This window comes from Pristiophorus japonicus, chromosome 2, assembly GCF_044704955.1.
Source record: "Pristiophorus japonicus isolate sPriJap1 chromosome 2, sPriJap1.hap1, whole genome shotgun sequence".
Taxonomy (NCBI): domain Eukaryota; kingdom Metazoa; phylum Chordata; class Chondrichthyes; family Pristiophoridae; genus Pristiophorus; species Pristiophorus japonicus.
In genome coordinates this window covers 15103405-15247583 of record NC_091978.1, presented here as the reverse complement: position 1 = coordinate 15247583, position 144179 = coordinate 15103405, and positions in this window count along the sequence as shown.

Below are 144179 nucleotides of genomic sequence, written 5' to 3'. Positions count from 1 at the left end.
GAAAGGGATAGATAAGATAGAGGCAGAGAGGTTTTTTCCACTGGTCAAGGAGACTAGAACTAGGGGGCACAGCCTCAAAATACGGAGGAGCCAATTTAAAACCGAGTTGAGAAGGAATTTCTTCTCCCAGAGGGTTGTGAATCTGTGGAATTCTCTGCCCAAGGAAGCAGTTGAGGCTAGCTCATTGGATGTATTCAAATCACAGATAGATAGATTTTTTAACCAATACGGGAATTAAGGGTTACGGGGAGAGGGCGGGTAAGTGGAGCTGAGTCCACGGCCAGATCAGCCATGATCTTGTTGAATGGCGGAACAGGCTCGAGGGGCTAGATGGCCTACTCCTGTTCCTAATTCTTATGTTCTTATGTTCTTATTAACCAAGACGAATGGAGACCAGTTCTGCTGCACGGACCTATTGCGCACACATATCGTAGTGTGGGCTGGCCCGTGCTGCCCCTGGGCCCTCGCCTCTTCTGGGCCCCAAACTCCCGCCTCTCCTGGGCCCTGATCACGTCTCTCTACAATCTCTCGCCGCTCCTTCTTTAAATCACACGAGGCACATTCTGGAGACAAGGGTCACTCTGTGACCTTAACTCTTTATTCACAGGACTCCAAAGACGATGACCCTGCGTGGGACCTCCCTTTTTATACCTGGGAGATCAGGTAAGGAGTGTCTCCCACAAGTTCACCCCTTGTGGTCAAGGTGTGCATCTAGGTTGAGTGTACACAGTAATACAGTGGTGTTACATGAGACCTTCGCCCGACCTCGCCGCTCCTGCTGAACCTGCCCACGCTCCAATCACCAACCTGGATCTCATTGCCATTGCTCTCCTGCTCCAGCATGTGCTGCTCCCTGGAGCAGGCCGGGGAGTGGAAGGAGCAGTGTGGCAGCCTGGCCCAGCAGGCTGAGCAACCCCGGCCTGCGAGCACCATCGCAGCAGGCCGGGGAGCGGAATTGAAGAACATAAAAGGGGTAATCACACTGCTGGGAGTGTACTATAGACCTCCAGTCAGAGGGAGATAGAAGAGCAAATATGTAGGCAAATTTCTGAAAAGTGCAAACACTACAGAGCAGTAATAATAAGGGATTTCAACTACCCTAAAAGTAACTGGAATAGGATTAATGTGCAAGGTATAGAGGGTGCAGAATTCCTAAAATGCATTCAGGAGAACTTTTTTTAGCCAATATGTAGCAAGCCCAACACAGGAGGGAGCGGATTTGGACTTGGTTTTCGGAAATTAAGCTGGGCAGGTGGAAGAGGCATTAATGAGAGGCATTCATAAAAACATAAGAAATAGGAGCAGGAGTAGGCCATACGGCCCCTCGAGCTTGCTCTGCCATTTAATATGATCATGGCTGATCTGATCATGGGCTCAGCTCCACTTCCCTGCCCGCTCCCCATAACACTTTATTCCCTTATTGCTCAAAAATCTGTCTATCTCCACCTTAAATATATTCAATGACCCAGTCTCCACAGCTCTCTGGGCAGAGAATTCCACAGATTTATAACCCTCTGAGAGAAGAAATTCCTCCTCATCTCAGTTTTAAATGGGCGGCCCCTTATTCTGAAACTATGTCCCCGAGTTTTAGTTTCCCCTATCAGTGGAAGCATCCTCTCTGCATCCACCTTGTCGAGCCCCCTCATTATCTTATAAGTTTCAATAAGATCACCTTGTTCTTCTGAATTCCAATGAGTATAGACCCAACCTCTTAACCTATCTTCATAAGTCAACCCCCTAGTCTCCGGAATCAACCTAGTGAACCTTCTCTGAACTACCTCCAATGCAAGTATATCCTTCCTTAAATATGGAGGCCAAAACTGCACGCAGTACTCTAGGTGTGGCCTCGTCAATACCCTGTACAGTTGTAGCAGGACTTCTCTGCTTTTATACTCTATATCCCCCTTGCAATAAAGGCCAACATTCCATTGGCCTTCCTGATTACTTGCTGTACCTGCATACTAACTTTTTGTGTTTCATGCAAAAGGACCCCCAGGTCCCTCTGTACTGCAGCACTTTGCAATTTTTCACCATTTAAATTATAATTTGCTTTTCTATTATTTCTGCCAAAGTGGATAACCTCATATTTTCCACATTATACTGCATCTGCCAAATTTTTGCCCACTCACTTAGCCTGTCTATATCCCTTTGCAGATTTTTTGTGTCCTCCTCACAATTTGCTTTCCCACCCATCTTTGTATCATCAGCTAACTTGGCTACATTGCACTCAGTCCCTTCATCCAAGTCATTAATATCGATTGTAAATAGTTGAGGCCCCAGCACCAATCCCTGAGGGTTCAGAGCAAGTATGTTCCCTTAAAGAAAAAGGCTGGGACTAACAAATCTAGGGCCACCTGCATGTCAAGGTGCATACAGGGTAGGATAAAAAAAAAGGGAGGCTTATGACAAATACTGAGGGCTCAATACTGCAGAAAACCTGAAGGAATATAAAAAGTGCAGGGTTGAAATTAAATAGGAAATTAGTAGAGCAAAGAGAGAGCATGAAAACATTTTGTCAAGTAAAATCAAGGAAAAGCCAATGATGTTTTATAAATACATTAAGAGCAAGAGTATAACGAAAGAAAGAAATAGGGTCTATTAGAAACCATGAAAGCAGACATTTAAAAATATATTTCATAAAATTCGGCAAAGATATATCCCAGTGAGAAAGAAAGACTCTCAGAGAAGGATGAACCATACATGGCTGTCTAAGGAAGTTAAGGATGGTATCAAATTGAAAACAAAAGCATACAATGTTGCGAAGAATAGTGGTAGGCCAGAGGATTGGGAAATTTTTAGAAACCAGCAAAGGACTACTAAAAAATAATAAAGAGGGAGAAGATAGGTTATGAGAGTAAACTAGTAAAAAATATGAAAACAAACAGGAACAGCTTCTATAGGAATACAAATAGGAAGAGAGTAGCTAAAGTAAATGTTGGTCACTTAGACGATGAGACTGTGGAATTAATAATGGGAAACAGGGAAATGGCAGAGACTTTGAACAGATATTTTGTATTGGTCTTCATGGTAGAAGACACAAAAAGCATCCCAATAATAGCTAATCAAGGAGCTATAGGGAGTGGGGGGAGGGGAGGGGAACTTAAAACAATCACTATCACTAGAGAAAAAGTATGAGGTAAAATAATGGGAATCAAGGTGGAAAGGTCCCCTGGAGCTGGTGGCCTGTATTCTAGCGTCTTAAAAGAAGTGACTGCAGAGGCAGTGGATGCATTGGTTGTAAACTGCCAAAATTCCCCAGATTCTGGAGAGGTACCAGCGCATTAGAAAACTGCAAATATAAAGCCCCTATTTAAGAAAGGAGGGAGACAGAAAGCAGGAAGTTATAGATCAGTTAGCCTAGCATTGGTAAAATGCTGGAGTCCATTACTAAGGAAGTAGTAGTAGGACATTTAGAAAATCATAATATAATCAAGCAGAGTTTACATGGTTTTATGAAAGGGAAATCATGTTTGACAAATTTGCTGGAATCCTTTGAGGATGTAATGAGCAGGGTGGATAAAGGGGAACAAGTGGATGTGGTGTATTTGGATTTCCAGAAACATAGAAAATAGGTGCAGGAGTAGGCCATTTGGCCCTTCGAGCCTGCACCACCATTCAATAAGATCATGGCTGATCATTCCCTCAGTACCCTTTCCTGCTTTCTCTCCATACCCCTTGATCCCCTTCACCGTAAGAGCCATATCTAACTCCCTCTTGAATATATCCAATGAACTGGCATCAACAACTCTCTGCGGTAGGGAATGCCACAGGTTAACAACTCTCTGAGTGAAGAAGTTTCTCCTCATCTCAGTCCTAAATGGCCCACCCCTTATCCTAAGACTGTGTCCCTTGGTACTGGACTTCCCCATCATTGGGAACATTCTTCCCGCATCTAACCTGTCCAGTCCCGTCAGAATCTTGTAAGTTTCTATGAGATCCCCTCATCCTTCTAAACTCCAGTGTATAAAGGCCCCGTTGATCCAATCTCTCCTCATATGTCAGTCCAGCCATCCCGGGAATCAGTCTGGTGAACCTTCACTGCACTCCCTCAATAGCAAGAACGCCCTTCTTCAGATTAGGAGACCAAAACTGAACATTTGATAAGGTGCCACATAAAAGGTTGCTGCACAAGATAAGAGCTCATGGGGTTGGGGGGTAATATATTAACATGGATAGATGATTGGCTAACTAACAGAAAGCAGAGTGTTGGGATAAATGGGTCATTTTCCGGTTGGCAAACTGTAACTAGTGGGGTGCCGCAGGGATCGGTGTTGGGGCCCCAACTATTTACAATCTCTATTAATGACTTGGATGAAGGGACTGAGTGTAATGTTTGCTGATGATACAAAGATGGGTGGGAAAGCAAGTTCTGAAGAAGACACAACGGATCTGCAAAAGGATATAGACAGGCTCAGTGAGTCAGCAACATTTTGGCAGATGGAGTATAATGTGGGAAAATGTGACGTTATCAACTTTGTTAGGAAAAATAAATAAGCTAATTATTATTTAAATGGAGAGAGATTACAAAATGCTGTGGTACAGAGGGACCTGGCGGTCCTTGTGCATGAAAATCAAAAAGTTAGCATGCAGGTACAGCAAATAATTAGGAAGGCAAATGGGATGTTGACCTTTATTGCAGAGACCACGAAAGCAGACATAGGGAAGTCCTGCTAGAACTGCTCAGGGCGTTGGTGAGACCACACCTTGAGTATTGCGTGCAGTTATTTAAGGAAGGTTATAATTGCATTGGAGGCAGTCCAGAGAAGGTTCACAGGGTTGATTCATGAGATGAAGGAGTTGTCTTATGAAGAACTGTTGAGCAGGTTGGGTCTATACATTGGAGCTTAGAAGAATGAGAGGTGATCTTATTAAAATGATGATGAGGGGGCTTGACAGGGTAGATGCAGAGAGGATGTTTCCCCTTGTGGGGAAATCTAGAACTAGGGGGCATAGTTTCAGAATAAAGGGTCTCCCATTTAAAATTGAGATGAGGAGGAATTGCTTCTCTCAGAGAGTCATGAATCTGTGGAATTCTCTACCTAAAAGAGCTGTGGAGACTGGATCATTGAATATATTTGTTATGTATGGAGAAAGAGTCAGACTGAACACTGTGAGCTCAAAGTAAAGTGTGACCTTAGTCTTTTATTGCCGGTCTCCAGAGTGCCTCTCCAACCTGTGAAGCCTCCTTAAATACCTGTGCTCCCAAGGGATTATGGGATCCCTTGGGATTCCAGGGGATGAGCCCTCTGGTGGCTGTACAGAGTAAATACAAGTCCACATATAAAACAACACTACCCTCCCAAAGTTAACAGTGTAACTATTTACAATGCGAGTCGATCTGGGGCCCTTCTTGCCCTGGTTGATCATCTCGGTGTGAAAGCTGGTATTATTGGTTCATTTGTTGGGCCCTCACTGGGCTGCTGTGCAGCTGGCCTTGCAGGGCTGCTGTGGATGATGGGTTCTGCTTCATGGTCAACCGTGGTGCCGGCTGCCACTGGTGTGTATGTTGGGGCATCAAAAAAGGTAGGGTCCAAAGTGGTTTGCTCAGGGTAGTCCATGAATCTGAGTTTGATTTGGTCCAAATATTTCCAGTGAATGAGTCCATTTGAAAGTTTGACCCGAAACACTCTGCTCCCCTCTTTGGCCATGACAGTGCCGGGAAGCCACTTGGGACCGTGTCCATAATTCAGTACAAATACAGGATCATTGATTTCAATCTCGCGTGACATATTTGTTCTATCATGGTATGCACTTTGTTGAAGCCGCCTGCTCTCTACCTGTTCATGTAGATCAGGGTGAATTAATGAGAGCCTTGTCTTAAGTGCTCTTTTCATGAGCAGTTCAGCAGGTGGGATCCCAGTGAGTGAGTGGGGTCTCATGCGGTAGCTAAGCAGGACTCAGGATAGGCGAGTCTGCAGTGAGCCTTCAGTTACCCTCTTCAAGCCTTGCTTGATGGTTTGCACTGCTCTCTCTGCCTGACCATTGGACACTGGTTTAAACGGGGCAGATGTGACATGTTTGATCCCGTTACGGGTCATGAATTCTTTGAACTTAGCATTGGTAAAATGTGGCCCGTTGTCACTCACCAGGACATTGGATAGGCTGTGTGTGGCAAACATGGCCCGCAGGCTTTCAGTAGTGGCAGCGGACATGCTAGCCGACATTATCTCACATTCAATCCACTTGGAGTACGCGTCTACAACCATAAGGAACTTTTTACCCAAGAACGGGCCTTCATAGTCGACGTGTACCCTAGACCACGGTTTGGAGGGCCAAGACCATAAACTTAGCGGCGCCTCCCTGGGTACATTGCTTAACTGCGAGCATGTATTACATCTATGAATGCAGAACTCTAACTCCGCATCGAAACCGTGCCACCACACGTGGGATCTGGCTATCACTTTCATCATTACGATGCCTGGGTGTGTACTGTGATGGTCATTGATGCAGGTGTCTCTGCCCTTCTTTGGAACCACTACACGATTTCCCCACAGAAGGCAGTCTGCCTGTATAGACATTTCATCTTTGCGCTGCTGGAACAGCTTTATCTCTTCCTGCATTTCCACTGGGACACTGGACCAGCTACCGTGAAGCTTTTGACTAGAGATAATAAGGGGTCCTGGCTCGTCCGGGCAGTGACGGGTGATTGCTCACTCTCAAATGCTTCCATAACCATTTCCACCCCCGTGGTGGGCAATGGCAGTCTACTCAGAGCATCGACGCAGTTTTCTGTGCCTGGCCTGTGGCAGATGGCGTAGTTGTATGTGAGCACTGTGAGCGGCCATCTCTGGATGCGGGCCGATGCGTTGTTATTTGTCCCTGTACTCTCGGAAAACAGGGATATAAGTGGCTTATGGTCAGTTTCCAATTCGAATTTTAGCCCAAACAGATATTGATGCATTTTCTTTACCCCATAGACACACGCTAACCCTTCTTTCTCAATCATGCTGTAGGCTCTCTCAGCCTTAGACAGACGCCTGGATGCATAAGCAACCGGTTGCAGTTTCCCAAAATCATTAGCTTGTTGCAATACACACCCGACACCATATGACGACGCATCACATGCTAGTACCAAACGCTTACATGGATCATACAACACAAGCAATTTGTTTGAGCATAACAATTTTCTCGCTTTTCCAAAGGCATTTTCTTGGCTTTTGCCCCAAACCCATTCGTCCCCTGTTTGTACTAAGACATGTAGTGGTTCTAACAGCGTGCTGAGACATGGTAAGCAGTTACCAAAGTAGTTCAGGAGTCCCAGAAACGACCGCAGTTCCATCACATTCTGTGGCCATGGTGCGTTCTCAATTGCCTCCATCTTCGCGTTGGTGGGCCTGATGTCGTCCGCCGCAATCCTCCTTCCCAAGAACTCCACTTCAGGCGCCAGAAAAACGCACTTCAAGCATTTTAACCTGAGCCCCATGCGGTTGAGATGATTAAGAACCTCCTCCAGGTTCTGCAGATGCTCGGCTGTGTTCCGACCTGTGACCAAGATGTCGTCCTGGAAGACCACGGTGTGCGGGACCGACTTCAGTAAACTTTCCATTTTTCTCTGGAATATCGCTGCTGCTGATCGAATTCCAAACGGACATCTGTTATAAATAAAAAGACCTTTGTGCGTGTTGATGCAAGTGAGACCCTTCGATGATTCCTCCAGTTCCTGCATCATGTAGGCTGAAGCCAGATCCAGCTTCGTGAACGTCTTTCCTCCCGCCAGCATTGCAAAGAGGTCATTGGCCTTTGGCAGTGGGTATTGGTCCTACAGGGAGGAACGATTGATAGTTACTTTGTAATCGCCACAGATTCTGACGGTGACGTCTCCCTTGAGGACAGGAACGATTGGACTGGCCCACTCGCTGAACTCGATTGGTTAAATGATGCCCTCTCTTTGCAGCCGGTCTAGCTCGATCTCTACCCTTTCTCTCATCATGTACGGTACTGCTCTCGCCTTGTGATGGATGGGTCGCGCCCCCGGAATTAGGTGGATCTGCACTTTTGCTCCTTGGAATTTTCTGATGCCTGGTTCGAACAGCGAAGGGAACTTGTTTAAGACCAGGGCACACGAAGTATCATCAGCGGGCGATAGCACTCGGACTTCGTCCCAGTTCCAGTGTATCTTTCCCAGCAGCTCCTGCCGAGCAGCGTGGGACCATCGTCCGGTACCACCCAGAGTGATAGCTTGTGCACCGCTCCATTGTAGGAGACCTTTACAGTAGCACTGCCGATTATGGGAATCAGTTCTTTTATGTAAGTTCTTAGTTTCATACGAATTGGAGTTAAAACTGGCCTTACAGGGCACCACAATCTTTTGAATGTCTTTTTGCCCATGATGGACTGGCTCGCACCCGTGTCCAGTTCCATTGACACTGGGAGTCCATTTAGTTCAACATTCAGCATTATCGGGGGACAATTCTTGGTGAATGTGTGCACCCCATGTACCTCTGCCTCCTCGATCTGAGGCTCTGGTTCATCGTGATCCTCCGTGGATATGTCCTCCTCTGCAACATGGTGGTTTGCAGGTTTAACAGGATTAGCAGCTCACCTGCACATACGTTGGAGGTGTCCCATTGTTCCACAGCCCTTGCAAACATACCCTTTGAATTGGCATGAATGGAAATGATGATCACCCCCGCAGCGCCAACAAGGTGTTAATGGCCTTGCATTCATCACCCTTGATGGTGGACTCCAAGTCATCTGCGGACGTGCAGCTGCAGGCATGTGTGACCTGTCCTGTACGTTGCGATTCGAAAACAGCATCACTTTGTTCATAGTACTTGTAGCAGCGCTTGTGTGCTGAGAGATTTGCTTAGTATTGTCACTGGTGGCAATGAACGCCTGGGCTATCGCTATGACCTTACTCAAGGTTGGGGACTCGACAGTCAAAAGTTTGCGAAGTATGGTTTCGTGGCCAATGCCATGTATGAAAAAGTCTCTGAACACGTGCTCCAAATGTCCTTCAAATTTGCAATGTGCTGCAAGGCGTCTTAGCTCGGCGACATAACTCTCCACTTCCTGGCCTTCAGACCTTTTGTAGGTGTAGAACCGGTAGCTCGCCATCAGAATACTTTCCTTTGGGTTCAAATGCTTACGGACCAGTGTGCACAAATCGTCATACGATTTCTCCGTGGGTTTCGCTGGAGTGAGCAGATTCTTCATGAGGCCATACGTTAGTGCCCCACAGACAGTGAGGAGGATCGCCCTTCATTTGGCAGCATTCTCTTCCCCATCTAGCTCGTTGGCCACGAAGTATTGGTCGAGTCACTCCACAAAAGTTTCCCAATCATCTCCCGCTGAGAATTTCTCCAGGATGCCCACTGTTCTCTGCATCTTTGGGTTCGCTATCTGTATCTCGTCACCAGTTGTTATGTATGGAGAAAGAGTCAGACTGAACACTGTGAGCTCAAAGTAAAGTGTGACCTTAGTCTTTTATTGCAGATCTCCAGAGTGCCTCTCCAACCTGTGAGGCCTCCTTAACTACCTGTGCTCACAAGGGATTATGGGATCCCTTGGGACTCCAGGAGTTGAGCCCTCTGGTGGCTGTACAGAGTAAATACCAGTTTACATATATAACAATATTTAAGGTGGTGATAGAGAGATTTGAACAATAAGGGAGTGAAGGGCTATGGGGAGCGGGCAGGGAAGTGGAGTTGAGGCCAAGATCAGATCAGCCATGATCTTATTGAATGGCAGAGCAGGCTTGAGGGGTCAAATGGCCTACTCCTGCTCCTATTTCTTATGTTCGTATGTTCTTATGTAATCTGTGTGTGGAGATGGAAGATGTGAGTATGATTCTTAATGAATACTTCGCATCTGTTTCCACAAAAGAGGGGCGATGCAGACATTGCAATCAGGGAGGAGGAGTGTGAAATATTAGATGAAATAAGCATCGTGATAGAGGAAGTATTAAGGGGTTTAACAGCTTTGAAAGTGGATAAGTCCCCAGGCCTGGATGAAATATATGCCAAGCTGTTAAGAGAATCAGAAGAGGAAATAGCAGAGGCTTTGACCATCATTTTCCAAACCTCTCTCGCTATAGGTGTGGTGCTGGAGGACTGGAGAACTGCTAATGTTGCACCATTGTTTAAAAAGGGAGAAAGGGATAGAAGAAGTAATTACAGGCCAGTCAGTCTAACCTCGGTAGTGGGAAACTTATTCGAAAAAATTCTGAGGGACAGGATAAATCTTCATTTAGAAAGACATGGATTAATCAAGGACAGTCAGCATGGATTTCTTAAGGGAAGGTTGTGTCTGACTAACTTGATTAAATTTTTTGAGGAAGTAACAAAGAGGGTCGATGAGGGTGGTGTGTTTGGTGTAGTATATATGGATTTTAGCAGGCTTTTCACAAGGTCCCACATGGTAGACTGGTCATGAAAGTAAAAGCCCGTGGAATTCAGGGCAAAGTGGCAAGTTGGATCCAAAATTGGCTCAGAGGCAGGAAGCAAAGGGTAATGGTCGATGGGTGTTGTTGTGACTGGAAGGCTATACCCAGTGGGGTTCCGCAGGGCTCAGTGCTGGGTCCCTTGCTTTTTGTGGTATATATCAATGACTTGGACTTGAATGTAACGAGTATGATTAAAAAGTTTACAGATGATACAAAAATTGGCTGTGTGGTTGATAATGAAGAAGAAAGCTGTAGACTTCAGGAAGATATCAATGAACTGTCAGATGGGCAGAACAGTGGCAAATGGAATTCAATCCGGAGAAGTGTGAGGTAATGCATTTGGGGAGGACTAATAAGGCGAGGGAATACACATTAAATGGTAAGACACTGAGAGGAACAAAGGGACCTGGGAGTGCATGTCCACAGATCCCTGAAGGTAGCAGCCCAGGTAGATAAGGTGATTAAGAAGACATTTGGAATACTTGCCTTTATTAACCGAGGCATAGAACACAAGAGCAGAGAGGTTATGCTTGAACTGTCTAAAACACTAGTTAGACCACAGCTGGAGTACTGCGTGCAGTTCTGGTCACCACATTACAGGAAAGATGTGACTGCACCAGAGAGGGTACAGAGGAGATTTATGAGGATGTTACGAGAATTTTAGCTATGAGGAAAGATTGGATAGGCTAGGGTTGTTTTCTTTGGAACAGAGGAGGCTGAGGGGAGACCTTATTGAGGTGTATGAAATGATGACGGGCCGAGATAGAGTGGATAGGAAGGACTTATTTCCCTTAGCAGAGGGGTCAACAACCAGGGGGCATAGATTTAAAGTAATTGGTAGGAGGATTAGATGAGCATTGAGGAGAACTTTCTTCACCCAGAGGCTGGTGGGGGTCTGGAACTCACTGCCTGAAAGAATGGTCGAGGCAGAAACCTGTTTAAAAAGTATTTGTATGTACACTTGAAGTGCCGTAACCTGCAGGGTTATGGACCTAGAGCTGGAAAGTGGGATTAGTCTGGATAGCTCTTGGTCGGCCGGCGCGGACACGATGGGCCGAAATGGTCTCTTTCTGTGCTGTAAATTTCTATGATTCTATGATCCCATAGCATCTTTCACATTTTCAAAACATCCCCAAGGGCTTGCAGCCAATGAAATTCTTTTGAAGTTGGAGTCAGTGGCGATATGTAGGCAAATGCAAGATTATCCTTTTGCCAACTGTAGTAACGGTGAATACACCACACTGGCATCTACCTGACGATCTGTTGCTGTGCCCCGCCCACAAAAACTACAGTGTGTAGACTTTTAAAAATATATATTCATTGACAGGATTTGGGCGTCGTTGGCAAGGCCAGCATTTACTGCCTACCCCAAAATGCCCTTGAGAAGGTGTTGGTGAGTCACCTGTGGTGAAGTTACTCCCACAGCACTGACTGTGTTTAAACAGTTTGATATAACTGAGTGGTTCCAGAGGGCAGTTAAGAGTCAACCACATTGCTGTGGGTCTGGAGTCACATATAGGCCAGACCGGGTAAGGGCAGCAGATTTCCTTCCCTAGAGGACAGTAGTGAACCAGATGGGTTTTTAATCATTAATACTAGCTTTTTAAAATTCCAGATTTATTTAATGAACTGAATTTAAATTCCCCAGCTGCCGTGGTGGGATTATGAACTCATGTCTCCAGATCATTAGTCCAAGCCCCTGGATTACTAGTCCAGTGACATAACATAGAAACATAGAAAGTAGGTGCAGGTGTAGGCCATTTGGCCCTTCGAGCCTGCACCACCATTCAATATGATCAAGGCTGATCATTCACCTCAGTATCCCATTCCTGCTTTCTCTCCATATCCCTTGATCCCTGTAGCCGTGAGGGCCACATCTAACTCCCTTTTGAATATATCTAACGAACTGGCCTCAACAACTTTCTGTGGTAGAGAATTCCACAGGTTCACCATTCTCTGGGTGAAGAAGTTTCTCCTCATCTCGGTCCTAAATGGCTTACCCCTTATCCTTAGACCCCTGGTTCTGGACTTCCCCAACATCGGGAACATTCTTCCTGCATCTAACCTGTCCAGTCCGTCAGAATTTTATATGCTTCTATGAGATCCCCTCTCATTCTTCTAAATTCCAGTGAATACAAGACTAGTCGATCCAGTTCAGTTTGCTTGCAGTACGTGTACAGGAACCTCAATCAAAATGAAATTAGTAAAAGGAACTGAAGTCGATGGAAGCAAGGCAGGTGAGGAGCGGGATTGAAATTTGCCGTGAGATGTATAGCTACTGATGATTAAACACTCCACGGAGCGCCAAGCTTCTATTCCAGGAGCCATGGGAATATGCTCTGCCCAATGCATCCAGTCACGGTTGAATAATCTAGATGATAATGTGAGATTGATATTCTGCTCTTTCACTCGATTACCTTTGGGAGTCGGGGAGATGTTGGGCTGTTGTTGCTCACAGCATCAAGAGATTAAATAAGTTGGGAAGAGTCTGCAACTGTTCAAACAGTCCTCTGAAGTTTCCACTAGTTTGAAGTTTTTCTGTTTCCAACTACTTGTTTTTCTCCACTCTGCAACCTACATGGAAGTCAAAAGAAAGACGTGCGATTATATAATGCTTATTACGACCTCAAGGCATCCCAATGTGCTTTACAACCAATTAATTACTTTTTGAAGTGGAGTCACTGCTGTAAGGTGGGGAAAGGTCCCACAACCTACAATGAGATAATGACCAGATAATCTGTTTTAACCATGTTGGTTGAAAAATAACTATTGGCCAGGACACTGAGGAACAACTCCCCTGCTTTGCTTTAAATAGCACATTCCTGAGAGGGCGGACAGAAACTCGTTTGACGTTTCGTCCAAAAGACAACGCCTCCGACAGTGCAGCACTCCCTCAGTATTCATTTGCTGATTCCCTATCACCCATTTTCAGCTATCGCCGCAGATAAACCCCTGCCCTCCACCACATCACAGGCCCTCTCGTTTGTCCTTTCCCTGCCCCTCCTCACCCCCCACTTTTCCTTGGCTCTGAACTTGCTTAAATCATCATCATCATCATAGGCAGTCCCTCAAAATCGAGGAAGACTTGCTTCCACTCTAAAAGTGAGTTCTCAGGTGACTGAACAGTCCAATACAGAAATTACAGTCTCTGTCACAGGTGGGACAGACAGTGGTTGAAGGAAAGGGTGGGTGGGACTGGTTTGCTGCACGCTCCTTCCGCTGCCTTGATTTCTGCATGCTCTCGGCGACGAGACTCGAGGTGCTCAGCGCCCTCCCGGATGCTCTTCCTCCACTTCCTTAAAAGCTGTTAACTTTTAACACCCAGTCTTGATGGAAGGTTACCAAGCAGTACTTTTCCAGCAAATTTAGTTTTTAATACCAATTTCACTGCCTTCACTTGTGGGGACAAGATTGGGCTTGGCAACAATGGCCTCTAGTTTAAATAGCCTCCTGATGATAGTCACTGTTTAAGCTGCCACATGACGTATAGCCACTAATATATGCAACGCTTTGTCTGTCTCTGACGGGATCGATGATGTTGGTGCCCAAAATCCTCTGCCCTTTGCCGTTCCCCCACTGTATCTTTGGCTGGAGTTTGGGAGTGTGGAAATTGTGCTGTGAGACTGGAAAATTGCTATGTCTCTATTATTTACGAAGGGTGGGAGACAGAAATCAGGTAGTGACAGACCTGTCAGTTTAACTGGGACATATCGCTAGAAGCTTTCATTAGGGACAGAGTGACCGAGCATTTGAACATATTTGAGCTGATCAGGGAGAGTTGGTGAGGTTGTGGGAATTCATGTCTGACTATTCTAGTTGAAGCTTTTTGCGGACAGCAGAGTGTCAGCGGATGTTGTCTATGTAGACTTCCAGAACTCATTTGATAAGTTTCCGCACGAGAGATTATTAGGATTAATGACAGCCCACGGAATTGGAGGTAACGTGGGTTAGAAATTGGTTGGGAGAAAGAAGTACTTGCATTTATATAGCGCCTTTCACAACCACTGGACATCCCAAAATGCTTTACAGCCGATTAAGTACTCTTTGAAGTGTAGTCGCTGTTGTGATGTGGGAAATGGACAGTCCAATTTGTGCACAGCAAGCTCCCACAAACAGCAATGTGATAATGACCGGATAATCTGCTTTTAACTGCCCTTTTACCTCCTCCCTTCCCACTATCCAGAGCCCCAAATACTCCTTCCAGGTGAAACAGTGATTTACTTGTACTTCTTTCAACTTAGTATACTGTATTCGCTGCTCACGATGTGGTCTCCTCTACACTGGGGAGACCAAGCGTAGATTGGGTGATTGCTTTGAGGAGCATCTCCGTTCAGTCCGCAAGTGTGGCCCTGAGCATCCGGTCGCCTGTCACTTTAAGTCCACGCTCCACTCCCACTCTGACCTCTCTGTTCTCGGTCTCCTACACTGTTCCAACGAAGCTCAACGCAAGCTCGAGGAACAGCACCTCATCTTTCGTTTAGGCACTTTACAGCCTTCTGGACTCAACATCGAGTTCAACAATTTCAGAGCGTAACCGCTGCCAATCTTTGGCTCCCTCCTCCCCCCCCGTCCACCACCCCTCCCCCTCCCCCCTCAGAGCCTGTTTCTTTCTTTTTTTTCCTTGTCTCTAATGACACCCGATCTTGACTAATGTATTTCTAACTCCTGGCATTACCATTTGAATTTGGCCCATCATCCCTTTTGTCTCTCGAATCTCTCCTGTTTTCCAACCTATCACTGACCTTCCCTTTTGTTCTTTCCTCCCCTCCCCCCTTTCAGTGCTTGTTAAGAATCTGTTCTTTCTGAACACTCTCCAGTTACGATGAAGGGTCATCGACCCGGAACGTTAACTCTGTTTCTCTCTCCACAGCTGCTGCCTGACCCGCTGAGATTTCCAGCACTTTCTGTTTTTATTCCAGATTCCAGCATCCGCAGTATTTTGCTTTTGTAATCTGCTCTTAGCGATCTGGAGGAACAGGTGGGGCCCCGGTTTAACGTCTCATTCGAAAGCCAGGACCTACCGACAGTGAAGTGCTCCCTCAGCACTGCACTGGAGTGTCAGCCTGGATTGGTGGGCTGAAATATCTGACTCTTCGGGGTGAGAGTGCTACCCACTGAGCCACGGCTGACAATTTCATTAACAGCATAACAACTCGCTGTGTAAAATAAATAACCGGCTGCTCTTCCCCCAATGCTGCCTGTTGTGTATGTATAACATAAGTATACTCCCTGTACACTCAATGTACAGTTACATAAGACTACTGGATGTACCTTCACACTGTATACACTATGCCTGTACCACCAGAGGGTGCAACTGGTGGAGACCTAGGAGTCACCTGTACACGACAGGTAACCAGGTATAAAAGGGAGCTCACCTTACTGTACCCTCACTCAGGAGCTGCAATAAATGCACTAAGGTCACCACAGTTCAAGTACAATACCTTGCCTCGTGGAGTCATTACTAGAGTGCTTACAGATATAACACCGCCCAATTGGTAAAATGAAACATTGAGCCGGACGCGGTCAATGGATTTCGGCCGCGTAGACTCACTGCCTGCCTCTCTGCCCCTCCCCCATTCGCAGTGCTCCTTCGCAACGCTGGCGTGTGGGAACGGAAAATCGTCCTGTTACGTGGGTGGGTGGGGGGGGGGGGGGCGGGGGCGGGACATCGGAGCTTCCCCGGATACCGCGACAGGCAAGTGCACCATGTGATGCGGCACGAGGCTATGCAAGGATCTGAAGATCCCCGAGCTCCCTTCCTCGGTGGGAATGTAAGTTGTGAGGAGGATGCAAAGAGGCTTCAAGGGGACATAGACAGGCTGAGTGAGTGGGCAAGAACATGGCAAATGGAATACAATGTGGAGAAATGGGAAGTTATCCACTTTGGTCGGGAAAATAGAAAAGCAGAGTATTTTGTCAAATGGTGAGATATTGGGAAATGTTGGTGTTCAGAGGGACCTGGGTGTCCTTGTGCACGAATCACTGAAAGGTAACATGCAGGTACAGCAAGCAATTAAGAAGCAAATGGTATGTTGGCCTTTATTACAAGACGATTTGATTATAAGAGTAAAGACGTCTTACTACAATTATATATGGCCCTGGTGAGACCGCATCTGGAGTATTGTGTACAGTTTTGATATCTTTACCTAAGGAAGGATATACTTGCCATAGCGGGATTGCAACAAAGGTTCACCAGACTGATTCCTGGGATGGGGATTGTTCTATGAGGAGAGATTGAGTAGACTAGGCCTATATTCTCTCGAGTTTAGAAGAATGAGAGGTGATCTCATTGAAATACAAAATTCTTACAGGGCTTGACAGGGTAGATGCGGGGAGGATGTCTCCTCTGGCTGGGGAGTCTAGAACCAGAAGTCACAGAATAAGGGGTCGGCCATTTAGGACCGAGATGAGGAGAAACTTCTTCAATCAGAGGGTGGTGAATCTTTGGAATTCTCTACCCCAGAGGGCTGTGGAGGCTCAGTCTTTGAGTATATTCAAGACAGAGATCGATAGATTTTTGGATATTAATAAAATCAAGGGATATGGGGATCGGGTGGGAAAGTGGAGTTGAGGTAGAAGAACAGCCATGATTTTATTGAAGGGCGGAGCAGGCTCGAGGGGCCCAATGGCCGACTCCTGCTCCTAATTCTTATGTTCTTACTTTCTTATGAATCGGATGGTGGCAGAGGGGAAGCAGAGGTGGGACAGTTTGTGGTTGACTCTTAATGGCCCTCAGGGCAAGGTGGCAAGGGCGATAAATAGCACCCTGCCCACGTCACCCTCATCTGCAGAACAAATTAAATAAAAAGATCAATATGGGTTGTGATGCCCATCAACGAATGAATATCCTCATGACATGAAGAAATAGCACTTAAGTAAAGTATTGAAGGGCTCTATCCCAATGGGAATTAATTCCTGAAGAGAGGAAATTGGTTAACAGCAAAAAAAAGATTATTGAATAACCACAGCAGGTTTCAGCCCAGACTGAAAATCCCAGCTACAGTTAACCATTAATAGCGTAGCTTGTTGAAGCTTTTCATTCCTATCCAACGATGCATCTTCAGCACATGAAACTACGTTTACAACCTTCGTCTCTCCGGCCTTTAATCCCAGCGACAGGTGTGGCGAGGCTTGGCCTTCCCTCCACAGTGGCTACCCTTCCAAAGTACTTCATTGGCTGTGAAGCGCTTTGGGACACCCTGCGGTCGTGAAAGGCGCTATAGAAATGGAAGTCTTTCTGTACATTTTGTCTCATTCCTCCCAAAATCTGGTCCTCTCTCTCTCTTTAACTGTGTAATTATCGCTTCTCGACAGGAGCCAGTGAAGGGGTTAAAGTCCATTGTGAAAGGTGCTATATAAATGCAAGTCTTTCTTTCTTCTCTCTCTCTCTCTCTCTCCGCGCGCCCCCCCACCACCCCCGCCCCGCCCCAGGCCCCAAGCTCCGGAACTCCCTCTCAAACCTCTCCGCCTCTCCACCTCCCTTTCTTCTTTTAAGACACTCCTTAAATCCTACCTCTTTGACCAAGCTTTTGGTCACCTGTCCTAATATCTCCTTGTGTGCCTCAGTATCAATTTTGGTTTGATATCGCTCCTGTGAAGAGTCTTTGGAAGTTTCACTACGTTGAATACAAGTTGTTGCTGTGTTGTGGTCTTTCTGTCTTTCTTTCCTTTATTCTTTCCTCCTTTCTTTCTGTCTTTCTGTATATCTATCATTTTTTCCCCTCTTAATTGTTAAACACAGCACTGCTCAAAATGAACAGACCTATAAGTCCATCCTGGAGAATTAATACATGTTCAATCTAAACTCTTATAAGTCTTTCATTTGTTTTAAACATAATTTGCATGTAAAAGGACAAATTCGCAGTAAGAGGACTTTCCAAGACAGTCATACTCCCCAGGTACGAGCTGTTGACTTGAAGAGTTCAGAGGTCATTGGGTTAACACATGACCAAGGCCCCATCTGCCTGTCGCGATGGTACACTGATGGATGTTCAGAATCCCATGACACGACTCAAAGATCAGAGGAGTCCTCCCAGTGTCCTGACTAACATTCCTCTCTCAACCAACACTAGCAAAAATAGATTCAATGATAAAGGAAGCAATTGCATTTATATAGCGCCTTTCACGACCTCAGGACATCCCAAAGCGCTTTACAGCCAATGAGGTACTTTTTGAAGTGTGATCACTGTTGCAATGTGGGAAACGCGGCACCCAATTTACGCACAGCAAGCTCCCACAAACAGCAATGCGATAATGACCAGATGGGCAAGAAATGCCAGCCTTGCCAGCAACGCCCACATCCCGAGAATGAATGTTTTAAAATCTTTAAATTGGCTGTACAGCACTTTGAGATGTCCAGAGGTCATGAAAGGTGCGATACAGATGCTAGTATAAAATTAATAGAGAGTTGTAGCACTGTGGGAGCACCTTCACCACACGGACTGCAGCGGCTCAAGAAGGCGCTCACCACCACCTTCTCAAGGGCAATTAGGGATGGGCAATAAATGCCAGCCTTTCCAGCGACACCCACATCTTAGATGTGGGAACAAATAAAAAATAAACAGTGATGACACAACAAAATGTACTTCATTTGCTGTAAAGCGTTTTAGGACGTCCTGAGTCAATTGAATGGTGCTATAATAATAATTTAAGGAACAATGGGACACTGCAAAAGGGGAGCTTAGGGTTATTCTGGATGGAGGAACGAGATGGGCTGAATGGCGCCCCTCATCCCTAATTTCAACAGCACCTCCCAAACCCGCGATCTCCACCATCTAGAAGGACAAGGGCAGCAGGCGCATGGGAACACCATCACCTCCACGTTCCCCTCCAAGTCACACGCCATCCTGACTTGGAAATATATCGCCATTCCTTCATCGTCGCTGGATCAAAATCACGGAACTCCCTCCCTAACAGCACTGTGGGAGCACCTTCACCACACGGACTGCAGCGGTTCAAGAAGGCGGCTCACCACCACCTTCTCAAGGGCAATTAGGGATGGGCAATAAATGCTGGCCTTGCCTGCGACGCCCACATACCGTGAACCAAATAAAAACATATATAAGGAGTCAGGAGTTGTCTATCCAAATCTGCAGAGGACACAACATTACGAGGGAGAATAAGAAATGCAGAGGGTAGCAGAAAGTTGACATGGGACAAAGACACATGTGGGAAAGTTTGAGCCTGTGCGCTTTGGACCAAAGATAGATAAATCGGGCTGTTACCTGCATGAGACTAGGAGCTGTGAAGTGGATATGAGTGTCCATGAACACAAATCACGAAAGCTAGTGCACAAAGTAATTTAAAAGGCTGATGGAATAGAAACATAGAAACATAGAAATTTACAGCGCAGAAGGAGGCCATTTCGGACCATCGTGTCCGCGCCGGCCGACAAAGAGCCGCACGGCCCTCGGTCAGCAGCCCTGAAGGTTACATATAAACCTATGAACAATGAACAATGGCGGAAAGGCAAAGAGCATCCGGCCCAACCAGTCCGCCACACACAACTGCGACACCCCTTACACTGAAACATTCTACACACCACTCCAACCGGAGCCATGTGATCTCCTGGGAGAGACAAAAAACAGATAAAAACCCAGGCTAATTGGGGGGAAAAAAATTCTGGGAAAATTCCTCTCCGACCCATCCAGGTGATCAAAACTAGTCCAGGAGATCGTCCTGGCCATATTCTATTCCCTGCAGTACTTACCATTGTATCTGCTCCATCCTTAAAGAAGTTATCCAGTCTAATCCCAATTACCAGCTCGAGGTCCGTAACCCTGCAGTTAACTGCACTTCAAGTGCCCATCCAAGCACCTTTTAAACGTGGTGAGGGTTTCTGCATACACCACCCTTCCAGGCAGCGAGTTCCAGATACCCAGAACCCTCTGCGTGAAGAAGCCCCCCCCCCCTCAAATCCCCTCTGAACCTTCCACCAACCACCTTAAAACTATGCCCCCTCATAATTGACCCCTCCACCAAGGGAAATAGGCCCTTGCTATCCACTATATCCAGGCCCCTCAAAATGTTATATCTTTGGCCTTTATCTCAAGGGGGCTGGAATACAAAGGGGTGGAAGTTCGGCTTCAGTGGTACATAGCCTTGGTCAGACCCCATCTGGAATACAGGGTTCGGTGTTGGGCATCGCACCTCAGGAAGGATTGGAGGGGGGTACAGCGCAGAATCGTCCAGAATGATACCGACAACTAAAGGGTTAAATTCTAAGGACAGGTTGGCTTGTATTCCCTCGAGTTTAGAAAATTGAGGGGCGATCAGTTCGAATGCTCAAAATGTTAAAATGGAATCAACAGGGTAGATTGAGCGAAATATTTCCTCTGATAGTGCCGAGAATGAGGGGACATGACCTTACAATTAAGAGTTAGGCCAGATTAGTAAAAGGGGAAGTGCAAGGCGACCTGGGTGTCATGGTACACCAGTCATTGAAAGTTGGCATGCAGGTACAGCAGGTGGTGAAGAAGGCAAATGGCATGTTGGCATTCATAGCGAGGGGATTTGAGTATTGGAGTAGGGAGGTGTTACTACAGTTGTACAGGGCCTTGGTGAGGCCACACCTTGAATATTGTGTACAGTTTTGGTCTCCTAATGTGAGAAAGGACATTCTTGCTATTGGGGGAGTGCAGCGAAGGTTCACCAGACTGATTCCCGGGATGGCGGGACTATCATATGAAGAAAGACTGGATCGACTGCGCTTATATTCACTGGAATTTAGAAGAATGAGAGGGGATCTCATAGAAACATATAAAATTCTGATGGGAGTGGACAGGTTAGATGAATGTTCCCGATGTTGAGGAACCAGGGGTCACAGTCTTAGGATAAGGGATAAGCCATTTAGGACCGAGATGAGGAGAAACTTCTTCACCCAGAGAATTGTGAACCTGTGGTATTCTCTACCGCAGAAAGTTGTTGAGGCCAGTTCGTTGGATATGTTCAAAAGGAAGTTAGATGTGGCCCTTATGGCTAAATGGATCAAGGGGTATGCAGAGAAAGCAAGAAAGGGGTACTGAGGTGATGATCAGCCATGATCATATTGAATGGTGGTGCAGGCTCGAAGGGGCGAATGGCCTAATCCTGCACCTATTTTCTATGTTTCTATGTTTAGCAGAGAAATCATCAAGCACTTTCTCACATAGAGGGTGGTAGAGATCCGGAGCTCAATTCCTCAGTGAACTATTGATACTGGGGCTCAAAGGGAGCTTTGAAGATTGAGATCGATAGGTTTTTGTTGGGTAAGGGTATCAAGGGATCTGGAGCAAAGGCGGGTAATTGGATCTGTGGTACAGATCAGCCACGATCTAACAGCGTGGCACAGTGGGCTCTAGTTAGTCGGTTTGATCTTGGGGCAACTAGGGATGGGCAATAAATACCAGCATGCTGGCGATGCCCACATTGCCAGGGCATGTTAAAATAAAAGTCAGCCTCTTGTTGCGGCAGGTATGTTTATTTGCACAATAAATTTAGGGAGTGCCTGGGAAATAAGGTATCTCCCTGATATTCCGGCCTCTTGCACACCGCACAGATTTTCATCATCATCATCATGGGCAGTCCCTCGAAATGGAGGAAGACTTGCCTCCACTCCAAAAGTGAGTTCTCAGGTGACTGTAACAGTCCAATATGGGAATTACAGTCTCTGTCACAGGTGGAACAGACAGTGGTTGGAGGAAAGGGTGGGTGGGGAATCTGGTTTGCCGCATGCTCCTTCCGCTGCCTGCGCTTGGTTTCTGCATGCTCTCGGCGACGAGACTCGAGGTGCTCAGCGCCCTCCCGGATGCTCTTCCTCCACGTAGGGTGGTCTTTGGCCAGGGTCTCCCAGGTGTCGGTGGGGATGTTGCACTTTATCAGGGAGGCTTTGTGGATGGCGGTGCTCGGCCAAGCTCTGGAACTCCCTCCCTAAACCTCTCCGCCTCTCTACCTCTCTCCCCTCCTTTAAGACGCTCTTTAAAGCCTACCTCTTTGACCAAGCTTTTGGTCACCAACTCTAATTTCTTCTTGTGTGGCTCAGTGCCAGAGGGTTGTAAATCTTTGGAATTCTCTGCCCGAGAGAGCAGTGGAGGCTGGGTCATTGAACATATTTAAGTCTGAGATAGACAGATTTTTGAGTGATAAAGGAGTAAAGGGTTATGGGGAGCGGGCAGTGAAGTGGAGCTGAGTCCATGATCAGATCATGATGTTATTGAATGGCGGAGCAGTCTCGAGGGGCCAAATGGCCTACTCCTGCTCCTATTTCTTATGTTCTTATGTGCTAAATTCTGTCTGATTACGCTCTTGTGAAGCACATTGTGGTGATTTACTATATTGAAGTTGTGGAGCAGGTGTCAGCCTTGGCTCAGTGGGTCGCACTCTTTCCTTGCAGTCAGAAGGTTGTGGGTTCAAGGCTTACTCCAGAGATTTGAACACAAAAGTTCCAGGTTGGCACTCGCAGTGCTGAGGGAGTGCTGCAGTGTTAGAGGTGCTGTCTATACAATCATAGAAAATTATTATTCAGAAGGAGGCCATTCAGCCCATCGTTCATATGTCAGTTGAAAATGTGCTACCCAGCCTAGTCCCACCTTCCAGCTCTTGGTCCGTAGCCCTGTAGGTTATGACACTTCAAGTGCACATCCAAGTACTTTTTAAATATGGTTAGGGTTTCTGCCTCTACCACCCTTTCAGGCAGTGAGTTCCAGACCCCCACCACCCTCTGGGTGAAAAAATATTTCCTCATCTCCCCTCTAATCCTTCTACCAACTAATTCTATGCTCCCTGGGTATTGATCCCTCTGCTAAGGAAAACAGGTCCTTCCTATCCACTCTATCCAGGCCCCTCATAATTTTATACACCTCAATTAAATCTCCCCTCAGCCTCCTCTGTTCCAAAGAAAACAACCCCAGCCTATCCAATCTTTCCTCATAGCTAAAATTCTGGCAACATTCTTGTAAATCTCCTCTGTATCCTCTCCAGTGCAATCACGTCCTTCCTGTAATGTGGTGACCAGAACTGCACGCAGTACTCCAGCTGTGGCCTAACCAGTGTTTTATACAGTTCAAGCATAACCTCCCAGCTCTTCTATTCTATGCTTGGGCTAATAAAGGAAAGCATTCCGTTTGCCTTTTTAACTACCTTATTGACCTGTCCTGCTACCTTTAAGGATCTGTGGACAAATACTCCGAGATCCCTCGGTTCCTCCATACCTCTCAGTATCCTCCCATTTATTGTGTGCTCCCATGCCTTGTTACCCTTCCCCAGATGCACTCCTTCACACTTTTCCGGATTGAATTCCGTTTTCCACTTTTCTGCGCAACTGACCAGTTCATTGATATCTTCCTGCAGTCCAAGGGCTGGATTTTCGGTTGGCTAAAGCCTCAGTTAGCGGCCTGAGGGGACGTTAATGGGAGCATAAGCGGTTACCGACCACAAGCGCAGTGTTTAGCACCCCGACGGAGAATCCGTTAGAGGTTCACCGGGGAGCACAAACCATTAGCGCCCGGCTGCTGACGATCAGTGCGATCCTGACGTATTCCTGGTGCAACGCCCACGCTTGTGCCCCGGTTGGTAAAGTCGGTGCAGCCGCCTCATTGAGCGCCCGCCAAGAACAACGTCTGGAAAAACAGTCAGTCCAGGCTTGTAGCGTCGTAACTTAAAGGGAGGAAGAAGCGTTTCCCTCGGAGGTCACAGTCAGTGCAACGTTTACACACAGCACGGTGCGTGAGCCTCCCGAGTTTGCAGCGGCAGACAGACATAACAGTGCGGGTTGGAAACAAGTGATTTGAAAACTTTAATGGGTGCGTTGCTGTGCCCTGCCTTTAAGACTCGGCTTTTCCCGGGATCTGATTCGGAGTTCTGCGCATGTGCAATGGATCCGCAAAATGTGCCGACCAAACTTCCGATATCAGCTCCTCCCCCGCACCCCCCGCCAGCTCTGATGTGCAACGGCTGATTTATCCCCCTGTCAGCTCTTCGACCGATTCTGACCAATTTCTGGTCGGGAGGCGCAAACTTTTTCAAGGCGCTAAAAATACCGCTCCGTCTGAAGTAACGCCGAAACAAAGGCGCGACCGAATTTCTCCCCCTCGAGCTTTCCTCCTCACTGACAACCACACAGTCCATTTTTGTACCATCTGCAAAGTTCCTTTTCATGCCCCCTATATTTAAGTCTGACTCATTAATATATACCACAAAAAGCACGGGACCGAGTCCTGAGCCCTGCGGAACCCCACTGGAAACAGCCTTCCAGTTGCAAAAACACCCGTCAACCATTCTGATGAGACGTCAAACCACGGCCCCATCTGACTTCTCAGGCGGACATAAAAGGTCCCATGGCACTATTTCGAAGAGCAGGGGCCGCTCTCTCTGGTGTCCTGGGTAATATGTATCCCTCAAGAAAAAAAAAACAGGTTATGTGGTCGTTTAACACATTGCTGTTTGTGGGAGCTTGCTGTGCGCACATTGGCTGCTGCGTTTCCCACATTACAACAGTGGCTGCACTTCAAAGGGCACTTCATTGGCTGCAAAGCGCTTTGGGCTGTTGTGAAGAAGTGTTGTAGAAATGAAAGTTTCTCTGTTGCCAATACAAATTGTTGTAGCTTTTCCTCCCCTTTAAGATTTAGTGAGATGGAAGGGCGGGCGGAGGGTGTGGGGGGGGGGGTGGGGGGTGACGGGGGAGGGGGAGGTTTTGAATCTTGCACCTGGCCTCCAGTCTCTTTAGTTATCCCGCTGTGAGGATTTGTGAGGCCCTCCCTGGTCACCATATGGAACAAGTTCACTCTGTTATTGAACTTATATTATATATATATATATATAAAAAAGCCGGGATATCACACACCGAGACGAAACCATGGCAACGTCCAGGGGTAAAGATGGAACAAATTACTCTTTTTTCCCAGCTCCCTAAACTGATTTATAAAAATAAAAAAAAGTGTTGACTCGGCTTTGCAAGCACGGGATTGCATGGGAGCAGGTGATTATCTCGTCAGCAGGGTGCCTGTACTGCAAGTGTCTCTGGCTGGGCTGGAAACAAATAAAGACTAGGTATGGGAAAGGACAGAAAAGAAGCATTATCTTCTCCAGCCTGGCTCCCAACCCTCCACCCTGGCCCCTCGCACGAAATTGATCGTGTCAGTTTCTTCTGTCATCTCGTTTGGACCTGGTCGGGGACAACACCAGAGTGGATGACACCAAATTGCGAGGGACAGTTAATACTGAGGAAGACTGCAGCAAAACACAGCAAAAACTGGCAGAGTCGAGCGTGTAAATGGACGACGAATTTCGATACAGGTGAGCGTGAGTTGGTCCATTCTGGTAGGGTGACAAAGGAGGACGCCTACTCCTTGGCAAATAAGGGCGAGAAATTCGGTGCTGCCCGCCTTGTGGCGGTGACGGCGCCGGGGCGCTAACTTTAGCGCCGGGCGGTATCTAGCGCTTCAAAGGGGGATATTCGGTTGTATCGCCCCACGAGGAGAGTGTAGCGCTGAGAGAAGCGTTCCACACTCCTCCGGGCGCTAACGGAGCGACAGCGCAGGAGGCCGACTCAATTTATCGGCGCGAGGATGCCGGCATGAAGATGAGAAAAACAAAATCCTGGTGAAACTTTCAATGAACCTCACCCACACTTCCCCACTGCTGCGACAGAGAAACAAAAGTTGACAAACTGATATTCCAGCACTGACCTTGCACTCCGGGTGATATCGCCCTGGGATCGTCGCTGGACCGACTGCTTTCCCCGGCTGGTCTCAGCGTCAGGCACTACCGCAGGCGGGAGAGTGAATTTAGCAAACGCGGGGCTACGGGGGGCGGGTGGGGGGGGGGGGGCGTTGCACACTCAGTGACATCATCGAGTGGGCGGGGCTAGCGAGCGCAGCGCAAACTGTCAGCGGCACCGCTAAACCTTCACTTTCTCAAACACTCACATACACTCTCATTCTCCTCTCTCTCTCCTTCCCCTCCTTTCTCTCTTCCCCCCCACTCCTCTCGGGCGGGAGATGTTTAGCGCCCAGTTTGTGCTCCTCGCTGGCACTAACGGTGGCGCTAAACAACCGAATTTCTCCACCTAAGAGTCTAAGTAGGGCAGAAGAGCAGAGGGATCGGGGGGCACAGATACACAGATCATTGAAAGTAGCGACCCAAGTTAAAAGGCTATAAAAAAGCAGCCGCATTTCTAGAGAATTAAAAATCAGAGAAATTATATTAAAACTGTATCGAACCTTGGTTAGACCACATGGAATACTGTGAATGTTATGTCTATGGTGTACTTATGAATGACTCCACAAGGCAATGTGTTGTACTTGAACTGTAGTGACCTTGGTCCTTTATTCCAAACTCCAGAGTGCTCTGCAAGCATGGTGTGCAGCCTTTTATACAGGACCCTGCCACCAGGGCAAGAAAAGCCCGGTCTCCACCAGTTGCACCCTCGAGTGGTGCCAGCATGTATGTACACAGTGTGAACCTTATTGATAGTACATCAGGTAAACAAGTCTCCATCTTATACAATCTCACAGTGACTACACATAGAGTACATCCCATAGTCAGCATATACAACAGTGAACAGCTCTTGTCTCCATATTATAAAAACGATGTGGCGGAACGGGAGAAGTAGCGAGCAAGATTTACAAGAATGATACCAGAACTGAGAGCTTGCAACTGTCAGGAAAGATTGATTAGGCGAGGGCTTTTCTCTCTAGAAAGGGGAAAGTTGAGAGGCGACCTGATAGTGGTTCGATAAGAGGCGACGTAGAGAAGATGTTTCCACTCGTAGGGGAGTCCCAATCTACAGGTCATCAATATAACAGAGTCACTAATGAATCCAATAAGGAATTCAGGAGAAATGTCTTTACCCAGAGAGTGGTACCCAGGGAACTCGCTGCCTCAGGGAGTGGTTGAGGCGAATAGTATAGATGCATTTAAGGAGAGGCTAGACAAGCGGATGAGGGATAGAAGGAAAGAGAGGGTTATGCTGATAGTGAGATGAAGTAGGGTGGGGAGGAGGCATGTGGCAGAATGGCTCATTTCTGCGCTGTAAATTCTACATTACTCTATGCTTTGGGACATCCTGAGCATGTGATAAACTGTTAAATGAATACAATTTACTTCTTTCCTCTTTCCAAACACAGACTGACATGTTGGCGCAGTTACTGAAATTCTGTTTCGTAGAATCATAGAATGGTTACAGCACGGAAGGCCACTCGGCCCATCGAGCCCGTGCCAGCTCTCAGTTAGCCCCACTCCCCCGCCCTTTCTCCGTAGCCCGGCAAATGTTTTTCCTTCAGATACTTAGCCAACTCCCCTTTTGAAAGAAAAAATTGAGTCTGCCTCCACCATCCTTTCAGGCAGTGCATTCCAGATCTTAACCACTCGCTGCGTAAAAAAAAGGTTTTCCTCGTGTCGCCTTTGGCTCTTCTGCCAATCGCCTTAAATCTGTGTCCTCTGGTTCTCGACCCTTCCGCCAATGGGTACAGTTTCTATCTCAATTCTAATTATTAAAGTAATTGGTAGAAGCTTTAGAGGGGATTTGAGGGGAACTTACTTTACCCAGAGGGTGGTGGGGGTCTGGAACTCACTGCCTGAAAGGGTGGTAGAGGCAGAAACCCTCACCACATTTAAAAAATACTTGGATGTGCACTTGAAGTTCCGTAACCTACAGGGCTACGTACCAAGAACTGGAAAGTGGGATTAGGCTGGATAGCCTCCTGTCGGCCGGTGTGGACACGATGGGCCGAAATGGCCTCCTTCCGTGCTGTAAATTTCTATGATTCTATGATTCTATGATCTACTCTGTCCAGACCCATTTGTACCTTTCCGTCCTTCGGGATATGTCCATTCCCCCTTTCGCCGCGCTGGGCCTGTCCCTTTAAGTCGCAGATCTCAGGGCTCGGGGCCCTCGCGAGAGTGTTGAGGGTTTTAGCTCCTCTCTCGCGTCGCTGGAAGAATGAAACAAGAAAAGACAAATCAATACAGGGACAAAGGAACAGGCAGAAATCAATGTGTAATTCCATTAGAACTTCCAGCTTAATTGCTTCGGTTCAGATTTAATTAGATTTTTAATGTCAGAAAAAGAGGAAAAATAGAAGCAGAAACGATCAAAAAGCAGTGAATAATTGTCGGGAGGTCCCTGCTGACACTGATCCCATTACAGGTGGTGAAATATAGAATGACATCGAACAGACCATTTGGCCCAACTGATCCGTGCCGGTGTTTATGCTCCACTCGAGCCTCCTCCCACCCCTACTTCATCCCATCATCATAGGCAGTCCCTCAGAATCGAGGAAGACTTGCTTCCACTCTTAAAATGAGTCCTTAGGTGTCTGAACAGTCCAATACGAGAGCCATAGTCCCTGTCACAGGTGGGACTGATAGTCGTTGAGGGTAATGGACCCCATCAGCATCTCCTTCCCTTGGAAGCATAGACATTTTCGGCACAGAAGGAGGGCAGCCGGCCCATCGTGTCTATTCCTTTCTCCTTCATGGAATTCCATCGGATATACGGCACAGAAACAGGCCATTCAGCCCAACCAGTCCATGCCGGTGTTATGCTCCCCTCCAGCCTCCTCTCATCTTTCCTCATCTAAATCTATCTGCATAACCCTCTATTCCCTTCTCCCTCATATGCTTATTGATAAGTATGCAGTAAAGGTTCAAACTAAGTACTGGTTAACTAAGCAAGGTACAACCTTGGCTCTGCTTTATTTAGGCCCAAAGTGCCTGACTCTCAAAATGGCTGGCCTTTTATACCTGAGCAGCACCATGTGTGTGCTGCTCAGTGGCCTACAACAATGATGCCATCTGGTGGCTACAAGCAGAATGTACATACATATCTAGCTGCTATGCATTTATAGTATTCACCCCAACCATTTGTTTTTATCTAGCTTCCCTTTAATTGGGGTACTGAGGTTGAATGATCAGCCATGATCTTATTGAATGGCAGTGCAGGCTCAAAGGGCCGAATGGCCTACTTCTGCACCTAATTTCTATGTTTCTATGTTTCTATGTTTCTAATTCTCTGCTATTTGCCTCAACCACTCCCTGTGATAGCGAGTTCCACATTCTCACCACTCTCTGGGTAAAGATGTTTCTCCTGAATTCCCTATTGGATTGATTAGTGACTGTCTTATATTGATGGCCTCTAGTTTCCTTCTCCACGTCTACCTTATCAAAACCTTCATTATTTTAAAGACCTCTATCGGGTCACCCCCTCAGTCTTCTCCTTACCAGAGATAAGAGCCTGGTAACACGTAATGGCACATCTGTGGTCTTTCTACTTTTCCACAGTCGTCATTATCACAGGCAGTCCCTCAAAATTGAGGAAGACTTGCTTCCACTCTAAAAGTGAGTTCTCAGGTGGCTGAACAGTCCAATACAGGAATTACAGTCTCTGTCACAGGTGGGACAGACTGTTGTTGAAGGAAAGGTTGGGTGGGGAGTCTGGTTTGCCGCATGCTCCTTCCGCTGTCTGCGCTTGTTTTCTGCATGCTCTCGGCGACGAGACTCGAGGTGCTCAGCGCCCTCCCAGATGCTCTTCCTCCACTTTGGACAGTCTTTGGCCAGGGATTCCCAGGTGTCGGTGGGGATGTTGCACTTTATCAAGGAAGGCGTTTCAGGGTGTCCTTGAAATGTTTTCTCTGCTCACTTGGGGCTTGCTTGCCGTGTAAGAGTTCCGAGTAGAACGCTTGCTTTGGGAGTCTCGTGTCGGGCATGTGGACAATGTGGCCCACCCAACGGAGCTGATCGAGTGTGGTCAGTGCTTCGATGCTGGGGATGTTGGCCTGAACGAGAACACTGACGTTGGTGCGTCTGTCCTCCCAGGGAATTTGCAGGATCTTGCGGAGACATCGTTGGTGGTATTTCTCCAGCGATTTGAGGTGTCTACTGTGTATGGTCCATGTCACTGAGCCATACAGGAGGGCGGGTATTGCTACAGACCATAAGCTTGGTGCGAGATTTGAGGGCCTGGTCGTCATATGGGTCTCGTGACTATATATCGCAAGTACCAGCTAATTGAGTTCTGTACTCCTTTAAACATCGTGTCACCTTCAGCTCATCCGAAACTCGGCTGCCACGTCCTAATTCGCACCTAGTCCCTTTCACCCATCACCCCGTGCCTCAATTTTAAACTTCTCATTCTTGTTTTCAAATCCCTCCACGGCCTCGGCCCCTCCCTATCTCTGTAACCTCCTCCAGCCCCACAAGCCCCCGAGATCTCTGCGTTCCTCAAATTCTGGCCTCTTGTGCACCCCGATTTCCTTCACTCAACCATCGGTGGCCGTGTCTTCAGCCGCCCTGGCCCTAAGCTCTGGAATTCCCTCCCTAAACCTCTCTGCCTCTCTCTACCTCTTTCTCTCTCCTCCTTTAAGACGCTTCTTAAAACCTACCTCTTTGGCCAAGCTTTTGGTCACCTGTCCTAATATCTCCTTATATGGCTTGGTATAGGGTGGAGATCGGCAGATGTTTGAATGACAAGGGAGACGAGTGTTATAGGGCGCGGGCGGGGAAGTGGAGCTGAGTCCATGATCAGATCAGCCATGATCTTATTGAATGGCAGAGCAGGCTCGAGGGGCCGAATGGCCTACTCCTGCTCCTATGTCTTATGCTTCTTAATGTTATGATGTCAAATTCTGTTTGATAATGTGCCTGTGAAGCACCCTGGGACAGTTTTAAATTATGTTATAGGCGCTACACAAATGCAAATTATTGTTGCGTTGCTCTTTGTATTAACATAAACGTGGTCCACCTATCGGCCTGTCACCCCAGCAACTGATGACCCCCCCCCTACATGCGCAGAGCACCGCCTCAGCCTCTCGATCACCACACAGCCCCTTCGTTCTGTACCCTGCCCCAGGCTTGCTGATACGGATGCCTGCCCTGGTTGATTGATGGTGGTTCAGGGAAGGGATTCCATCAGTACTGCACACCGAGGGCCCGCTGTGATTAATGGGTGCCGCGGCGCTCTCGGGAGTGGGGGGAAATGCAGGGAGTAATTTGGACAGTGCAGGAACTGACACTAATGGGGTGGTAGGTGAGGATCGGGGGTGAGCAGGGGTTGAGCGAGCCACTAAACGGGCCGTGAAAGGCCAGCCACAGGCCGCTCTTTATTTTTTACTTTAATTAAAGGGGCAGTGTCTTGCTGGAAAATGCTCTTGGCAGCACTGCTTCATCTCTGAAGAGACACATCGCCTTCGCGCCTCTGATGTGATTGCCGCCTGTATCTCCTCCACTTGTCTGCAAACACTTGACTAATATTTTTTGTTGCTCAGAAGCAGTATTGCTTTAACCCTTCCCTAGCACCCCTCTGTTTCCTCCCCTCCTCCCCCGGCTTGTAGAGATTAAAACAAGCTGTTTGGCCCATCCAGTCCGTGCCAGGGTCTGTCCTCCGCGCGAGCAGCGGTTTTAATCCCCCTGTGCTCTCCCTGCTCTCATACCCTGATATTTCCCCATACAGACCAACATCCCCAGCATCGAAGCACTGTACCATGCTCGACCAGCTCCGTTGGGCGGGTCACACCGTTCGTATGCCCGACACGAGACTCCAAAGCAAGCGCTCTACTCAGAGCTCCTACCCGGCAGGCGATCCCCAGGTGGGCAGAGGAAACGTTTCAAGGACACCCTCAAAGCCTCCCTGATAAAGTGCAACATCCCCACCGACACCTGGGAGTCCCTGGCCAAAGACCACCCTAAGCGGAGGAAGAGCATCCGGGAGGGTGTTGAGCACCTTGAGTCTCATCGCCGAGAGCATGCAGAAATCAAGTGCAGGCAGTGGAAGGAGTGTGCGGCAAACCAGACTCCCCACCCTTTCCTTCAACCACTGTCTGTCCAACCTGTGACAGAGACTGTAATTCCCGTATTGGACTGTTCAGTCACCTGAGAACTCACTTTTAGAGTGGAAGCAAGTCTTCCTCGATTTCGAGGGACTGCATATGATGATGATGATATTTCACCTGTCTTTTCAACCAGAGTCCAACTCTGACCCCTTATACATTGAAAAAAACTGTTTTATTTTTATTTGTTCACGAGATGTGGGCAACACTGGCGTGCCGAGCATTTATTGCCCATCCCGAGTTGCCCTTGAGTGGCTTGCTCAGTGAGGTCATTTCAGAAGGTAGTTAAGAGTCACCCATATCGCCGTGGGTCTGGAGTCACATATAGGCCAGACCGGGTAAATACCGTAGATTTCCTTCCCTAAAGGACATTAGTGAACTGGATGGGTTTGTATGACAATCCGGTAGTTTCATTTTTGATACTATCTTTTTATTCCAGATTTATTCAATTAACTGAATTTAAATTCCCCAGCTGCCGTGGTGGGATTTGAACTCATGCCTCTGGATTACTAGTCCAGTAACACAGAAACATAGGGCCCAAGTTTCGAGCTGCGCCTAGAACGGCGCAGTCCCGACCTGGACGCCCATTTCTCGCGCCACAAAGTGCGCCTAAAAAAACTTCCAGATTCTCCACCTCCCTGCAAGTCCTCTGGCCCTTGGCGCAGCGCAGCAGGAGCTGTAGGGGGCGGAGTCAGGTCCCTGCGCTGAAAACAGTGCCGGGACCTCTGCACATGCGCGCTACAGTAGGCACACAAGTGCAGTAGCTCCAGGCGCCCGAAACTGTGTGGGAGGGGCCCGAAGCACACAGCCCCTAGCCCTGGCTGAATGGCCTCACTGGGGCTGCGTGAATAAGGCTCCTCCCATGGCCCGTTCAGTCTCCCCCCCCCCCATCTCCTACCCACCATCTCCTTCCCCTCCATCTCCTTCCCTCCCCATCTCCTTCCCCCCGATCCCCTTCTCCCCCCATCTCCTTCCCCCCGCATCTCCTTCCCCCATCTCCTTCCCCCCATCTCCTTCTCCCCCCATCTCCTTCCCCCCGCATCTCCTTCCCCCCCATCTCCTTCCCCCATCTCCTTCCCCCCCATCTCCTTCCCCCTCCATCTCCTTCCCCCCATCTCCTTACCCCCCGCATCGCCTTCCCCCATCTCCTTCCCCCCATCTCCTTCCCCCCCATCTCCTTCCCCCCATCTCCTTCCCCCCATCTCCTTCCCCCTCCATCTCCTTCCCCCCCGCATCTCCTTCCCCCCCACATCTCCTTCCCCCCATCTCCTTTCCCCCCCCATCTTCTTCCCCCCATCTCCTTCCCCCATCTCCTTCCCCCCCGCATCTCCTTCCCCCCATCTCCTTCCCCCCATCTCCTTCCCCCCATCTCATTCCCCCCATCTCCTTCCCCCCATCTCCTTCACCCCCATCTCCTTCCCCCCCGTATCTCCTTCCCCACCATCTCCTTCCCCCCCATCTCCTTCCTCCCATCTCCTTCCCCCCCACATCTCCTTCCCCCATCTCCTTCCCCCCCATCTCCTTTCCCCCCCATCTCCTTTCCCCCATCTCCTTTCTCCCCCTTCTCCCCTTTATCCCCTTCTCCCCCTCCCCTTCTCTCCCCTCCCCCTTCTCCCCATCCCTCCCCCTTCTCCCTCATCCCCCCCTCTCTCCCTCTACCCCCTCCCCTCGCTGTCAGAAACACAGACACTGACAGACAGAGAATGAGAGACACACACAGACAGACAGAGAGATAGAGACACTGACAGAGACACACTGAGGGGGGCATCCCAGCACGCTGTTGGAGGGCTCCCGGTGCTGCAGTCGGTATGTAGAAAATGTTTTATTTATTGATTTAAAAAAAACATTATTTTTTATTAATTTTTTTTGATTGATTTATTGGTTGATTTATTGATGTATTTATCATTTATTATTGATGATGGCTCTTTATTTGTAAAACTGAAGTGTTTAATGTTTGTAAACTTCCCTTTAAACACCCCCCCCCCCCACCATTCCCTACGCCTGATTTGTAACCTACGCCTGATTTTCTAAAGTGTAGAGAAGGTTTTTTCGATTGTACAAAAATCTTCACTTACTCCATTCTAAGTTAGTTTGAAGTAAGTTTTCACTGACGAAACTTTGAAAACAGGCGTAAGTGGCCGGACACGCCCCCTTTTGAAAAAAAAATTCTGTTCCAAAGTGAAACTGTTCTAACTGATTAGAACTGGAGCAAACTAAATAATGAGAATTCCGATTTCTAAGATACTCCGTTCTACACCAGTTGCTCCTAAAAATCAGGAGCAAATCATGTGGAAACTTGGGGCCATTGAAACATAGAAAATAGGTGCAGGAGTAGGCCATTCGGCCCTTCGAGCCTGCACCATCATTCAATAAGATCATGGCTGATCATTCCCTCAGTGCCCCTTTCCTGCTTTCTCTCCATACCCCTTGATCCCTTTAGCCGTAAGGGCCACATCTAACTCCCTTTGGAATATATCCAACGAACTGGCCTCAACAACTTTCTGTGGTAGAGAATTCCACAGGTTCACAACTCGTTGGGTGAAATCCTCATCTCGGTCCTAAATGGCTTACCCCTTATCCTTAGATTGTGACCCCTGGTTCTGGACTTCCCCAACATTGGGAACATTCATCTAACCTGTCCACTCCCGTCAGAATTTTATATGTTTCTATGAGATCCCCTCTCATTCTTCTAAATTCCAGTGAATATAAGCCTAGCTGATCCAGTCTTTCCTCATATGTCAGTCCTGCCATCCCGGGAATCAGTCTGGTGAACCTTTGCTGCAATCCCTCAATAGCAAGAATGTCCTTCCTCAGATTAGGAGACAAAAACTGCAAACAATACTCAAGCTGTGGTCTCACCAAGGCCCTGTACAGTAAGACCTCCCTCCTCCTATACTCAAATCCCCTCGCTATGAAGACCAGCATGCCATTTGCTTACTTTACTGCCTGCTGTAACTGCATGCCTACTTTCATTGAGTGATGTACCATGACACCCAGGTTTTTTTGCACCTCCTCTTTTACTTGAACAGGTTAGGTGAATGGGCAAATGCATGGCAGATGCAGTATAATGTGGATAAATGTGAGGTTATCCACTTTGGTGGCAAAAACAGGAAGGCAGAATATTATCCGAATGGTGACAGATCTAATAATCTGCCTTATACTGCATCTGCCATGCATTTGCCCATTCACCTAACCTGTCCAAGTCCCCCTGCAGCCTCTTAGCATCCTCCTCGCAGCTCGCACTGCCACTCAGCTTAGTATCATCTGCAAACTTGGAGATATTACCTTCAATTCCTTTGTCTAAATCATTAATGTATATTGTAAATAGCTGGGATCCCAGCACTGAACCCTGTGGCACCCCACTAGTCACTGCCTGCCATTCTGAAAAGGACCCGTTTATTCCCACTCTTTGCTTCCTGTCTGCTAACTAGTTCTCTATTCACGTCAATACATTACCCCCAATACCATGTGCCTTAATTTTGCACACTAATCTCTTGTGTGGGACCTTGTCAAAAGCCTTTTGAAAGTCCAAATACACCACATCCACTGGTTCTCCCTTGTTCACTCTACTAGTTACATCCTCAAAAAATTCTAGAAGATTTGTCAAGCATGATTTCCCTTTCATAAATCCATGCTGACTTGGACCAATCCTGTCACTGCTTTCCAGATGCACTGCTATTACATCTTTAATAATTGATTCCAGCATTTTCTCCACACCAATGTCAGGCTGACTGGTCTATAATTCCCTGTTTTCTCTCTCCCTCCTTTTTTTAAAAGTGGGTTACATTAGCTACCCTCCAATCCATAGGAACTGATCCTGAGTCCATGGAATGTTAGAAAATGATCACCAATGCATCCACTATTTCTAGGGCCACTTCCTTAAGTACTCTGGGATGCAGACTATCAGGACCTGGGAATTTATCGGCCTTCAGTACCTTCAATTTTCCTAACACCATTTCCTGACTGATAAGGATTTCCCTCAGTTCCCCCTTCTCGCTAGACCCTCAGTCCCCTAGTATTTTTGGAAGGTTATTCGTGTCTTCCTTAGTGAAAACAGAACCAAAGTATTTGTTCAATTTGTCTGCCATTTCCTTGTTCCCCATTATAAATTCCCCTGATTCTGACTACAAGGGACCTACATTAAGCTTCACTAATCTTTTTCTCTTCACATATCTATCGAAGCATTTGCAGTGAGTTTTTATGTTCCCTGCAAGCTTACTCTCATCCTCTATTTCCCCCTCCTAATTAAACCCTTAGTCTTCCTCTGCTGAATTCTAAATTTCTCCCAGTCCTCAGGTTTGCTGCTTTTTCTAGCCAATTTATATGCCTCTTCCTTGGATTTAATACTTTCCCTAATTGCCCTTGTGAGCCACGGTTGGGCCACCTTCGCTTTTTTATTCTTACGCCACATAGGTATGTACAATTGTTGTAGTTCATCCATGTGATCTTTAAATGTCTGCCATTGCCTATCCACCATCAACCCTTTAAGTATCATTTTCCAGTCTATCTTAGCCAATTCACATCTCATACCGTCAAAGTTTCCTTTCCTTAAGTTCAGGACCCTAGTCTCTGAATTAATTGTGTCACTCTCCATCTTCATGAAGAATTCTACCATATTATGGTCACTCTTCCCCAAGGGGCCCCGCAGGACCAGATTGTTAATTAATCCTCTTGCATTACACAAGACCCAGTCTAGGATGGCCTGCTCTCTAGTTGGTTCCTCGATATATTGGTCTATAAAAACCAACTCGTATACATTCCAGGAAATCCTCCTCCACAGTATTGCTACCAGTTTGATTAGCCCAATCAATATGTATATTTAAGTCACCCATGATAACTGCTGTACCCTTATTGCACGCGTCCCTAATTTCTTGTTTGATGCCATCCCCAACCTCCCTACTACTGTTTGGTGGTCTGTACACAACTCCCACTAACCTTTTCTGCCCTTTGGTGCTTCGCAGCTCTACCCATATAGTTTCCACATCATCCACGCTAATGTCTTTCCTTACTATTGCGTTAATCTCCTCTTTAACCAGTAACACTACCCCACCTCCTTTTCCTTTCTGTCTGTCCTTCCTGAATATTGAATACCCTGGATGTTGAGTTCCCAGCCTTGGTTACCTTGGAGCCATGTTCCGTAATCCCAGTTACCTCATACCCGTTAACAGCTATCTGCTCAGTCAATTCATCCACCTTGTTATGAATGCTCCTCGCATTGAGACTCAGAGACTTGAGGCTTGTTTTTTTAACACTCTGTCCTTTTTGAATTATGTTGTAATGTTGATTTTTGCCCTTGATTTCTCTGCCCTCCACTCTTGCTTTTCTCCTTCCTACCTTTTGCTTCTGCCCCTTTTTTACTTCCCTCTGTCTCCTGTACAGATTTCATCCCCCTGCCATTTTAGTTTAAACCCACCCCAACAGCATTAGCAAACACTCCCCCTCGGACATCGGTTCAGGTCCTGCCCAGGTGCAGACCGTCCGGTTTGTTCTGGTCCCACCTCCCCCAGAACCGGTTCCAATGTCCCAGGAATTTGAATCCCTCCCTCTTGTACCATTCCTCATGCCACGTATTCATCTGAGCTCTCCTGCAATTCCTACTCTGACGAGCACATGGAACTGGTAGCAATCCTGAGATTACTACCTTTGAGGTCCTACTTTTTAATTTAACTCCTAGCTCCCTAAATTCAGCTTGTAGGACCTCATCCCGATTTTTACTTATATCATTAGTACCTATATGTACCACGACAGCTGACTGTTCACCCTCCCCCTTCAAAATGTCCTGCACCCGTTCCACGACATCCTTGACCCTTGCATCAGGGAGGCAACATACCATCCTGGAGTCTCGTTTGCGGCCACAAAAACGCCTATCTATTCCCCCGTTACCACTATGTTATCACTTTGCAGGGGAATTGGAGTGGTGACAGAGTGGAGCTTTGTGGGAAAGGCCAGGAGCGTACGCTTAACAAACAGGGTGTGGGATTTAAAAAAAATGTGTTCATGGGCTGTGAGCATCGCTGGCAAGGCCGGCATTTATTGCCCATCTCTAATTGCCCTTGAGAAGGTGGTGGTGAGCCGCCTTCTTGAACCGCTGCAGTCCGTGTGGTGAAGATACTCCCACAGTGCTGTTAGGGAGGGAGTTCCAGGATTTTGACAACGAAGGAATGGCTGATATATTTCCAGGTCAGGATGGTGTGTAACTTGGAGCGGAACGTGGAGGTGGTGATGTTCCCATGCGCCTATTGCCCGTGTCCTTCTAAATGGTAGAGGTCGCGGGTTTGGGAGGTGCTGCCAAAGAAGTCTTGATGACAGGTGACAGCACTGAACATAACAACATAAAATCATAAGAAATAGGAGCAGGTGTAGGCCATTTGGCCCCTCGAGCCTGCTCCACCATTCAATAAGATCATGGCTGATCTGATCTTGGGCTCAGCTCCACTTCCCTGCCCGTTTCCCATAACCCTTTACTCCGTTATCGTTCAAAAATCTGTCTATCTCCACCTTAAATATATTCAATGACCCAGCCTCCACAGGTCTCTGGGGCAGAGAATTCTACAGATTGACAACCCTCTGAGAGAACAAATTCCTCCTTCCTCCTCATTGTGTGAAAGAATTTGTAAAAGCGATGTCCGAGCTAACGCAGAGAAAGGATCGACTAAGGAATAAATGTTCAGTGCTCAATTATTTATTCACTCTTTAATATTTAACTAGGTGGTAGATTAAGACACTACTTAAATAAAAAAAAGAATTAATGCCTAAGATACAATGGCAAAAACCAAACTATCATCTTTAAATAAGTAAATAGATATATAATTGAGTAATGGAAGTAACTAATAGAAATCAAATTAAATCTATCTGATCAGCATAATTTATTATTAAAGGTGAATTAGTAAACATAGAAACGTAGAAAATAGGTGCAGGTGTAGGACATTTGGCCCTTCGAGCCTGCACCACCATTCAATATAATCATGGCTGATCATGCATCTTCAGTACCCCATTCCTGCTTTCTCTCCATACCCATTGATCCCTTTAGCCGTAAAGGCCACATCTAACTCCTTTTTGAATATATCTAATGAACTGGCCTCAACAACTTTCTGTGGTAGAGAATTCCACAGTTTCACAATCTCTGAGTGAAGAAGTTTCTCCTCATCTCAGTCCTAAATGGCTTACCCCTTATCCTTAGACTGTGACCCCTGGTTCTGGATTTCCTCAACATCGGGAACATTCTTCCTGCATCTAACCTGTCTAAACCCGTCAGAATTTTACGTGTTTCTATGAGATCCCCTCTCATTCTTCTAAATTCCAGTGAAAATAAGCCCAGTCGATCCAGTCTTTCTTCATATGTTAGTCCTGCCATCCCGGAAATCAGTCTGGTGAACCTTCGCTGCATTCTCTCAATAGCAAGAATGTCCTTCCTCAGATTAGGAGATCAAAACTGTACACAGTATTCAAGTTGTGGCCTCACCAAGGCCCTGTACAACTGCAGCAAGACCTCACTGCTCCTATACTCAAATCCTCGCGCTTTGAAGGCCAACATGCCATTTGCCTTTTTCACTGCCTGCTGTACCTGCATGCCAACTTTCAAGGACTGATGTACCATGACACCAGGTCTCGTTGCGCCTCCCCTTTTCCTAATCTGTCACCATTCAGATAATATCCTGCCTTCCTGTTTTTGCCACCAAAGTGATAACCTCACGTTTATCCACATTATACTGCATCTGCATGCATTTGCCCACTTACCTAACCTGTCCAAGTGGAAATAAATGATTAACTACTGTCTAGTAAATAAGTAAATATAAAGTAGGCAATGTCAGCACAGGCAGCGTGTGAGGACTGCAGATTGTGGTGATTTTTGGACAGCAATAGATGAGGAGAGGTTTAGGCAGGAAGTTCCAGAGCTCAGGGCCTCTGCAGCTGAAGGCACAGCCACCAATGGTTGAGCAGTTAAAATTGGGAGTTCACAAGAGGTCAGAATTGGAGGAGTGCAGATATCTCCCATGTTTGTGGGACTAGGAGAGGTTACAGAGATAGAGAGGAGGGAAGCCATGGATGGTTTTGAAAACAAGGGTGAATATTTCAAAATCGAGGCATTGCTTAACCCGGAGCCAATGTAGGTCAGTGCGCAAGGGGTGATGGATTATTCCAGAACACAGTCACACCATGTAGAGAGATATAGGCAGAGGAAGAGGAGCAAGTGACTGACAGTCAGTAGGGTAAGGGCCATCAGTGTCCAATTCTGGGCATGACACTTACATAAGAACATAAGAAATAGGAGCAGGAGTAGGCCATTTGGCACCTCGAGCCTGCTCCGCCATTCTACCATGTTATGGTCACTCTTCCCCAAGGGGCCTCGCACAACAAGATTGCTAATTAGTCCCTTCTCATTACACATCACACAGCCTAGGATGGCCAGCCCCCTAGTTGGTTCCTCGATATATTGGTCCAGAAAACCATCCCTAATGCACTCCAGGAAATCCTCCTCCACCGTATTGCTACCAGTTTGGTTTGCCCAATCTATATGTAGATTAAAGTCACCCATGATAACTGCTGTACCTTTATTGCACGTATCCCTAATTTCTTGTTTGATGCTGTCCCCAACCTCACTACTACCGCTTGGTGGTCTGTACACAACTCCCACTAGTGTTTTCTGCCCTTTGTTATTCCGTAGCTCCACCCATACCGATTCCACATCATCCAGGCTAATGTCCTTCTTTACTATTGCATTAATTTCCTCTTTAGCCAGCAACGCCACCCCACCTCCTTTTCCTTTCTGTCTATCCTTCCTGAATATTGAATACCCCTGGATGTTGAGTTCCCAGCCTTGGTCTCTGTGATGCCAATTACATCATATCTGTTAACTGTTATCTGCGCAGTTAATTCGTCCACCTTATTACGAATACTCTGCATTGAGGCACAGAGCCTTCAGGCTTGTCTTTTTAACACACTTTGCCTACTACTGCTCCTATCTTCTATGTTTCTATGGGGGATAGGTGGGAGGGTGGAATTAATTGGCTCGCTCTCTCAGAGAGCTGGCACAGGCACGATGGGCCAAATGACCTTTTATATGCCGCACTATTCCATGAGTTGATGATTTACTGAATGAGATACTTCAATAACATTTCTTCTTTCAGGCCCTTTGTCTCCTGGTTTCTTCAATCTGTGCTCACAAATCTATCATTTGACACCAAAGATCAGCTCCTTGCTCCTGCACTGTGGCCTGAATATGTCCCGGATGCCCTGGTGGCCAAAGGTAAAGGTTTGATCCGACTCTCTCTCTCTCTTTAATTTGGTCACTTTTGTTTCTCTCTGTGCTCCAGCAATGCCCATCACTAAACCAAGAAATCATCTGTGATTTTGTATTTTCGTTTTATCAACGGGCTGGGCTCGATTGGTTTAACCATTGTAGGAGGTCTCCTAAGCAGCTGTTTCCTGATATGTGTGCACGCCTTGACTGCTCTGGCTTTGAATGGCAGTAGGAAATGACTCTTTCCCCTGCCCCAAGAAGAGATGCAATAGAATTTAACTGAGCATTTAACATAGGATTACATAGGATATACGGCACAGAAACAGGATACATTCGGCCCAACCAGTCCAGTCCTTACGGCTAAAGGGATCAAGGGGTATGTAGGGAAAGCAGGAAAGGGGTACTGAGGTGAATGATCAGCCATGATCTTATTGAATGGTGGTGCAGGCTCGAAGGGCCGAATGGCCTACTCCTGCACCTATTTTCTATGTTTCTATGTTTCTATGCCAGCATTTATGCTCCACTCAAGCATAAATCTTTCCTCATCTAAATCTATCAGCATCACCCCCTATTCCCTTCTCCCTCATATGCTTGTCTAGCCTCCCCTTAAATGCATTTATGCTATTTATAAGAACATAAAAACATAAGAAATAATATCTGTAGGCCATACGGCCCCTCGAGCCTACTCCGGCCTTCAATAAGATCATGGCTAATTTGATCTTGGCCGCAATTCCACTTCCCTGCCCGCTCCCCATAACCCTGGACTCTGCTATAGTTCAAGAATCGGTCTATCTCCGCCTTGAATATATTCAATGACCCAGCCTCCACAGCTCTCTGGGGCAGAGAATTCCAAAGATTCCTGACCCTCTGAGAGAAGAAATTCCTCCTCATCATCTTAAACTGAGCATTTTATATAGCATTACATAGGATTTATGGCACAGAAACAGGCCATTCGGCCCAACCAGTCCATACCGGCGTTTATGGCCACTCGAGCCTCCTCCTGTCTTATTCGCCTCAACCACCCCCTGCTGATCTGCTGTTATGTATGTATGTAGACCTGATCCAAATGTAAGACTTGCCACTAGGGGGCACACCTGTGGGAGACCTAAGGGTCACCTGTGCACCCTGGGGCAAGCAGGTATAAAAGGTGATTCACCACGCTGCTTCCTCACTCTGGAGTCTGAATAAAGAGATCAAGGTCACAACAGTTTGAGCTTACAATACAGTCTTGTGGATTTATTCTGAATATAACAAATTGGCGATGAGTAACGGATCATGAACTTTCACGCGGCAATGGCTGCCGTTGGTATTCTTGAGAGATTTGTTGAGGGTGATGATTGGGAAGCCTTCATTGAGCGCCTCAACCAGTACTTTGTGGCCAATGAACTGGACAAGGCTGAGACAGAGGCCAAGCGCAGGGCGATTCTTCTCACCGTATATGGGTCATCGGTATATGGCCTCTTTGCTGGCACCAGTCAAACTAATGGACAAATCTTACACAGAGCTGTGTACACTGACTAAGGAACACCTCAAGCGAAAGGAGATAGCCAGGTACTGCTTTTACACGCACCGTCGCTCCAAGGGCCAGAACGTGGTGAGTTTTGTCGCTGACCTAAGATGCCTTGCGGGGCAGTACGACTTTGCAGGATCCTTGGGGGAAATGTTGCGGGACTTTTTCATGCTTGGAATTGGCCACGAGGTCATCCTTCGCAAGCTGCTGTCTGCGAATCCCTAGATCTGAGCAAGGCCATCACAATAGCACAAGCCTTCATATCCACGAGCGGTAACACGAAACAGATATCTTCACAGAATCAAAGCTCATCGGCGAGCACCGTGCACAAAATAATGTTTTCCGCAGGCAGAACGGCACAAGGCAGGGCCCACCTGATTGCAGAGGCCAGACCTAGGCCTAGAGTGACTCAGAGTCCATCGTGTGGCGTGAATACATATCCATTAGCACCATGTTGGCACTGCAGGGGCAGCTATAGAGCTCATCAATGTCGATTCAAGCCCTATATGTGCAAGGGCTGTGCAACAATGGGGCACCTCCAGCGAATGTGCAAACAATCTCTGACTCACCATGCGGCAGAGTCAAGAGAGGACGACCGATCCAACGAGGATCACGATGAACGAGCAGAGGAGGCAACTGAACCTGAGGATGAAGAGGAAGTATATGGGATACACACCTTCACCACCAAAAGCCCTCCGATAATGTTAAAAGTTGAACTTACCGGCATTCCAGTCTCCATGGAACTAGACACCGGGGCGAGTCAATCAATCATGAGCCAGAAGGCTTTTGAGAGGCTGTGGAGCGATGAAGCCAAGCGACCCGAGCTGATCCCGATTCAGGCAAAGCTGCACACCTACACCAAGGAACTGATACCAGATATTGGTAGTGCGGACATAAGAGTATTCCATGAGGGAGCAGTGCACGATTTACCACTGTGGATTGTTTCAGGTGATGGGCCAATGCTGCTTGGCAGGAGGTGGATGGGGAAGATTTGATGGAACTGGGAAGACCTCTGCGTACCTTCTCCGAAGAACGAGGCCTCCCTTTCCCAAAGGCTGAGCAAACCCCCTCTTCCAGCTGAACCAGGCATCGAAGTGCAGATCCCCGAGGCACAGGCCGCTCATCACAATCACGAGGAGGTAAAGTTCAACCGAGCAGCGGTACAGGCGAGGTACCCACCACCCGAAGCCAATGACCCCTTCGCGACGATGGAAGAGGCTCCAGATCGACCATGTGGAGTGGGACTCCAGCTGAAATGATCCGAATGCATCTTCCCGACGCCAGAGGCAAAATAACTGGGGAGGAAGATCACGGCAGTCGGCATCACGGACAGACGAGAGGGCGTCCAGACCACGTGACGAGAAGGCGTCCAGACCACGGACGAGAGAGCGTCCAGACCATGGACAAGACTGCGTCCAGGAGACGGAACAAGAGAGCGTCCAAGCCACGGGACGAGAGAGCGTCCAGACCACGGACGAGAGAGCGTCCAGGAGACGGGGCGAGAGAGCGTCCAGACCACGGACGAGAGAGCGTCCAGACCGTGGACGAGAGAGTGTCCAGACCATGGACGAGAGAGCGTCCAGGAGACGGGACGAGAGAGCGTCCAGACCACGGACGAGAGAGCGTCCAGACCATGGACGAGAGAGTGTCCAGACCATGGACGAGAGAGCGTCCAGGAGACGGGACGAGAGAGCGTCCAGACCATGGACGAGAGAGCGTCCAGGAGACGGGACGAGAGAGCGTCCAGACCACGGACGAGAGAGCGTCCAGACCATGGACGAGAGAGTGTCCAGACCACGGACGAGAGAGCGTCCAGGAGACGGGACGAGAGAGCGTCCAGACCACGGACGAGAGAGCGTCCAGACCATGGACGAGAGAGTGTCCAGACCACGGACGAGAGAGCGTCCAGGAGACGGGGCGAGAGAGCGTCCAGACCACGGACGAGAGAGCGTCCAGACCGTGGACGAGAGAGTGTCCAGACCATGGACGAGAGAGCGTCCAGGAGACGGGACGAGAGAGCGTCCAGACCATGGACGAGAGAGCGTCCAGGAGACGGGACGAGAGAGCGTCCAGACCACGGACGAGAGAGCGTCCAGACCATGGACGAGAGAGTGTCCAGACCACGGACGAGAGAGCGTCCAGGAGACGGGACGAGAGAGCGTCCAGACCACGGACGAGAGAGCGTCCAGACCATGGACGAGAGAGTGTCCAGACCACGGACGAGAGAGCGTCCAGGAGACGGGACAAGAGAGCGTCCAGACCACGGACGAGAGAGCGTCCAGGAGACGGGACGAGAGAGCGTCCAGACCACGGACGAGAGAGCGTCCAGACCATGGACGAGAGAGTGTCCAGACCATGGACGAGAGAGCGTCCAGGAGACGGGACGAGAGAGCGTCCAGGCCACGGACGAGAGAGCGTCCAGACTATGGACGAGAGAGTGTCCAGACCATGGACGAGAGAGTGTCCAGACCATGGACGAGAGTGCGTCCAGGAGACGGGACGAGAGAGCGTCCAGACCACGGGACGAGAGAGCGTCCAGGAGACGGGACGAGAGAATGTCCAGGCCACGGGACGAGAGAGTGTCCAGACCATGGAAGGTCGCCGCAACAGAACGGAGGAATGTGTCGCCCAGCAAGGAAGACGACTGGGTTTGGGACAAAGGTAAAGGGGCAGCGGCGGTGAAGGCCAGGAACCCACCACGCTCAAATAAATTGTGTGCACCATGTAACCTGTGCGAGCTGTCTTTCACGGCCAATGATGTACCATTGTATAGGGTTGGGGGTACCTTACAATAAGCCAAAGTAGCGGCGAACATCAACCGGTTGTATATGTATCTAACAAAGCATTCGTAACAAGTGAGATGTTACCGCACGGAGTCGGGAGTGTTGTGCAGCAAACAAAAGTAGCGGGCGAGCCCCAAATGATTGAACATGTATCAAATAAGTTAAATAGAGCAGCAGCCTTTGATTACAGGATTAAAGAGGCGTACCAAAGAATGTCCTAATATGTGCTTGAGACAGACAAGCTGCTCATCCCACGAGCTTGGGGGAGCAGAGGCACCAGTATCGATGCGTTGTTTCGAGAATGTCTAACTTTGTCTGTGCACTGTAACATGATCCGCCACAGGCCAGGCACTGGGAGCGGCACTAATGCCCTCAGTTGGCTACCATTGCCTACTCGCGGTCGTGGTAGTGTTAGAAAGCGAGGGGTCAACTGTAATGGCCCCCCAGCTTAGGACCTGGACCAGCCAGGATCCCATTTTACCGCCTGCCAAAGGTGAACTGCTAGATGGGATGTGGCAACCTATCTGTCAAAAAGACGATAGACGCATCTCAACGTTGCAAAGCAAGGCAGAGCGGCTACACACGGTCGGTGGTCCGGGGCCCCCATACTACGGCCCAATGTCCACGGGGACCACTAGGCCTCCCGCCACTACCGAAAGTCTCAAGGCCATTGCGGCCATCCTGGGCTTGCTAGACCTCAGGGTCAGTGCCCAAATCACTAAACCTAGCGCCACGCGGGCCACGGAAGACTCCCGACAGACCCGGCTATCCTGGGTGTTACGCAATCACCAGACAGAATCACTTGGAACCGAGCCTTCCGCAGAGATGCACCATAAGTGCATGGCCCCTCCACGCAACATCAGAATAAGTGATGTGGACCATGTTCAGGGCCCCAGTCGAGCCGCGAGCACCGTATTAGCCAAGGGGGGAATGGAGTGCATGTGATGAAAATGGAGTGTTTGATTGTGAAGCCATGTGCCGGGCCAATGAGTAAAGCAGTGGGACGAGACCAAATGGCGAACGACAGATAACCAGGAACCACACTGTAAGGACCTGGCCCCCATGATCAATTTCACCGTCAACCACAAGGACGAACTAGCCATGTCAGGACTTCAACCCAGGCAATCGGCCTGGGGACGCGGTGCGCCAGATCATTTCAACTTGCAAATAACTTGCACAATAAGACTTTGGCGGGGAGTGATGTTATTTATGTATGTAGACCTTACCCAAATATAAGACTTGCCACCAGGGGGCACACCTGTGGAAGACCTAAGGGTTACCTGTGCACCCAGGGGCAAGCAGGCATAAAAGGTGACTCACCATGCTCCTTTTCACTCTAGAGTCTGAAATAAAGACACCAAGGTCACAACAGTTTGAGCTTGCGATATAGTCCTGTGGATTTATTCTGAACATAACACATGTGATAGCGAGTCCAACATTCTCATCACTCTCTGGATAAAGAAGTTTCTTCTGAATTCACTATTGGATTTCTTGGTGACTATCTTATATTGATGGCAGTCATTAACGATAATAGGCGCCTGTTCTCCAGAATCCGTATTTGGGAAGAACAATGAGAAATTGAATGCCCCATTTTTTATTTCTAACTACATGTTCAATTTTTTAAAATGAAGCCGACTGATGTTTGTGAAAGACAATGTCATCTCTGGGCATTTAAAAATATATGACAGCTGATTCTTTCAGAGTGGAGCACATATTGAAGGACTGGGTCATAGGTCAACCAGACTGCGTGGGGTTGGATGGCCCCTCTCCCTGAAGATCATTGGATATCAAATTGGATTTTTATGACAATCTGGCAATTTTCATGGTTATTTTAATAGTGCCAGCTCACAAATGACCAGATTTTATTGAATCCAATTTCAAAACTTGTGATGGTTTATTAATTCAGTGCATTACTATTAGCCAATGGCGTATCTGCTCTGTAATAACAACTTCAGCGGGTAAGCCTCAATCATTGACCGTCAAAAGATGAAGCCTGAAATTCAATGACTTACCGGGCCTCACTCTGCAAAGCCTGAAACTATTGGGCCTCACTCTCCAAAACCTGAAACTACTGGGCCTCACTCTCCAAATCCTGAAACTACTGGGCCTCACTCTATGAAGCCTGAAACTACTGGGCCTCACTCTATAAAGCCTGAAACTACTGGGCCTCACTCTATAAAAACTGAAACTTCTGGGCATCTGTCTGCAAAGCCTGAAAATACTGGGCCTCACTCTATAAAGCCTAAAACTACTGGGCCTCACTCTGCAAAGCCTGAAACTACTGGGCCTCACTCTGCAAAGCCTGAAAATACTGGGCCTCACTCTATAAAGCCTGAAAAACTGGTCCTCACTCCATGAAGCCTGAAACGACTGGGCCTCACTCTCCAAAGCCTGAAACTACTGGGCCTCACTCTGAAAAGCCTGAAACTATTGGGCCTCATTCTGCAAAGCCTGAAACTACTGGGCCTCACTCTATAAAGCCTGAAACTACTGGGCATCTCTCTGCAAAGCCTGAAAATACTGGGCCTCACTCTATAAAGCCGTAAACTACTGGGCCTCAATCTGCATAGCCAGAAACTACTGGGCCTCACTCTATAAAGCCTGAAACTGCTGGGCCTCATTCTATAAAGCCTGAAACTACTGGGCCTCATTCTGCAAAGCCTGAAACTACTGGGCCTCACTCTCCAAAACCTGAAATGACTGGGCCTCACTCTCCAAAGCCTGAAACGACAGGGCCTCACTCTAGAAAGCATGAAACTACTGGGCCTCACTCTCCAAAGCCTGAAACTACTGGGCTCAATCTCCAAAGCCTGAAACTACTGGGCCTCACTCTCCAAAGCCTGAAAATACTGGGCCTCACTCTCATAAGCCTGAAACTACTGGGCCTCACTCTCCAAAGCCTGAAACTACTGGGCCTCACTACCCAAAGCCTGAAACTACTGGGCCTCACTCTATAAAGCCTGAAACTACTGGGCCACACTTTCCAAAGCCTGAAAATACTGGGCCTCACTCTGTAAAGCCTGAAACTACCGGGCCTCATACTGCAAGGCCTGAACCTGCTGGACCCCACTCTGCAAAGCCTGAAACTACTGGGCCTCACTCTATAAAACCTGAAACTACTGGGCGTCACTCTCCAATGCCTGAAACTACTGGGCCTCACTCTCCAAAGCCTGAAACGACTGGGCCTAACTCTCCAAAGCCTGAAACTACTGGGCCTCACTCTGTAAAGCCTGAAACTACTGGGCCTCACTCTATAAAGCCTGAAACTACTGGGCCTCACTCTATAAAATCTGAAATTTCTGGGCCTCACTCTACAAATGCCTGAAACTACTGGGCATCCCTCTGCAAAGTCTGAAACTACTGGGCCTCACTCAATAAAACCTGAAACTACTGAGCCTCACTCTGCAAAGCCTGAAACTACTGGGCCTCACTTTCCAAAGCCTAAAACGACTGGGCCTCACTCTCCAAAGCCTGAAACTACAGGCCCTCACTTTCCAAAGCCTGAAACTACTGGGCCTCACTTTCCAAAGCCTGAAAATACTGGGCCTCACTCTCCAAAGCCTGAAACTACTGGGCCTCACTCTATAAAGCCTGAAACTACTGGGCCTCACTCTCCAAAGCCTGAAAATACTGGGCCTCACTCTCCAAAGCCTGAAACTATTGGGCCTCACTCTATAAAGCCTGAAACTACTGGGCCTCACTCTCCAAAGCCTGAAACTACTGGGCCTCACTTTCTAAAGCCTGAAACTACTGGGCCTCACTCTCCAAAGCCTGAAACTATGGGGCCTCACTCTGTAAAGCCTGAAACTACTGGGCCTCACTCTATAAAGCCGAAATTACTGGGCCTCACTCTGCAAAGCCTGAAACTGCTGGGCCTCAATCTGCAAAGCCTGAAACTACTGGGCCTCACTCTGCAAAGCCTGAAACTACTGGGCCTCACTCTCCAACACCTGAAACTACTGGGCCCCACTCTGCAAAGCCTGAAACTACTGGGCCACACTCTATAAAGCCTGAAACTACTGGGCCTCACTCTATAAAACCTGAAACTACTGGGCCTCACTCTGCAAAGCCTAAAACTACTGGGCCTCACTTTCCAAAGCCTGAGACTACTGGGCCTCACTCTGTAAAGACTGAAACTACTGGGCCTCAATCTGTAAAGCCTGAAACTACTGGGCCTCACTTTATAAAGCCTGAAACTACTGGGCCTCACTCTCCAAAGCCTGAAACTACTGGGCCTCACTTTCCAAAGCATGAAACTACTGGGCCTCACTCTGCAAAGCCTGAAACTACTGGCCCTCACTTTCCAAAGCCTGAATCTACTGGGTCTCACTCTCCAAACACTGAAACTACTGGGCCTCACTGTATAAAGCCTGAAACATCTGGGCCTCACTCTCCAAACACTGAAACTACTGGGCCTCACTCTATAAAGACTGAAACGACTGTGCCTCACTCTCCAAAGCCTGAAACTACTGGGCCTCACTCTGTAAAGCCTGAAACTACTGGGCCTCACTCTGCAAAGCCTGAAACGACTGGGCCTCACTTTTCCAAGCCTGAAACTACTGGGCCTCACTCTATAAAGCCTGAAACTACTGGGCCTCATTCTTTAAAGCCTGAAACTACTGGGCCTCACTCTATAAAGTCTGAAACTGCTCGGCCTCACTCTATAAAGCCTGAAACTACTGCGCCTCAATCTATAAAGCCTGAAATTACTGGGCCTCACTCTAGAAAGCCTGATACTACTGGGCCGCACTCTGCAAAGCCTAAAACTACTAGGCCGCACTCTGCAAAGCCTGAATCTACAGGGCCTCACTCTCCAAAGCCTGAAACTACTGGGCCTCACTCTGATCAGCCTGAAATGACTCGGCCTCACTCTGCAAAGCCTGAACCTACTGGGCCTCACTCTATAAAGCCTGAAACTACTGTGCCTCACTCTCCAAAGCCTGAAACTACTGGGCCTCACTCTCCAAAGCCTGAAACTACTGGGCCTCACTCTATAAAGCCTGAAACTACAAGGCCTCATACTCCAAAGCCTGAAACTACTGGGCCTCACTCTCCAAAGCCTGAAACTACTAAGCTCACTCTCCAAAGACTGAAACTACTGGGCCTCACTCTCCAAAACCTGAAGCTACTGGGTCTCACTCACCAAAGCCTGAAACTACTGGGCCTCACTCCCCAAAGCCTGAAACTACTGGGCCTCACTCTATAAAGCCTGAAACTACTGGGCCTCACTTTCCAAAGCCTGAAACTACTGGGCCTCACTCTCCAAAGCCTGAAACTACTAGGTCTCAATCTATAAAACATGAAAACTACTGGCCCTCACTCTCCAAAGCCTGAAACTACTTGGCTCACACTCCAAAGCCTGAAACTACTGGGCCTCACTCTCCAAAGCCTGAAACTACTAAGCTCACTCTCCAAAGACTGAAACTACTGGGCCTCACTCTCCAAAACCTGAAGCTACTGGGTCTCACTCACCAAAGCCTGAAACGACTGGGACGCACTCTCCAAAGCCTGAAACTACTGGGCCTCACTCTATAAAGCCTGAAACTACTGGGCCTCACTCTCCAAAGCCTGAAACTACTAAGCTCACTCTCCAAAGACTGAAACTACTGGGCCTCACTCTCCAAAACCTGAAGCTACTGGGTCTCACTCACCAAAGCCTGAAACTACTGGGCCTCACTCCCCAAAGCCTGAAACTACTGGGCCTCACTCTATAAAGCCTGAAACTACTGGGCCTCACTTTCCAAAGCCTGAAACTACTGGGCCTCACTCTATAAAGCCTTAAACTACTGGGCCTCACTCTGCAAAGCCTGAACCTGCTGGACCTCACTCTGCAAAGCCTGAAACTACTGGGCCTCACTCTATAAAACCTGAAACTATTAGGCCTCACTCTCCAGAGCCTGAAACTACTGGGCGTCACTCTCCAAAGCCTGAAACTACTGGGCCTCACTCTCCAAAGCCTGAAACGACTGGGCCTCACTCTCCAAAGCCTGAAACTACTGGGCCTCAATCTGTAAAGCCTGAAACTACTGGGCCCCACTTTATAAAGCCTGAAACTACTGAGCCTCACTCTGCAAAGCCTGAAAATACTGGGCCTCACTCTCCAAAGCCTGAAACTACTGGGCCTCACTCTATAAAGCCTGAAACTACTGGGCCTCACTCTCCAAAGCCTGAAAATACTGGGCCTCACTCTCCAAAGCCTGAAACTACTGGGCCTCACTCTATAAAGCCTGAAACTACTGGGCCTCACTCTCCAAAGCCTGAAACTACTGGGCCTCACTTTCTAAAGCCTGAAACTACTGGGCCTCACTCTCCAAAGCCTGAAACTATGGGGCCTCACTCTGTAAAGCCTGAAACTACTGGGCCTCACTCTATAAAGCCGAAATTACTGGGCCTCACTCTGCAAAGCCTGAAACTGCTGGGCCTCAATCTGCAAAGCCTGAAACTACTGGGCCTCACTCTGCAAAGCCTGAAACTACTGGGCCTCACTCTCCAACACCGGAAACTAATGGGCCCCACTCTGCAAAGCCTGAAACTACTGGGCCACACTCTATAAAGCCTGAAACTACTGGGCCTCACTCTATAAAACCTGAAACTACTGGGCCTCACTCTGCAAAGCCTAAAACTACTGGGCCTCACTTTCCAAAGCCTGAGACTACTGGGCCTCACTCTGTAAAGACTGAAAATACTGGGCCTCAATCTGTAAAGCCTGAAACTACTGGGCCTCACTTTATAAAGCCTGAAACTACTGGGCCTCACTCTACAAAGCCTGAAACTACTGGGCCTCACTTTCCAAAGCATGAAACTACTGGGCCTCACTCTGCAAAGGCTGAAACTACTGGCCCTCACTTTCCAAAGCCTGAATCTACTGGGTCTCACTCTCCAAACACTGAAACTACTGGGCCTCACTGTATAAAGCCTGAAACATCTGGGCCTCACTCTCCAAACACTGAAACTACTGGGCCTCACTCTATAAAGACTGAAACGACTGTGCCTCACTCTCCAAAGCCTGAAACTACTGGGCCTCACTCTGTAAAGCCTGAAACTACTGGGCCTCACTCTGCAAAGCCTGAAACGACTGGGCCTCACTTTTCCAAGCCTGAAACTACTGGGCATCACTCTATAAAGCCTGAAACTACTGGGCCTCATTCTTTAAAGCCTGAAACTACTGGGCCTCACTCTATAAAGTCTGAAACTGCTCGGCCTCACTCTATAAAGCCTGAAACTACTGGGCCTCAATCTATAAAGCCTGAAATTACTGGGCCTCACTCTAGAAAGCCTGATACTACTGGGCCGCACTCTGCAAAGCCTAAAACTACTAGGCCGCACTCTGCAAAGCCTGAATCTACAGGGCCTCACTCTCCAAAGCCTGAAACTACTGGGCCTCACTCTGATCAGCCTGAAACGACTCGGCCTCACTCTGCAAAGCCTGAACCTACTGGGCCTCACTCTATAAAGCCTGAAACTACTGTGCCTCACTCTCCAAAGCCTGAAACTACTGGGCCTCACTCTCCAAAGCCTGAAACTACTGGGCCTCACTCTATAAAGCCTGAAACTACAAGGCCTCATACTCCAAAGCCTGAAACTACTGGGCCTCACTCTCCAAAGCCTGAAACTACTAAGCTCACTCTCCAAAGACTGAAACTACTGGGCCTCACTCTCCAAAACCTGAAGCTACTGGGTCTCACTCACCAAAGCCTGAAACGACTGGGACTCACTCTCCAAAGCCTGAAACTACTGGGCCTCACTCTATAAAGCCTGAAACTACTGGGCCTCACTCTCCAAAGCCTGAAACTACTAAGCTCACTCTCCAAAGACTGAAACTACTGGGCCTCACTCTCCAAAACCTGAAGCTACTGGGTCTCACTCACCAAAGCCTGAAACTACTGGGCCTCACTCCCCGAAGCCTGAAACTACTGGGCCTCACTCTATAAAGCCTGAAACTACTGGGCCTCACTTTCCAAAGCCTGAAACTACTGGGCCTCACTCTATAAAGCCTTAAACTACTGGGCCTCACTCTGCAAAGCCTGAACCTGCTGGACCTCACTCTGCAAAGCCTGAAACTACTGGGCCTCACTCTATAAAACCTGAAACTATTAGGCCTCACTCTCCAGAGCCTGAAACTACTGGGCGTCACTCTCCAAAGCCTGAAAATACTGGGCCTCACTCTCCAAAGCCTGAAACGACTGGGCCTCACTCTCCAAAGCCTGAAACTACTGGGCCTCAATCTGTAAAGCCTGAAACTACTGGGCCCCACTTTATAAAGCCTGAAACTACTGAGCCTCACTCTGCAAAGCCTGAAACTACTGGGCCTCACTTTACAAAGCATGAAACTACTGGGCCTCACTCGGCAAAGCCTGAAACTACGGGGCCCTCACTTTCCAAAGCCTGAATCTACTGGGCCTGACTCTCCAAACTCTGAAACTACTGGGCCTCACTGTATAAAGGCTGAAACTACTGGGCCTCACTCTCCAAATTCTGAAACTACTGGGCCTCACTCTATAAAGCCTGAAACGACTGTGCCTCACTCTCCAAAGTCTGAAACTACTGTGCCTCACTCTGTAAAGCCTGAAACTACTGGGCCTCACTCTGCAAAGCCTGAAACTACTGGGCCTCACTTTTCCAAGCCTGAAACTACTGGGCCTCACTCTATAAAGCCTGAAACTACTGGGTCTCACTATCCAAAGCCTGAAACGACTGGGACTCACTCTCCAAAGCCTGAAACTACTAGGTCTCAATCTATAAAACATGAAAACTACTGGCCCTCACTCTCCAAAGCCTGAAACTACTTGGCTCACTCTCCAAAGCCTGAAACTACTGGGCCTCACTCACCAAAGCCTGAAACTACTGGGCCTCACTCTCCAAAGCCTGAAGCTACTGGGCCTCACTCTCCAAAGCCTGAAACTACTGGGCCTCACTCCCCAAAGGCTGAAACTACTGGGCCTCACTCTATAAAGCCTGAAACTACTGGGCCTCACTTTCCAAAGCCTGAAACTACTAGGCCTCACTCTGTAAAGCCTGAAACTACTGGGCCTCACTCTATAAAGACTTAAACTACCGGGCCTCACTCTGCAAAGCCTGAACGTGCTGGACTTCACTCTGCAATGTCTGAAACGACTGGGCCTCACTCTATAAAACCTGAAACTACTAGGCCTCACTCTCCAAAGTCTGAAACGACTGGGCCTCACTCTCCAAAGCCTGAAATGACTGGGCCTCACGCTCCAAAGCCTGAAGCTACTGGGCCTCAATCTGTAAAGCCTGAAACTACTGGGCCTCACTCTCCAAAGCCTGAAACTACTGGGCCTCAATCTGTAAAGCCTGAAACTACTGGGCCTCACTTTCCAAAGCCTGAATCTACTGGGCCTCACTCTCCAAACACTGAAACTACTGGGCCTCACTGTATAAAGCCTGAAACATCTGGGCCTAAATCTCCAAAGACTGAAACTAATGGGCCTCACTCTCCAAATCCTGAAACTACTGGGCCTCACTCTATAAAGCCTGAAACGAATGTGCCTCACTCTCCAAAGCCTGAAACTACTGGACCTCACTCTGTAAAGCCTGAAGCTACTGGGCCTCAATCTGTAAAGCCTGAAACTACTGGGCCTCACTGTCCAAAGCCTGAAACTGCTGGGCCTCACTCTGCAAAGCCTGAAACTACTGGCCCTCACTTTCCAAAGCCTGAATCTACTGGGCCTCACTCTCCAAACACTGAAACTACTGGGCCTCACTGTATAAAGCCTGAAACATCTGGGCCTAAATCTCCAAAGCCTGAAACTAATGGGCCTCACTCTCCAAATCCTGAAAATACTGGGCCTCACTCTATAAAGCCTGAAACGAATTTGCCTCACTCTCCAAAGCCTGAAACTACTGGGCCTCACTCTGTAAAGCCTGAAACTACTGGCCCTCACTCTGCAAAACCTGAAACGACTGGGCCTCACTTTGCCAAGCCTGAAACTACTGGGCCTCACTCTATAAAGCCTGAAACAACTGGGCTTCTCTCTTTAAAGCCTGAAACTACTGGGCCTCACTCTATAAAGCCTGAAACTGCTCGGCCTCACTCTATAAAGCCTGAAACTACTGGGCCTCACTCTATAAAGCCTGAAATTATTGGGCCTCACTCTAGAAAGCCTGAAACTATTGGGCCTCACTCTGCAAAGCCTGAAACTACTGGCCCTCACTTTCCAAAGCCTGAATCTACTGGTCCTCACTCTCCAAAGCCTGAAACTACTGGGCCTCACTGTATAAAGCCTGAAAATTCTGGGCCTCACTCTCCAAAGCCTGAAATTACTGGGCCTCACTCTGTAAAGCCTGAAACTACTGGACCTCACTCTCCAAAGCTTGAAACTACTGGGACTCACTCTCCAAAGCCTGAAACTACTGGGCCTCACTCCGTAACGCCTGAAACTACTGGGCCTCACTCTATAAAGCCTGAAACTACTGGGCCTCACTCTCCAAAGCCTGAAAATACTGGGCCTCACTCTCCAAAGCCTGAAACTACTGGGCCTCACTCTATAAAGCCTGAAACTACTGGGCCTCACTCTCCAAAGCCTGAAACTACTGGGCCTCACTTTCTAAAGCCTGAAACTACTGGGCCTCACTCTCCAAAGCCTGAAACTATGGGGCCTCACTCTGTAAAGCCTGAAACTACTGGGCCTCACTCTATAAAGCCGAAATTACTGGGCCTCACTCTGCAAAGCCTGAAACTGCTGGGCCTCAATCTGCAAAGCCTGAAACTACTGGGCCTCACTCTGCAAAGCCTGAAACTACTGGACCTCACTCTCCAACACCGGAAACTACTGGGCCCCACTCTGCAAAGCCTGAAACTACTGGGCCACACTCTATAAAGCCTGAAACTACTGGGCCTCACTCTATAAAACCTGAAACTACTGGGCCTCACTCTGTAAAGCCTAAAACTACTGGGCCTCACTTTCCAAAGCCTGAGACTACTGGGCCTCACTCTGTAAAGACTGAAACTACTGGGCCTCAATCTGTAAAGCCTGAAACTACTGGGCCTCACTTTATAAAGCCTGAAACTACTGGGCCTCACTCTACAAAGCCTGAAACTACTGGGCCTCACTTTCCAAAGCATGAAACTACTGGGCCTCACTCTGCAAAGGCTGAAACTACTGGCCCTCACTTTCCAAAGCCTGAATCTACTGGGTCTCACTCTCCAAACACTGAAACTACTGGGCCTCACTGTATAAAGCCTGATACATCTGGGCCTCACTCTCCAAACACTGAAACTACTGGGCCTCACTCTATAAAGACTGAAACGACTGTGCCTCACTCTCCAAAGCCTGAAACTACTGGGCCTCACTTTCTAAAGCCTGAAACTACTGGGCCTCACTCTCCAAAGCCTGAAACTATGGGGCCTCACTCTGTAAAGCCTGAAACTACTGGGCCTCACTCTATAAAGCCGAAATTACTGGGCCTCACTCTGCAAAGCCTGAAACTGCTGGGCCTCAATCTGCAAAGCCTGAAACTACTGGGCCTCACTCTGCAAAGCCTGAAACTACTGGACCTCACTCTCCAACACCGGAAACTACTGGGCCCCACTCTGCAAAGCCTGAAACTACTGGGCCACACTCTATAAAGCCTGAAACTACTGGGCCTCACTCTATAAAACCTGAAACTACTGGGCCTCACTCTGTAAAGCCTAAAACTACTGGGCCTCACTTTCCAAAGCCTGAGACTACTGGGCCTCACTCTGTAAAGACTGAAACTACTGGGCCTCAATCTGTAAAGCCTGAAACTACTGGGCCTCACTTTATAAAGCCTGAAACTACTGGGCCTCACTCTACAAAGCCTGAAACTACTGGGCCTCACTTTCCAAAGCATGAAACTACTGGGCCTCACTCTGCAAAGGCTGAAACTACTGGCCCTCACTTTCCAAAGCCTGAATCTACTGGGTCTCACTCTCCAAACACTGAAACTACTGGGCCTCACTGTATAAAGCCTGATACATCTGGGCCTCACTCTCCAAACACTGAAACTACTGGGCCTCACTCTATAAAGACTGAAACGACTGTGCCTCACTCTCCAAAGCCTGAAACTACTGGGCCTCACTCTGTAAAGCCTGAAACTACTGGGCCACACTCTATAAAGCCTGAAACTACTGGGCCTCACTCTATAAAACCTGAAACTACTGGGCCTCACTCTGTAAAGCCTAAAACTACTGGGCCTCACTTTCCAAAGCCTGAGACTACTGGGCCTCACTCTGTAAAGACTGAAACTACTGGGCCTCAATCTGTAAAGCCTGAAACTACTGGGCCTCACTTTATAAAGCCTGAAACTACTGGGCCTCACTCTACAAAGCCTGAAACTACTGGGCCTCACTTTCCAAAGCATGAAACTACTGGGCCTCACTCTGCAAAGGCTGAAACTACTGGCCCTCACTTTCCAAAGCCTGAATCTACTGGGTCTCACTCTCCAAACACTGAAACTACTGGGCCTCACTGTATAAAGCCTGATACATCTGGGCCTCACTCTCCAAACACTGAAACTACTGGGCCTCACTCTGCAAAGCCTGAAACGACTGGGCCTCACTTTTCCAAGCCTGAAACTACTGGGCCTCACTCTATAAAGCCTGAAACTACTGGGCCTCATTCTTTAAAGCCTGAAACTACTGGGCCTCACTCTATAAAGTCTGAAACTGCTCGGCCTCACTCTATAAAGCCTGAAACTACTGGGCCTCAATCTATAAAGCCTGAAATTACTGGGCCTCACTCTAGAAAGCCTGATACTACTGGGCCGCACTCTGCAAAGCCTAAAACTACTAGGCCGCACTCTGCAAAGCCTGAATCTACAGGGCCTCACTCTCCAAAGCCTGAAACTACTGGGCCTCACTCTGATCAGCCTGAAACGACTCGGCCTCACTCTGCAAAGCCTGAACCTACTGGGCCTCACTCTATAAAGCCTGAAACTACTGTGCCTCACTCTCCAAAGCCTGAAACTACTGGGCCTCACTCTCCAAAGCCTGAAACTACTGGGCCTCACTCTATAAAGCCTGAAACTACAAGGCCTCATACTCCAAAGCCTGAAACTACCGGGCCTCACTCTCCAAAGCCTGAAACTACTAAGCTCACTCTCCAAAGACTGAAACTACTGGGCCTCACTCTCCAAAACCTGAAGCTACTGGGTCTCACTCACCAAAGCCTGAAACTACTGGGCCTCACTCTCCAAAACCTGAAGCTACTGGGTCTCACTCACCAAAGCCTGAAACTACTTGGCTCACACTCCAAAGCCTGAAACTACTGGGCCTCACTCTCCAAAGCCTGAAACTACTAAGCTCACTCTCCAAAGACTGAAACTACTGGGCCTCACTCTCCAAAACCTGAAGCTACTGGGTCTCACTCACCAAAGCCTGAAACTACTGGGCCTCACACCCCAAAGCCTGAAATTACTGGGCCTCACTCTATAAAGCCTGAAACTACTGGGCCTCACTTTCCAAAGCCTGAAACTACTGGGCCTCACTCTATAAAGCCTTAAACTACTGGGCCTCACTCTGCAAAGCCTGAACCTGCTGGACCTCACTCTGCAAAGCCTGAAACTACTGGGCCTCACTCTATAAAACCTGAAAATATTAGGCCTCACTCTCCAGAGCCTGAAACTACTGGGCGTCACTCTCCAAAGCCTGAAAATACTGGTCCTCACTCTCCAAAGCCTGAAACGACTGGGCCTCACTCTCCAAAGCCTGAAACTACTGGGCCTCAATCTGTAAAGCCTGAAACTACTGGGCCCCACTTTATAAAGCCTGAAACTACTGAGCCTCACTCTGCAAAGCCTGAAACTACTGGGCCTCACTTTACAAAGCATGAAACTACTGGGCCTCACTCGGCAAAGCCTGAAACTACGGGGCCCTCACTTTCCAAAGCCTGAATCTACTGGGCCTGACTCTCCAAACTCTGAAACTACTGGGCCTCACTGTATAAAGGCTGAAACTACTGGGCCTCACTCTCCAAATTCTGAAACTACTGGGCCTCACTCTATAATGCCTGAAACGACTGTGCCTCACTCTCCAAAGCCTGAAACTACTGTGCCTCACTCTGTAAAGCCTGAAACTAATGGGCCTCACTCTGCAAAGCCTGAAACTACTGGGCCTCACTTTGCCAAGCCTGAAACTACTGGGCCTCACTCTATAAAGCCTGAAACTACTGGGTCTCACTATCCAAAACCTGAAACGACTGGGACTCACTCTCCAAAGCCTGAAACTACTAGGTCTCAATCTATAAAACATGAAAACTACTGGCCCTCACTCTCCAAAGCCTGAAACTACTTGGCTCACTCTCCAAAGCCTGAAACTACTGGGCCTCACTCACCAAAGCCTGAAACTACTGGGCCTCACTCTCCAAAGCCTGAAGCTACTGGGCCTCACTCTCCAAAGCCTGAAACTACTGGGCCTCACTCCCCAAAGGCTGAAACTACTGGGCCTCACTCTATAAAGCCTGAAACTACTGGGCCTCACTTTCCAAAGCCTGAAACTACTAGGCCTCACTCTGTAAAGCCTGAAACTACTGGGCCTCACTCTATAAAGACTTAAACTACCGGGCCTCACTCTGCAAAGCCTGAACGTGCTGGACTTCACTCTGCAAAGTCTGAAACGACTGGGCCTCACTCTATAAAACCTGAAACTACTAGGCCTCACTCTCCAAAGTCTGAAACGACTGGGCCTCACTCTCCAAAGCCTGAAATGACTGGGCCTCACGCTCCAAAGCCTGAAGCTACTGGGCCTCAATCTGTAAAGCCTGAAACTACTGGGCCTCACTTTCCAAAGCCTGAATCTACTGGGCCTCACTCTCCAAACACTGAAACTACTGGGCCTCACTGTATAAAGCCTGAAACATCTGGGCCTAAATCTCCAAAGACTGAAACTAATGGGCCTCACTCTCCAAATCCTGAAACTACTGGGCCTCACTCTATAAAGCCTGAAACGAATGTGCCTCACTCTCCAAAGCCTGAAACTACTGGACCTCACTCTGTAAAGCCTGAAGCTACTGGGCCTCAATCTGTAAAGCCTGAAACTACTGGGCCTCACTGTCCAAAGCCTGAAACTGCTGGGCCTCACTCTGCAAAGCCTGAAACTACTGGCCCTCACTTTCCAAAGCCTGAATCTACTGGGCCTCACTCTCCAAACACTGAAACTACTGGGCCTCACTGTATAAAGCCTGAAACATCTGGGCCTAAATCTCCAAAGCCTGAAACTAATGGGCCTCACTCTCCAAATCCTGAAAATACTGGGCCTCACTCTATAAAGCCTGAAACGAATGTGCCTCACTCTCCAAAGCCTGAAACTACTGGGCCTCACTCTGTAAAGCCTGAAACTACTGGCCCTCACTCTGCAAAACCTGAAACGACTGGGCCTCACTTTGCCAAGCCTGAAACTACTGGGCCTCACTCTATAAAGCCTGAAACAACTGGGCTTCTCTCTTTAAAGCCTGAAACTACTGGGCCTCACTCTATAAAGTCTGAAACTGCTCGGCCTCACTCTATAAAGCCTGAAACTACTGGGCCTCACTCTATAAAGCCTGAAATTACTGGGCCTCACTCTAGAAAGCCTGAAACTATTGGGCCTCACTCTGCAAAGCCTGAAACTACTGGCCCTCACTTTCCAAAGCCTGAATCTACTGGTCCTCACTCTCCAAAGCCTGAAACTACTGAGCCTCACTGTATAAAGCCTGAAAATTCTGGGCCTCACTCTCCAAAGCCTGAAATTACTGGGCCTCACTCTGTAAAGCCTGAAACTACTGGACCTCACTCTCCAAAGCTTGAAACTACTGGGACTCACTCTCCAAAGCCTGAAACTACTGGGCCTCACTCCGTAACGCCTGAAACTACTGGGCCTCACTCTGCAAAGCCTGAAACTACTGGGCCTCACCCTCCAATGCCTGAAACTACTGGGCCTCACTCTGTAAAGCCTGAAGCTACCGGGCCTCACTCTATAAAGCCTGAAACTACTGGGCCTCACTCTCTAAAGCCTGAAACTACGGGGCCTCAATCTGCAAAGCTTGAAATGACTGGGCCTCACTCTATAAAGCCTGAAACTACTGGGCCTCAATCTGCAAAGCCTGAAACTACTGGGCCTCACACTCCAAGGCCTGAAAATACTGGGCCTTAGTCTATAAAGCCTGAAACTACTGGGCCTCACTCTCCAAAGCCTGAAACTACTGGGCCTCGCTCTCCAAAGTCTGAAACTACTGGGCCTCACTCTATAAAAGCTGAAACTACTGGACCTCCATCTGCAAAGCCTGAAACTACTGGGCCTCACTCTCCAAAGCCGGAAGCTACTGGGCCTCACTCTACAAAGCCTGAAACTACTGGGCCTCAATCTGCAAAGCCTGAAACTACTGGGCATCACTCTGCAAAGCCTGAAACTCCTGGGCCACTCTCTTTAAAGCCTGAAATTATTGGGCCTCACTCTCCAATGCCTGAAACTACTGGGCCTCACTTTACAAAGCCTGAAACTACTGGGCCTCACTCTATAAAGCCTGAAACTACTGGGCCTCACACTATAAAGCCTGAAACTACTGGGCCTCACTCTCCAAAGCCTGAAACTACTGAGCCTCACTCTATAAATCCTGAAACTACTGGGCATCTCTCTCCAAAGCCTGAAAATACTGGGCCTCACTCTATAAAGCCTGAAAATACTGGGCCTCACTCTGCAAAGCCTGAAACTACTGGGCATCTCTCTCCAAAGCCTGAAAATACTTGGCCTCACTCTATAAAGCCTGAAAATACTGGGCCTCACTCTGCAAAGCCTGAAATTACTGGGCCGCAATCTCCAAAGCCTGAAACTACTGGGCCTTACTCTGCAAAGCCTGAAATTGCTGGGCCTCACTCTATAAAGCCTGAAAAACTGGGTCTCACTCTATGAAGCCTGAAACGACTGGGCCTCACTCTCCAAAGCCTGAAACTACAGGGCCTCACTCTGCAAAGCCTGAAACTACTGGGCCTCACTCTATCAAGCCTGAAATTACTGGGCACCTCTCTGCAAAGCCCGAAAATACTGGGCCTCACTCTATAAAGCCTGAAAATACTGGGCCTCACTCTGCAAAGCCTGAAACTACTGGGCCTCACTCTGCAAAGCCTGAAACTACTGGGCCTCACTCTATAAAGCCTGAAACTACTGGGCCTCACTCTCCAAAGCCTGAAACTATTGGGCCTCACTCTCCAAAGCCTGAAACTACTGGGCCTCACTCTATAAAGTCTTAAACTACTGGGCCTCACTCTATAAAGCCTGAAACTACTGGGCCTCACTTTCCAAAGCCTGAAACTACTGGGCCTCACTCTGTAAAGCCTGAAACATCTGGGCCTCACAGACGACTGGGCCTCACTCTAAAAAATCTGAAATTTCTGGGCCTCACTCTATAAAGCCTGAAAAAACTTGGCCTCCCTCTGTAAAAATTGGAAACTACTGGGCCTCACTTTCCAAAGCCTATAACTACTGGGCCTCACTCTGCAAAGCCTGAAACTACTGGGCCTCACTTTCCAAAACCTGAAACTACTGGGCCTCACTCTGCAAAACTAGAAACTACTGGGCCTCACTTTGCAAAGCCTAAAACTACTGGGCCTCATTCTGCAAAGCCTGAAACTACTGGGCCTCACTTTCCAAAACCTGAAACTACTGGGCCTCACTCTCCAAAGCCTGAAACGACTGGGCCTCACTCTCCAAAGCTTGAAACTACAGGGCCTCACTCTGCAAAGTCTGAAAGTACTGGGCCTCACTCTATAAAGCCTGAAAATATTGGGCCTCATTCTGCAAAGCCTGAAACTACTGGGCCTCACTCTATCAAGCCTGAAACTACTGGGTATCTCTCTGCAAAGCCTGAAAATACTGGGCCTCACTCTATAAAGCCTGAAAATACTGGGCCTCACTCTGAAAAGCCTGAAACTACTGGGCCTCACTCTGCAAAGCCTGAAACTACTGAGCCTCACTCTATAAAGCCTGAAACTACTGGGCCTCACTCTCCAAAGCCTGAAACTATTGGGCCTCACTCTCCAAAGCCAGAAACTACTGGGCCTCACTCTATAAAGTCTTAAACTACTGGGCCTCACTCTATAAAGCCTGAAACTACTGGGCCTCACTTTCCAAAGCCTGAAACTACTGGGCCTCACTCTCCAAAGCCTGAAACTACTGGGCCTCACAAACTACTGGGCCTCACTCTAAAAAATCTGAAATTTCTGGGCCTCACTCTATACAGCCTGAAACTACTGGGCCTCACTTTCCAAAGCCTGAAAATACTTGGCCTCCCTCTGTAAAGTCTGAAACTACTGGGCCTCGCTCTATTAAACCTGAAACTACTGGCCCTCACTCTGCAAAATTGGAAACTACTGGGCCTCACTTTCCAAAGCCTATAACTACTGGGCCTCACTCTGCAAAGCCTGAAACTACTGTGCCTCACTTTCCAAAACCTGAAACTACTGGGCCTCACTCTGCAAAACTAGAAACTACTGGGCCTCACTTTGGAAAGCCTAAAACTACTGGGCTTCATTCTGCAAAGCCTGAAACTACTGGGCCTCACTTTCCAAAACCTGAAACTACTGGGCCTCACTCTCCAAAGCCTGAAACGACTGGGCCTCACTCTCCAAATCCTGAAACTACTGGGCCTCACTTTCCAAAGCCTGAAAATACTGGGCCTCACTCTCCAAAGCCTGAAACTACTGGGCCTCACTCTATCAAGCCTGAAAATACTGGGCCTCACTCTCCAAAACATGAAACTACTGGGCCTCACTTTCCAGAGCCTGAAACTACTGGGCATCACTCTCCAAAGCCTGAAACTATGGGGTCTCACTCTGCAAAGCCTGAAACTACTGGGCCTCACTCTATAAAGCCTGAAACTACTGGGCCTCACTCTCCAAAGCCTGAAACTGCTGGGCCTCACTCTATAAAGCCTGAAACTACTGGGCCTCACTCTGCAAAGCCTGAAACTGCTGGGCCTCAATCTGCAAAGCCTGAAACTGCTGGGCCTCACTCTGCAAAGCGTGAAACTACTGGGCCTCACTCTCCAATGCCTGAAACTACCGGGCCTCACTCTGCAAAGCCTGAAACTACTGGGCCTCACTCTAAAAAATCTGAAATTTCTGGGCCTCACTCTATAAAACCTTAAACTACTAGGCCTCAATCTGCAAAGCCTGAAACTACTGGGCCTCACTTTTCAAAGCCTGAAACTACTGGGCCTCACTCTGTAAATACTGAAACTATTGGGCCTCACTCTGTAAAGCCTGAAACGACTGGGCCTCACTTTCCAAAGCCTATAACTACTGGGCCTCACTCTGCAAAGCCTGAAACTACTGGGCCTCACTTTCCAAAACCTGAAACTACTGGGCCTCACTCTGCAAAACTAGAAACTACTGGGCCTCACTTTGCAAAGCCTAAAACTACTGGGCCTCATTCTGCAAAGCCTGAAACTACTGGGCCTCACTTTCCAAAACCTGAAACTACTGGGCCTCACTCTCCAAAGCCTGAAACGACTGGGCCTCACTCTCCAAAGCTTGAAACTACAGGGCCTCACTCTGCAAAGTCTGAAACTACTGGGCCTCACTCTATAAAGCCTGAAAATATTGGGCCTCATTCTGCAAAGCCTGAAACTACTGGGCCTCACTCTATCAAGCCTGAAACTACTGGGCATCTCTCTGCAAAGCCTGAAAATACTGGGCCTCACTCTATAAAGCCTGAAAATACTGGGCCTCACTCTGCAAAGCCTGAAACTACTGGGCCTCACTCTGCAAAGCCTGAAACTACTGAGCCTCACTCTATAAAGCCTGAAACTACTGGGCCTCACTCTCCAAAGCCTGAAACTATTGGGCCTCACTCTCCAAAGCCAGAAACTACTGGGCCTCACTCTAGAAAGTCTTAAACTACTGGGCCTCACTCTATAAAGCCTGAAACTACTGGGCCTCACATTCCAAAGCCTGAAACTACTGGGCCTCACTCTCCAAAGCCTGAAACTACTGGGCCTCACAAACTACTGGGCCTCACTCTAAAAAATCTGAAATTTCTGGGCCTCACTCTATACAGCCTGAAACTACTGGGCCTCACTTTCCAAAGCCTGAAAATACTTGGCCTCCCTCTGTAAAGTCTGAAACTACTGGGCCTCACTCTATTAAACCTGAAACTACTGGCCCTCACTCTGCAAAATTGGAAACTACTGGGCCTCACTTTCCAAAGCCTATAACTACTGGGCCTCACTCTGCAAAGCCTGAAACTACTGTGCCTCACTTTCCAAAACCTGAAACTACTGGGCCTCACTCTGCAAAACTAGAAACTACTGGGCCTCACTTTGGAAAGCCTAAAACTACTGGGCTTCATTCTGCAAAGCCTGAAACTACTGGGCCTCACTTTCCAAAACCTGAAACTACTGGACCTCACTCTCCAAAGCCTGAAACGACTGGGCCTCACTCTCCAAATCCTGAAACTACTGGGCCTCACTTTCCAAAGCCTGAAAATACTGGGCCTCACTCTCCAAAGCCTGAAACTACTGGGCCTCACTCTGCAAAACTAGACACTACTGGGCCTCACTTTGGAAAGCCTAAAACTACTGGGCTTCATTCTGCAAAGCCTGAAACTACTGGGCCTCACTTTCCAAAACCTGAAACGACTGGACCTCACTCTCCAAAGCCTGAAACGACTGGGCCTCACTCTCCAAATCCTGAAACTACTGGGCCTCACTTTCCAAAGCCTGAAAATACTGGGCCTCACTCTCCAAAGCCTGAAACTACTGGGCCTCACTCTATCAAGCCTGAAAATACTGGGCCTCACTCTCCAAAACATGAAACTACTGGGCCTCACTTTCCAGAGCCTGAAACTACTGGGCATCACTCTCCAAAGCCTGAAACTATGGGGTCTCACTCTGCAAAGCCTGAAACTACTGGGCCTCACTCTATAAAGCCTGAAACTACTGGGCCTCACTCTCCAAAGCCTGAAACTGCTGGGCCTCACTCTATAAAGCCTGAAACTACTGGGCCTCACTCTGCAAAGCCTGAAACTGCTGGGCCTCAATCTGCAAAGCCTGAAACTACTGGGCCTCACTTTTCAAAGCCTGAAACTACTGGGCCTCACTCTGTAAATACTGAAACTACTGGGCCTCACTCTGTAAAGCCTGAAACGACTGGGCCTCACTCTCCAAAGCCTGAATCTACTGGGCCTCACTCTGCAAAGCCTGAAACTACTGGGCCTCACTCTGCAAAGCCTGAAACTACTGGGCCTCACTCTGTAAAGCCTGAAAATACTGGGCCTCACTCGCCAAAGCCTGAGATGACTGGGCCTCACTTTGCCAAGCCTGAAACTACTGGGCCTCCATCTGCAAAGCCTGAAACTACTGGGCCTCATTCTCCAACGCCTGAAACTACTGGGCCTCCTGCTATAAAGCCTGAAACTACTGGGACTCACTCTATAAAACCTGAAGCTACTGGGCCTCACTCTTTAAAGCCTGAAACTACTGGGCCTCACTCTATAAAGCCTGAAATTACTGAGCCTCACTCTAAAGCCTGAAACTACTGGGCCTCACTCTCCAAAGCCTGAAACTATGGGGCCTCAATCTACAAATCCTGAAACTCCTGGGCCTCAATCTATAAAGCCTGAAATACTGGGCCTCACTCTATAAAGCCTGAAATTACTGGGCCGCACTCCCCAAAGCCTGAAATTACTGGGCCTCAATCTGCAATGCATGAAACTACTGGGCCTCACTCTATAAAGCCTGAAAAACTGGGCCTCACTCTATGAAGCCTGAAGTGACTGGGCCTCATTCTCCAAAGCCTGAAACTACTGGGCCTCACTCTGCAAAGCTTGAAACTACTGGGCCTCACTCTATAAAGCCTGAAACTACTGGGCATCTCTCTGCAAAGCCTGAAACTACTGGGCCTCACTCTACAAAGCCTGAAACTGCTGGGCCTCACTCTATAAAACCTTAAACTACTAGGCCTCAATCTGCAAAGCCTGAAACTACTGGGCCTCACTTTCCAAAGCCAGAAACTACTGGGCCTCACTCTGTAAATACTGAAACTACTGGGCCTCACTCTGTAAAGCCTGAAACGACTGGGCCTCACTCTCCAAAGCCTGAAACTACTGGGCCTCACTCTGCAAAGCCTGAAACTACTGGGCCTCACTCTGCAAAGCCTGAAACTGCTGGGCCTCACTCTGTAAAGCCTGAAAATACTGGGCCTCACTCGCCAAAGCCTGAGATGACTGGGCCTCACTTTGCCAAGCCTGAAACTACTGGGTCTCCATCTGCAAAGCCTGAAACTACTGGGCCTCACTCTCCAACGCCTGAAACTACTGGGCCTCCTGCTATAAAGCCTGAAACTACTGGGACTCACTCTATAAAACCTGAAGCTACTGGGCCTCACTCTTTAAAGCCTGAAACTACTGGGCCTCACTCTATAAAGCCTGAAATTACTGAGCCTCACTCTATAAAGCCTGAAACTACTGGGCCTCACTCTCCAAAGCCTGAAACTATGGGGCCTCAATCTACAAATCTTGAAACTCCTGGGCCTCACTCTATAAAGCCTGAAATACTGGGCCTCACTCTATAAAGCCTGAAATTACTGGGCCGCACTCCCCAAAGCCTGAAACTACTGGGCCTCACTCTGCAAAGCCTGAAACTACTGGGCCTCAATCTGCAATGCATGAAACTACTGGGCCTCACTCTGCAAAGCCTGAAACTACTGGGCCTCACTCTGCAAAGCCTGAAACTGCTGGGCCTCACTCTGTAAAGCCTGAAAATACTGGGCCTCACTCGCCAAAGCCTGAGATGACAGGGCCTCACTTTGCCAAGCCTGAAACTACTGGGCCTCCATCTGCAAATCCTGAAACTACTGGGCCGCACTCCCCAAAGCCTGAAACTACTGGGCCTCACTCTATAAAGCCTGAAAAACTGGGCCACACTCTATGAAGCCTGAAGTGACTGGGCCTCATTCTCCAAAGCCTGAAACTACTGGGCCTCACTCTGCAAAGCCTAAAATTACTGGGCCTCACTCTATAAAGATTGAAAATATTGGGCCTCATTCTGCAAAGCTGAAACTACTGGGCCTCACTCTATAAAGCCTGAAACTACTGGGCCTCACTCTATAAAGCCTGAAATTACTGAGCCTCACTCTATAAAGCCTGAAACTACTGGGCCTCACTCTCCAAAGCCTGAAACTATGGGGCCTCAATCTACAAATCCTGAAACTCCTGGGCCTCACTCTATAAAGCCTGAAATACTGGGCCTCACTCTATAAAGCCTGAAATTACTGGGCCGCACTCCCCAAAGCCTGAGACTACTGGGCCTCACTCTGCAAAGCCTGAAACTACTGGGCCTCAATCTGCAATGCATGAAACTACTGGGCCTCACTCTATAAAGCCTGAAAAACTGGGCCTCACTCTATGAAGCCTGAAGTGACTGGGCCTCATTCTCCAAAGCCTGAAACTACTGGGCCTCACTCTGCAAAGCCTAAAACTACTGGGCCTCACTCTATAAATCCTGAAAATATTGGGCCTCATTCTGCAAAGCTGAAACTACTGGGCCTCACTCTATAAAGCCTGAAACTACTGGGGATCTCTCTGCAAAGCCTGAAAATACTGGGCTTCACTCTATAAAGCCTGAAACTACTGGGCCTCACTCTGCAAAGCCTGAAAATACTGGGCCTCACTCTATAAAGCCTGAAACTACTGGGCCTCACTCTCCAAAGCCTGAAACTACTGGGCCTCACTCTCCAAAGCCTGAAACTACTGGACCTCACTCCATAAAGTCTTAAACTACTGGGCTTCACTCTCCAAAGCCTGAAACTACTGGGCCTCACTTTCTAAAGCCTGAAACTACTGGGCCTCAATCTGCATAGCCTGAAACTACTGGCCCTCACTCTATAAAGGCTGAAACTACTGGGCCTCACTCTATAAATCCTGAAACTACTGGACCTCACTCTGCAAAGCCTGAAACTACTGGGCCTCACTCTATAAAACCTGAAAATACTGGGGCTCACTCTCCAAAGCCTGAAACTACTGGGTGTCACTCTGCAAAGCCTGAATCTACTGGGCCTCACTCTCCAAAGCTTGAAATGACTGGGCCTCACTCTCCAAAGCCTGAAACTACTGTGCCTCACTCTATAAAGCCTGAAACGACTGGGCCTCACTCTCCAAAGCCTGAAACTACTGGGCTCACTCTCCAAAGCCTGGAACTACTGGGCCTCACTCTCTAAAGCCTGAAACTACTGGGCCTCACTCTCCAAAGCCTGAAACTACTGGGCCTCACTCTCCAAAGCCTGAAACTACTGGGCCTATCTCCCCAAAGCCTGAAACTACTGGGCCTCACTCTATAAAGCCTGAAACTACTGGGCCTCACTTTCCAAAGCCTGAAACTACTGGGCCTCAATCTGTAAAGCCTTAAACTACTGGGCCTCACTCTATAAAGCCTGAAACTACCGGTCCTCACTCTGCATAGCCTGAACCTGCTGGACCTCACTCTGCAAAGCCTGAAACTACTGGGCCTCACTCTATAAAACCTGAAAATACTGGGGCTCACTCTCCAAAGCCTGAAACTACTGGGTGTCACTCTGCAAAGCCTGAAACTACTGGGCCTCACTCTCCAAAGCCTGAAACGACTGGGCCTCACTCTCCAACGCCTGAAACTACTGGGCCTCACTCTGTAAAGCCTGAAACTACTGGGCCTCACTCTATAAAGCCTGGAACTACTTGGCCTCACTCTCCAACGCCTGAAACTACTGGGCCTCACTCTATAAAACCTGAAAATACTGGGGCTCACTCTCCAAAGCCTGAAACTACTGGGTGTCACTCTGCAAAGCCTGAAACTACTGGGCCTCACTCTCCAAAGCCTGAAACTACTGGGCCTCACTTTCCAAAGCCTGAAACTACTGGGCCTCAATCTGTAAAGCCTTAAACTACTGGGCCTCACTCTATAAAGACTGAAACTACCGGTCCTCACTCTGCATAGCCTGAACCTGCTGGACCTCACTCTGCAAAGCCTGAAACTACTGGGCCTCACTCTATGAAGCCTGAAGTGACTGGGCCTCATTCTCCAAAGCCTGAAACTACTGGGCCTCAATCTGCAAAGCCTCAAATTACTGGGCCTCACTCTATAAAGATTGAAAATATTGGGCCTCATTCTGCAAAGCTGAAACTACTGGGCCTCACTCTATAAAGCCTGAAACTACTGGGCCTCACTCTATAAAGCCTGAAATTACTGAGCCTCACTCTATAAAGCCTGAAACTACTGGGCCTCACTCTCCAAAGCCTGAAACTATGGGGCCTCAATCTACAAATCCTGAAACTCCTGGGCCTCACTCTATAAAGCCTGAAATACTGGGCCTCACTCTATAAAGCCTGAAATTACTGGGCCGCACTCCCCAAAGCCTGAGACTACTGGGCCTCACTCTGCAAAGCCTGAAACTACTGGGCCTCAATCTGCAATGCATGAAACTACTGGGCCTCACTCTATAAAGCCTGAAAAACTGGGCCTCACTCTATGAAGCCTGAAGTGACTGGGCCTCATTCTCCAAAGCCTGAAACTACTGGACCTCACTCTGCAAAGCCTAAAACTACTGGGCCTCACTCTATAAATCCTGAAAATATTGGGCCTCATTCTGCAAAGCTGAAACTACTGGGCCTCACTCTATAAAGCCTGAAACTACTGGGTATCTCTCTGCAAAGCCTGAAAATACTGGGCTTCACTCTATAAAGCCTGAAACTACTGGGCCTCACTCTCCAAAGCCTGAAACTACTGGGCCTCACTCTCCAAAGCCTGAAACTACTGGACCTCACTCCATAAAGTCTTAAACTACTGGGCCTCACTCTCCAAAGCCTGAAACTACTGGGCCTCACTTTCTAAAGCCTGAAACTACTGGGCCTCAATCTGCATAGCCTGAAACTACTGGCCCTCACTCTATAAAGGCTGAAACTACTGGGCCTCACTCTATAAATCCTGAAACTACTGGACCTCACTCTGCAAAGCCTGAATCTACTGGGCCTCACTCTCCAAAGCTTGAAACGACTGGGCCTCACTCTCCAAAGCCTGAAACTACTGGGCCTCACTCTATAAAGCCTGAAACTACTGGGCCTCACTCTCCAAAGCCTGAAACTACTGGGCTCACTCTCCAAAGCCTGGAACTACTGGGCCTCACTCTCTAAAGCCTGAAACTACTGGGCCTCACTCTCCAAAGCCTGAAACTACTGGGCCTCACTCTCCAAAGCCTGAAACTACTGGGCCTATCTCCCCAAAGCCTGAAACTACTGGGCCTCACTCTATAAAGCCTGAAACTACTGGGCCTCACTTTCCAAAGCCTGAAACTACCGGTCCTCACTCTGCATAGCCTGAACCTGCTGGACCTCACTCTGCAAAGCCTGAAACTACTGGGCCTCACTCTATAAAACCTGAAAATACTGGGGCTCACTCTCCAAAGCCTGAAACTACTGGGTGTCACTCTGCAAAGCCTGAAACTACTGGGCCTCACTCTCCAAAGCCTGAAACGACTGGGCCTCACTCTCCAACGCCTGAAACTACTGGGCCTCACTCTGTAAAGCCTGAAACTACTGGGCCTCACTCTATAAAGCCTGGAACTACTTGGCCTCACTCTCCAACGCCTGAAACTACTGGGCCTCACTCTATAAAACCTGAAAATACTGGGGCTCACTCTCCAAAGCCTGAAACTACTGGGTGTCACTCTGCAAAGCCTGAAACTACTGGGCCTCACTCTCCAAAGCCTGAAACTACTGGGCCTATCTCCCCAAAGCCTGAAACTACTGGGCCTCACTCTATAAAGCCTGAAACTACTGGGCCTCACTTTCCAAAGCCTGAAACTACTGTGCCTCAATCTGTAAAGCCTTAAACTACTGGGCCTCACTCTATAAAGCCTGAAACTACCGGTCCTCACTCTGCATAGCCTGAACCTGCTGGACCTCACTCTGCAAAGCCTGAAACTACTGGGCCTCACTCTATAAAACCTGAAAATACTGGGGCTCACTCTCCAAAGCCTGAAACTACTGGGTATCACTCTGCAAAGCCTGAAACTACTGGGCCTCACTCTCCAAAGCCTGAAACGACTGGGCATCACTCTCCAACGCCTGAAACTACTGGGCCTCACTCTGTAAAGCCTGAAACTACTGGGCCTCACTCTATAAAGCCTGAAACTACTGGGCCTCACTCTCCAACGCCTGAAACTACTGGGCCTCACTCTATAAAACCTGAAAATACTGGGGCTCACTCTCCAAAGCCTGAAACTACTGGGTGTCACTCTGCAAAGCCTGAAACTACTGGGCCTCACTCTCCAACGCCTGAAACTACTGGGCCTCCCTCTGTAAAGTCTGAAACGACTGGGCCTCACTCTATTAAACCTGAAACTACTGGGCCTCACTTTCCAAAGCCTAAAATTACTGGGCCTCACTCTGCAAAGCCTGAAACTACTGAGCGTCCCTTTCCAAAGCCTGAAAATACTGGGCCTCACTCTCCAAAGCCTGAAACTACTGGGCCTCACTCTATAAAGCCTGAAAATACTGGGCCTCACTCTCCAAAGCCTGAAACTACAGGGCCTCACTTTCCAGAGCCTGAAACTACTGGGCCTCGCTCTCCAAAGCCTGAAACTATGGGGCCTCACTCTGCAAAGCCTGACACTACTGGGCCTCACTCTATAAAGCCTGAAACTACTGGGCCTCACTCTCCAAAGCCTGAAACTGCTGGGCCTCACTCTATAAAGCCTGAAATGACTGGGCCTCACTCTGCAAAGCCTGAAACTACTGGGCTAAATCTGCAAAGCCTGAAACTACTGGGCCTCACTCTGCAAAGCCTGAAACTACTGGGCCTCATTGTCCAATGCCTGAAACTACTGGGCCTCACTCTGTAAAGACTGAAACTACTGGGCCTCACTCTATAAAGCCTGAAACTGCTGGGCCTCACTCTATAAAACCTTAAACTACTAGGCCTCAATCTGCAAAGCCTGAAACTACTGGGCATCACTCTCCAAAGCCTGAAACTACTGGGCCTCACTCTGTAAAGACTGAAACTACTGGGCCTCACTCTGCAAAGCCTGAAACTACTGGTCCTCATTGTCCAATGCCTGAAACTACTGGGCCTCACTCTGCAAAGCCTGAAACTACTGGGCCTCACTCTATAAAGCCATTAACTGCTGGGCCTCACTCTATAAAACCTTAAACTACTGGACCTCAATCTGCAAAGCCTGAAACTACTGGGCCTGACTCTCCAAAGCCTGAAACTACTGGGCCTCACTCTGTAAAGACTGAAACTACTGGGCCTCACTCTATAAAGCCTGAAACTGCTGGGCCTCACTCTATAAAACCTTAAACTACTGGACATCAATCTGCAAAGCCTGAAACTACTGGGCCTGACTCTCCAAATCCTGAAACTACTGGGCCTCACTCTGTAAAGCCTGAAACTACTGGGCCTCACTCTGTAAAGCCTGAAACTACTGGGCCTCACTTTATAAAGCCTGAAACTATTGGACCTCACTTTCCAAAGCCTGAAACTACTGGGCCTCACTCTCCAAAGCCTGAAACTACTGGGCCTCACTGTATAAAGCCTGAAACTACTGGGCCTCACTCTGCACTGCCTGAAACTACTGGGCCTCACTCTGTAAAGCCTGAAACTACTGGGCCTCACTCTGTAAAGCCTGAAACTACTGGGCCTCACTTTATAAAGCCTGAAACTATTGGACCTCACTTTCCAAAGCCTGAAACTACTGGGCCTCACTCTCCAAAGCCTGAAACTACTGGGCCTCACTTTATAAAACCTGGAACTACTGGGCCTCACTCTGCAAAGCCTGAAACTACTGGACCTCACTTTCCAAAGCCTGAAACTACTTGTCCTCACTCTCCAAAGCCTGAAACTACTGGGCCTCACTGTATAAAGCCTGAAACTACTGGGCCTCACTCTCTAAAGTCTGATACAACTGGGCCTCACTCTCCAAATCCTGAAACTACTGGGCCTCACTCCATAAAGTCTGAAACGACTGCGCCTCACTCTCCAAAGCCTGAAACTACTGGGCCTCACTCTGCAAAGCCTGAAACTACTGGGCCTCACTCTGTAAATCCTGAAAATACTGGGCCTCACTCTCCAAAGCCTGAAATGACTGGGCCTCACTTTGCCAAGCCTGAAACTACTGGGCCTCACTCTATAAAGCCTGAAACTACTGGGCCTCACTCTTTAAAGCCTGAAACTACTGGGCCTCACTCTATAAAGCCTGAAACTACTGGGCCTCACTCTATAAAGCCTGAAAATTCTGGGCCTCAATCTATAAAGCCAGAAACGACTGGGCCTCACTCTAGAAAGCCTGAAACTACTGGGCCTCACTCTGCAAAGCCTGAAAATACTGGGCCTCACTCTATAAAGCCTGAAACTACTGGGCCTCACTCTCCAAAGCCTGAAACTACTGGGCCTCACTTTCTAAAGCCTGAAACTACTGGGCCTCAATCTGCATAGCCTGAAACTACTGGCCCTCACTCTATAAAGCCTGAATCTACTGGGCCTCACTCTATAAAGCCTGAAACTACTGGGCCTCACTCTGCAAAGCCTGAATCTACTGGGCCTCACTCGCCAAAGCCTGAAACGACTGGGTTTCACTCTCCAAAGCCTGAAACTACTGGGCTTCACTCTCTAAAGCCTGAAACTACTGGGCCTCACTCTCCAAAGCCTGAAACTACCGGGCCTCACTCTCCAAAGCCTTTAACTACTGGGCCTCACTCCCCAAAGCCTGAAACTACTGGGCCTCACTCCATAAAGCCTGAAACTACTGGGCCTCACTTTCCAAAGCCTGAAACTACTGGGCCTCAATCTGAAAAGCCTTAAACTACTGGGCCTCATTCTATAAAGCCTGAAACTACCGGTCCTCACTCTGCATAGCCTGAACCAGCTGGACCTCACTCTGCAAAGCCTGAAACTACTGGGCCTCACTCTATAAAACCTGAAACTACTGGGCCTCACTCTCCAAAGCCAGCAACTACTGGGCGTCACTCTCCAAAGCCTGAAACTACTGGGCCTCACTCTCCAAAGCCTGAAACGACTGAGCCTCACTCTGCAAAGCCTGAAATTACTGGGCCTCACTCTGTAAAGCCTGAAAATACTGGGCCTCACTCTCCAAAGCCTTAAATGACCGGGCCTCACTTTGCCAAGCCTGAAACTACTGGGCCTCACTCTATAAAGCCTGAAACTACTGGGCCTCACTCTTTAAAGCCTTAAACTACTGGGCCTCACTCTATAAAGCCTGAAAATACTCGGCCTCTCTCTATAAAGCCTGAAAATTCTGGGCCTCACTCTATAAAGCCTGAAACTACTGGGCCTCACTCTAGAAAGCCTGAAACTACTGTGCCTCACTCTGCAAAGCCAGAAACTTCTGGGCCACTCTCTGCAAAACCTGAAACAACTGGGCCTCACTCTGCAAAGCCTGAAATTACTGGGCCTCACTCTGCAAAGCCTGAAACTACTGGGCCTCACTCTATAAAGCCTGAAACTACTGGGCCTCACTCTTTAAAGCCTGAAACGACTGGGCCTCACTCTATAAAGCCTGAAACTACTGGGCCTCACTCTCCAAAGCCTGAAACTACTGGCCCTCACTCTCCAAAGCCTGAAACTACTGGGCCTCACTCTGTAAAGCCTGAAACTACTGGGCCTCAATCTGCAAAGCCTGAAACTACTGGGCCTCACTCTCCAACGCCTGAAACTACTGGGCCTCACTCTGTAAAGCCTGAAGCAACCGGGCCTCAATCTACAAAGCCTGAAACTACTGGGCCTCACTCTATAAAACCTGAAACTACTGGGCCTCAATCTGCAAAGCCTGAAACTACTGGGCCTCACTATCCAAAGCCTGTAACTACTGGGCCTCACTCTCCAAAGCCTGAAACTACTGTGTCTCATTCTGTTAAGCCTGAAACTTCTGGGCCACACTCTATAAAGCCTGAAACTACTGGGCCTCACGCTGCAAAGCCTGAAACTACTGGGCCTCACTCTCCAATGCCTAAAACTACTGGGCCTCATTCTGTAAAGCCTGAAGCTACTGGGCCTCACTCTATAAACCCTGAAACTACATGGCCTCACTCTCCAAAGCCTGAAACTACGGGGCCTCAATCTGCAAAGCCTGAAACTACTGGGCCTCAATCTGCAAAGCCTGAAACTACTGGGCCTCACTCTATAAAGCCAGAAAATACTGGGCCTCACTCTATAAAGCCTGAAGCTACTGGGCCTCACTCTATAAAGCCTGAAACTACTGGGCCTCACTCTTTAAAGCCTGAAACTACTGGGCCTCACTCAATAAAGCGTGAAACTACTGGGCCTCACTCTATTAAGCCTGAAAATTCTGGGCCTCACTCTATAAAGCCTGAAACTACTGGGCCTCACTCTAGAAAGCCTGAAACTAATGGGCCTCACTCTGCAAAGCCTGAAACTACTGGGCCTCACTCTGCACAGCCTGAAACTACTGGGCCTCACTCTGCAAAGCCTGAAACTACTGGGCCTCACTCTATAAAGCCTGAAACTACTAGGCCTTACTCTCCAAAGCCTGAAACTACTGGGCCTCACTCTCAAAAGCCTGAAAATACTGGGCCTCACTCTATAAAGCCTGAAACTACAGGGCCTCACTCCGTAAAGCCTGAAACTACTGGGCCTCACTCTGCAAAGCCTGAAACTACTGGGCCTCACTCTGTAAAGCCTGAAGCTACTGGGCCTGACTCTACAAAGCCTGAAACTACTGGGCCTCACTTTCCAAAGCCTGAAACTACTGGGCCTCAATCTGTAAAGCCTTAAACTACTGGGCCTCACTCTATAAAGCCTGAAACTACCGGTCCTCACTCTGCATAGCCTGTACCTGCTGGACCTCACTCTATAAAGCCTGAAACTACTGGGCCTCACTCTATAAAACCTGAAACTACTGGGCCTCACTTTCCAAAGCCTGAATCTACTGGGCCACACTCTGCAAAGCCTGAAACTACTGGGCCTCGCTCTATAAAGTCTTAAACGACTGGGCCTCACTCTCCAAAGCCTGAAACTACTGGGCCTCACTTTCTAAAGCCTGAAACTACTGGCCCTCAATCTGCATAGCCTGAAACTACTGGCCCTCACTCTATAAAGCCTGAGTCTACTGGGCCTCACTCTCCAAAGCCTCAAACTACTGGGCTCACCATCCAAAGCCCAGAACTACTGGGCCTCACTCTCCAAAGCCTGAAAATACTGGGCCTCACTCTCCAAAGCCTGAAACTACTGGGCCTCACTCCCCAAAGCCTGAAACTGCTGGGCCTCACTCTATAAAGCCTGAAACTACTGGGCCTCACTTTCCAAAGCCTGAAACTACTGGGCCTCAATCTGTAAAGCCTTAAACTACTGGGCCTCACTCTATAAAGCCTGAAACTACAGGTCCTCACTCTGCATAGCCTGAACCTGCTGGACCTCACTCTATAAAACCTGAAACTACTGGGCCTCACTCTCCAAAGCCTGAAACTACTGGGCGTCACTCTCCAAAGCCTGAAGCTACTGGGCCTCACTCTCCAAAGCCTGAAACGACTGGGCCTCACTCTCCAAAGCCTGAAACTACTGGGCCTCACTCTGTAAAGCCTGAAACTACTGGGCCTCACTCTATAAAGCCAGAAACTACTGGGCCTCCCTCTGTAAAGTCTGAAACTACTGGGCCTCACTCTATTAAACCTGAAACTACTGGGCCTCACTCTGCAAAACCGGAAACGACTGGGCATCACTTTCCAAAGCCTAAAACTACTGGGCCTCACTCTGCAAAGCCTGAAACTACTGGGCCTCACTTTCCAAAGCCTGAAAATACAGGGCTTCACTCTCCAAAGCCTGAAACTACTGGGACTCACTCTATAAAGCCTGAAAATACTGGGCCTCACTCTCGAAAGCCTGAAACTACTGGGCCTCACTTTCCAGAGCCTGAAACTACTGGGCCTCACTCTATAAAGCCTGAAACTCCTGGGCCTCCCTCTATAAAACCTTAAACTACTGGGCCTCAATCTGCAAAGCCTGAAATGACCGGGCCTCACTTTCCAAAGCCTGAAACTACTGGGCCTCACTCTGTAAAGACTGAAACTACTGGGCCTCTCTCTGTAAATCCTGAAACTACTGGGCCTCACTTTATAAAGCCTGAAACTACTGGGCCTCACTCTGCAAAGCCTGAAACTACTGGACCTCACTTTCCAAAGCCTGAAACTACTGGGCCTCACTCTGCAAAGCCTGTAACTACTTGGCCTCACTCTGTAAAGCCTGAAAATACTGGGCCTCACTCTCCAAAGCCTGAAATGAATGCCTCACTCTGCCAAGTTTTAAACTACTGGGCCTCACTCTATAAAGCCTGAAACTACTGGGCCTCACTCTTTAAAGCCTGAAACTACTGGGCCTCACTCTATAAAGCCTGAAACTACTGGGCCTCACTCTCCAAAGCCTGATACTACTGGGTCGCTCTCTGCAAAACCTGAAGCTACTGGGCTTCACTCTGCAAAGCCTGAAACTACTGGGCCTCACTCTGCACAGCCTGAAACTACTGGGACTCACTCTGCAAAGCCTGAAACTACTGGGCCTCACTCTATAAAGCCTGAAACTACTGTGCCTCACTCTCCAAAGCCTGAAACTACTGGGCCTCACTCTATAAAGCCTGAAACTACTAGGCCTCACTCTCCAAAGCCTGAAACTACTGGGCTCACTCTCCAAAGCCCGGAACTACTGGGCCTCACTCTCCAAAGCCTGAAACTACTGGGCCTCACTCTCCAAAGCCTGAAACTACTGGGCCTCACTCCCCAAAGCCTGAAACTACTGGGCCTCACTCTATAAAGCCTGAAACTACAGGTCCTCACTCTGCATAGCCTGAACCTGCTGGACCTTACTCTATAAAACCTGAAACTACTGGGCCTCACTCTTTAAAGCCTGAAACTACTGGGCCTCACTCTATAAAGCCTGAAACTACTGGGCCTCACTCTAAAAAGCCTGAAAATTCTGGGCCTCACTCTATAAAGCCTGAAACTACTGGGCCTCACTCTAGGAAGCCTGAAACTAATGGGCCTCACTCTGCAAAGCCTGAAACTACTGGGCCGCTCTCTGCAAAACCTGAAACAACTGGGCCTCACTCTGAAAAGCCTGAAACTGCTGGGCCTCACTCTGCACAGCCTGAAACTACTGGGCCTCACTCTGCAAAATCTGAAACTACTGGGCCTCACTCTATAAAGCCTGAAACTACTAGGCCTCACTCTCCAAAGCCTGAAACTACTGGGCCTCACTCTCAAAAGACTGAAAATACTGGGCCCCACTCTATAAAGCCTGAAACTACTGGGCCTCACTCTATAAAGCCTGAAACTACTGGGCCTCGCTCTATAAAGCCTGAAACTACTGGGCCTCACTCTATAAAGCTTGAAACTACTGGGCCTCACTCTGCAAAGCCTGAAACTACTGGGCCTCACTCTCCAAAGCCTGAAACTACTGGGCCTCACTCTGTAAAGCCTGAAACTACTGGGCCTCACTCTCCAAAGCCTGAAACTACTGGGCCTCACTCTCCAAAGCCTGAAACTACTGGGCCTCACTCTGTAAAGCCTGAAGCTACTGGGCCTCACTCTATAAAGCCTGAAACTACTGGGCCTCACTTTCCAAAGCCTGAAACTACTGGGCCTCAATCTGTAAAGCCTTAAACTACTGGGCCTCACTCTATAAAGCCTGAAACAACCGGTCCTCACTCTGCATAGCCTGAACCTGCTGGACCTCACTCTGCAAATCCTGAAACTACTGGGCCTCACTCTATAAAACCTGCAACTACTGGGCCTCACTCTCCAAAGCCTGAAACTACTGGGCGTCACTCTCCAAAGCCTGAAGCTACTGGGCCTCACTCTGCAAAGCCTGAAACTACTGGGCCTCACTCTATAAAGTCTTAAACGACTGGGCCTCACTCTCCAAAGCCTGAAACTACTGGGCCTCACTTTCTAAAGCCTGAAACTACTGGCCCTCAATCTGCATAGCCTGAAACTATTGGCCCTCATTCTATAAATCCTGAAACTACTGGGCCTCACTCTATACAGCCTGAAACTACTGGGCCTCACTCTGCAAAGCCTGAATCTACTGGGCCTCACTCTCCAAAGCCTGAAACGACTGGGCCTCACTCTGCAAAGCCTGAAAGTACTGGGCCTCACTCTATAAAGCCTGAAACTATTGGGCCTCACTCTCCAAAGCCTCAAACTACTGGGCTCACCATCCAAAGCCCGGAACTACTGGGCCTCACTCTCTAAAGCCTGAAACTACTGGGCCTCACTCTCCAAAGCCTGAAACTACTGGGCCTCACTCTCCAAAGCCTGAAACTACTGGGCCTCACTCCCCAAAGCCTGAAGCTACTGGGCCTCACTCTATAAAGCCTGTAACTACTGGGCCTCACTTTCCAAAGCCTGAAACTACTGGGAATCAATCTGTAAAGCCTGAAACTACTGGGCCTCACTCTCCAAAGCCTGAAGCTACTGGGCCTCACTCTCCAAAGCCTGAAACGACTGGGCCTCACTCTCCAAAGCCTGAAACTACTGGGCCTCCCTCTGTAAAGTCTGAAACTACTGGGCCTCACTCTATTAAACCTGAAACTACTGGGCCACACTCTGCAAAACCGGAAACTACTGGGCCTCACTCTATAAAGCCTGAAAATATTGGGCCTCATTCTGCAAAGCCTGAAACTACTGGGCCTCACTCTCCAAAGCCTGAAACTACTGGGCCTCACTCCCCAAAGCCTGAAGCTACTGGGCCTCACTCTATAAAGCCTGTAACTACTGGGCCTCACTTTCCAAAGCCTGAAACTACAGGTCCTCACTCTGCATAGCCTGAAGCTACTGGGCCTCACTCTCCAAAGCCTGAAACGACTGGGCCTCACTCTCCAAAGCCTGAAACTACTGGGCCTCACTCTGTAAAGCCTGAAACTACTGGGCCTCACTCTATAAAGCCAGAAACTACTGGGCCTCCCTCTGTAAAGTCTGAAACTACTGGGCCTCACTCTATTAAACCTGAAACTACTGGGCCTCACTCAGCAAAACCGGAAACGACTGGGCATCACTTTCCAAAGCCTAAAACTGCTGGGCCTCACTCTGCAAAGCCTGAAACTACTGCGCCTCACTTTCCAAAGCCTGAAAATACAGGGCTTCACTCTCCAAAGCCTGAAACTACTGGGCCTCACTCTATAAAGCCTGAAAATACTGGGCCTCACTCTCCAAAGCCTGAAACTACTGGGCCTCACTTTCCAGAGCCTGAAACTACTGGGCCTCACTCTCCAAAGCCTGAAACTATGGGGCCTCACTCTGCAAAGCCTGAAACTACTGGGCCTCACTCTATAAAGCCTGAAACTACTGGGCCTCTCTCTGTAAATCCTGAAACTACTGGGCCTCACTTTATAAAGCCTGAAACTACTGGGCCTCACTCTGAAAAGCCTGAAACTACTGGACCTCACTTTCCAAAGCCTGAAACTACTGGGCCTCACTCTCCAAATCCTGAAACTACTGGGCCTCCCTCTATAAAACCTTAAACTACTGGGCCTCAATCTGCAAAGCCTGAAATGACCGGGCCTCACTTTCCAAAGCCTGAAACTACTGGGCCTCACTCTGTAAAGACTGAAACTACTGGGCCTCTCTCTGTAAATCCTGAAACTACTGGGCCTCACTTTATAAAGCCTGAAACTACTGGGCCTCACTCTGCAAAGCCTGAAACTACTGGACCTCACTTTCCAAAGCCTGAAACTACTGGGCCTCACTCTCCAAATCCTGAAACTACTGGGCCTCACTCTATAAAGCCTGAAGCGACTGGGCCTCACTCTCCAAAGCCTGAAACTACTGGGCCTCACTCTGCAAAGCCTGAAACTACTTGGCCTCACTCTGTAATGCCTGAAAATACTGGGCCTCACTCTCCAAAGCCTGAAATGACGGCCTCACTCTGCCAAGCTTGAAACTACTGGGCCTCACTCTATAAAGCCTGAAACTACTAGGCCTCACTCTTTAAAGCCTGAAACTACTGGGCCTCACTCTATAAAGCCTGAAACTACTGGGCCTCACTCTGCAAAGCCTGATACTACTGGGCCGCTCTCTGCAAAGCCTGAAACTACTGGGCCTCACTCTATAAAGCCTGAAACTACTGTGCCTCACTCTCCAAAGCCTGAAACTACTGGGCCTCACTCTCCAAAGCCTGAAACTACTGGGCCTCACTCCCCAAAGCCTGAAGCTACTGGGCCTCACTCTATAAAGCCTGTAACTACTGGGCCTCACTTTCCAAAGCCTGAAACTACAGGTCCTCACTCTGCATAGCCTGAAGCTACTGGGCCTCACTCTCCAAAGCCTGAAACGACTGGGCCTCACTCTCCAAAGCCTGAAACTACTGGGCCTCACTCTGTAAAGCCTGAAACTACTGGGCCTCACTCTATAAAGCCAGAAACTACTGGGCCTCCCTCTGTAAAGTCTGAAACTACTGGGCCTCACTCTATTAAACCTGAAACTACTGGGCCTCACTCAGCAAAACCGGAAACGACTGGGCATCACTTTCCAAAGCCTAAAACTGCTGGGCCTCACTCTGCAAAGCCTGAAACTACTGGGCCTCACTTTCCAAAGCCTGAAAATACAGGGCTTCACTCTCCAAAGCCTGAAACTACTGGGCCTCACTCTATAAAGCCTGAAAATACTGGGCCTCACTCTCCAAAGCCTGAAACTACTGGGCCTCACTTTCCAGAGCCTGAAACTACTGGGCCTCACTCTCCAAAGCCTGAAACTATGGGGCCTCACTCTGCAAAGCCTGAAACTACTGGGCCTCACTCTATAAAGCCTGAAACTCCTGGGCCTCCCTCTATAAAACCTTAAACTACTGGGCCTCAATCTGCAAAGCCTGAAATGACCGGGCCTCACTTTCCAAAGCCTGAAACTACTGGGCCTCACTCTGTAAAGACTGAAACTACTGGGCCTCTCTCTGTAAATCCTGAAACTACTGGGCCTCACTTTATAAAGCCTGAAACTACTGGGCCTCACTCTGAAAAGCCTGAAACTACTGGACCTCACTTTCCAAAGCCTGAAACTACTGGGCCTCACTCTCCAAATCCTGAAACTACTGGGCCTCACTCTATAAAGCCTGAAGCGACTGGGCCTCACTCTCCAAAGCCTGAAACTACTGGGCCTCACTCTGCAAAGCCTGAAACTACTTGGCCTCACTCTCCAAAGCCTGAAATGACGGCCTCACTCTGCCAAGCTTGAAACTACTGGGCCTCACTCTATAAAGCCTGAAACTACTAGGCCTCACTCTTTAAAGCCTGAAACTACTGGGCCTCACTCTATAAAGCCTGAAACTACTGGGCCTCACTCTGCAAAGCCTGATACTACTGGGCCGCTCTCTGCAAAACCTGAAACTACTGGGCCTCACTCTGCAAAGCCTGAAACTACTGGGCCTCACTCTGCACAGCCTGAAACTACTGGGACTCACTCTGCAAAGCCTGAAACTACTGGGCCTCACTCTATAAAGCCTGAAACTACTGTGCCTCACTCTCCAAAGCCTGAAACTACTGGGCCTCACTCTATAAAGCCTGAAACGACTGGGCCTCACACTGTAAAGCCTGAAACTACTGGTCCTCACTCTGTAAAGCCTGAAGCTACCGGGCCTCACTCTATAAAGCCTGAAGCTACTGATCCTCAATCTCCAAAGCCTGAAACTACGGGGCCTCAATCTGCAAAGCCTGAAACTACTTGGCCTCCCTCTATAAAGCTTGAAACTACTGGGCCTCACTCTGCAAAGCCTGAAATTACTGGGCCTCACTCTCCAAAGCCTGAAACGACTGGGCCTCACACTGTAAAGCCTGAAACTACTGGGCCTCACTCTGTAAAGCCTGAAACTACTGGGCCTCACTCTAAAAAATCTGACATTTCTGGGCCTCACTCTATAAAGCCTGAAACTACTGGGCCTCCCTCTGTAAAGTCTGAAACTACTGGGCCTCACTCTATTAAACCTGAAACTACTGGGCCTCACTCTGCAAAACTGGAAACTACTGGGCCTCACTTTCCAAAGCCTGAAACTACTGGGCCTCACTCTCCAAAGCCTGAAACTACGGGGCCTCAATCTGCAAAGCCTGAAACTACTGGGCCTCACTCTATTAAACCTGAAACTACTGGGCCTCACTCTGCAAAACTGGAAACTACTGGGCCTCACAATCCAAAGCCTGTAACTACTGGGCCTCACTCTCCAAAGCCTGAAACTATTGGGCCTCACTCTCCAAAGCCTGAAACTACTGTGTCTCATTCAGTTAAGCCTGAAACTACTGGGCCTCACTCTATAAAACCTGAAACTACTGGGCCTCACGCTGCAAAGCCTGAAACTACTGGGCCTCACTCTCCAATGCCTGAAATTACTGGGCCGCACTCCCCAAAGCCTGAAACTATTGGGCCTCACTCTCCAAAGCCTGAAACTACTGGGCCTCACTCTGTAAAGCCTGAAGCTACCAGGCCTCACTCTATAAAGCCTGAAACTACTGGTCCTCACTCTACAAAGCCTGAAACACTGTGCCTCACTCTATAAAGCCTGAAATTACTGGGCCGCACTCCCCAAAGCCTGAAACTACTGGGCCTCACTCTATAAAGCCTGAAACTACTGGGCCTCACTCTATAAAGCCTGAAATTACTGGGCCTCACTCTATAAAGTCTGAAACTAGTGGGCCTCACTCTCCAAAGCCTGAAACTATCGGGCCTCAATCTACAAAGCCAGAAACTACTGGGCCTCACTCTATAAAGCCTGAAACACTGGGCCTCACTCTATAAAGTCTGAAAATATTGGGCCTCATTCTGCAAAGCCTGAAACTACTGGGCCTCACTCTATAAAGCCTGAAGCTACTGGGCCTCACTCTCCAAAGCCTGAAACTATCGGGCCTCAATCTACAAAGCCTGAAACTACTAGGCCTCACTCTATAAAGCCTGAAACACTGTGCCTCACTCTATAAAGCCTGAAATTACTGGGCCGCACTCCCCAAAGCCTGAAACTACTGGGCCTCACTCTATAAAGCCTGAAACTACTGGGCCTCACTCTATAATGCCTGAAATTACTGGGCCTCACTCTATAAAGTCTGAAACTAGTGGGCCTCACTCTCCAAAGCCTGAAACTATCGGGCCTCAATCTACAAAGCCAGAAACTACTGGGCCTCACTCTATAAAGCCTGAAACACTGGGCCTCACTCTATAAAGCCTGAAAATATTGGGCCTCATTCTGCAAAGCCTGAAACTACTGGGCCTCACTCTATAAAGCCTGAAAATATTGGGCCTCATTCTGCAAAGCCTGAAACTACTGGGCCTCACTCTATAAAGCCTGAAACTACTGGGCCTCACTCTGCAAAGCCTGAAACTACTGGGCCTCACTCTCCAAAGCCTGAAACTACTGGGCCTCACTCTCCAAAGCCTGAAACTACTGGGCCTCACTCTCCAAAGCCTGAAACTACTGGGCCTCACTCTATAAAGTCTTAAACTACTGGGCCTCACTCTCCAAAGCCTGAAACTACTGGGCCTCACTTTCTAAAGCCTGAAACTACTGGGCCTCACTCTGCATAGCCTGAAACTACTGGCCCTCACTCTATAAAGCCTGAAACTACTGGGCCTCACTCTATAAAGCCTGAAACTACTGGGCCTCACTCTGCAAAGCCTGAATCTACTGGGCCTCACTCTCCAAAGCCTGAAACGACTGAGCCTCACTCTCCAAAGCCTGAAACTACTGGGCCTCACTCTATAAAGTCTGAAACTTCTGGGCCTCACTCTCCAAAGCTTGAAACTACTGGGCTCACTCTCCAAAGCCTGGAACTACTGGGCCTCACTCTCTAAAGTCTGAAACTACTGGGCCTCACTCTCCAAAGCCTGAAACTACTGGGCCTCACTCTCCAAAGCCTGAAACTACTGGGCCTCACTCCCCAAAGCCTGAAACTACTGGGCCTCACTATATAAAGCCTGAAACTACTGCGCCTCACTTTCCAAAGCATGAAACTATCGGGCCTCAATCTACAAAGCCAGAAACTACTGGGCCTCACTCTATAAAGCCTGAAACACTGGGCCTCACTCTATAAAGTCTGAAAATATTGGGCCTCATTCTGCAAAGCCTGAAACTACTGGGCCTCACTCTATAAAGCCTGAAGCTACTGGGTCTCACTCTACAAAGCCTGAAACTATCGGGCCTCAATCTACAAAGCCTGAAACTACTGGGCCTCGCTCTATAAAGCCTGAAACTACTGGGCCTCACTCTATAAAGCTTGAAACTACTGGGCCTCACTCTGCAAAGCCTGAAACTACTGGGCCTCACTCTCCAAAGCCTGAAACTACTGGGCCTCACTCTGTAAAGCCTGAAACTACTGGGCCTCACTCTCCAAAGCCTGAAACTACTGGGCCTCACTCTCCAAAGCCTGAAACTACTGGGCCTCACTCTGTAAAGCCTGAAGCTACTGGGCCTCACTCTATAAAGCCTGAAACTACTGGGCCTCACTTTCCAAAGCCTGAAACTACTGGGCCTCAATCTGTAAAGCCTTAAACTACTGGGCCTCACTCTATAAAGCCTGAAACAACCGGTCCTCACTCTGCATAGCCTGAACCTGCTGGACCTCACTCTGCAAATCCTGAAACTACTGGGCCTCACTCTATAAAACCTGCAACTACTGGGCCTCACTCTCCAAAGCCTGAAACTACTGGGCGTCACTCTCCAAAGCCTGAAGCTACTGGGCCTCACTCTGCAAAGCCTGAAACTACTGGGCCTCACTCTATAAAGTCTTAAACGACTGGGCCTCACTCTCCAAAGCCTGAAACTACTGGGCCTCACTTTCTAAAGCCTGAAACTACTGGCCCTCAATCTGCATAGCCTGAAACTACTGGCCCTCATTCTATAAATCCTGAAACTACTGGGCCTCACTCTATACAGCCTGAAACTACTGGGCCTCACTCTGCAAAGCCTGAATCTACTGGGCCTCACTCTCCAAAGCCTGAAACGACTGGGCCTCACTCTGCAAAGCCTGAAAGTACTGGGCCTCACTCTATAAAGCCTGAAACTATTGGGCCTCACTCTCCAAAGCCTCAAACTACTGGGCTCACCATCCAAAGCCCGGAACTACTGGGCCTCACTCTCTAAAGCCTGAAACTACTGGGCCTCACTCTCCAAAGCCTGAAACTACTGGGCCTCACTCTCCAAAGCCTGAAACTACTGGGCCTCACTCCCCAAAGCCTGAAGCTACTGGGCCTCACTCTATAAAGCCTGTAACTACTGGGCCTCACTTTCCAAAGCCTGAAACTACTGGGCCTCAATCTGTAAAGCCTGAAACTACTGGGCCTCACTCTCCAAAGCCTGAAGCTACTGGGCCTCACTCTCCAAAGCCTGAAACGACTGGGCCTCACTCTCCAAAGCCTGAAACTACTGGGCCTCCCTCTTTAAAGTCTGAAACTACTGGGCCTCACTCTATTAAACCTGAAACTACTGGGCCACACTCTGCAAAACCGGAAACTACTGGGCCTCACTCTATAAAGCCTGAAAATATTGGGCCTCATTCTGCAAAGCCTGAAACTACTGGGCCTCACTCTCCAAAGCCTGAAACTACTGGGCCTCACTCCCCAAAGCCTGAAGCTACTGGGCCTCACTCTATAAAGCCTGTAACTACTGGGCCTCACTTTCCAAAGCCTGAAACTACAGGTCCTCACTCTGCATAGCCTGAAGCTACTGGGCCTCACTCTCCAAAGCCTGAAACGACTGGGCCTCACTCTCCAAAGCCTGAAACTACTGGGCCTCACTCTGTAAAGCCTGAAACTACTGGGCCTCACTCTATAAAGCCAGAAACTACTGGGCCTCCCTCTGTAAAGTCTGAAACTACTGGGCCTCACTCTATTAAACCTGAAACTACTGGGCCTCACTCAGCAAAACCGGAAATGACTGGGCATCACTTTCCAAAGCCTAAAACTGCTGGGCCTCACTCTGCAAAGCCTGAAACTACTGGGCCTCACTTTCCAAAGCCTGAAAATACAGGGCTTCACTCTCCAAAGCCTGAAACTACTGGGCCTCACTCTATAAAGCCTGAAAATACTGGGCCTCACTCTCAAAAGCCTGAAACTACTGGGCCTCACTTTCCAGAGCCTGAAACTACTGGGCCTCACTCTCCAAAGCCTGAAACTATGGGGCCTCACTCTGCAAAGCCTGAAACTACTGGGCCTCACTCTATAAAGCCTGAAACTCCTGGGCCTCCCTCTATAAAACCTTAAACTACTGGGCCTCAATCTGCAAAGCCTGAAATGACCGGGCCTCACTTTCCAAAGCCTGAAACTACTGGGCCGCACTCTGTAAAGACTGAAACTACTGGGCCTCTCTCTGTAAATCCTGAAACTACTGGGCCTCACTTTATAAAGCCTGAAACTACTGGGCCTCACTCTGAAAAGCCTGAAACTACTGGACCTCACTTTCCAAAGCCTGAAACTACTGGGCCTCACTCTCCAAATCCTGAAACTACTGGGCCTCACTCTATAAAGCCTGAAGCGACTGGGCCTCACTCTCCAAAGCCTGAAACTACTGGGCCTCACTCTGCAAAGCCTGAAACTACTTGGCCTCACTCTGTAATGCCTGAAAATACTGGGCCTCACTCTCCAAAGCCTGAAATGACGGCCTCACTCTGCCAAGCTTGAAACTACTGGGCCTCACTCTATAAAGCCTGAAACTACTGGGCCTCACTCTTTAAAGCCTGAAACTACTGGGCCTCACTCTATAAAGCCTGAAACTACTGGGCCTCACTCTGCAAAGCCTGATACTACTGGGCCGCTCTCTGCAAAACCTGAAACTACTGGGCCTCACTCTGCAAAGCCTGAAACTACTGGGCCTCACTCTGCACAGCCTGAAACTACTGGGACTCACTCTGCAAAGCCTGAAACTACTGGGCCTCACTCTATAAAGCCTGAAACTACTGTGCCTCACTCTCCAAAGCCTGAAACTACTGGGCCTCACTCTATAAAGCCTGAAACGACTGGGCCTCACACTGTAAAGCCTGAAACTACTGGTCCTCACTCTGTAAAGCCTGAAGCTACCGGGCCTCACTCTATAAAGCCTGAAGCTACTGATCCTCAATCTCCAAAGCCTGAAACTACGGGGCCTCAATCTGCAAAGCCTGAAACTACTTGGCCTCCCTCTATAAAGCTTGAAACTACTGGGCCTCACTCTGCAAAGCCTGAAATTACTGGGCCTCACTCTCCAAAGCCTGAAACGACTGGGCCTCACACTGTAAAGCCTGAAACTACTGGGCCTCACTCTGTAAAGCCTGAAACTACTGGGCCTCACTCTAAAAAATCTGACATTTCTGGGCCTCACTCTATAAAGCCTGAAACTACTGGGCCTCCCTCTGTAAAGTCTGAAACTACTGGGCCTCACTCTATTAAACCTGAATCTACTGGGCCTCACTCTGCAAAACTGGAAACTACTGGGCCTCACTTTCCAAAGCCTGAAACTACTGGGCCTCACTCTCCAAAGCCTGAAACTACGGGGCCTCAATCTGCAAAGCCTGAAACTACTGGGCCTCACTCTATAAAGCCTGAAACTACTGGGCCTCAATCTGCAAAACTTGAAACTACTGGGCCTCACAATCCAAAGCCTGTAACTACTGGGCCTCACTCTCCAAAGCCTGAAACTATTGGGCCTCACTCTCCAAAGCCTGAAACTACTGTGTCTCATTCAGTTAAGCCTGAAACTACTGGGCCTCACTCTATAAAACCTGAAACTACTGGGCCTCACGCTGCAAAGCCTGAAACTACTGGGCCTCAATCTCCAATGCCTGAAATTACTGGGCCGCACTCCCCAAAGCCTGAAACTATTGGGCCTCACTCTCCAAAGCCTGAAACTACTGGGCCTCACTCTGTAAAGCCTGAAGCTACCAGGCCTCACTCTATAAAGCCTGAAACTACTGGGCCTCACTCTACAAAGCCTGAAACACTGTGCCTCACTCTATAAAGCCTGAAATTACTGGGCCGCACTCCCCAAAGCCTGAAACTACTGGGCCTCACTCTATAAAGCCTGAAACTACTGGGCCTCACTCTATAAAGCCTGAAATTACTGGGCCTCACTCTATAAAGTCTGAAACTAGTGGACCTCACTCTCCAAAGCCTGAAACTATCGGGCCTCAATCTACAAAGCCAGAAACTACTGGGCCTCACTCTATAAAGCCTGAAACACTGGGCCTCACTCTATAAAGTCTGAAAATATTGGGCCTCATTCTGCAAAGCCTGAAACTACTGGGCCTCACTCTATAAAGCCTGAAGCTACTGGGCCTCACTCTCCAAAGCCTGAAACTATCGGGCCTCAATCTACAAAGCCTGAAACTACTAGGCCTCACTCTATAAAGCCTGAAACACTGTGCCTCACTCTATAAAGCCTGAAATTACTGGGCCGCACTCCCCAAAGCCTGAAACTACTGGGCCTCACTCTATAAAGCCTGAAACTACTGGGCCTCACTCTATAATGCCTGAAATTACTGGGCCTCACTCTATAAAGTCTGAAACTAGTGGGCCTCACTCTCCAAAGCCTGAAACTATCGGGCCTCAATCTACAAAGCCAGAAACTACTGGGCCTCACTCTATAAAGCCTGAAACACTGGGCCTCACTCTATAAAGCCTGAAAATATTGGGCCTCATTCTGCAAAGCCTGAAACTACTGGGCCTCACTCTATAAAGCCTGAAAATATTGGGCCTCATTCTGCAAAACCTGAAACTACTGGGCCTCACTCTATAAAGCCTGAAACTACTGGGCCTCACTCTGCAAAGCCTGAAACTACTGGGCCTCACTCTCCAAAGCCTGAAACTACTGGGCCTCACTCTCCAAAGCCTGAAACTACTGGGCCTCACTCTCCAAAGCCTGAAACTACTGGGCCTCACTCTATAAAGTCTTAAACTACTGGGCCTCACTCTCCAAAGCCTGAAACTACTGGGCCTCACTTTCTAAAGCCTGAAACTACTGGGCCTCACTCTGCATAGCCTGAAACTACTGGCCCTCACTCTATAAAGCCTGAAACTACTGGGCCTCACTCTATAAAGCCTGAAACTACTGGGCTTCACTCTGCAAAGCCTGAATCTACTGGGCCTCACTCTCCAAAGCCTGAAACGACTGAGCCTCACTCTCCAAAGCCTGAAACTACTGGGCCTCACTCTATAAAGTCTGAAACTTCTGGGCCTCACTCTCCAAAGCTTGAAACTACTGGGCTCACTCTCCAAAGCCTGGAACTACTGGGCCTCACTCTCTAAAGTCTGAAACTACTGGGCCTCACTCTCCAAAGCCTGAAACTACTGGGCCTCACTCTCCAAAGCCTGAAACTACTGGGCCTCACTCCCCAAAGCCTGAAACTACTGGGCCTCACTATATAAAGCCTGAAACTACTGCGCCTCACTTTCCAAAGCATGAAACTATCGGGCCTCAATCTACAAAGCCAGAAACTACTGGGCCTCACTCTATAAAGCCTGAAACACTGGGCCTCACTCTATAAAGTCTGAAAATATTGGGCCTCATTCTGCAAAGCCTGAAACTACTGGGCCTCACTCTATAAAGCCTGAAGCTACTGGGTCTCACTCTACAAAGCCTGAAACTATCGGGCCTCAATCTACAAAGCCTGAAACTACTAAGCCTCACTCTATAAAGCCTGAAACACTGTGCCTCACTCTATAAAGCCTGAAATTACTGGGCCGCACTCCCCAAAGCCTGAAACTACTAGGCCTCACTCTATAAAGCCTGAAACTACTGGGCCTCACTCTATAATGCCTGAAATTACTGAGCCTCACTCTATAAAGTCTGAAACTAGTGGGCCTCACTCTCCAAAGCCTGAAACTATCGGGCCTCAATCTACAAAGCCAGAAACTACTGGGCCTCACTCTATAAAGCCTGAAACACTGGGCCTCACTCTATAAAGCCTGAAACTACTGGGCCTCACTCTGCAAAGCCTGAAACTACTGGGCCTCACTCTCCAAAGCCTGAAACGACTGGGCCTCACTCTCCAAAGCCTGAAACTACTGGGCCTCACTCTGTAAAGCCTGAAACTACTGGGCCTCACGCTATAAAGCCAGAAACTACTGGGCCTCCCTCTGTAAAGTCTGAAACTACTGGGCCTCACTCTATTAAACCTGAAACTACTGGGCCACACTCTGCAAAACCGGAAACTACTGGGCATCACTTTCCAAAGCCTAAAACTACTGGGCCTCACTCTATAAAGCCTGAAACTACAGGTCCTCACTCTGCATAGCCTGAAGCTACTGGGCCTCACTCTCCAAAGCCTGAAACGACTGGGCCTCACTCTCCAAAGCCTGAAACTACTGGGCCTCACTCTGTAAAGCCTGAAACTACTGGGCCTCACTCTATAAAGCCAGAAACTACTGGGCCTCCCTCTGTAAAGTCTGAAACTACTGGGCCTCACTCTATTAAACCTGAAACTACTGGGCCTCACTCAGCAAAACCGGAAACGACTGGGCATCACTTTCCAAAGCCTAAAACTGCTGGGCCTCACTCTGCAAAGCCTGAAACTACTGGGCCTCACTTTCCAAAGCCTGAAAATACAGGGCTTCACTCTCCAAAGCCTGAAACTACTGGGCCTCACTCTATAAAGCCTGAAAATACTGGGCCTCACTCTCCAAAGCCTGAAACTACTGGGCCTCACTTTCCAGAGCCTGAAACTACTGGGCCTCACTCTCCAAAGCCTGAAACTATGGGGCCTCACTCTATAAAGCCTGAAACTCCTGGGCCTCCCTCTATAAAACCTTAAACTACTGGGCCTCACTTTATAAAGCCTGAAACTACTGGGCCTCACTCTGAAAAGCCTGAAACTACTGGACCTCACTTTCCAAAGCCTGAAACTACTGGGCCTCTCTCTGTAAATCCTGAAACTACTGGGCCTCACTCTATAAAGCCTGAAGCGACTGGGCCTCACTCTCCAAAGCCTGAAACTACTGGGCCTCACTCTGCAAAGCCTGAAACTACTTGGCCTCACTCTGTAATGCCTGAAAATACTGGGCCTCACTCTCCAAAGCCTGAAATGACGGCCTCACTCTGCCAAGCTTGAAACTACTGGGCCTCACTCTATAAAGCCTGAAACTACTGGGCCTCACTCTTTAAAGCCTGAAACTACTGGGCCTCACTCTATAAAGCCTGAAACTACTGGGCCTCACTCTGCAAAGCCTGATACTACTGGGCCGCTCTCTGCAAAACCTGAAACTACTGGGCCTCACTCTGCAAAGCCTGAAACTACTGGGCCTCACTCTGCACAGCCTGAAACTACTGGGACTCACTCTGCAAAGCCTGAAACTACTGGTCCTCACTCTGTAAAGCCTGAAGCTACCGGGCCTCACTCTATAAAGCCTGAAACTACTGTGCCTCACTCTCCAAAGCCTGAAACTACTGGGCCTCACTCTATAAAGCCTGAAACGACTGGGCCTCACACTGTAAAGCCTGAAACTACTGGGCCTCACTCTGTAAAGCCTGAAACTACTGGGCCTCACTCTCCAAAGCCTGAAACTACTGGTCCTCACTCTGTAAAGCCTGAAGCTACCGGGCCTCACTCTATAAAGCCTGAAGCTACTGATCCTCAATCTCCAAAGCCTGAAACTACGGGGCCTCAATCTGCAAAGCCTGAAACTACTGGGCCTCCCTCTATAAAGCCTGAAACTACTGGGCCTCACTCTGCAAAGCCTGAAATTACTGGGCCTCACTCTCCAAAGCCTGAAACAACTGGGCCTCACACTGTAAAGCCTGAAACTACTGGGCCTCCCTCTGTAAAGTCTGAAACTACTGGGCCTCACTCTATTAAACCTGAAACTACTGGGCCTCACTCTGCAAAACTGGAAACTACTGGGCCTCACTTTCCAAAGCCTGAAACTACTGGGCCTCACTCTCCAAAGCCTGAAACTACGGGGCCTCAATCTGCAAAGCCTGAAACTACTGGGCCTCACTCTATAAAGCCTGAAACTACTGGGCCTCAATCTGCAAAACTTGAAACTACTGGGCCTCACTCTGTAATGCCTGAAAATACTGGGCCTCACTCCCCAAAGCCTGAAATGACGGCCTCACTCTGCCAAGCTTGAAACTACTGGGCCTCACTCTATAAAGCCTGAAACTACTGGGCCTCACTCTCCAAAGCCTGAAACTACTGGGCCTCACTCTCCAAAGCCTGAAACTACTGGGCCTCACTCTCCAAAGCCTGAAACTACTGGGGCTCACTCTATAAAGTCTTAAACTACTGGGCCTCACTCTCCAAAGCCTGAAACTACTGGGCCTCACTTTCTAAAGCCTGAAACTACTGGGCCTCACTCTGCATAGCCTGAAACTACTGGCCCTCACTCTATAAAGCCTGAAACTACTGGGCCTCACTCTATAAAGCCTGAAACTTCTGGGCCTCAGTCTGCAAAGCCTGAATCTACTGGGCCTCACTCTCCAAAGCCTGAAACTACTGGGCCTCACTCTCTAAAGCCTGAAACTACTGGGCCTCACTTTCCAAAGCCTGAAACTACTGGGCCTCACTCCCCAAAGCCTGAAACTACTGGGCCTCACTCTATAAAGCCTGAAACTACTGGGCCTCACTTTCCAAAGCATGAAACTATCGGGCCTCAATCTACAAAGCCAGAAACTACTGGGCCTCACTCTATAAAGCCTGAAACACTGGGCCTCACTCTATAAAGTCTGAAAATATTGGGCCTCATTCTGCAAAGCCTGAAACTACTGGGCCTCACTCTATAAAGCCTGAAACTATCGGGCCTCAATCTACAAAGCCTGAAACTACTAAGCCTCACTCTATAAAGCCTGAAACACTGTGCCTCACTCTATAAAGCCTGAAATTACTGGGCCGCACTCCCCAAAGCCTGAAACTACTAGGCCTCACTCTATAAAGCCTGAAACTACTGGGCCTCACTCTATAATGCCTGAAATTACTGAGCCTCACTCTATAAAGTCTGAAACTAGTGGGCCTCACTCTCCAAAGCCTGAAACTATCGGGCCTCAATCTACAAAGCCAGAAACTACTGGGCCTCACTCTATAAAGCCTGAAACACTGGGCCTCACTCTATAAAGCCTGAAAATATTGGGCCTCATTCTGCAAAGCCTGAAACTACTGGGCCTCACTCTATAAAGCCTGAAGCTACTGGGCCTCACTCTCCAAAGCCTGAAACTACTGGGCCTCACTCTATAAAGCCTGAAACTACTGGGCCTCACTCTGCAAAGCCTGAAACACTGTGCCTCACTCTATAAAGCCTGAAATTACTGGGCCGCACTCCCCAAAGCCTGAAACTACTGGGCCTCACTCTATAAAGCCTGAAACTACTGGGCCTCACTCGATAAAGCCAGAAACTACTGGGCCTCCCTCTGTAAAGTCTGAAACTACTGGGCCTCACTCTATTAAACCTGAAACTACTGGGCCACACTCTGCAAAACCGGAAACTACTGGGCATCACTTTCCAAAGCCTAAAACTACTGGGCCTCACTCTATAAAGCCTGAAACTACAGGTCCTCACTCTGCATAGCCTGAAGCTACTGGGCCTCACTCTCCAAAGCCTGAAACGACTGGGCCTCACTCTCCAAAGCCTGAAACTACTGGGCCTCACTCTGTAAAGCCTGAAACTACTGGGCCTCACTCTATAAAGCCAGAAACTACTGGGCCTCCCTCTGTAAAGTCTGAAACTACTGGGCCTCACTCTATTAAACCTGAAACTACTGGGCCTCACTCAGCAAAACCGGAAACGACTGGGCATCACTTTCCAAAGCCTAAAACTGCTGGGCCTCACTCTGCAAAGCCTGAAACTACTGGGCCTCACTTTCCAAAGCCTGAAAATACAGGGCTTCACTCTCCAAAGCCTGAAACTACTGGGCCTCACTCTATAAAGCCTGAAAATACTGGGCCTCACTCTCCAAAGCCTGAAACTACTGGGCCTCACTTTCCAGAGCCTGAAACTACTGGGCCTCACTCTCCAAAGCCTGAAACTATGGGGCCTCACTCTGCAAAGCCTGAAACTACTGGGCCTCACTCTATAAAGCCTGAAACTCCTGGGCCTCCCTCTATAAAACCTTAAACTACTGGGCCTCACTTTATAAAGCCTGAAACTACTGGGCCTCACTCTGAAAAGCCTGAAACTACTGGACCTCACTTTCCAAAGCCTGAAACTACTGGGCCTCTCTCTGTAAATCCTGAAACTACTGGGCCTCACTCTATAAAGCCTGAAGCGACTGGGCCTCACTCTCCAAAGCCTGAAACTACTGGGCCTCACTCTGCAAAGCCTGAAACTACTTGGCCTCACTCTGTAATGCCTGAAAATACTGGGCCTCACTCTCCAAAGCCTGAAATGACGGCCTCACTCTGCCAAGCTTGAAACTACTGGGCCTCACTCTATAAAGCCTGAAACTACTGGGCCTCACTCTTTAAAGCCTGAAACTACTGGGCCTCACTCTATAAAGCCTGAAACTACTGGGCCTCACTCTGCAAAGCCTGATACTACCGGGCCTCACTCTATAAAGCCTGAAGCTACTGATCCTCAATCTCCAAAGCCTGAAACTACGGGGCCTCAATCTGCAAAGCCTGAAACTACTGGGCCTCCCTCTATAAAGCCTGAAACTACTGGGCCTCACTCTGCAAAGCCTGAAATTACTGGGCCTCACTCTCCAAATCCTGAAACGACTGGGCCTCACACTGTAAAGCCTGAAACTACTGGGCCTCCCTCTGTAAAGTGTGAAACTACTGGGCCTCACTCTATTAAACCTGAAACTACTGGGCCTCACTCTGCAAAACTGGAAACTACTGGGCCTCACTTTCCAAAGCCTGAAACTACTGGGCCTCACTCTCCAAAGCCTGAAACTACGGGGCCTCAATCTGCAAAGCCTGAAACTACTGGGCCTCACTCTATAAAGCCTGAAACTACTGGGCCTCAATCTGCAAAACTTGAAACTACTGGGCCTCACTCTGTAATGCCTGAAAATACTGGGCCTCACTCCCCAAAGCCTGAAATGACGGCCTCACTCTGCCAAGCTTGAAACTACTGGGCCTCACTCTATAAAGCCTGAAACTACTGGGCCTCACTCTTTAAAGCCTGAAACTACTGGGCCTCACTCTATAAAGCCTGAAACTACTGGGCCTCACTCTGCAAAGCCTGATACTACTGGGCCGCTCTCTGCAAAACCTGAAACTACTGGGCCTCACTCTGCAAAGCCTGAAACTACTGGGCCTCACTCTGCACAGCCTGAAACTACTGGGACTCACTCTGCAAAGCCTGAAACTACTGGGCCTCACTCTATAAAGCCTGAAACTACTGTGCCTCACTCTCCAAAGCCTGAAACTACTGGGCCTCACTCTATAAAGCCTGAAACGACTGGGCCTCACACTGTAAAGCCTGAAACTACTGGGCCTCACTCTGTAAAGCCTGAAACTACTGGGCCTCACTCTGTAAAGCCTGAAGCTACCGGGCCTCACTCTATAAAGCCTGAAGCTACTGATCCTCAATCTCCAAAGCCTGAAACTACGGGGCCTCAATCTGCAAAGCCTGAAACTACTGGGCCTCCCTCTATAAAGCCTGAAACTACTGGGCCTCACTCTGCAAAGCCTGAAATTACTGGGCCTCACTCTCCAAAGCCTGAAACGACTGGGCCTCACACTGTAAAGCCTGAAACTACTGGGCCTCACTCTGTAAAGCCTGAAACTACTGGGCCTCACTCTAAAAAATCTGACATTTCTGGGCTTCACTCTATAAAGCCTGAAACTACTGGGCCTCCCTCTGTAAAGTCTGAAACTACTGGGCCTCACTCTATTAAACCTGAAACTACTGGGCCTCACTCTGCAAAACTGGAAACTACTGGGCCTCACTTTCCAAAGCCTGAAACTACTGGGCCTCACTCTCCAAAGCCTGAAACTACGGGGCCTCAATCTGCAAAGCCTGAAACTACTGGGCCTCCCTCTCAAAAGCCTGAAACTACTGGGCCTCAATCTGCAAAACTTGAAACTACTGGGCCTCACAATCCAAAGCCTGTAACTACTGGGCCTCACTCTCCAAAGCCTGAAACTATTGGGCCTCACTCTCCAAAGCCTGAAACTACTGTGTCTCATTCAGTTAAGCCTGAAACTACTGGGCCTCACTCTATAAAACCTGAAACTACTGGGCCTCACGCTGCAAAGCCTGAAACTACTGGGCCTCACTCTCCAATGCCTGAAATTACTGGGCCGCACTCCCCAAAGCCTGAAACTATTGGGCCTCACTCTCCAAAGCCTGAAACTACTGGGCCTCACTCTGTAAAGTCTGAAGCTACCGGGCCTCACTCTATAAAGCCTAAAAACTACTGGGCCTCACTCTACAAAGCCTGAAACACTGTGCCTCACTCTATAAAGCCTGAAATTACTGGGCCGCACTCCCCAAAGCCTGAAACTACTGGGCCTCACTCTATAAAGCCTGAAACTACTGGGCCTCACTCTATAAAGCCTGAAATTACTGGGCCTCACTCTGTAAAGTCTGAAACTAGTGGGCCTCACTCTCCAAAGCCTGAAACTATCGGGCCTCAATCTACAAAGCCAGAAACTACTGGGCCTCACTCTATAAAGCCTGAAACACTGGGCCTCACTCTATAAAGTCTGAAAATATTGGGCCTCATTCTGCAAAGCCTGAAACTACTGGGCCTCACTCTATAAAGCCTGAAGCTACTGGGCCTCACTCTCCAAAGCCTGAAACTATCGGGCCTCAATCTACAAAGCCTGAAACTACTAGGCTTCCCTCTATAAAGCCTGAAACACTGTGCCTCACTCTATAAAGCCTGAAATTACTGGGCCGCACTCCCCAAAGCCTGAAACTACTGGGCCTCACTCTATAAAGCCTGAAACTACTGGGCCTCACTCTATAATGCCTGAAATTACTGGGCCTCACTCTATAAAGTCTGAAACTAGTGGGCCTCACTCTCCAAAGCCTGAAACTATCGGGCCTCAATCTACAAAGCCAGAAACTACTGGGCCTCACTCTATAAAGCTTGAAACACTGGGCCTCACTCTATAAAGCCTGAAAATATTGGGCCTCATTCTGCAAAGCCTGAAACTACTGGGCCTCACTCTATAAAGCCTGAAAATATTGGGCCTCATTCTGCAAAGCCTGAAACTACTGGGCCTCACTCTATAAAGCCTGAAACTACTGGGCCTCACTCTGCAAAGCCTGAAACTACTGGGCCTCACTCTCCAAAGCCTGAAACTACTGGGCCTCACTCTCCAAAGCCTGAAACTACTGGGCCTCACTCTCCAAAGCCTAAAACTACTGGGCCTCACTCTATAAAGTCTTAAACTACTGGGCCTCACTCTCCAAAGCCTGAAACTACTGGGCCTCACTTTCTAAAGCCTGAAACTACTGGGCCTCACTCTGCATAGCCTGAAACTACTGGCCCTCACTCTATAAAGCCTGAAACTACTGGGCCTCACTCTATAAAGCCTGAAACTACTGGGCCTCACTCTGCAAAGCCTGAATCTACTGGGCCTCACTCTCCAAAGCCTGAAACGACTGAGCCTCACTCTCCAAAGCCTGAAACTACTGGGCCTCACTCTCCAAAGCCTGAAACTACTGGGCCTCACTCTCCAAAGCCTGAAACTACTGGGCCTCACTCCCCAAAGCCTGAAACTACTGGGCCTCACTCTATAAAGCCTGAAACTACTGGGCCTCACTTTCCAAAGCCTGAAACTATCGGGCCTCAATCTACAAAGCCAGAAACTACTGGGCCTCACTCTATAAAGCCTGAAACACTGGGCCTCACTCTATAAAGGCTGAAAATATTGGGCCTCATTCTGCAAAGCCTGAAACTACTGGGCCTCACTCTATAAAGCCTGAAGCTACTGGGCCTCACTCTCCAAAGCCTGAAACTATCGGGCCTCAATCTACAAAGCCTGAAACTACTAGGCCTCACTCTATAAAGCCTGAAACACTGTGCCTCACTCTATAAAGCCTGAAATTACTGGGCCGCACTCCCCAAAGCCTGAAACTACTAGGCCTCACTCTATAAAGCCTGAAACTACTGGGCCTCACTCTATAATGCCTGAAATTACTGAGCCTCACTCTATAAAGTCTGAAACTAGTTGGCCTCACTCTCCAAAGCCTGAAACTATCGGGCCTCAATCTACAAAGCCAGAAACTACTGGGCCTCACTCTATAAAGCCTGAAACACTGGGCCTCACTCTATAAAGCCTGAAAATATTGGGCCTCATTCTGCAAAGCCTGAAACTACTGGGCCTCACTCTATAAAGCCTGAAACTACTGGGCCTCACTCTGCAAAGCCTGAAACTACTGGGCCTCACTCTCCAAAGCCTGAAACTACTGGGCCTCACTCTATAAAGTCTTAAACTACTGGGCCTCACTCTCCAAAGCCTGAAACTACTGGGCCTCACTTTCTAAAGCCTGAAACTACAGGGCCTCACTCTGCATAGCCTGAAACTACTGGCCCTCACTCTATAAAGCCTGAAACTACTGTGCCTCACTCTATAAAGCCTGAAACTACTGGGCCTCACTCTGCAAAGCCTGAATCTACTGGGCCTCGCTCTCCAAAGCCTGAAACGACTGAGCCTCACTCTCCAAAGCCTGAAACTACTGGGCCTCACTCTATAAAGTCTGAAACTTCTGGGCCTCACTCTCCAAAGCTTGAAACTACTGGGCTCACTCTCCAAAGCCTGGAACTACTGGGCCTCACTCTCTAAAGCCTGAAACTACTGGGCCTCACTCTCCAAAGCCTGAAACTACTGGGCCTCTCTCTCCAAAGCCTGAAACTACTGGGCCTCACTCCCCAAAGCCTGAAACTACTGGGCCTCACTCCCCAAAGCCTGAAACTACTGGGCCTCACTCTATAAAGCCTGAAACTACTGGGCCTCACTTTCCAAAGCCTGAAACTACTGGGCCTCAATCTGTAAAGCCTTAAACTACTGGGCCTCACTCTATAAAGCCTGAAACTACTGGTCCTCACTCTGCATAGCCTGAACCTGCTGGACCTCACTCTGCAAAGCCTGAAACTACTGGGACTCACTCTATAAAACCTGAAACTACTGGGCCTCACTCTCCAAAGCCTGAAACTACTGGGCGTCACTCTCCAAAGCCTGAAACTACTGGGCCTCACTCTCCAAAGCCTGAAACGACTGGGCCTCACTCTGTAAAGCCTGAAACTACTGGGCCTCACTCTATAAAGCCTGAAACTACTGGGCCTCACTCTAAAAAGTCTGACATTTCTGGGCCTCACTCTATAAAGCCTGAAACTACTGGGCCTCCCTCTGTAAAGTCTGAAACTACTGGGCCTCACTCTATTAAACCTGAAACTACTGGGCCTCACTCTGCAAAACCGGAAACTACTGGGCCTCACTTTCCAAAGCCTAAAACTACTGGGTCTCAGTCTGCAAAGCCTGAAACTACAGGGCCTCACTTTCCAAAGCCTGAAAATACTGGGCCTCACTCTCCAAAGCCTGAAACTACTGGGCCTCACTCTATAAAGCCTGAAAATACTGGGCCTCACTCTTCAAAGCCTGAAACTACTGGGCCTCACTTTCCAGAGCCTGAAACTACTGGGCCTCACTCTGCAAAGCCTGAAACTATGGGGCCTCACTCTGCAAAGCCTGAAACTACTGGGCCTCACTCTATAAAGCCTTACACTACTGGGCCTCACTCTCCAAAGCCTAAAACTGCTGGGCCTCACTCTATAAGGCCTGAAACTACTGGGCCTCACTCTGCAAAGCCTGAAACTACTGGGCCTCAATCTGCAAAGCCTGAAACTACTGGGCCTCACTCTGCAAAACCTTAAACTACTGTGCCTCAATCTGCAAAGCCTGAAACTACTGGGCCTCACTTTCCAAAGCCTGAAATTACTGGGCCTCACTCTGTAAAGACTGAAACTACTGGGCCTCACTCTGTAAAGCCTGAAACTACTGGGCCTCACTTTATAAAGCCTGAAACTACTGGGCCTCACTCTGCAAAGCCTGAAACTACTGGACCTCACTTTCCAAAGCCAGAAACTACTGGGCCTCACTCTCCAAAGCCTGAAACTACTGGGCCTCACTGTATAAAGCCTGAAACTTCTGGGCCTCACTCTCCAAAGCCTGAAACGACTGGGCCTCACTCTCCAAAGGCTGAAACTACTGGGCCTCACTCTGCAAAGCCTGAAACTACTGGGCCTCACTCTGTAAAGCCTGAAAATACTGGGTCTCACTCTCCAAAGCCTGAAATGACTGGGCCTCACGTTGCCAAGCCTGAAACTACTGGGCCTCACTCTATAAAGCCTGAAACTACTGGGCCTCACTCTATAAAGCCTGAAACTACTGGGCCCCACTCTCCAAAGCCTGAAACTACTGGGCCTCACTCTCCAAAGCCTGAAACTAGTGGGCCTCACTCTATAAAGCATGAAACTACTGGGCCTCACTCTATAAAGCCTGAAACTACTAGGCCTCACTCTCCATAGACTGAAGCTACTGGGCCTCACTCTCAAAAGCCTGAAACTACTGGTCCTCACTCTATAAAGCCTGAAACTTCTGGGCCTCACTCTATAAAGCCTGAAACTACTGGGCCTCACTCTCCAAAGCCTGAAACGACTGTGCCTCACTCTCCAAAGCCTGAAACGACTGGGCCTCACTCTGTAAAGCCTGATACTACTGGGCCTCACTCTGCAAAGCCTGAAACTACTGGGCCTCACTCTCCAAAGCCTGAAGCTACCGGGCCTCACTCTATAAAGCCTGAAGCTACTGATCCTCACTCTCCAAAGGCTGAAACTACGGGGCCTCAATCTGCAAAGCCTGAAACTACTGGGCCTCACTCTATAAAGTCTGAAACTAGTGGGCCTCACTCTCCAAAGCCTGAAACTATCGGGCCTCAATCTATAAAGCCTGAAACACTGGGCCTCACTCTATAAAGCCTGAAATTACTGGGCCGCACTCCCCAAAGCCTGAAACTACTGGGCCTCACTCTCCAAAGCCTGAAACTACTGGGCCTCACTCTATAAAGCCTGAAACTACTGGGCCTCACTCTATAAAGTCTGAAACTAGTGGGCCTCACTCTCCAAAGCCTGAAACTATCGGGCCTCAATCTACAAAGCCTGAAACTACTGGGCCTCACTCTACAAAGCCTGAAACTACTGGGCCTCACTCTCCAAAGCCTGAAACTACTGGGCCTCACTCTATAAAGCCTGAAACTACTGGGCCTCAATCTATAAAGCCTGAAATTACTGAGCCGCACTCCCCAAAGCCTGAAACTACTCGGCCTCACTCTATAAAGCCTGAAACTACTGGTCCTCACTCTGCAAAGCCTGAAACTACTGGGCCTCACTCTGCAAATCCTGAAACTACTGGCCCGCACTCTGCACAGCCTGAAACTACTGGACCTCACTCTGAAAAACCTAAAACTACTGGGCCTCACTCTATAAAGCCTGAAACTACTGTGCCTCACTCTCCAAAGCCTGAAACTACTGTGCCTCACTCTATAAAGCCTGAAACTACTGGGCCTCACTCTATAAAGCCTGAAACTACTGGGCCTCTCTCTATAAAGCCTGAAACTACTAGGCCTCACTCTCCAAAGCCTGAAACTAGTGATCCTCACTCTCCAAAGCCTGAAACTACTGGGCCTCACTCTCCAAAGCCTGAAACTACTGGGGTTCACTCTATAAAGCCTGAAACTACTGGGCCTCACTCTTTAAAGCCTGATACCACTGGGCCTCAATCTATAAAGCCTGAAACTACTGGGCCTCACTCTCCAAAGCCTGAATCTACTGGGCCTCACTCTGTAAAGCCTGAAGCTACCGGGCCTCACTCTATAAAACCTGAAACTACTGGGCCTCATTCTCCAAAGCCTGAAACTACGGCGCCTCAATCTGCAAAGTCTGAAACTACTGGGCCTGAAATTACTGGGCCTCACTCTCCAAAGCCTGAAGCTACTGGGCCTCACTCTACAAAGCCTGAAACTCCTGGGCCTCACTCTATAAAGCCTGAAAATTACTGGGCCTCACTCTCCAAAGCCTGAAACTACTGGGCCTCACTCTATAAAGCATGAAACTACTGGGCCTCACTCTGCAAAGCCTGAAACTACTGGACCTCACTTTCCAAAGCATGAAACTACTGGGCCTCACTCTGCAAAGCCTGACCCTAGTGGGCCTCACTCTATAAAGCCTGAAACGACTGGGCCTCACTCTCCAAAGCCTGAAACTACTGGGCCTCACTCTATAAAGCCTGAAACTACTGGGCCTCAAATTGTCAACCTGAAACCGCTGGGCCTCAAATTGTAAACCTGAAACTACTGGGGCTCAAGCTGCAAAGCCTGATCCACAGGTATGAAGGGTTTTTGGCTGATTCTCACCTGATGACCCTAAAGTGTTAAACGAGTTAAAACAAATACCTCACAGCAAGGTACAGGGTAGCATTACCGCCATCAAATATTTTCCATAACTCATGAAAATATATCATAAATGAGGTCAAACATCACTGTGAGGGGGTGGAAAGATGCTGTGAAATGACGTGAACATAAATCCCATTTAAAGTGAGCGTTCTTTCAAATTTGCACAGTCGCACAAAATAAATAATTTGAAGCTAAGGCTCGCTCTACTTTTCTCCTCCTTTTTCCCATTCTCACGCAACATAGCGGCTCCATGTGAGCAGGACAGTAACTGCCCTGCTCCCAGACCAGTGGAATTCGGCCCATCTAAGCCATGGCAGTACCAATCCTGCTTGGCACTCCACTAACTCTCCCCTTCCTCCCATCGCCGTGAGGAGTGTCTGGCCTTCGCTCAGCCACTCCAATCGCTCAGGGGCTGAAAATAGAAAGAAATAATTTGCATTTCTATAGCGCCTTCCACAATCTCAGGAGGTTCGAAAGCCCTGCACAACCAGAGAAGGACTTTTTGAAGCTACAATGTAGGAAACGTGGCAGCCAATTTGCACAATGCAAACTCCCACACACAGCAAAGTGATAATGATCAGATGAGGACATAATCATAGCATCGTAGTAATTTACAGCACGGAAGGAAGCCATTTTGGCCCATCGTGTCTGCGCCGGCCGACAAAGAGCTATCCAGCCTAATCCCACGTTCCAGCTCTTGGTCCGTAGCCCTGTAGGTTATGGCACCTCAAGTACTTTTTAAACGTGGTGAGGGTTTCTGCCTCTAGGTTTCCGCCAATCAGGAATGTGTTGGAGTAGTCAAGTCTAGAGGTAACAAAGGCACGGCTGAGGGTTTTAGCAGCAGAAGAGCTGAGGCAGGGGCTCAGGCGGGCGATTTTACCGAGATAGGCTGGCTTAGTTATGCTGCGGATATGTGGTCGAAAGCTCATTTCAGGGTCAAATAATTCGCCAAGGTTGGGAACAGTCTGGTTCAGCCTCAGAAAGGGGTTGGGGGAGAGGGATGGAGTCAGTGGCTCCAGGGGAATGGAGTTTGTGGCAGGGACCAAAAACAATGGCTTTGGTCTTCCCAATATTCAATCGGAGAAAGTTGCTGCTTGTCCAGAACTGTCGGACTGTCGGACTATCTTGTGAAGCACACCACGTTGAAATCGCCTGCCGGGATCACAAGACGGGTAATAATGGGCTGGGAGCTGAGGCAATGTAGGTCACAGGATACACACTGAGCTGTATCTGACCGAGGCAATGCCACTGTGCAGGGACGGCGGAGGAATTGGGATATTGTTTTTCAACGAGCTAACGGCTGCCTCAAAGTAACGGGAGATAGTTTTACGCCAGCATGCTCAGCAGTTGGCTCTCGGTTGTACTTTGGGAGAGTCGCCGAGACTCAGCCAGTGTCTATCGATTACCCGTTTCCTGTGTGTGATGGTTGTTGTGGTCCAGCTTATCCCTGCCGTGGCCACCACTGCCCTCTGTTGTCTGAAGCAGGGGTAAGCATAGATACTCCCCACTGCCTCCGTGAACAGAGACCCACCGAGATACCTGACAAAAGGCACTCACACACACGCCCACACATGATCAGCATGAACCACCCGTGAATAAACACATCAGATACGGACAACATGCTCGCTGAACCTCATTGGCTCCCGGTCCGGCTACGCCTCGATTTTAAAATACTCATCCTTGTGATCAAATCCCTCCATGGCCTCATCACCCCTCACTCTTTCTGTAACCTCCTCCAGCCCCACAACCCTCCCAGATCTCTGCGCTCCTCCAATTCTGGTCTCTTGTGCACCCTCGAATTTAATTGCCCCACCATTTGTGGCTGTGCCTCCAACTGCCCAGGCCCTCAAGCTCAGGAATTCCATCCCTAAACCTCTCTGCTTCTCTACCTCTCACTCCTCTCCTTTAAGATGTTTCTTAAAACCTACCTCTTTGACCGAGCTTTTGGTCATCTGTCCCTCATATCTCCTTATATGGCTCGGTGTCAAATTTTGTCCGATAGTGCTCCCCTGAAGCGCCATGGGACGTTTAACTGGGATAAAGGTGCTATATAAATGCAAGTTGTGCTGTTGTTCTCCATAAAGCTACTTACCTTCTCTATGATGCGTCTCTGCCCCGTCCACTGCTCCCTCTTGAAGGCGACTTGTTCGATCACCTTGTGTGAAGGTGGTGTAAGACGGACCATTAAGTGGAACAAGAGACGGCAGCTTGGAGGAGTACTCACTGTGGTATTATGGATGAAAGTGCCGATCAGAGGAAAAGCTTTATCCTGTATCCTGCCCGGAGGTTGGATGAGACTACCAGATACGGGAGCGCTATCTTACACTTTGGATAGACTTGGGCTTTCCAAATGGTTACGAGCTGTCAAAGGAAGGCTGACACGCCCAGTGCAATACTGAGGGAGTGCTGCACTTTCGGAGGTGCCGTCTTTCGGATGAGACGTTAAACCGAGGTTCCTTCTGCTCTCTCAGGTGGACGTAAAAGATCCCATGGCACTATTTCGAAGAAGAGAGTTTGCCTCGGTGTCCTGGCCAATATTTATCCATCAATTAACATCACTAAAACAGATTATCCAATCATTATCACATTGGTGTTTGTGGGAGCTTGCTGTGTGCAAGACTAACTGTCACGTTTCCTACATTACAACAGTGACTACACTTCAAAAGTACCTCATTGGCTGTAAAGTGCTTTGGGACGTCATGAGGTCATGAAAGGCGCTATATAAATGCAAATTCTTTCTCCTTATTTCTCCTTCCAAAATACAGCCCTCTCTTTCTCTCTTCCAACGCACTCCTGGCTGGCAACCCACATTCTACCATACGTAAACTAGAGGTGATCCAGAACCCAGCTGACTGTGTCCTAACTCGCACCAAGTCCCGCTCACCCATCACCCCTGTGCTCGCTGATCTACATTGGCTCCCTGTTAAGCAACGCCTTGATTTCAAAATTCTCATCCTTGTTTTCAAATCCCTCCATGGCCTCGCCCCTCCCTATCTCTGTAATCTCCTCCAGCCCCACAACCCCCCGAGATGTCTGCGCTCTTCTAATTCTGCCCTCTTGAGCATCCCTGATTATAATCGCTCCACTATTGGTGGCCGTGCCTTCTGTTGCCTGGGCCCCAAGCTCTGGAACTCCCTGCCTGAACCTCTCTGCCCCTCTACCTCTCTTTTCTCCTTTAAGACGCTCCTTAAAACCCACCTCTTTGACCAAATCACCTACGCTAATTTCTATTTATGCGGCTCAGTGCCAATTCTTTTTTGTCTCACCATCATATGCAGTCCATCGAATCGAGGATGACTTGCTTCCACGTCAAGAAGTTCACAGGTGTTTCAACGAAGGACCTAAAATTCAAGGGCCCGAACTAAATCCCGAAAGGTGGAAGATGTCTGTGCGTGGATTTTTTTTAATGTGTGGTGGCCATTGCTCACCAGCTACCACATGGGCTTGGTCCAGTGGCAAGGATTAACCAAGACGACTGGAGACCAGCTCTGCTGCACGGATCTAGTGCGCACACATATCGCAGTGTGGGCTGGCTCGTGCTGCCCCTGGGCCCTCGCTTTTCCTGGACCCCAAACTCACGCCTCTTCTGGGCCCCGATCACATCCCTCACCTGGAATATTGTGTTCAGTTTTGGTCTCCTAATCTGAAGAAGGACGTTCTTGCTATTGAGGGAGTGCAGCGAAGATTCACCAGACTGATTCCCGGGATGGCAGGACTGACATATGAATAAAGACTGGATCGACTGGGCCTGTATTCACCGGAGTTTAGAAGAATGAGAGGGGATCTCAGAGAAACATATAAAATTTTGACGGGACTGGACAGGTTAGATGCAGGAAGAATGTTCCCGATACTGGGGAAGTCCAGAACCAGGGGTCACAGTCTAAGGATAAGGGGTAATCCTTTTAGGATTGAGATGAGGAGAAACTTCTTCACTCAGAGAGTTGCTAACCTGTGGAATTCTCTCCCGCAGAGAGTTGTTTGATGCCAGTTTGTTAGATATATTCAAGAGGGAGTTTGATATGGCCCTTGCAGCTAAAGGGATCAAGGGGTATGGAGAGAAAGCAGGAAAGGGGTACTGAGGTGAATGATCAGCCATGATCTTATTGAATGGTGGTGCAGGCTCGAAGGGCTGAATGGCCTAATCCTGCACCTATTTTCTATGTTTCAATGTTTCGATGTTACAATCTCTCGCCGCTCCTTCGCCGTGACCTCATCGCTTCTGCTGTATCTTCCCACGCTCCAATCACAGACCTGGACCTTGCGGATGTCCCTTTTTTTGTCTCATAACGCTCCTGTAAAACACCTTGGGACGTTTCACTATGTTAAAGGCGCTATATAAATACAAGTTGTTGTTGTTTAACTGTGTTGTGGAAAGGAGCCAGTGAAGGGGTTAAAATCCCAATAAACTGCCCAAAAAAAATAAAGGAAGAAAAATTGTAACATTTAGACATAAATCAATACGATGTGAAATAACAAGTCCCTTCAGCTTTAACATAATCACAGTGAGTTGAGGCTCAGGGCCGAGGCTGACAGGTGTGACAGCGCTCGGACAGGGAGAGCTGACAGGCCGCCCGTCTGGACATCCTATCAGGAATCACAAAACCCGTCCGGCTCCTATTTGTGGAAAGCGCGCTGACCTTGGGCGACCCCTCGTGCTGCCACTCCCGAGACCTTTGCTTACCCGGCCCTGCCTGACTCCAGCGGGAACACGCCGCTCGAGATTAACAGTCGGCAACGTGCCGGGAACTTGGCAGCTCGAAAGGAGGAAAATATCTCGCATTTATAGAAACAGAAATTTGCAGCATAGTGGGAGGCTATTTCGGCCCCATCGTGTCCGCGCCGGCCGACAAAGAGCCGCTCGGCCCTCGGTCAGTCGCCCTGAAGGTTACATATAAACCTATGAACAATGAACAATGGTGGAAAGGTAAAGAGCACCCAGCCCAACCAGTCCGCCCCGCACAACCGCGACACCCCTTACACTGAAACATTCTACACTCCACCCCCCTCAAATCCCTATCATGCCTTCCACGACCTTGCGACGTCCCAAAGCTTATCACAGCCGATTAAGTCCTTCTTTTTCTTGATGTGTAGTCACTGCTGTAATCACCGGGCTAGAAACTGCGTAGCGCACCATCTGGGGCGATAGCTTTTCAGGGAGCGCAAAGCTATCGCCGGGCCAAAACGGCTTGCTGCTCCCTGGAACTTCCGCTTCAGCGCTCCAAGGGGGAAGGGGAGCTGTAAAACACGCGCTATCACTTCCCTTAGAGCGCTGAAGCGTGTGGGAGGGGCGGGAGCGGCAGAGTGCTGAACAATGTTCAGTGCCACACTGCCAGCATCGGAGACTCCTTCCCTCGCTTAAAGGCAAAGGCTAATGTTGGGTTTGTTGTGTATGGAGAAAGAGTCAGACTGAACACTGTGAGCTCAAAAGGAAAGTGCGACCGTAGTCTTTTATTGCAGGTCTCCAGGGTGCCTCTCCAACCTGTGAAGCCTCCTTAAGTACCTGTGCTCCCAAGGGATTATGGGATCCCTTCGGACTCCAGGGAATGAGCCCTCTGGTGGCTGTACAGAGTAAATACAAGTCCACGTATAACAGCTTTGAATCAATCTTCATGCTCTCTCTGTGGGGCCACGGTACCTGAGCTGCATGCGTAGCAGCCCCAAGCACTCTAAGAGAGTGCAGGGCTGAGCAATTGTGCAGAAATCATCGGTCAGAATCAATCGGAAGGCACCAGACTGGTGCCAGTAATAAAATGTTGCCCTACCTGACCACCGCTGCCTGTAATTATCGCTCCCCAAGCGGCCGGCTGAGGTCACCACCCCTGCTGCAGTTGCCGTTGTTGTCGCCCGGCGATGCTGAAAGGGGAGGGAGTGAATATCACATCCGGGTCGCTGCGCAACTCCTCGATTTTAAAACACACATCCTTGTTTTCACATCCCTCCATGGCCCTCGCCCCTCCCTATCTCTGTAATTTCCTCCAGCCCCACAACCCCCCCGAGATGTCTGCGCTCCTCTAATTCTGCCCTCTTGAGCATCCCTGATTATAATCGCTCCACCATCGGCGGCCGTGCCTTCTGTTACCTGGGCTCCAAGCTCTGGAACTCCCTGCCTAAACCTCTTCGCCTCACTACCTTGCTTTCCTCCTTTAAGATGCTCCTTAAACCTACCTCTTTGATCAAGCTTTTTGTCATCTGTCTTAATATCACCTTTTATGACTCGGTGTCAAATTTTGCTTTATTACACTCCTGTGAAGCGCCCTTGGGATGTTTTAATACGTTAAAGGCACTATATAAATACATTATTGTTGTTGAAAGTTACTATTGAATCTGCTTCCATCACCCTTTCAGGCAGCGTGTTCCAGATCACAACATCTCGCTGCGTTAGAAATAATGTTTGGCAGTGGATCAGTCTGCATCCAATCAGTGTGGGCATTGGTCCCACGGCTAAATTCGCGGGGCCAAATCTTTCAGGCATCCCGGGCAGACAGCTAAAACAGGCCTTAGGCCCCCATGAACATGTTAATTATGGACCTAATGCCTGGTGAAGGTTACCTGGGTGAAAATAGTCGGCAGTCGCACTGCCTGAAAGGACGTTGGAAGCAGATTGAACAGTAACTTTCCAAAGAGAATTGGAGGGAAAGTTTACAGGGTTATGGGGAAAGAGCAGGGAGAGTGGGATAGGTGTACCAAAGAGCCAGCACAGGCACAATGGGCCGAATGGCCAATCTTTCAGTGCTGTATCATTCTATGACTTTAGGTGCTGGGCCTGACTCGCTTAGAATTCTTCAGCGGCCTCCTATGACCACCAACGGAAGGTAAGTTTGACCAAAATGTGTTCAAAGGTTTCCTGTGGAACCAGGAGGTGTTGCAATTGCCCATTACCCACCAGCACACAGCCCCTGTAGCCTGAATCGAAGTCTTGCCCCTGGGAAACCTGCTGTAGAGGTGTGACCAGTGCTGACAGCTCTCCCTGAGTATGTGAGTATGTTGCTGAGGCGCGAGGACCCGTTCCCATCAATCTTCGGGCCTGTTGGTTCAGGCTCGAGTCTGGGCCCAAAAACATGGTCCGGCCTAATTTCTACCCCAATGATTCTTAAAGATCCAACCAGGTGGCCCGCTCATAAGTATGTAGAAAGCATACCTGTTTTTTTATTAAATGCCAAGCTATGATTACCATGAAGATTTCAGTCCCCGCCCTGCAATATTTTACACTGACGTTGTCCTGTCCGCCCCGTCTGTGCCTCTCGCCTCAGCTCATCCGCTGCTGAAACCCTCATCCAGGCCTTTGTTACCTCTAGACTGGACTATTCCGACACACCCCTGGCTGGCCTCCCACATTCTACCCGATGTAAACTCGAGGTGATCCAAAACTCGGCAGCCCGTGTCCTAACTCGCACCAAGTCCCGCTCACCCATCACCCTCTGTGCTCGCTGACCTACATTGGCTCCCGGTTAAGCAACGCCTCGATTCAAAATTCTCCTCCTTGTTTACAAATCCCTCCATGGCCTATCCTCTCCCTATCTCTGTAATCCCCTCCAGCCTCACAACCCCCCGAGATATCTGCGCTCCTCTAACTCTGCCCCCTTGAGCATCCCTGATTATAATCACTCAACCATTGGTGGCCGTGCCTTCTGTTGTCGAGGCCCCAAGCTCTGGAACTCCCTCCCTAAACCTCTCCGCCTCTCTACCAGTCTTTCCTCCTTCAAGACGCTCCTTAAAACATACCTCTTTGACCAAGGTTATGGTCACCTGCCCTAATTTCTCTTTAAGCGGCTCGGTGTCAAATGTATTTGTTTTGTCTTAAATCACTGCTGTGAAGCGCCTTGGGACGTTTTACTACGTTAAAGGTGCTATATAAATACAAGTTGTTGTTGTTGTTGTCTAGGTCTGCCCTCTCGACTCTGATCCGGTGACCCCAGAAGTGAACGAGCAGAGAGTGCTGGGACTGACTGTGCTGACAGTGACAATGAGTAATCCCTGCTGTATGGGAGTCAGAGACAGCACAGCACCACACTGTGGCACACTCCGGGGTTCGCCACACCTGCTGTGTCTGTGCCAGACTTCAGAAGCTCTGGTGTGAAACGGCGGGCACCTGAGAGAGATGCCGAGTGGGCCACACACACACCAAGCTAGGCCTCACCTTCTTTACTGACTTGCACTTGCACAGGATTTAACAACAACAACTTGTATTTATATAGCGCCTTTAACGTAGTAAAAAAATTCCAAGCTTCACAGGGGTGTCCTAAAACAAAACTTGAGACCGAGCCACATAAGGAGAAATTAGCACAGGTAACCAAAAGCTTGGTCAAAGAGGTAGTTTTTACGGAGCGTTTTGAAGGAGGAAATTGAGGCAGAGAGGTGGAGAGGTTTAGGCGGGGAGTTCCAGAGCTTGGGGCCCAGGCAACAGAAGGCACGGCCACCGATGGTTGAGCGATTATAATCAGAGATGCTCAAGAGGGCAGAATTAGAGGAGCGCAGATATCTCGGGGGGGTTGTGGGGCTGGAGGAGATTACAGAGATAGGGAGGGGCGAGGGCATGGAGGGACTTGATAACAAGTATGAGAATTTTGAAATCGAGATGTTGCTTAACCGGGAGCTAATGTAGGTCAGCGAGCACAGGGGGTGATGGGGGAGTGGGACTTGGCGCGAGTTATGACACAGGCAGCTGAGTTTTGGATGAGCTCAAGTTTACATAGGGTAGAATGAGGGAGGCCAGCCAGGAGTGCGTTGGAATAGTCAAGTCTAGAGGTAGCAAAGGCATGGATGAGGGATGTCTGTAAGTTGTTCACGCAATGAGTGACTGACACCTGGAGTGGTTTTTAGATAGGGTGGGTGTGGAGGAACAACATATGGTATCACCCATGAGCAGTCCATGCTGTGATGGAGAAAGGTGGTATGTTGCTTCAGGTAGGGAGAGTTATACGGCTGGCATCTGTTTGTGTATTGGCTGAGATGGGCAGCCATAGATAAAGATCCATCTGAATTAAATTCGACGGGATTAGGGCAAGTGATTGTGTCAGCCGCGACTCAGTGAAAGAAAGACTTACATTTATATAGCGCCTTTCATGACCACCGGACATGTCTCAAAGCGCTTTGCAGCAAATTAAATACTTTTGAGTGTAGTCACTGTTTAAATGTGGCAGCCAATTTATCCACAGCAAGCTCCCACAAACAGCAATGTGACAATGACCAGATAATCTGTTTTTGTTATGTTGATTGAGGGATAAATATTGGCCAGGACACCCGGGACAACTCCCCTGCTCTTCATCGAAATATGGCCATGGGATCTTTTATCTCCACCTGAGAGGGCAGACGGGGCCTCGATTTAACGTCTCATCCGAAAGACAGCACCTCCAACAGTGCAGCACTCCCTCAGCACTGCATTGGAGCGTAAACCTAGATTTATGTGCTGAAGTCTCTGGGGTGGGATTTGAACCCACAAACTCGGACTCATAGGCAAGTGTGTTACCACCGAGCCACAACTGACCCAGTGGGTAGCATTCTCAACCTCTGAGTCAGAAGATTGTGGGTTCAAGTCCCACTCAAGGGACCTGAGCACCAGAATCTGGACTGACACTCCCAGTGCAGGGCTGAGGGAGTGCTGCACTGTCAGAGGTGCCGTCTTTCGGATGAGACATCGAACCGAGGCCCATCTGCTCTCTCATTGAAACAGGGGGATTGACAGCATAGATGCAGGGAGGATGTTTCCCCTGGTTGGAGAGTGTAGAACCAGGGGGTCACAGTCTCAGAATAATGGTCGGCCATTTAGGACTGAGATGAGGAGAAATTTCTTCACTCAGAGGGTGGTGAATCTTTGGAATTCTCTACCCCAGAGGGCTGTGGAGGCTCAGTCGTTGAGTATATTCAAGACAGAGATCGATAAACTTTTGTATATCAAGGGATATGGGGATGGTGCAGGAAAGTGGAGTTGAGGTTGATGATCAGACCATGATCTTCTTGAATGGCGGAGCAGGCTCGAGGGGTCGTATGGCCTACTCCTGCTCCTAATTCTTATGTTTTTAAAAGATTGCACAGCACTATTTGAGGAAGAGCAAAGGGGAGTTTGTGGGACTTTACTGTGTGAAAATTGACAGCTACATTTCGTACATTATAAGAGTAACCGCACTTCAAAATGTACTTCATGGGCTGTAAAGCGCTTTGGCACATCCTGAGGTAATAAATGGTGCTGCATGAAAGCATGTTCTTCCCGTCCTTATCGCCCACCCTCGAACATTTTTGTCCTCTTAGTGTCCATGAGATAAATGGGTTCAATTTTCACTGTGCAATATTAGCAATTGTGAAGTGTATAGTGGTTATCGTATTGGACTGACGCTGAGGTCGAGGGTTCAAATCTCACCATGGGACGTTGTGAAATTAAATGTAATAAATCTGGCAATTTGTTGGGCAGGGGAAAAATAATCTGTGAAGGCTGCCGATTCACTAATGCCCTTCAAGGAAGGGAACATAAGACTCATTGTGGGCTGGACTTGTGGCTTGTTGTCGCCTCTGCTTGCGCGGAAATGGCGGCAATGGTGAGCTCTTCTGGGCGGGCGGCCAGCTTCTGGGGTTTTCGGGGCCGGGTTCGGCGAGGTGTGGAGCATTACCGCCCGGAAGAGGCGAGCCGGTGTGCAATGTCCCCTGATTGCGGCACCGGCTCGATTTTGGACTCCCGCTGGACCCGTAGCGCCCCCCTGGTGGTACTGCCTGTGAAAGCGGGCGGTCCGAGCCGTAGCGGCTGCAGTGACGTGACCTCAGGGCAATGCCGATCCCAGGTAAGTGTGATTGCTTTTTCTTTTAGTTTGTGATTTATGCTGTGGGAATGTTTTTGGTGGGGTTTTTTTTTCAGCTTTTTTTTCTCCCCCGGCCTCTCTCAGAGCCCTCCAAGGCCGGGTGTTTAGCTCGGGATTTCTGCTCACTCAGCCGGCCTAGCGCCCGAAGAGAGGTGTGTAACGCCTCCCTTCGCGCTCCGCCCCACACTCAGGGCCCAATTTTTCTGACTGAGGCGCAAACCTTTTAGAACATAAAACATAAGAAATAGGAGCAGGATGGCCCCTCGAGCCTGCTCCGCCATTCAATAAGATCATGGCTGATCTGATCATGGACTCACCCGTTCCCCATAACCCCGTATCTCCTTATCGTTTAAGAAACTCTCTATTTCTGTCTTAAATATATACAATGTCCCGGCTTCCACAGCTCTCTGAGGCAGCGAATTCCACAGATTTACAACCCTCTGAGAGAAGAAATTTCTCCTCATCTCAGTTTTAAATGGGTGGCCCCTTATTCTAAGATCGTGCCCTCTAGTTCTAGTCTCCCCCATCAGTGGAAACATCCTCTCTGCATCCACCAAGTCAAGCCCCCTCATAATCTTATACATTTCCATAAGATCGCCTCTCAATCTTCTGAATTCCAATGAGTGGAGGCCCAACCTACTCAACCTTTCCTCATAAGTCAACCCCCTCATTTCCGGATCAACCTAGTGAACCTTCTCTGAACTGCCTCCAAAGCAAGTATATCCTTTCGTAAATATGGAAACCAAAACTGCACGCAGTATTCCAGGTGTGGCCTCACCAATACCCTGTATAGCTGTAGCAAGACTTCCCTGCTTTTATACTCCATCCTCTTTGCAATAAAGGCCAAGATAACATTGGCCTTCCTGATCACTTGCTGTACCTGCATACTATCCTTTTGTGTTTCATGCACAAGTACCCCCAGGTCCCGCTGTACTGCAGCACTTTGCAATCTTTCTCCATTTAAATAATAACTTGCTCTTTGATTTTTTCTGTCAAAGTGCATGACCTCACACTTTCCAACATTATACTCCATCTGCCAAATTTTTGCCCACTCACTTAGCCTGTCGATGTCCTTTTGCAGATTTTTTGTGTCCTCCTCACACATTGCTTTTCCTCCCATCTTTGTATCGTCAGCAAACTTGGCTACGTTACACTCGGTCCCTTCTTCCAAGTCATTAATATAGATTTCCACGCAGTATCAATATCGCCCAGCCGCCATTAACGCCCCGAAATCTTATAAGCCAAAAATACAGCCCTGGATGTGATTCCAGTCCCATATTATGTGGATGACTCTTTGACCTCAATATTAACCCCTCCCCCACAGAGGGCAGGAGAGACTGTGGATATCGGAACATTCCAGTGCTTTTTCTTTATTCATTCACGGGATGTGGGTGTCGCTGGCAAGACCGGCATTTATTGCCCATCCCTAATTGCCCTAGAGAATGTGGTGGTGAGCCGCCTTCTTCAACCGCTGCAGTCCGTGATATTTCTTTGTAGTGGTTGGTACAACTGAATGGCTCGCTGGGCCACTTCAGAGTCAACCACATTGCTGTGGGCCTGGAGTCACATGTAAGCCAGACTGGGTAAGGACGGCAGATTTCCTTAGTGAACCAGATGGGTTTTTACGACAATCCGGCAATTTCATGGTCACCATTACTGACACCAACTTTTTATTCCAGATTTATTTAATGAACTGAATTTACATTCCCCAGCTCCGTGGTGGGATTTGAACTCATGTTTCTTGCTCATTAGTCCAGGCCTGTGGATTATTAGTGCAGTAACATAACCACTGTGCTACCGCACCCATACGAGTGTCCCATCGTGGAGAGGCGGGATAATTCTTTAAAATACTTAAATTAGGCTCCCGCAGTGAACAGCACCGCCATTAATTGGTCATTCATTCATAGTGATTAGTTGCTTCCTTCATCCGTACTTTTCATGATCTCATTCCCATCTTTACGAAATTATAGCAGAATGACTATGTTAAGAACAAAAGAAATAGGAGCAGGAGTAGGCCATACGGTCCCTCGAGCCTGCTCCGCCATTCAATAAGATCATGGCTGATCATTGACCTCAACTCCACTTTCGCACCCAATCCCCATATCCCTTGATTGCCCTCGAGTCCAATAATCTATCGATCTCAGCCTTGAATATACTCAATGATTCAGCATCCACATCCCTCTGGGACAGAGAATTCCAAAGATTCACCACCCTCTCAGTGAAGAAATTCCTCCTCATCTCAGTCTTAAATGGCCGACCCCTTACCCTGAGACTATGACCCCGAGTTCTAGACACTCCAGCCAGGGGAAACAGCCTCTCAGCATCTACCCTGTCAATCCCCCTCAGAATTTTATAAGTTTCAATTAGATCACCTCTCATTCTTTGAAACTCCAGAAAGTACAGGCCCAATCTCTCCTCATAGGACAACCCTCTCATCCCAGGAATCAATTTAGTGAACCTTGGTTGCACCCACGTGTAATGCAGTTGTTCATCGGTTCTTTGCTTAAGAATTCATAGCAACATATTGCCATTAAGAACTTGTTGGTTTATTAGTGAAAGGTTTCATGATCACATTACACATTACCAGCTTATCCACCAGCCTCGGCGTGGATCCCCCAAACCTAAATGGCCGGAGTTTTATTGAGCCTTGTGAACATCACGTGACTAGCTAAGCCACTCCAAACTCAACAGCTCTACCACTGCATTACAACAGTGACCAAGCATCCAAAGAGAAGTACTTCATTGGGACGTCCTTGGTCGGGTAAGGCGATATATAAATGCAGGAGTTTCTTTCGGATTGGACAGCGTTGTAAGTATTTTGAAGGCCCTCAGTCCTTGGGGTACTCGCTGGTTCCTGATGCCCTGGGCGTGTAGGGTGTATGGATTGGGAGTTGAAATCCTGAAACGGGTCACTCTCAGCTCCATCTCCTGCACCTTGCTTCACACAGAGTCTGTATCCTTTGTGAGGAGGCCCCTCCGGAGAGTATATGATTGTAGGCGGCGGCCTGTACTCATTGGTGGTTAGAAGTAATACGTCCTGACTATACAGTATAAATGCACACGAGGCCCATACTTGAGAGAAGGTCACTCTGTGACCAGTAACCTTCATTAGCCAGCACTGAAGTGATGAAGATGGGTGGAGCTTCCCCTTTTATACCTGAAAGACCAGGTTAGGAGTGTCTCCCACAAGTTCACCACCTAGTGGTCAATGTTCTCACAGTGTACAACTTAGATCAGTTTTTACATGGATTACAATGACAGTAGAATACATGACATCACCTCCCCCCCAAAGTCTTATTGGGATCACAGGTTAAGTCTCTCTGATGGTTTACGTTCCCTTGTCGAGCGCCTGAGTTGGGGCTCCGGTTGTTGGGCGCTGGCCTGAGTGTCTGCTGTTTGCGGTGCCTCAGGCCTGTCTGGACTGCCCACAGCGACTGGGCCCTCCTCCACTTGGTTCCGGTGTTCGGTAACCTGTGGTGGAGAAAAGTCTACGTCGTGTTTTTCCTTTGCTTCTTCTATGGGGTTGCTGAACCTCCTTTTTGTTTGATCCACGTGTTTGCGGCAGATTTGTCCATTGGTAAGTTTAACTACCAGAAGCCTATTCTCCTCTTTGGCAATCACAGTGCCTGCGAGCCATTTAGGCCCTGCAGCGTAGTTGAGGACAAAGACAGGGTCATCGCATTCCTGTCATGGTAGTCACATTGTGACTGGCGCCTGCTCTCAACAATTTCTTTCATGGTGGGGTGTATAAGCGATAACCTGGTTTTGGGCGTCCTTTTTATTAGCAGCTCTGCGGGTGGAACCCCTGTGAGCGACTGTGGTCGGGATCTATTGGCCAACAGGAGGCGTGATAAGCGGCTTTGTAGGGAACCCCTTGGATTCTGAGCATCCCCTGTTTGATTATCTGCACTGCTCGTTCTGCTTGGCCGTTTGAGGCCGGCTTGAACGGTGCCGTGCTGACATGGTTGATACCATTTCTTGCCATGACGTCCTGGAATTCAATGATTGTAAAGCACAGGCCATTGTCGCTGACCAAGACGTCCAGTAGACCATGGGTGGTGAACATTGCCCGTAGACTTTCTACCGTGGCAGAGGACGTGCTTGAATTGAGAATGTCACACTCGATCCATTTGGAGTAGGCGTCTACTACAACCAAAAACATTTTTCCCATGAAAGGATCTGCGTAGTCCACATGGATGCGTGACCAAGACTTGGCGGGCCATGGCCAGGGGCTAAGGGGGGCTTCCCTGGGCGCATTGCCCAGCTGGGCACACGTGTTGCACCTGCGAACACAAAGTTCCAGATCTGCGTCTATCCCTGGCCACCAAACGTGTGACCTGGCAATTGCCGTCATCATGACAATGCCCGGGTGCTCATTGTGGAGTTCTCTGATGAACATCTCTCTGCCCATCTGGGGCATGACTACTCGGTTTCCCCATAGTAGGCAATCGGCCTGAATCGAGAGTTCATCCTTGCGCCTGTGAAATGGTTTGAATTCCTCAGGGCATACCCCGTACGTGTTTGCCCAGTCCCCATTCAGGACACATTTCTTAACTAAAGACAATAGCGGGTCTCTATTTGTCCAGACTTTAATCTGATGGGTTGTCACTGGTGAGCCTTGGCTTTCAAAAGCTTCAACAGCCATGACCATCTCAGCAGCATGCTCGGTTGCCCCCTCAGTGGTGGCTAGTGGGAGCCTGCTGAGTGCATCGGCGCAGTTTTCAGTGCCTGGTCTGTGCCGAATTGTATAGTCATAGGCGGCTAACAGGAGTGCCCACCTGTGTATGCGGGCTGATGCATTTGCATTTATGGCCTTGTTGTTGGCCAAAAGGGACGTTAGGGGTTTGTGATCTGTCTCCAGCTCAAATTTCCTGCCAAACAGGTACTGGTGCATTTTTTTTACAGCATATACACATGCAAGCGCTTCCTTTTCTACCATCCCATAGCCCCGTTCTGCCTGGGACAGACTTCAGCTACCGGCTGTAACTGACCATTGGCATTCACATGCTGCAACACACACCCGACCCCATAGGACGACGCGTCGCATGTTAAAACAAGTTTCTTCCATGGGTCACATAGCGTTAACAGTTTGTTGGAGCATAACAAATTTCGTGCTCTATCAAAAGCCCTTTCCTGGCTGTCCCCCGAGACCCATTTGCGACCTTTGCATAGGAGCACGTGTAGCGACTCTAACAGTGTGCTCAATTTGGGAAGAAAGTTTCCAAAATAGTTCAGGAGCCCCAGGAACGAATGCAGCTCCGTCGTGTTACGGGGTCTGGGTGCTTTCTGGATCGCTTCCATTTTGGACGCAGTAGGTCTGATCCCGTCTGCTGCTACCCTCATCCCCAGGAATTCTACCTCTGGAGCTCAGAAGATGCACTTTGCCTTTTTCAGTCACAACCCTACCTGGTCCAGTCTGTGGAGCACCTCCTCCAGGTTGCGGAGGTGCTCTGCAGTATCACAACCTGTGATGAGGATGTCATCTTGAAAAACCACTATCCTTGGAATTGACTTGAGGAGGCTTTCCATATTTCGTTGAAAGATCGCGGCGGCCGAGCGAATCCCAAACGGACATCTGTTGTACTCAAACAACCCCTTATGTGTCGTGATGGTGGTCAGCTTCTTCGACTCACTTGCCAGCTCCTGGGTCATGTAAGCTGAGGTCAGGTCCAATTTTTTTTTAGGTTTGCCACCGGATAGCGTCACAAAGAGGTCCTCCGCTCTCGGTTGCAGGTACTGACACCCGATTGATGGTGGCCTTGTAATCACCACATAACGTGACCGACCCATCCACCTTGAGCACTGGCACAATCGGGCTCACCTAGTCCCTGAATTCGACTGGTGAGATGATGCCTTCCCTCAGCAGGCGGTCCAATTCGCCTTCTATCTTATCCCGCATCATGTATGGCACCGCTCTGGCCTTGTGGTGTACTGGCCTGGCGTCCGGGTTTATGTGAATCACTACCTTGGTCCCCATGAAAGTGCCAATGCCGGGTTGAAATAGTGAGTCAAATTTGTCTCACATGTGAGCATGATACTCGCTCCACAGAAGAAATTGCATTGACATCGTCCCATTTCCAGTTCATGACAGCCAGCCAACTCCTTCCCAGCAGTGCGGGACCATCTCCCGGGACAATTCAGAGTGGCAACCTGTTCTCCGAATCTTTGTGGGTCACGACTACCATGGTGCTGCCGAGCACCGGAATGATCTCCTTTGTATATGTCCGTAGCTGTGCGTCAATTGGCAATAATTTTGGCCTCCTGGTCTTGGACGCCCACAACTTGTCGAACTGTTTGGTACTCATCAGGGACTGGCTGGCCCCTGTGTCTAGCTCCATTAATACTGGGATGCCATTGAGGAGCACTTTCATCATTATCGGTGGCGTCCTGGTGTATGAACTGTATACGTGCTCCACATGAACTCGCTGAACTTCAGCTTCCAGCGATTTCCCCCATTGTCCATTTGGCCTTGTAGGGCTTACATTGGGCCCATCCTCCTTGTTCATCAACCTGGCTGCAGGCTTCCTGCACATACGCGCCGTGACCGCTGACATTGCCTCCACACCTCCAACATAAAAACATAGAAACATAGAAAATAGGTGCAGGAGTAGGCCATTCGGCCCTTCAAGCCTGCACCACCATTCAATGAGTTCATGGCTGAACATGGAACTTCAATACCCCATTCCTGCTTTCTCGCCATACCCCTTGATCCCCCTAGTAGTAAGGACTACATCTAACTCCTTTTTGAATATATTTAGTGAATTGACCTCAACAACTTTCTGTGGTAGAGAATTCCACAGGTTCACCACTCTCTGGGTGAAGAAGTTTCTCCTCATCTCGGTCCTAAATGGCTTACCCCTTATCCTTAGACTGTGACCCCTGGTTCTGGACTTCCCCAACATTGGGAACATTGTTCCTGCATCTAACCTGTCTAAACCCGTCAGAATTTTAAACGTTTCTATGAGATCCCCTCTCATTCTTCTGAACTCCAGTGAATACTAGCCCAGTTGATCCAGTCTTTCTTGATATGTCAGTCCCGCCATCCCGGGAATCAGTCTGGTGAACCTTCGCTGCACTCCCTCAATAGCAAGAATGTCCTTCCTCAAGTTAGGAGACCAAAACTGTACACAATATTCCAGGTTTGGCCTCACCAAGGCCCCATACAACTGTAGTAACATCTCCCTGCCCCTGTACTCAAATCCCTTCGCTATGAAGGCCAACATGCCATTTGCTTTCTTAACCGCCTGCTGTACCTGCATGCCAACCTTCAATGACTGATGTACCATGACACCCAGGTCTCGTTGCACCTCCCCTTTTCCTAATCTGTCACCATTCAGATAATAGTCTGTCTCTCTGTTTTTACCACCAAAGTGGATAACCTCACATTTATCCACATTAAACTTCATCTGCCATGCATTTGCCCACTCACCTAACCTATCCAAGTTACTCTGCAGCCTCATAGCATCCTCCTCGCAGCTCACACTGCCACCCAACTTAGTGTCATCAGCAAATTTGGAAATACTACATTTAATCCCCTCGTCTAAATCATTAATGTACAATGTAAACAGCTGGGGCCCCAGCACAGAACCTTGTGGTACCCCACTAGTCACTGCCTGCCATTCTGAAAATTACCCATTGACTCCTACTCTTTGCTTCCTGTCTGACAACCAGTTCTCAATCCACGACAGCACACTACCCCCAATCCCATGTGCTTTAACTTTGCACATTAATCTCTTGTGTGGGACCTTGTCGAAAGCCTTCTGAAAGTCCAAATACACCACATCAACTGGTTCTCCCTTGCCAACTCTATTGGAAACATCCTCAAAAAATTCCAGAAGATTTGTCAAGCATGATTTCCCTTTCATAAATTCATGCTGACTTGGACCTAAAATGTCACCTCTTTCCAAAAGCGCTGCTGTGACATCCTTAACAATTGATTCCATCATTTTACCCACTACCGATGTCAGGCTGACCAGTCTATAATTCCCTGTTTTCTCTCTCCCTCCTTTTTTAAAAAGTGGGGTTACATTGGCTACCCTCCATTCCATAGGAACTGATCCAGAGGCTATGGAATGTTGGAAAATGACTGTCAATGCATCCGCTATTTCCAAGGCCACCTCCTTAAGTACTCTGGGATGCAGTCCATCAGGCCCTGGGGATTTATCGGCCTTCAATCCCATCAACTTCCCCAACACAATTTCCTGACCAATAAGGATTTCCCTCAGTTCCTCCTCCTTACTAGACCCTCTGACCCCTTTGATATCCGGAAGGTTGTTTGTGTCCTCCTTAGTGAATACTGAACCAAAGTACTTGTTCAATAGTCTGCCATTTCTTTGTTCCCTGATATGACTTCCCCTGAGTCTGACTGCAGGGGACCTACGTTTGTCTTTACTAACCTTTTTCTCTTTACATATCTATCGAAGCTTTTGCAATCCGTTTTAATGTTCCCTGAAAGCTTCCTCTCGTACTCTATTTTCCCTGCCCTAATCAAACCCTTTGTCCTCCTCTGCTGAGCTCTAAATTTCTCCCAGTCCCCGTGTTCGCTGCTATTTCTGGCCAATTTGTATGCCACTTCCTTGGCTTTAATACTATGCCTGAATTCCCTTGATAGCCACGGTTGAGCCACCTTCCCTTTTTTATTTTTACGCCAGACAGAGATGTACAATTGTTGTAGTTCATCCATGCGGTCTCTAAAAGTCTGCCATTGCCCATCCACTGTCAACCCCTTAAGTATCATTCGCCAATCTATCCTAGCCAATTCATGCCTCATGCCTTCAAAGTTACCCTTCTTTAATTTCTGGACCATGGTCTCTGAATTAACTGTTTCATTCTCCATCCTAATGAAGAATTCCACCATATTATGGTCACTCTTCCCAAGGGGCCTCGCACAACGAGATTGCTAATTAATCCTCTCTCATTACACAACACCCAGTCTAAGATGGCCTCCCCCCTCGTTGGTTCCTCGACATATTGGTCTAGAAAACCATCCCTTATGCATTGCAGGAAATCCTCCTCCACCGTATTGTTTCCAGTTTGGTTAGCCCAATCTATATGCATATTAAAGTCACCCATGATAACTACTGCACCTTTTTTGCATGCACACCTAATTTCCTGTTTGATGCCCTCCCCAACATCACTACTACTGTTTGAAGGTTTGTACACAACTCCCACTAACGTTTTTTGCCCTGAGCCGTTGTTGGAAACATGAGCCGTTGTTGGAAACATAAGGTTCATTACCAGTCGATCATCTCTGACTGTCTCTGTAACTGTCCTTATGCGCACCATTGACAGGTGTTGATGGCCCCATTACTGGCCGCATTGTCCCTTCCGATGGCATGAATCGCCGTTCAGCTAGCCATTGTCTCTGTTGAATTTCCCCTTTGGGTTCGACTACATGCTCGGGCATATCCGATTGCCCCGTCTGCCTGGAGAACTGTGTGCCGCATTAACAATGTTGCCTCCCTGTCCATTTGCTGCATTTAAACCAAGATTTTTGTCAAACATCATTCTGGTCTCTTCCTCCCCTGAGATAAATGTCTGGGCCATCAAAGCCACCGTTTCCAGGATCAAGTCTTTGGTCTCAATCAGTTTCCTGAAAATCCCAGAGTGCCCGATGCCCTCAATAAAAAAAGTCTCACAGCATCTCCGCTCTGCATGCATCTGGGAACTTACATAGGCTCGCCAGTCGCTGGAGGTCTGCCACGAAGTCTGGAACGCTTTGCCCTTCTCGCCGCCGGTGCGTGTAAAACCGGTGTCTCGCCATGTGCATGCTGCTCGCCAATTTAAAGTGTTCCCCTCAACTTACTGAGCTCTTCAAAAGTCTTGTCCGCCGGCTTCTCTGGTGCTAGAAGGTCCTTCATCAGGGATCCACAAACTGTCAGGAGATGAGCCCTGCATTTGTCGGCCGAATCCTGCCCCAGCCATTCCTTGGTGACAAAACTTTGCTGTAGTCTCTCAATAAAATCGTCCCAATCATCACCAACATAGTACCTCCCGTCTGTGCTGCTAGTGGCCATGCTCACGTGGTTTAAATCCCAGTTTCTCGTCGCCAATAATATGTCCTTACTATACAGTATAAATGCACACAAGGCCCATACTTGAGAGAAGGTCACTCTGTGACCAGTGACCTTTATTAGCCAGCACTGAAGTGATGAAGATGGGTGGAGCTTCCCCTTTTATACCTGAAAGTCCAGGTTAGGAGTGTCTCCCACAAGTTCACCACCTAGTGGTCAATGTTCTCACCGTGTACAACTTAGGTCAGTTTATGCATGGATTAGAATGACAGTTGAATACATGACAAGAAGAATGAGAGGTGATCTTATTGAAACGTTTAAGATTCTGAGGGGGATTGACAGGGTGGATGCAGAGAGGATGTTTCCCCTAATAGGGGAATCTAGAACTAGGGGGCATAGTTTCAGAATAAGGGGCCGCCCATTTAAAACGGAAATGAGGAGAAATTTCTTCTCTCAGAGGGTTGTAGATCTTTGGAAGTCTCTGCCCCACAGAGCTGTGGAGGTTGGGTCATTGAATATATTTAAGGCGGAGATAGACAGTTTTTTGAGCGATAAGGGAGTCAAGGGTTATGGGGAGCGGGCAGGGAAGTGGAGCTGAGTCCATGATCAGATCAGCCATGATCTTATTGAATGGGCTACTCCTGCTCCTATTTCTTATGTTCTTACGTTCTCAAAGCGATGCGAAGATAGGAATCTGGAAATGGTCAATTTATGACTTTACAAACCGCCGTCTAAACAAAAATCTATTCAGGTCTGTCAGGTTAGGGTGAATTTGATCTCAAGATTCAATGGTAAAAGGCTGTTATAGCTGAAGGATCTATCTGTCAGTGGAATTAAACTTGAACGAGGGCAAGTATTTTTCCAACAGTCAGAAATGAGTATTTCACTGCCTCTGGGACACCTTAAAAAAGGGGTTGTGGTTTGAAACGACTGAGTGGTTTACGAGGTATCAGCCATGACTCAGTGGTTAGTACTCCTGGCTCTGAGTTAGAAGGTTGTGGATTCAAGTGCCACTCCTTTGCCTTGACCACAAACACCAGGCTGACATACCCAGTGCAGTGCTGAGGGAGGTGCCATCTTTTAAGATGAGACGTTAAACTAAGGCCCCCTCTGTCCTCTCAGGTGGGCGTAAAAGATCCCATGATTCTATTTGAAGAAGAAGAATCGAGTCCTGGCCAATATTTATCTCTCAAGCAACATCGCTGAAACAGGTGATCTGGTCATTCATCACATTGCTGTCTGTGGAAGCTTGCTGTGCGCAGATTGGCTGCTGTGTTTCGCACATTTCAACAGTGACTGCACTCCAAGTGCTTTGGGACATCCTGAGGGTGTGAAAGACTTTGTATAAATGCAAGTTCTTTCTTTCTTTCCCGGGGCCTGACTTTCGGCTTCATTCTCTCGGTGATACAGCTGTTTTTCCGCCCAGCGAAAGTTTCCACTTCAGTTTTTTCCTTGGTATTGCCCACATCTGAAATCGCCCACTGGCACCAAACCACCCACGCCGCGAACATCCGCCCGGGCCTAAGTTTGGCCTCAACCGCCGATGTCCAGATCGCCAAGAGGCCCGCCCTGTAAAAGCTGCTTTACGAGGGCGGTAAGGGGGTCCCTGCAAAGAAAGGTACGTTAAAGGGTCTTTATTTTTTTTTAAATTTTTAAATGACGATTAGGTTTAAAACTGTCCTGGGAATGCTTCATACGTTTTTATTTTTTTTATTGAAATTTTTTTTTTGAAGGATCCCCCCCTCTCCCTAGGCCCAACCGCAGCATGGGACTAAATTTTAGTACTAACCCTCTGTTCCGGTAACGACCATCCGTGGTACTAACTTTCCACTTACCCGCGGAGAAAACTGCCGACAATGAGTGTGCATTTTCTCACCGGGTGATTAGTTTTAATTACTTGAAACATAAAAATGGAAATTCTCGCCAGTTTTTTCTCGTCGAACATTAGTGGTTCTTCTCAGCGGGCAATCAGGCGTTGAGGGCCTTTAGTGAAAGGCTAGCCCCGTGTCACTTCAGAAGACAGTTGAGTCAATCAAAGTTATTATATTATTGATAAAACTTAGCTTTGCAAGAAAAACACGATCAAACAGAATCAAAAATGTTAATGTTGAACATGGCTTTAAGTTAAACCACAACAACAGGAAGAGGCGACAGAGGTTCCAGCTGGTAAACGGTTAGTCCCGGGCTAATGTCAGAGAGAAGAATCACGCAGCGAGTTGTTGTGATCTGGAACGTGCTGCCTGAAAGGACGGTGGAAGCAAATCCAATTGTATCTCTCAAAAGGGAAATGGATAAACATTTTGTAGTGTATGTCGGCACCTTTAGTAATGACTCCACGAGGCAGGGTATGGTGCTTAAACTCTGCAGACTTGCAGTCCTTTATTAGCAACTCCTCAGTGCCAACAACAAGCTGTGTGTTCCTTTTTATACTGAGTTACCTGCCGTGTGCAGGCCACCCCTGGGTCTCCAGCAACAGCACCCTCTCGTGTACCGGTAAGGTGTGTACAGTACAAGGGTACATTCAATGTTGCACACATCACACAGTAAACAGGCATGCATACACAACAATACTCCTCCCTGAGCATTTTTCATATCCTAGTTGTCATGACCAGGGGAGGTGATCAGTGGTGGGCTATGGGAGGTTGTGGTGAGGGTTGTGTGGTTGAGGCTGGCCTTGTACAATTCCCCTCCCTCACACACAAACCAAGTGGGTGTCACTGTTGTGGGATCCCTCGGGGAGGTAGCAACGGCAGCAGTGGGTGGTGTGTATACACTGTGATGTGGGTAGTTGTGGGGTGGTGGGCGGGGCCACAAGACTAGGTGGGCTCTTTGTCCACCAATGGGGATGAGGGTCAGGTCATCCCAGAGTTTGCCAGGGAAGCTGGAGGGTATTAAGGAGGGGTGAAGCCATGCAGTGAATTGTAAAGAAAGAAAGACTTGCATTTATATAGCACCTTTCATGACCACCGGACGTCCCAAATGCGCTTTAAGCCAATGAAATACTTTTTGATGTGCAGTCACTGTTGTAATGTAGGAAACGCGGCAGCCAATTTGCACACAGCAAGCTCCCAGAAACAGCAATATGATAATGTTAGGACCAATTTTTGTTACGTGGATTGACGGATAAATATTGGCCCAGGACAGCAGAGAGAACTCCCCTGGTCTGTTTCGAAATAGTGCCATGGTAATCTTTTACGTCCACCTGAGAGAGCAGACAGGACCTTGGTTTAACGTCTTATCCAAAAGACGACACCTCCGACAGTGCAACGTTCCCTCAGCCCTGGAATGGGACTTGAACCCACAACCTTCTGACTCAGAGGCGAGAGTGCTACCCACTGAGCCACATGTGCCAATGGTTGCCAAATCACAAATTCAGATTTCATCGAGCTGTCGTTTGGTAAGCATTAACTTAAAACAAAGTTCTGTTTGTTCACGTGAGTAGTAATGAATCAGTCCGATGGTTGTATTCTTTATTCTTTAACTTCAGCATAAAAAGCAATTTACAATTGAAGTATAGTCACAGATGGAGCATGTGTACCTAGCCATGGGTATCTCCGTGCTCTCGGACAAAGGAAAGGGTTTACATCTATACACTATTTTCTTATCTATACACTTTACATCTATACACTATTTTTTTATCTATACACTTTACATCTATACACTATTTTCTTATCTATACACTTTACATCTATACACTATTTTCTTACCTATACACTTTACATCTATACACTATTTTCTTACCTATACACTTTACATCTATACACTATTTTCTTATCAAACTGGTAGCCTCTGACTACTGCATAATCCAGAGACACAATTCTACATCAACAACACACAGAAAATCAACGTGGCCTTGCTGTGTAAGCATAAACCACTAGTCTCTAGACCCTTCTGATCCGAACATAATTGGGCTGGATTTTCCGGTCCTTTGAGTCAGGGTTTTGCCCCGGAGCAGTGTGAAAGGCAGCGTTGAGGTCTCCAGTCGCGATCCTCCGGGCGGGTTTTGTGGCAGCACTGAGCAGCACCCTGGGGAGAGCAGCACCCAGTGCGCAACACCTCTGGTCTCGACACCGGCAGGAATTTTGACTTTTGCCCGATCCGTCCGCCTGGAATCGCGCCTGCAATACCCGCCTGGGAAATCAGTGTGGTCAAGCAAAGCCGGCGGTAGAGAGGAAGGTAAAGTCGTCCAAAGGGAAGCACGAGTGTTTGTTCTTTTACTGTTTTTAGCGATTTGTGTTGTGGTGGTGTGGGCAATGTTTTGGGATTGTTTTTGTGATTTTTTTTTAAGTTTCCCCCTCCCTTCCCCCTAGGCCTCTCTCGGAGTGCACATGACCCGGCACTTTAGTTTGCGAGGTTCCCATCATTGCACCATGAAAAGTGTACAATGCCTCCCTTCGCGCTGCGCCCCCTGACACAGGGCCCAGGTACCCAAACTTCCTTACCAAAGCACAGCCGGTAACTTTCCCGACCTGCCTCCGTTTTTGTCCCGAAAACAGATGAACCTAAAATCTGTTGAGATAGAGGATCAGCCATGATCATATTGAATGGCGGTGCAGGCTCAAGGGGCCAAATGGCCTACTCCTGCACCTATTTTCTATGTTTAGTGGAAGATTGGTAACCAGAGGGGGCGAAAATCAAAGGAGATTTTGAGGAGGCCCAACAATGTAAGTACTAGGACTAGGAGGAGGCCATTCGGCCCCTCAAGCCCAATATTTCTAATCTCGAACATTCTATTATGAATATCGAAGTCTGGTTGGTCCCAAAACATCAGCTGTTGCTGAGTAAAATCTGTGTGTCTCTATCTCTCTCTCCCTCTCTCTTGATTGCTCTCTCCCTCTCTCTTGATTGCTCTCTCCCTCTCTCTCCCTCTCTCTTTCACCCTCTCTCTATCGCTCTCTCCCTCTCTCTCTATCACTCTCTCCCTCTCTCTATCTACCTCTCTCCTTCTCTCTCCAATGACACCAACCACATTTTGCTCCCTATATCGAACAGACTAAAGACTAACACCTTTCAGAAGCTGAATTAACCAAATCCCCTGTGCCAACAGGGTTATAGAAACATAGAAACATAGAAAATAGGTGCAGGAGTAGGCCATTCGGCCCTTCTAGCCTGCACCGCCATTCAATGAGTTCATGGCTGAACATGCAACTTCAGTACCCCATTCCTGCTTTCTCACCATACCCCTTCATTCCCCTAGTAGTAAGGACTTCATCTAACTCCTTTTTGAATATATTTAGTGAATTGGCCTCAACAACTTTCTGTGGTAGAGAATTCCACAGGTTCACCACTCTCTGGGTGAAGAAATTCCTCCTCATCTCGGTCCTAAATGGCTTCCCCCTTATCCTTAGACTGTGTCCCCTGGTTCTGGACTTCCCCAACATTGGGAACATTCTTCCTGCATCTAACCTGTCTAACCCCGTCAGAATTTTAAACGTTTCTATGAGGTCCCCTCTCATTCTTCTGAACTCCAGTGAATACAAGCCCAGTTGATCCAGTCTTTCTTGATAGGTCAGTCCCGCCATCCCGGGAATCAGTCTGGTGAACCTTCGCTGCACTCCCTCAATAGCAAGAATGTCCTTCCTCAGGTTAGGAGACCAAAACTGTACACAATACTCCAGGTGTGGCCTCACCAAGGCCCTGTACAACTGTAGCAACACCTCCCTGCCCCTGTACTCAAATCCCCTCGCTATGAAGGCCAACATGCCATTTGCTTTCTTAACCGCCTGCTGTACCTGCATGCCAACCTTCAATGACTGATGTACCATGACACCCAGGTCTCTTTGCACCTCCCCTTTTCCTAATCTGTCACCATTCAGATAATAGTCTGTCTCTCTGTTTTTACCACCAAAGTGGATAACCTCACATTTATCCACATTATACTTCATCTGCCATGCATTTGCCCACTCACCTAACCTATCCAAGTCGCTCTGCAGCCTCATAGCATCCTCCTCGCAGCTCACACTGCCATCCAACTTAGTGTCATCCGCAAATTTGGAAATACTACATTTAATCCCCTCGTCTAAATCATTAATGTACAGTGTAAACAGCTGGGGCCCCAGCACAGAACCTTGCGGTACCCCACTAGTCACTGCCTGCCATTCCGAAAAGTCCCCATTGACTCCTACTCTTTGCTTCCTGTCTGACAACCAGTTCTCAATCCATGTCAGCACACTACCCCCAATCCCATGTGCTTTAACTTTGCACATTAATCTCTTGTGTGGGACCTTGTCGAAAGCCTTCTGAAAGTCCAAATATACCACATCAACTGGTTCTCCCTTGTCCACTCTACTGGAAACATCCTCAAAAAATTCCAGAAGATTTGTGAAGCATGATTTCCCTTTCACAAATCCATGCTGACTTGGACCTATCATATTACCTCTTTCCAAATGCACTGCTATGACATCCTTAATAATTGATTCCATCATTTTACCCACTACCGATGTCAGGCTGACCGGTCTATAATTCCCTGTTTTCTCTCTCCCTCCTTTTTTAAAAAGTGGGGTTACATTGGCTACCCTCCACTCCATAGGAACTGATCCAGAGTCAATGGAATGTTGGAAAATGACTGTCAATGCATCCACTATTTCCAAGGCCACCTCCTTAAGTACTCTGGGATGCAGTCCATCAGGCCCTGGGGATTTATCGGCCTTCAATCCCATCAATTTCCCCAACACAATTTCCCGACTAATAAGGATTTCCCTCAGTTCCTCCTCCTTACGAGACCCTCCGACCCCTTTTATATCCAGAAGGTTGTTTGTGTCCTCCTCAGTGAATACCGAACCAAAGTACTTGTTCAATTGGTCCGCCATTTCTTTGTTCCCCGTTATGACTTCCCCTGATTCTGACTGCAGGGGACCTACGTTTGTCTTTACTAACCTTTTTCTCTTTCCATATCTATAGAAACTTTTGCAATGTTCCTGGTCGACTCCGAGTTAATCGATCTCAAGCAGGAGTAAAATCAGAAACACTTTTTCACACCAAGGGTGTGTAGAAAGCTCTCCCCGCAAAAGGCTGTGGATGCTGGAGGAAAGAGTAGGAGCTTTCAAGACTGAGATCGATAGATTTTTGTTAGGTAAGGGTATTGAAGGATATGGGACCAGGGAGGGGAAATGGTGTTGAGGTGTAGATCAGCCATGATCTCATTGAACAGCAGAAGCAAGCTCGAGGGGCCGACTGGCCTCCTCCTAGTCCAAATGTTTACATTGTTGGGCCTCCTCAAAATCTCCTTCGCTTTTCTCCCCCTCTGGTGAACAATCTTAAACTAAACATAAAAATAGGAGCAGTAGTAGGCCATTCGAGCCTGCACCGCCATTCAATATGATCATGGCTGATCCTCTATCGCAACACCATATTCTCGCTTTCTCCCCATATCCCTTGATTTCTTTTATGTCTTGAAATCCATCTATCTCCCTCTTAAATATATTCAGTGACTTGGCCTCCACGGCCTTCAGTGGCAGAGTATTCCACAGGTTCACCACCCTCTGAGTGAAGAAATTTCTCCTCATCTCGGTCCTACATTTCCTTCCCCGTATCCTGAGACTGTGACCCCTGTTCTAGACTTCCCAGCCAGGGGAAACATCCTCCCCGCATCCAGTCTGTAGATATATTCAAAGGGGAGTTAGATGTGGCCCCCTTACGGCTAAAGGGATCAAGGGGTATGGAGAGAAAGCAGGAAAGGGGTACTGAGGTGAATGATCAGCCATGATCATATTGAATGGTGGTGCAGGCTCGAAGGGCCGAATGGCCTACTCCTGCACCTATTTTCTATGTTTCTATGTTTCTCGTCCCATGTAAGGGATAAATTGTAAGAGTTGCAAAACGTTGGTCAGAATTACGCTGAAGATAGTGAACTAATCAGTATTAGGGGGGCTCTGAGAAATTGCCAATGTATGTAACACTTGCTTATGTAGGTATAGCACAAAGCAATAACGCATTGAACCGTATTGTTAACCTTAGTAACAGTCTTTGATTAGAAGTCTCTGAGGAAGAGAGGCCAGTATTTTGGTACAGTTACTCTAGGCGACACACACAAGGAGATTTTGCGGAAGGCAGGGAACCACACACACTATGTCAGAAACCCCTTTTTATAGCCAGATTATCCAGTCCGCCTCTCCTGCTGAAATCGATCCTTCCCATTGCTGGGCTTTGTGATTTTGAAAAATGCAGCAGTTTTAGATTATTGCGGGTTTTTTTCACTGATGTTAACCTACTCAAGATTCGAGTGGCTGTTGATTGCGTTGGCCTCCTGTAGCCATTGTGTAGGCCCTTGAGTTGTTTTGGGTTCCCTGGTTTCTGAAGGTCTGCATAATTTTCCTCCAATTCAGTTTTTCTAACCTACTCAAGGTTTGAGTAGGGGTTGATTGGGTTGGCCTCCTGTAGCCATTGTGTAGGCCCTTGGTTTGTTTTGGGTTCCCTAGTTTTCTGAAGATCTGCATAATTTCCTTCCATAGTGTAAACATGGGGAAGACAATCGCCCGATAATGGCCATGAGTCAGTCCCACAGTTTTCGAGCAAGTGCTCTCCCATTGGCTTGAAAGCCCCATGCTTCGGGCTGACTCTGTCCCACCATTGGCCCTCTGGTGTCCTCCCCTGTCCAATCACTGCTCTCGGTTTCAATACACAGCACAGACTGATCCCACAGCCCTTTTCCTTCTGGGTAAAATGAGGGGGTTTTCGTCCTCCCCTACAATGGTGGGGCAAGCCTGAGGGGCCGAATAGCCTACTCCTGCTCCTATTTCTTATGTTCTTGTCCACCTGGAACTCCTGATAGCTGGCATCATCGTCATTGCTGGGCTCTGCATACCCTGGGTTGAAGTAGTACAGCTTCGCACCCTTAGACATGTCTATCGGCCTAACAGTCTCATAAGTAGCCGTGGGTTACTGATGAATAACGCTGTACCAGACTTTCTCCTTATTCAGTAATCAAATTAGCTGTGTATTCGCTGCGCAGCACAATGACAGGCCCATCGAGACCCCTCTCGTTAATGGAAATTTGTACATACTTGACGTTATTTGCTGCAGCCTGTTCGAGTATATTATTGTAATAGACTCATTATTGAGCGGCTCTGAATGTAGAGGGGGAAGTATTCAGTCCAGCGAGCGCCTTGGATAGACACAACATTCATTGACCCACAAACAGCGGCTGGCTACCCCATCGCCCCCCGCCACCCCCCCCGCACACTGTGCTCGCTGACCTACATTGGCTCTCGGTCCAGCAACCTCCCCAATTTAAAATTCTCATCTCTGTGTTCACCTCCCTCCCTGGCCTTCTCCCTAACTCCCTCCAGCCTCCGAGAACTCTGCACTGCTTCAATTCCGCCATCTTGTATATCCCCCACTCCCTTAGTCACACCAGAGGCAGCCTTGCCTTCAGTCACCCCTAAACTCTGGAAATCCCTCCTTAATCCTCTCCGCCTCTGTACCTCTCTCTCTCTCTCCTCCTTTAAGCTGCTCCTTAAAACCTCATCATCATAGGCAGTCCCTCCGAATCGAGGAAGACTTGCTTCCACTCTTAAAAATTAGTCCTTAGGTGGCTGTACAGTCCAATACGAGAACCACAGTCCCTGTCACAGGCGGGACAGACAGTCATTGAGGGTAAGGGAGGGTGGGACAGGTTTGCCACACGCTCTTTCCTCTGCCCACCTTTGGCTTGTTTGCCGTGGAGGAGTTCCGAGTAAAGTGCCTGCTTCTCTACCTCTTTGACCAAAAACAACAACAACAACAACTTGTATTATATAGCACTTTTAACGGAGTAAAACACCCCAAGGCACTTTACAAGAGTGGTATAAGACACACACAAAACTTTGACATGAGCCAGATAAGAAGATATTAGGGCAGATGACCAAAACCTTGGTCAAAGAGGAAGGTTTTGAGGAGCGTCTTAAAGGAAGCAGAAGAGGTTGGAGCTTTTGGTCCAAATATCTTCTTACATGGTTCAGTGTCAAACTTTGTTTGATAAAGCTCCTGTGAAGGGATCCACCACAGACCCAATACACGGGCACACCGGGGTCAAGCAAGACTGTGTCATCGCACCAACGCTCTTCTCAATCTTCCTTGCTGCAATGCTTCATCTCACCTTCAACCAGCTCCCTGCTGCGGTGGAGTTAATCACAGGACAAGCGGGAAATTGTTCAACCTCCATCACCTCCAGTCCAGATCCAAGGTCGTCCCATCTTCTGTCGTTGAATTACAATAACGCTTGCATTTGTGCACACTCGGAGGTCAAACTTCAAACCATCGTCGACACCTTCACTGAAGTGTTCGAGAGTCTGGGCCTCACATTAAACATCAGTAAAACAAAGGTCCTCGACCAACCTGCCCCCGCCTCATAGTACTGATCTCCGGTTATCAAGCTCCATGACGAGACCTTGGACAATGTGGACCACTTTCCATTCCTTGGGAGCCTACTATCAGCAAGGACAGACATTGATGGCGAGGTCCAACACCGCCCTCAGTGTACCAGTGCAGCGTTCGGCTGCCTGAGGAAAAGAGTGTTCGAAGACCAGGATCTCAAACCCGGCACCAAGCTCATGGTCTGCAGAGCAGTAAAAATATCCACCCTCCTATATGCTTCGGAGACATGGACTATGCGCAGTAGGCACTTCAAAGCACTGGAGAAGTACCATCAACGCTGTCTCTGTAAAATCCTGCAAATTCATTGCTGGGACCCCAACCATTTACAATCTATATTAATGACTTGGAAGAAGGGACCGAGTGTAACGTAGCCAAGTTTGCTGATGATACAAAGATGGGAGGAAAAGCAATGTGTGAGGAGGACACAAAAAATCTGCAAAAGGACATAGACAGGCTAAAGGAGCGGGCAAAAATTTTGCAGATGGAGTATAATGTTGGAAAGTGTGAGGTCATGCACTTTGGCAGAAAAAAATTATTTATTATTATTTAAATGGAGAAAGATTGCAAAGTGCCGCAGTACAGCGGGACCTGGAGATACTTTTGCATGAAACACAAAAGGTTAGTATGCAGGTAGAGCAAGTCAATGGAATTTTGGCCTTGATTGCAAAGGGGATGGAGTATAAAAGCAGGGAAGTTTTACTGACGTTGTACAGGGTATTGGTGAGGCCACACCTGGAATACTGCGTGCAGTTTTGGTTTCCATATTTATGAAAGGATATACTTGCTTTGCAGGCAGTTCAGAGCAGGTTCACTAGGTTGATTCTGGAGATGAGGGGTATTGTGTTCTGAACACAGGGAGGTTAAAGTAACAGTGACCTCAGTCTTTAATAAGACACTCCAGAGTGAGGAACAGGCCTTAGGGGCCGGCTTATATACAGTGTTCCCAAGGGATGCTGGGATCCCTTGGGACTTCAGAGGATGAGCTCCCTGGTGGCGGAACATGGGAGTGCAGCTTTACAGATACACAACATCACTCCGCCCTCAAAGTCAAAGTGAAAATGATTTACAAGGTGAAGCGGTCGGGAGCCTTTCTTTCCCTGGTGGACCGCCTCGGTACAAATGTCTGTTCTGGTGTGTTGGCTGTGCCCTCGCTGGGCTGGTGTGTTGTTGGCCCTGCAGGTCTGCTGGTGAGCCTGGCCTTGCTGGGCTGTTGGGTGTGATGGGTTCGATTTCCTGGTGTCGTTGATCCTTTGTGTGTGTGTTGTGGGCTCGAAAAAGGTGGTGTCTGCTGTGGGTTGTTCAGGGTAGTCTTTGAACTGCAGCCTCGTTTAGTCCAGGTGCTTTCTGAAAATTTGTCCATTGTCTAGTTTGACTACAAACACCCTATTCCATTCTTTAGCTATCACCGTGCCCGCAATCCACTTGGGACCATGTCCATAGTTTAGCACATACACAGGGTCATTCAGATCAATTTCCCGTGACACAGTGGTGCGACCATCATTTAAATTTTGTTGCTGCCGCCTGCTCTCTACCTGATCATGCAGGTTGGGGTGAACCAGTGAGAGTCTGGTTTTAAGTGTCCTTTTTTATGAGTAGCTCAGCCGGGGGCACCCCTGTGAGCGACTGGGGTCTCGTGCGGTAGCTGAGCAGTACTCGGGACAGGCGGGTTTGTAGTGAGCCTTCTGTGACTCATTTAAGGCTCTGTTTGATTGTTTGTACTGCCTGCTCTGCCTGCCCATTGGAGGCTGGTTTAAACGGGGCCGAGGTGACATGTTTGATCCCATTGCGGGTCATGAATTCTTTAAATTCGGCACTGGTGAAACATGGCCCGTTGTCACTGACCAGTATGTCAGGCAGGCCGTGGGTGGTAAACATGGCCCTCAGGCTTTCAATGGTGGCGATGGCGGTGCTTCCCAACATTATTTCACGTTCAATCCAGTTTGAAAAAGCATCCACCACCACCAGGAACATTTTACCGAGAAACGGGCCCCCATAGTCGACATGGATCCTTGACCATGGTCTGGAGGGCCAGGACCACAAACTTAGTGGCGCCTCTCTGGGCACGTTGCTCAACTGAGCACATACGCTGCATTGCCGTACACAGGACTCTAAGTCAGAGTCGATACCGGGCCACCACACGTGGGATCTAGCTATCGCTTTCATCATTACTATACCGGGTGTATGCTGTGGAGATCCGAGATGAACGTCTCCCTGCCCTTTTTTGGGTAGCACTACGCGGTTACCCCACAACAGGCAGTCTGCCTGAATGGACAACTCGTCCTTTTGCCGCTGGAATGGCTTGATTAGCTCTTGCATTTCAACGGGGATGCTGGCCCAGCTCCCATGCAGTACACAGTGTTTTACTCGGGACAGCAGAGGATCTTGGCTGGTCCAAGTCCTAATCTTGGCCATGACAGGTGATTTATAATTTTGAAACGCTTCCATGACCATCAACAAGTCTGCGGGCTGCGCCCCTATCAACAAGTTTGCAGGCTGTGCCATTTCCACCCCCGTGGTGGGCAATGTAGCCGACTGAGAGTATCTGCACATTCTCGGTGCCTGGCCTGTGGCGGATGATATAGTTATATGCTGATAGTGCGAGTGACCACCTTTGTATGTGGGCTGAGGCATTAGTATTTATCCCCTTGTTTTCAGCGAACAGGGATATGAGGGGCTTGTGATCAGTTTCCAGCTCAAATTTGAGGCCAAACAGGTATTGATGCATTTTCTTTACCCTGAACACACATGCTAATAACTCTTTCTCAATCATGCTATAGGCCCTCTTGGCCTTCGACAAGCTGCTGGAAGCATAGACGATAGGATTATACAATACAAGTAGCTTGTTGGAGCATAAAATGTTTCTGGTTTTCTCAAAAGCAATTACTTGGTTTTATCCCCATACCCCGTTCTCACCTTTGCGCAATAACACATGTCGGGGCTCTAAGAGGATGGTTAACCCCGGATGGAAGTTACCAAAATAGTTGAGGAGTCCCAGGAATGATCGCAGCTCCATGACGTTCTGTGGCCTGGGCGCGTTCTGAAAGCCTCTGTCTTGGCGTTTGTGGGCCAAATCCCATCCGCCGCGATCTTTCTCCCCAAAAACTCCACTTCTGTTGCCATGAAGATGCATTTTGACCTCTTCAGCCGCAGCCTTACGTGATCCAGTCACTGGAGGACCTCCTCCAGGCTTTGTAGGTGCTCAACGGTGTCCTGACCCGTGACCAATATGTCGTCCTGAAAGACCACCGTGTGTGGTACCGACTTGAGTAGGCTCTCCATGTTTCTCTGGAAGATCGCTGCAGCCGACCGAATTCCAAACGGACATCTGTTGTAGATGAACAGTCCCTTGTGGGTGTTGATGCAAGTGAGGCCCTTCGAGGACTCCCCCAGCTCCTGCGTCATGTAGGCCGAAGTCAGGTTGAGCTTGGGTGAACGTCTTGCCTCCTGCCGGCGTTGCAAATAGTTCATCTGCCTTAGGTAGCGGGTATTGGTCCTGTAGCGAGAAACGATTAATAGTTACTTTATAATAGCCGCAAATCCTGACCGTGCCATCACTTTTGAGTACTGGAACAATCGGGCTGGCCCACTCACTGAATTCCACTGGGGAGATGATGCCCTCGCGTTGCAGCCTGTCCAGTTTGATTTCCACTCTCTCCCTCATCATGTGAGGTACTGCTTGCGCCTTGTGGTGAATGGGTCATGCCTCTGGGACTAAGTGGATCCGCACCTTCGCCCCGGTTTTCAATGCCTGGCTCAAAAAGGGAAGGAAATTTGTTCAGAACCTGGGTACATGAGACCTCATTGACATGTGATAGCATTCGGATGTCATCCCAGTTCCAGCGGATTTTGCCCAGCCAGCTCCTTCCAAGCAGTGTGGGGCCATCGCCTGGGACAATCCAGATTGGCAGTTCATGCACCATGCCCTCGTAGGTGACCTTGACCATGGTACTGCCCAGGATAGTGATGAACTCTTTGGTGTACATTCTCAGTATCGTGTGGATGGGGCTCAGGGCTGGTCTGAATGCTTTGTTGCACCACCGTCTCTCAAACATCTTTTTACTCATGATCGATTGGCTAGCGCCAGTGTCCAGTTCCATGGCTATAGGTAAGCCATTCAATTTTACGTTCAGCATTTTAGTCGAAAATGTGTGCACCCCGTGTACTTCAGCATTTGCCTCCTTTCTCTGAGACTCGAAATTACTTTAATCCATCATGGACCGATCTTCCTCTGCCACATGGTGGTTAGCAGGTTTTGCAGAGCTTGCAGCTCATTTGCAAGCTCGTTGCAGGTGCCCCATTGTTCCACAGCTCTTGCAAACATACCCTTTGAAGCGGCATGAATAGGCTGAATGGAAGCCTCCACAACGCCAACAAGGTGTGAATTGCCTTGTTGGGGATTCTGAGTCATCTGGGTCACCTGAGGCTTGCTGGCAGTTGCAGACTCATGGTTTCTGCCCTGCACATTTCTGCTCCAGTTAATTTATGAACATTGCTAGCACTTGTGTGCTGAGAGATTTGTTTGGTGTTATCACTGGTGGACATAAACACCTGTGTATCGCAATGGCCTTACTGAGGGTCGGTGTCTCTACAGTCGAAAGTTTTCGTAGGATGGACTCGTGGCCAATGCCCAGTATAAAAAAGTCTCTGGGCATTTGCTCCAGGTAGCCATCAAACTCACATTGTCCTGCAAGTCGCCTTAGCTCGTCAACGTAGTTCGCCACTTCCTGACCTTCAGATCGCTGGCACGTGTAGAACCGATACCTCAACATCAGCACGCTTTCCCTCGGGTTAAGATGCTCCCGAACCAGTGTACACAGCTCCTCATACGACTTATCTGTGGGTTTCACCAGAGCCAAAAGATTCTTCATGTGGCTGTAGGTCGGTGCCCCGCAGACCGTGAGGAGGACCGCTCTCCTTTTTGCAGCGCTTCCTTCTCCGCCCATCTCGTTGGCTACAAAGTTCTGGTCTAGTCATTCAACATAGGCTTCCCAGTCCTCACCCTCCGAGAACTTCTCCAGGATGCCCACAGTTTGCTGCATCTTTGCTTTGGATTCGATTTGTCATAGCCAGTTATTGTGTACCTAACACAGATGAGGCTGCACACACGGAAGTTAAAGTAACAGTGACCTCAGTCTTTAATAAGACACTCCAGAGTGAGGAACAGGCCTTAGGGGCCAGCTTATATACAGTGCTCCCAAGCGATGATGGGATCCCTTGGGACTTCAGGGGATGAGCTCCCTGGTGGCGGAATATGGGAGTGCATTCTTTATAGATACACAACAAGGGGGTTGACTTATGAGGAAAGGTTGAGGAGGTTGGGCCTCTACTCATTGGAATTCAGAAGAATGAGAGGTGATCTTATTGAAATGTATAAGATTATGAGGGGGCTTGACAAGGTGGATGCAGAGAGGATCTTTCCACTGATAGGGGAGACTAGAACTAGAGGGCACGATCTTAGAATAAGGGGCTGCCCAGTTAAAACAGAGACGAGGAGGAATTTCTTCTCTCAGAGGGCTGTAAATCTATGGAATTTGCTGCCTCAGAGAGCTGTGGAAGCTGGGACATTGAATAAATTTAAGACAGAAATAGACAGTTTCTTTAACGACAAGGGAATAAGGGGTTATGGGGAGCGGGCAGGGAAGTGGAGCTGAGCCCATGATCGGATCAGCCATAGAAACATAGAAACATAGAAAATAGGTGCAGGAGTAGGCCATTCGGCCCTTCGAGCCTGTACCGCCATTCAATGAGTTCACGGCTGAACATGCAACTTCAGTACCCCATTCCTGCTTTCTCACCATACCCCTTGATCCCCCTAGCAGTAAGGACTACATCGAACTCCTTTTTGAATATATTGTATTAAATAGCGGAGCAGTCTCGAGGGGCCGTATGGCCTACTCCTGCTCCTATTTCTTATGTTTTTATGTTCTAGGATAGGTGCACCAACGTCAGTGTTCTCTCTCAGGCCAACATCCCCAGCATTGAGGCATTGATCACGCTCGATCAGCTCCGATGGACGGACCACATTATCCGCATGCCCGATAATAGGCTCCCAAAAGAAGCGCTTTGCTTGGAGCTCCGGCACGGCAAGCGAGCCCCAGGAGGGCAGAGAAAACGCTTCAAGCACACCCTCAAAGCCTCCTTGAAAATGGGCAACATCCCCACCGACTCTTGGGAATCCCTGGCCCAAGACAGCTCAAAGTTGAGGAGAAGTATCCGGGAAGTCTCTTTGCCCGGAGCACGCAGAAGCCAAGTACAAAGAGTGGAAGGAGCATAGGACAACCCAAGCACCCCCACCCACCGTCCCTTCAACCACCATCTGCACCACCTGTGACAGAGACGGTCGATCCCGCATTGGTCTCATCAGTCACCTTCGAAATCATTTTAGTGTGGAAACAAGACATCCTCGACTCCAGGGTACTGCCTCAGAGAGAAGAATAGAGAAGGGCCTTAGGACGTTTTACTATGTTAAATGTGCTCGAGAAATGCAAATTGTTGCTGTGGATTTTCGTGACTGCTTCTTGTGTTTTGGGCCGCAGACTTCTTGCCCATGAACACGCAGCGTTCTGGCTGTGTTTTTTTAAGAAGTTTGCAGTGAGTACAATTCTCAATGCCCAACAAAATCCGATTGTTTTTGTAACATCTTATATCAGGCGTTGGACAGACTGCCTCTGTGGTAAAAGGCAGAAAATAAATGTCTCGGGGCTAAGGGCTTCATCAGGCAACACACACAGGCGCCCACCATCCATCTTACTGTTGTCACTGGTGTAGAACTGCTCCAATAAGGTTAGCTTTATAAATAAGGCCCATTTGTCTTTTTGCCCATAGTTTTTTTTTAACTTTTCCCCACTGTCTCTTTTCCTGAATCCGAAAGTATGGTCTTGAATCACATCGTCAAGGAGCCATGTTTCTTGCTGAAGATTTAAAAGGGAAAGGAGCTCTATGGGGAGTTATAGAATCATAGAAAATTATGACACAGAAGGAGATTGTAATATATGCATCTGTGAGTAGGCTCACAGGTTTGTAGAGCTGTTGAGTTGGGAGTGGCTTAGCCAGTCACGTGATGTTGACAAGACTCAATAAAACCCCAGCCAGTTGGGTTCGGGGGATCCACGATGAGGCAGGTGGTTGTGAGCCTGGTGGATGAACTGGTGATGTGTAGTGTGATTGTTAAACCTTTTGCTAATAAACCAACCGGTTCTTAATAGTGTAAGCGGTTTTGATCCTAGCTCAATTGCTAGACGGACAGTTAGTATCGCCCCCACCTTACAAAAGTTCGAGACCCGCGAATTATTATTCAGAATGTAAATGAAATGAGTCACGGACAGGAATGCTTCGGTGAAAAATCGTACTCATATTTATTTGGTCTAACACACACTGGCTAAAACATGCACTACTAAAACAAAATCACTGTCTCTGTGGAGAATAAAATCCAGGTTGCAAACAACATACATACAGTACAGAAATTAGACCTAGTAACACGCAGTAAATCCCCGGTGGATTCGAACCCTACCCCTACCAATGAATTACTCTCCACAGAATAGCCCTGAAAAGCTTCATTTCTGAGAAAACCCTGAGCCCTTACCCAGCTGGCCTGGGGTATCTGGTTACTGGCTTGGGACACTCGTGACCATGCTCACCACCACACGCAGCCGGTTTCCTTGCTCAGCTCAGCTGTGGGAAGTCACTGCCTGGTCTTCAGTCTCGGTGGCTTCTTCTGCAGTACTGCAGCCCCTTCCTCTGGTACCTCGATCTTGGTGGAGCGAGAGCGAGACGGAGCGAGAGCTCTCTCTAGATGCAAGCTTCAAGCTTCACTCCAAGCTCCAAGCTAAAAATAAAGTGGGAAGACTCAGTCTTTATGGGAGTCTTGCTACCCCTATCTTTCCCGTCAATCTTTAAAATCCCTTTGTTTCCAAGCACGGGTACTTAATCATTGATGGGCCATCCAACCCTTAATCTGGGCATCTCTCTGAGTCTTTGTGTTGGGAAAAATCCGTCTGCTCTTTGCCTGGCCAGGCTGGTGGGTTCAT